This window comes from Podarcis tiliguerta (assembly GCF_965153285.1).
Source record: "Podarcis tiliguerta genome assembly, chromosome: 9".
Lineage (NCBI taxonomy): Eukaryota > Metazoa > Chordata > Lepidosauria > Squamata > Lacertidae > Podarcis > Podarcis tiliguerta.
The window spans coordinates 18064374-18208552 of NC_139542.1; the positions used below are offsets into that span (position 1 = coordinate 18064374).

Genomic DNA, 144179 nt, shown 5'->3' on the forward strand with positions numbered 1-144179 from the left:
AAAAACATTCTTCCATCCAATGATCTTGGGGTCGCCAGGAGCAGTATTCTTCAGCCACCAAATACCCAGGCAAACAACAACATTTTCAAATTCCTCATGCAGACTTAAAACCACATCTTCCAAAAAGCTTGGATGGATAACAAAAAAGTAAAATGAAACCATGTAAAACGCTAAACATAACACCATCTCATCAAAAAATTAACAAGTCTCCCATGTTTCCCAGTTTATGTCTAAGCCCATCCTGGCTCATTTTTCTAAAAGCTTCCTAAAGTTGCTGTCACTGGATCTATAGGTGGGGCATGTGGGATTCAACGTGCCTGTAGTTTTTATTGTCTTTGGAACTGACATTGGAATGAATAAAGAAGGTCCATGCATAATACACTATAGCTAAGACTGACCACAGTGAAATGTTCAGATGCTGAACTGTAGTTAATTGGAAATGGAAGCAAAGACTGCTGACCTCTTCACAGGTACACCTCAAGAGGGGAGAGAGGAACACATAAACCCAAGGCTCATGCATGCAACAGCAAGCCATCATGTCTGAACTGGACCAGTGAGATGCACAGCTTCTTTGCAAACATGGAATTGGGCTGCATGTCAGTTTAAATCCAAGAACTCTTACTGAAATTATTTGCTGAAATGTTTGTCCCCTTGGTTACACACTCTTCGGACACTTTTGGGAAGCACCTGTGGGCTTAAAGAAGGGAGAGGGTGGGGGCACACAAACAAGTCATGCCCCTAACATGCTCACATGTGCCAGCTCCACTTCAGACCTTCCTGGCCTGAAGAGAAAAGACCAGAAGTTTTGTTTTTAGTATGTTTGGGTGCATGCACATCCTAGCAGCTGGGAACTCTGTGAAGCCTGCTACCCATCATGGGACAGAGTCTCACTGTGTTAATGACAGTTCAGAATCTTCTGGTGCATGGGTAGGCAAACTAAGGCCTGGGGGCCGGATCTGGCCCAATTGCCTTCTAAATCTGGCCCGCAGATCATCCAGGATTCAGCATGTTTTACATGAGTAGAATGTTTGCTTTTATTTAAAATGCATCTATGGGTTATTTGTGGGGCATAGGAATTCTTCTTCTTCCTCCTCCTCTTCTTCAAAATATAGTCTGGCCCCCCACAAGGTCTGAGGGACAGTGGACCGGCCCCCTGCAGAAAAAGTTTGCTGACCCTGTTCTAGTGTGATCAGGTCTGAAGTGGAGCTGATGCGCTGGTGGAGACTGAAGGCAAGATTAGCACATGCTTCTCTTTCCCCCTTCCTCATTTTTAGCCCCTATGCAGATTCCAGCTTCTATTATTCATATATACATATACGTATACATATATATTTGGTGTAGCATTGGTTTTTCATCTAAAATTCATTAAGTTTTTATTTCACCAAATCCATTTTTGGGACCTTCACCAGGTTCACTTTCAAATTACAGTTGCAACTCTGGAAAATAATAAATGGGAAACACACGACAGGGCGTGTGCTTTTACTGCTTTAACATCATGCCTCGGTTCTTCACCATGAAGCCTAAAGCCAAGTCCTATTAAAGTGTTATAAAACACATCCTGTAGCAAGTCACTAGTACTATAAAACAACTTTTTATGGCTGTTGTAAAATGTGTACACCGTCCTTTGCAAGCTTGGTTTTAAAATGTCAGATAGTTTACTTGCTGTTAATCAAAGTTTGGCAAGTAATATGATTTCTTGCTCATATTAAGGTCTTGCTTCTTATAAGATTCTGACAATATAATACTAACAAAGTATCAAAGCTAAAATGACATGTCAATTTAACTGCAAATTATAATTTAAAATGCTTTTCAAGGAAGGCAACAGACACTTTATTGTCTGAATGCATGATTTAAATAGTACTTTTCAGATACAGAATGCATTACAGCCATACCTCAAATCCATTTCTTTTCTTTGCCTTCTTTGCTTTACTTTATGTCAGAGTGTCCCCTGGGTTGACCCCAGCCAACCAGCTGTTCCACCCTCTCTGAGCATCTAAAGATCAAAAGCCATCAAATGCACTTTTGCATTTTTTGCTGTGTACCATTTTATTGTGAGGATTGGCTTGTCAATGATCTATAAGGCTAAGGTACTTTTCACTTTTAGCTATATCTCTGCATACGCTTGGCATTTTACAAGTGGAGCAGGAGCTGCAGTTGCATTTATAAGTCACATAAAACTAGATGAACTTTAACAGCATGTCCTGTTGACTTTTCTAAAACATCAACAAAACCAATTGTGAGTGTTCTTGATGGTTTGCTTCATAAAATCATAATGCTGCAAACATGACTCGAGGTGTGCGAAATGTTCAAGATTCTCCAAGACCAGCTGGTCAGTTCTGGCCCTAAAACTTGCCAGCTATAGAGAATTAGGAATTGAGACATTGGCCTGCACTTGTGCTACTGATTCCTTCCAATTGTGTAAATGATACCAGGGCATGGATCAAATCCGCTGGAGTAGGTGGAGGGGGGGGGTGGATGAGGAGAGAAGCCTCTAAAATGGGATTGCAAGTGAGACAGGCAGGTGAAAGTGGGATGGGCAGAGCTACAACTGCAAGTTATCAGTCATCCATTATTCATTCTGTAAACAATGAAGGAGTGTGGAAGCAGCCAAACTTTCGTTAGGAAAGGATTAGGTTGTTGGATAAGAAAGACGTGGAAAATGAAATAAAACAAAATCGGACATTATTCCGACAGAGGCTCTGCTAAAATGAATAAAAAGGCAGTGAATTATTCATCACTTTCATTAAGTTAATTGGAGCACTGGGCTTGGGTAGACTTTCACATGGCTTGCATGGTGCAAGTTTTTCCTGAAATTGAAATACTTTATTGTCACTTGTACAACTTGTACACAGTGAGATTACACAAGCATCCCCCACTCAGCTCTCTTAGTCTTAATTCCCCTCGTTTACTGACGCACACCCACCAAACCCTGAAATGTTCTCCTTCCAAACCTGCACGCAGCAAATGAACTCATTTTTTGAAATAACCGCAAGCCCTGAACATCAGTTCTGCTGACCAGAAGTATGTCTAAGCATGTCCATCAGTGGAGGTGAGAGTGGGTTGAGTTTTCTTGTCCAAGTAAGATACATTTCAGAGCCACTTCCTGCTCACTAAGCCCTGTTGCTTCTTCAGCTTCCAACACCTTGTCTTCCCAACCTGCTCCTTCTTTTCTCTCTGACCACACAGTGTTGTCCCACCACCAATCCCCAGGCTCTGAGCTGTCTTCCCTTGGGGGTTCCCTTTGGTGTTCCCCAACTGGTGCCTCCCACCACTCTTCTGCATCCATCCAGACAATGACAGCTCCCTAGATCGCCTGAAACAATCCGTGTGATTCATTGTTATAATCAGTAAGTGGCAATGCTGGTTGCTTTTATCTCTGTGAGTTGTACTAGGTAAAGGTAAAGGGACCCCTGACCATTAGGTCTAGTCGTGGCCGACTCTGGGGTTGCGGCACTCATCTCGCTTTATTGGCCAAGGGAGCCGGCATACAGCTTCCGGGGCATGTGGCCAGCATGACTAAGCAGCTTCTGGCAAACCAGAGCAGCACACGGAAACCCCGTTTACCTTCCCACCGGAGCAGTACCTTTTGCATTTTGATGTGCTTTCGAACTGCTAGGTTGGTAGGAGGAGGGACCGAGCAACGGGAGCTCACCCCCTTGTGGGGATTCAAACTGCCAACCTTCTGATCGGCAAGTCCTAGGCTCTGTGGTTTAACCCACAGCGCCATAGTTGTACTAGACAGTGTCTATCACTCCGTAGCCTCCAGAAAACATGTGCTCCTTCCAAACACTGCGTAGCCTTCTTCCAAATACAGGGGGCAGAGCCATAGTTCAGTGGTAGAGAACATGCTTTGCATGCAGAAGGTCCCAGCTTCTCTAGGAGGCAGGGTTGAGAAAGACTCATGTTTGAAACCTAGGGGAATCTCTGCTCATGGGAATACACCAGGGTGCCCTTCAGATGTTGTGGACTACAATTTCCATCAGCCACGTGAGCATGGCCTTTGATCATGGATGATGGGAGTTATAGTCCATAACATTGGCCAACCCTGGTACAGATAATACTAAGCTGATGGGCTAATCACCTTATTCACTAAAAGGCAGTTTCTTAAGCTCGTGTTAGATCTTTCCTCTTATTTCAGCAGCAAAGTAATCAAATCAAGCTGATGTATATGTGACATACATACATATCCCTTCCAGTAAGAAGTTCAGTCATTTGACTGTTAAACCGGTAAAGGGTCCTAACTGAAATGGGGCAATCCAATTCATTTTCAATCATACCATGTAGTAGATACCATCTATCTAATAATGATCATCTACAGCTCTGCTTTCCAGTTGTGTAGGGAAATAAACTTGGTTAGCCTACCTCAATGTATTGTTTATAGCTATTTCCTGTTAACAAGTATTAATCATACTGTTTGTGATATTGCCATTATCAGTCTCATTTGCAGCTGGGCACCATTTCAAGAGCAATAAGCTCCATGTAGAAATGTCAGAAGTAGGTTAATTTTTTATGAGGCAAGAATGTTCTTCCATCAGAAGTTTCTTATCTGTGTTTCTTTTGCAAATAAGCCATTCCTATCTACAGCAGCTTCCAAAGCAGGTAGTCCCATGGAAAACAATCAGTCTACTCTGAAACACTTTGAGGACAGCAGGCACAAGCTAATAAGCCCTAATCTTGCCATTGTTTAACAAAGGCAGAGTTTTATGCGCCTGTAAAATAAAAAGTAATAAATGAAATGGGCAGCAATTTATGGTCAAGATAAGGTAGGGGAAAACACAAGATATTAGTTCCCGGATGGGTTGAAATAATGTTTGATTTCTGTACAACATCCAAAGGAAAAAATATTCTCCTTCTCACATGAAACAAGAATTTGGGGTCTTCCAATTAAGCCAACTGGTAACCAGATTCAGAACTAGCATAACTGCTCAACATGTAATGAGGAGACATCCATAGCTTGGTGGTTTTCATGCAACAGGTTCAGTCCTCAGTATCCCCAGGTGGGGCTGGGAAATACTTCTGCTTGGTAACCTGGAGAGCTTCTGCCAGTCAGTGTAGAACCAGCAGTGGGAAATGTGCGGCCCTCCAGATGTTGTTGGACTACAACTCCCATCATCCAATATGTTAGGTGGCTGAAGCATTGGCATGAGAGGAACAGGAATGCAATAGAGCAGTGGTTCACAATGAGCTATGCACTGCAGACTCCCTGGCCATGACCAACCTACTTTTGGAAAATTTGATATCTCTATGGTAGTTTTTGTTATGTGAATGGTGTCACCGACCCCCTGGGTGGGTTACGCAGACCCCCTGGTGTCTGCAGACCACCAGTTGGGAACTACTGAAATAGAGTGCCCTGTTTAAACTGAATTGGTGCAACACAAAGTGGCAACAACCTAATGTTGGTTCTCAATGGTCTGACTGTACCTGACAAATACCGAACCAGTTCCTCCTTCTGCTTTCAGAACTGCTGAGTACTGCAGCTAGACTTGGAATGTTTCCAAACCACCATGCTGCAGTGAGAGATGAATCCATAGACAACCCCCAGCTTGGTTCTGTCCTTTGCTTTCTAGTATACCCTTAAGATGATCTTTCCATTTGCTTACAAGGTGATGCACTGTAATATGCATTGTGGTGTGTAAAGTGTCTGACTCAGGCTATGGGCCTTATTTAGATTCCTGGCAGCAAGTCCATATCATACATTTAGAACAGAAGAAAAGCCCTGATGGACCAGGCTAGAGGCCCTTCTAGTCCAGCAACCTGTTTTCATAGTGGTCAGCCTATGGGAAGCACCCTAGCAGGACATGAGTGCAATACTTTTCTGTCCCCACTTGGCATTCAGAAGCAGGCTAACTCTGACAGTGGAAGTAGAACATAGCCATCATGGTTAGGAGCCACTGATAGTCTTAGCCTCCAAAAATGAGTCCAATCCTCATTTAATGCTATCCAAGTTGGTGGCCATTGTTACATTTTGTGAGAGTGAATTCCATAGTTCTAATGGTTGCAGAAGCCATGCTGGTTTTACTTCATCAAGTCTTGTTCTTATATATGCTTTGCAATTCTACATGCTTTGTAATTCTGTCTTTAATAATGCCATCCACATTTCCCCCCAGAACAGTTGTTAAGCTAACAGGATTGTAATTTCCCAGATCTATTCCACAGAAAATGCCAGAATCTACTTAGAGCAGTACAGTGGTACCTCAGGTTAAGAACTTAATCTGTTCCAGAGGTCTGTTCTTAACCTGAAACTATTCTTAACCTGAAGCACCACTTTAGCTAATGGGGCCTCCCGCTGCCGCTGCACCGCAGCTGCACGATTTCTGTTCTCATCCTGAAGCAAAGTTCTTAACCCGAGGTAATATTTCTGGGTTAGTGGAGTCTGTAACCTGAAGTGTATGTAACCCGAGGTACCACTGTACTAGCAACATGAAAGCATATACAGTGAGCTATAACATAGGGTAATTTGTAATATGATGTAGCATTTATTATTATTAACTATACAGTTCAAAATACTTCTCATAACATAATCTCAGTGTTCAGGACCAAAAGAAGATATCAGACTTCTTGTCCATCAAACCAAATATTATCTACTTGGCATGGCAGTAATTCTCAGAAGTTTCAAGCAGAAGTCTTTCCCATCACATACTCCCTGCCTAATCTTTTTAGTTGAAGCTGCCTGGGGTTAATCAGAGTTATGATCCCTGCCCAAGGGAAGGAATGTTGCAAGCATCTGTAAGTCCTACCATGTATAGTAAGCTAGTATTACTGCTATACTGCAGATTTGGGGGGGGGTGGGCACTCAGGTTTTGATTCAGAACCTTGATGGAAGGTCATTTTGTGCGCTTGTGGCAGATGCAAGTATTGAACTGGAGATTTCTGTGCTCACTGCTCAGCTAGGCTATGCTGCAAGGGCACTTGATGTGGTCACTTTCCTAAGCAGCTGTGGATCAGGTCAGTGCCTGGATGGGAGACCTTCAGGAAAGCCCGTTTATGCCACCTTGAGTTCCATCAAGGGAAGAAAGGTGGGCTATAAGAAATGTATCAAACAAATAAAATTAGCAATTGTGCTACAGTGAAGTAAATATGACTATTTGGAGTCTTGGTGCACCTTCATGTTCATGCGATGAAGAGTTGCAAAGCTTCTCTTTGAAACTTCAAGTGGCAATGGTTTTGTTTTCTAGAAGCAGTATGGATTCTGCTTGCAGATCTTTGACTCGCATTCTTCACTGCACCATTGAATAGAGCTTGTTCAAAGAAAAGTCTCTCCCTTTACAATGTGAGTCCACATGAATCCATTCTTTCTGTTTCCCTGCGTGTGTGTTGGGGGGTGGGGAGCGCTGCGTCCTCCTGTTATTATCACAAGCTAGCATCAATTTTGCCCCATGAATCGTCCTCCGTGTGGTGTTTGTATAAATGTTTTGCTGCGCGAGCTCTCTCAGTGCCCTCCGCTATCAGAAAGGTCGGCAGGATAATGTGACACGCATTTTACTTTCAGCAAGCTTGTTATAGCAGCTCTGAATTTTTCATGAGTGCTTCAGTAACCTGTAGCCGAAGCGCTGGGGGTTTCCACCACAAAGAGGTGGATCAGCTTAGCTCTCACTTCCCATCTGGCACTGGGTGACAGGGACAGTCAAGAGGCTGCAAGAAACCTGAAGAACAAGGGGGGGGAATTGATGTGGGGCATCCATTGTGATGCATGAAAAGCTAAACATGTGCTTCTTGTATGGGCATGGATTTTGAGACACTTGTTTATGGTTTTTACTCAATTCACTAGAGTCATCAGAACAGCTGTCTCTTCTGCAGATAATACAGCATATAGGCACAGACACCCTCTTTTGCCAAGCCTGAAGACTCAGGATTCTCTTTGAAGTTAGCACTTGAAATTCTTCACCCCTTTGCTGTTTCAAGCAACACTTATTCAGTTGCTTTTGCAACTGGCACCAGAGCATTGCATGCTCACAGTTGGATTGAGGGGGGAGAAGTAACAGAAAGGATCAAGATCTAACTACCATGATATTATGCAATGATGTTTAAATTTTAATCATTTGATATAAAACGCATATTAGTGTAACTTGCAACCAGTGAAAAATGATACCCTCTTGCCTGTGGGTTTCCTAGCCATGAAATGCTTATTTTATTAGCCAATCATAATGCTCTCTACAAAACAAATGCATTTCTAGTAGTTCATGCTCATAAGTGTTTTTCCAATAAACGATAAATCGAGAGCCAAACAAGGCTTGATGTTAAGCGGTGCCTTAACATTTAATTGCAGTTTTGAAAATACAAATAGCTGCTCAGGGAGGCTGGTACTTAGCATGATCTCAGCAGGCAGGGAGAGTCATTTAACCCTTTCATCCACTGCTAGCACTTGATTAAAACCTGTAGTTTAAAGCACCAGCGTGGAGCTTTCCTCACAATACAAATAGCAGCCAAACCAGTTGCACAGCCTCTGTGCACACCACTTTGAATCCACTGGATGAAAGATGGGACATTTGCTCAAATGCTGTTGCACAAAAGGCTCCTGGCTATTCATGTCCACTGTCACATGGCTGCTTCGAATGAATGCCTGGTTTCCCATGGACATCTGGATGGCCATAGTGAGAACAGATGCAGGACTACTAGATGGGCTAGTGGCCTGATACATAAGGCTATTCTTTCCTGGCTCCTCCACTGGCCATGTTCAGTGGCTGAAAGTACAGTACTGTACTAAGCTGCATGAAGATGCAAAGTTGTCAAGAAACTGCATTGTAACTGCATTGTACCTGTGTTTCCCCTCCAGTGCAGCTGATAGCAGTTTTCAGGAGGCAATTTTGATTTACTTATTAAAAATTATATGCTGCTTGGTTGGGTTTTGGTTTTTTTAAAATCTCAAAGTGGTTGATGGGTAAAAGGTGGAGGGGGAAAGGGTCAAAACCCTCTCCTTCCAATTCTGTGTCCCCAACTCCTGCTGCCACGGTGATTGCTTTTAAGAATGGGAAGGAGGTGATACCTGGAAATTCTATCATGGATCTCCAATGTCTTGTTCAGTTTAGTTGTAAGGCTATAATCCTATGCAGCCCAAAAGTAAGCCTAAATTGAAAATAGTGGAACAAAGAAAGAATGAAAAGCCTGCATAGAAGCAGGTTGCAATCTTGTTCTGTACATAGACCAAAGATGCTGATTCATTTTCTATCATTCTCATTAGGACTCAAAATAGCTTTTTCAAGAAGTAGATAAACCTGTATCCTAATAAGTACCTTCCCTTTAAGTAAACTATAGCATGGAACATAATTTCATTTAGAAAAGCCAATTAAATTTTTAAAAAAAGAGTACAAAGGTGAAATGTAAGACACCCACTCTATTACTTCCAGCCATTCACTCCTGTGACCCCATTGTGTCATTTCTTTGCAGTTAAGGTGCTAAGTTTAAACAATCAAGGCCAAGTTTGGGCTTTGTCTCCTAAGGTCAGCAGACACCAACTATGTGCCATAAATTCGGTTTTTATGGGGCAGCAGTTGATCTGCCTACAGACACACATGGGATAGCTGCTGTTGAACTTTGGCAACCTTAGATGGGAGGAACTGTTCACAGAGCAAGCTTTGGCCTGTGTCAAGGGGAGGCACAGTGCATAAAACAGTATGTGGCTCCTTTGCTTCCAGCAGGTGTGACTTGTTCGCATAAGTACACACTTTGGACTGTAAAGGAGTCACACTGACGGCTCATCCACACTTACCTTTTGCCCCATGCTTTCTAGATACAGGTCTATGCTTGCCTCCTCCATGTCTGAGCAATTTTATTTCTAGTGGAGTTTTTTGCCCTGCCACTTCCCCCAGGAAAACTCACTTTTTAATGCTGAATTGAAACAAACAGATTTTCAGATTCCTGTTTGCTCCAATTCAGCGGTCAAGAGTGGGTTTTTGCAGGGAATAGTGCCAGGTCAAAAAGAAAAGCTCTCAGACATGGACCTGGAAAACTCAGAGCAAAGTTAAGTGTGGATGAGCCGCTTAATGTGACTGGATCTGCTGACATTTCCCCCCTAGTTAAAAAGCAGCCATGGATTTGGGCGGTACAAAGCCATAGCTCTAAAGTCAGGAAGGTCACTCCTGCCCTTAATAATGTGTTGTTGTTGTTGTTTAGTCATTTAGCCATGTCTGACTCTTTGTGACCCCATGGACCAGAGCATGCCAGGCACTCCTGTCTTCCACTGCCTCCTGCAGTTTGGTCAAACTCATGCTGGTAGCTTCGAGAACACTATCCAACCATCTCATCCTCTGCCGTCCCCTTCTCCTTGTGCCCTCCATCTTTCCCAGCATCAGGGTCTTTTCCAGGGAATCTTCTCTTCTCATGAGGTGGCCAAAGTATTGGAGTCTCCGCTTCAGGATCTGTCCTTCCAGTGAGCACTCAGGGCTGATTTCCTTCAGAATGAATAGGTTTGATCTTCTTGCAGTCCATGGGACTCTCAAGAGTCTCCTCCAGCACCAGAATTCAAAAGCATCAATTCTTTGGCGATCAGCCTTCTTTATGGTCCAGCTCTCACTTCCATACATCACTACTGGGAAAACCATAGCTTTAACTATACAGACCTTTGTTGGCAAGGTGATGTCTCTGCTTTTTAAGATGCTGTCTAGGTTTGTCATTGCTTTTCTCCCAAGAAGCAGGCGTCTTAATAATACCACCTGTTAAAGAGGAAAGACTGGGATTTGATCTACGGAACCATATTCATTCCTAGTTCTGCACTTTTCTCAACTCGTGGGCTTATTGACCTCCTGGGCTGACTCCTGGATCACGCTCCAAAGAGCCCACTCTGACGCACACATCAATCTTGCAGGCTGATCTCTAGAACGCTGTTTTCAAGCTTTCTACTTTCAGAGAACCTTTTCCATACTGACTTAGAACTCTTGCACATGCCGTAGCATCCCTGCTCATTGGAGCACCCAGGAGCATATTCTGGGATGGATCATCAGTTCACACAGAGTGCAGAGTGTATTCAGCCTCTTGGTCAATCTAAGCCCAACACTACTTAACAGTCTCCTCTAAAGCAGAGGAAGGAAGACCTTCAGGCTTGTAGGATCTACTTTATTGTTTACCAGATCTCCATCCTACCCAATAAGATCCAGGTGCAAAATAGTAGCTGGAGGGACAAATATAGAATTCCTCTGAGAAAGGAGTTATGGGCTCCTTTTATGTACTAAGCTGGACCTGCAGCAAAATGTTGAGGTATATCCTCACCTCTTAATAATACTGTCCTTGTTCAAGGTCCCAGACAGCTGGCCATTCTACACACACAAACACACAGTTTCCTCTTTTTCTTTTCCAGCTCCATATTCCTTCCATGGCTACTGAATTTTTTCAGTCGGCATTTGACTTTTTGGAGAGTGGGCAACACCCTATACAGTTTTTCTTTTAAATAAATATTTGCATTTCTGAAAACTTTGGGGTTCCCATGAAATACTAATATCTCTTTTTTCTTTCTCAGTGGCCTTGTTTTGGATCCACTTTTGTTGGCTCTCACAACCTAAGTTTGCTATTAAACATTCTTAGAAATCATTGAAAATGCACACCTCATATAGGTATTTGTATTAAAATGATAGATTTAAAGAAACCAGTTGCTTCCCATCTGAACCTGCTAAGTTCAGGTTCCCAAACTCTTCTAAGTCTGATTTTATGTAACCACAGGCAGAGAACGGATGGATGTTTTCCTACGGAGCTGTTACTAGGTGCCAGATACATATTTAATGTGGTTTCATTATTTCCTATAAATGTTGGCATTAGAATCATCTCCCCAGGGTATTATGTGAATAAGAGGAGAAAATTATGAACAAACATAGCACACATCAACACAACTTCATGATAAAAGCCAGCATTTCTCCGTACAACACCTGTTGCTGGAGCCAGGTTAATTACTCTTCATTGTCATCAACTGCCTGAAATATTTATTGCCCTGCCCGTTTATTTCCCTGAAATCTGAAAAGCAACACCCACAAAAACAACAAACTCCTTTAGCTTCTGTTGGATGGTAGTTTTACCCCCCCCCCTCCAAATTTCTGTTCCTGCATCTACTTTTAAGATAAGCCTTTGGGGCATTTTCTTTCACAACAGAAATTCAGGTGGGTCAGTTTAAAAGCTCTGCTGGAAAACGACGGTCTTTACTGGAAAAAGAAATCAATAATTTATATAACTGTATACATTGCTATGCAAGGTCAGATGAAAAGATACTGGGTCTCGTTCTATATTCCTGGGCCCCATATGCGGCTGCCTGTCATATGGTATGGTTGGGATTTTTCCAAGTGCTGGGGTTGACCTTTGAAACCAACATGGGTTGGGTACGGCCAGGGGCCACTGCAGGGGTGGGGAACCTCAAGCCTAGAGGCCAAATGTGGCCAAGTGTGGTTTCTCTAGCTAGCCTATGGAACTCTCCCCAGGCCACACCCCTCTCCTTAAGCCACACCCCTCACTGACCTTGCTTTGCAGTCTTCTAAAGTGTTTTCGTTGGGCTGGAATGTATCCTTGAACTCTGATAATGCCTCTTGCTTGCCCAAATGCAGGATAGTTTAAGTGTGGAATTCGCTCCCATGAGAGGCAGTGGTGGTCAACAACGTTGATGGCTTTAAAAGAGGATTAGACAAATTCACAGAGAAGAGGGCTATTGATGGCTACCCTCCCTAGAAAAGACCCTGATGTTAGGAAAGATTGAGGGCACAAGGAGAAAGGGACGACAGAGGACGAGATGGTTGGACAGTGTTCTCGAAGCTATCAGCATGAGTTTGACCAAACTGCGGGATGCAGTGGAAGACAGGAGTGACTGGCATGCTCTGGTCCTTGGGGTCATGAAGAGTTGGACATGACTAAACGACTAAACAACAAACAAGCCATGATGGCTATGCTCTGCCTCCGTGATCAGAGGCACTATTGCTTCTGAATACCAGTTGCTGGAAACCACAGGAGGGAAAAGGACTCTTGTGCTTGGGTTCTGCTTGAGGGCTTCTGGGTGTCTATTGTGAAACCAGGATGCTGGACTAGATGGGACACTGGTCTGATCCAGCAGGCTCTTCTGGTGTTTTTAGGATAGAAAGTAGTGTGTGAGTGTTTGTGTGGAAACTAGCCTCCTTCATAAAAGGTTGCCCAGAAGGGAATGTGGTCTTTGGGCTGAAAAAGGTTAGATTCAGGAGTCATCATCCTCAGGCATCTGGCCAAGCCTGCACTTCAGATGGGGGCAGGAAGCCCACTGCCAATTCAAACCTCCCAAGGGTTGGTCCAAGGCATTTTGCTACCTGAGGCAAAGGACGAAGTTCCTCTCTTCCCCATTCCATGAATCCTACTTCATCACTGGTGACATAGCAGCATCCTTCTTTGCAGCATCCTTTGAGGACATCAAGATAGCTTAGGGGATGCAGGGCAGCCCACATGGAACACACACCTCCAACAGAGAACAATAGCCAGGTAGGCTCAGGAGGAACAGTTGGGTGCAATGGCCTCCGCAGTTTGGAGAATTATCTAAGTTTGCTCTATGGGAGGACTGGCCCTGGCAGCCTTCTCTGAGTACACAAGCAGTAACAAGAGGGATAGGTGGGACTACCTGCCTCCATTTGCCTTTGCCTATTCCTCAGACCCTTACACAGCCCACGTATCATCTGCTGGCTCTGATCATAGCATGCCAGGTACAAATGTGGCTTTGCTACTGAACTGGCAAATTCAGTATTGCTACTGAACTTTGGCAAATACCACAGACATCTGAGTTCTAGCAAATGCTGGTTGCTGAATATGGGTTTGAAGTATACAGATCAGCTTGTGTGGTAGCTGTTTTGACAAGAAGAAGCAGTGTGTGTTGGTGTGTGTAGAAGGGACCAAGAAGATCTCAGTCACACAATTAGTCTCATCTCTGGAACCTTAAGGGATGTTTAAAATAGGCAAGGAAGAATCTCAAAGGGAGAGAGAGAGGGTGGGTGAGACCCAATGAAACTCATAACCAACAGAGCACTTACTCGAATTTGGGCAAACTGGGAGCAGGACATTTTTGCCCAGAGGGAGTTCCTCAAGCCTAGCCCTTATATAGCCATGTGCAATTATAACCTTCAGAATCCATTTATCTATTCACTTGTCTAGCTCAGCCCATGTAAGAGCATCATGACCTCACATGCCCTCTCATGTCTCCCAATTCAGCAGAGCATTGCAATGGCCGAGGAACAGTGGAAGGATAAGAGTATGTTGGCTTTTGTTTGTTGCTTTCTATATTACATATTCCATTACCTCACAGAGCTGCTGATTAAAGCCAGCATACATTAGTTTATCAATCAAACTTTGATTTTATTGTGGTTGAAATCTTAAGCACACTTACTAGAAGGTTAGTCCCCAGTAACTTACTTCTGAGTAAAGATGCATAGGATTGAACTGTAACATTGTAGTCCATGTGTGTGCTTGCACACTTTTGTATATTTGAAGCATACCATGCATACATAGCAAAATCTAAAATTGTGCTGATCTTTATGTAGTTATTTGATGTAGCACTTAATGTTCCTCACATCATAGTGTATATATTCAATGAAAGGACAAACAAAGCTTGAGAGGGGTTTAGTTGCATGTTTTATGTAAACATGTCTCTTGACATGTTGGGCTGTGGCACCAAACATCAAAGTTGTCCATTTATATTGCTGCGTGTGTGCCTTAAAAAAAAAAAAAAAAGTTCCATTGTAAGCCTGCCAGTGAGCCTCTGACCTCTGTCCCCTCTGTCACAAACTCTACTGTCAATCAAATTCTCATTAGACATAGATATGACATAGTTCCATGAATAACTATCTAGCTGATTGACATCTCATCAACAATGATTTTTTTAAAAAATCATCTTGTTTTTAAAGACTAGAACAATAAAGCTACCCACGGTGCCCTTTGCAACTCATTCTACACAAACATTTAACCCACTCTTTCAATTATCTTTACCTGTCAACTTCTTTATCTCGGTGATCTCCAAATGCTTTTCAACCATGAGCTAGCATGATTTTGGCAGCAAAATAAGAGCTTAATAGTCCTTTTAAAATTTCAGGTTCACACCAGTTGTTCGAAAAATAAGTACTACAACGCATAACCAGTAACCTGGTTGTGAGGTTGGGAGGCTCCCACACCCTGAGATTTCAGGGTCAAAACCTGAGACTTAGAGGTGGCCCCCCAGTGATGTCACAGGGTGGGGCCCTGAAGATGGAGATTAATTGAGAGAGGGAAGAGGAGTAGGGTAGACCCCCTGGGGTGTTTATGATATACAGTGGTACTTCGGGTTAAGAACTTAATTCGTTCTGGAGGTCTGTTCTTAACCTGAAACTGTTCTTAACCTGAAGCACCACTTTAGCTAATGGGGCCTCCTACTGCTGCCATGCCGCCACCACGTGATTTCTGTTCTCATCCTGAAGCAAAGTTCTTAACCTGAGGTACCGCTTTAGCTAATGGGGCCTCCTGCTGCTGCCATGCTGCCGCCGCACTATTTCTGTTCTCATCCTGAAGCAAAGTTCTTAACCCGAGGTACTATTTCTGGGTCTGTAACCTGAAGTGTCTGTAACCCGAGGTGCCACTGTAATTGGCAGCAGCCTCCACCTCTTCTTCTTCTTCTTCTTCTTCTTCTTCCCACCAAATGGAGATTTAAGCCCTTCACCTGCCACTTGGAGGGCACCGGGCAAGCCTGGAGACTTCAGGTCAGACTTGAAGGTCTGGCAACCCTATTGCCGGTTGAGACAGTTGTAGCTGGATTTCCCTTCATCTTGGGCAGTATCAAGCCTCTCAGTTGCAGTGCCTGTACTTTTACATGAAAATAGCCTCACTTTCTTTCCCTCCCTTCCCCCTGTCCAGTCCACAAACCTCAGAAGAGACAAGAGTGGGAGAAGAGTCACAAAGCACTTCTTGTATTGAAGAGCCTTTGCTTGTCATTTGTGCATTGCACTTTGGTGTTCAGCGGTATTAGTTTCCTTGCCTTTTGTTTTTTCAAAGGGCTGCACTGTCAGCAAGTGTTACCCCCGTATACTGCACTAAGTTTTGCTATCTCTGACTAAGGATTTGTGCATTGGCCAAGCAGGGAGATAATATTAAACAGGGGGCCTTGGTGGCCGTGGGCCTTGTTCTTTTCAAAGAGGCTGGCTCCATGGCAACCGAAACCTATTAGGGAGCAGCAATCTTGTCACCACAACTTTAAGCCCTAATAATTCAACCCAAAAAGATAAAACGGAATGTGGCAACTTTATCTTGCTCAATCTTTTACATAAAGTAATTTCTCAGAAACATGATCAGCGTTAGAGACAACAAGCATTTAAAACGAGAGAAGCTTCGGGAGGGGGAAACCGTCCTATTCACCGTTGAGTTTTGAAAGATGAGTGAAAGATGGAAGAAAACATGATATTTCAGCAACCTTCTAAATTCCCCCCACCCCGGCATCACGAACAATCGAGCCAAAGATTAGAATTTTGAGATTTAGATTAGTAGCAGTGATTGGCGAACTGAAATATGTCCCTTATTTTTTGTTTGGAAAAAATGAGAGAGAATGCTGTTCAATGGCTGAGGCTAGAGTGGTCTGCCATCATGGCAGATAAAGCAAGACATTCTCTCACAGATGAAGTCATTTATGGGATGATTGGGCTGGAGGGGGGGGCAGGAGCGCTAAGGGTCAGAAGTAGGAAACCAGCATATATTGAGAAGTGCATGCAGGAGAGCATAAGGTGGGGGACTGGTTTGGCTCTCAATGCTCCTGCAAATAAAATTGAAGTCACGGAAGGACAAATCTAATGGGCTGCTTTCTGGCTTGCAGACCACTATGTTCAGTAGCGGCAGCATGTACTGTGGGGCTGTGTGTGGTGCTAAGGGTGCCATTTTGACTAGCGCAGGCCTGCTCAACATGCCTGACTACAGAGAAAGGAAAAGACAAAAGTAACGCACAGCCCTCAGTACTTGTGCCCATGTGAAAACAACACTTTGAACAGGGTCAATTCCTCTACCCCAGCCTTCCTGAACCTAGTGCCCTCTAGATCATGGGCAGACAAACTAAGGCCTGGGGCCGGATCCGGCCCAATCGACTTCTAAATCTGGCCTGCGGATGGTCTAGGAATTAGCATGTTTTTACATGAGTAGAATGTGTCCTTTTATTTAAAATGCATCTCTGGGTTATTTGTGGGGCCTGCCTGGTTTTTTTACATGAGTAGAATGTGTGCTTTTATTTAAAATGCATCTCTAGGTTATTTGTGGGGCATAGGAATTCGTTCATTCCCTCCCAAAAAATATAGTCTGGCCCCCACAAGGTCTGAGGGACAGTGGACCGCCCCCCTGCTGAAAAAGTTTGCTGACCCCTGCTCAAGATGTTTTGCTTTACAACTCCTACCAGACCCAGGTAGCATGGTTGAAGCTGATGGGATCTTTAATCCAAAACATCTCATGCCCTCCAACTTTCATCAGATGTATTTTCGTCAGGCATTTCTCACCCCCCCCCATGACCCTCCTCGAGCCCTCAATTTTTGTGCCGTTCCCCCGCACAGAGCAATTCCTATCAGAATAAGGGAGAGTTCCACCACCATTACACCGACAGCATACAGCACACACACCCTCCACCCTCCCAAGAAAACCCCTTGTTCCCCATTTTATTTTATTGTTTGGTAGATTTACTGTTATGTACTGAGTTGAATAGGATCCAAACTGCAGCAGTCTGATTGGTCCTAGAACAATAGGATCCAAATCGCAGCAGTCTGATTGGTCCTAGAACAATAGGATTCAGAATGCATCAGTCTGATTGGTCCTAGAACAATGCAGCAGTCTGATTGGTTGGCAGGAACCACCCAATCATGCTCCAGATATAAGTGAATCCACAACCTGATTGGCTTACAGTAGAATTCCAGAATTAGCCAATCATGTGCAGCCCATTGTGTAAATAATGTATATAAAACAGATACTTTGAGGGGACTTTCATTCATTCCTCCTCACCACTATGAGCTGAATAAAGAGCATGAAATCACCTTGCGACTCTGAGTATATTTCATTTACGAAAAGAAAATCACACAGACCAATAAATAAATTTTAGAGAGGGGCAAAATTAGACGTGGACCAAGTATTTTTTTAATATATAAAAAAGCAAGACTCCTTGTGCTCTGCTCCCCATTTCTTCCCATTCATGGCAGTTTCGGGACAATCCCCTTGATGGCGGAGTCCCGTATAAACATCAACACACATCTAGAAAGATATGTGTGTGCAGAATCAGCAGAGATCAGCAGAAGCAGAGTTGTGTTGGAACTGTAGCATCAAGCATTTTTATTTACAGCAAAGAAATAAACGCAACTGTTGTGTGAGCTGCTTCCTCACACATCCTCTCTGTTGGAGAGAAAGAACAAAGAGCGGAAGTTTCTCAGCCTGACTTCCGTTCACAGAGACATTCATAACAAATGAAATCATCCAGTCATGTGACCTCTGCGATAGTAGCAGTGAAAAATACTGACAGGCAGTCCTGACCTCAGCCCGCACCTCAGAGCCGGCGCATCGCATGAAGCTGGGCCTTGGTGGTGGCAGCCTCTTCTGCTCCTCACCCACTACAAGCTGCCCAAGGGAGGAGGCTGGAAGCGACAGCCATAGAGAGGCAACGGGATGCTCCCTTGCAGCCGTTGCAGCTGCCATTTGTCATAACAAGTGCTGGCTCATACTCCTCCCCGAGCTTAGCAGCAGCGGCTCTGGTGGGGGAAATAGGGACATTCCAGGGTCAAATAAGTGTTGGGATGCATCCAAGGAGACGGGGGCAATTTGCAAACCCCCAGCTGGCCCCAGCCCACTGGCTGGTAAGCCGGGTGATCTCCAGTCCTTGGAGCAGTGTCAGCGACCCCAGCTTCAGAAGCTGGAGCACGCTCTAATCAGCAGAGTAAACACTACGCAACAGAAGTGGCAGGAGAGGTTGTGTCAGCATATTTGTTGTTGTTGTTGTTTAGTCGTTTAGTCGTGTCCAACTCTTCGTGACCCCATGGACCAGAGCACGCCAGGCATATTTACAAGCAGTTTATTCAGCATACAACAGGACAAGAGGGAAAACATGTCTTCTCCCTTTCATGTCCAAGCAAGCAGCATAAGCAATAGCTATACACAAAACGGAAGTTCCCAGCAAGCTGTGCTGGAGTGTAAACAGACATGTGACATACAACAATTATGCCTGTTCCTCTTAAGGTGGAACGGAATATCCTAACAATAAGAAGCTGAGATGGCTTTCATACTTCCAGGTCCGTCCCCTGGAGAATCAGGAAACTTGGAGGGTATGGCATCTGGAGAGCGCCAGGTTAAGGAAGGCTGCTCTGCTCTCTTCAGCCTGTTGGGCAATTCCTACTGGTTACACCCAAATGGCTATGTTCAACTGGAGTGGTTCTCATCTTCCTGCGTGTGTATTATTTTAACAAATAAAATAAGTTTCATCCTATTAAATTGGTGTGTTCAGCACTCTCTGTCCACACAATGTCCCTGAAGTTACATTTTTCATAGCTATCAAAGAAAAGATGTGGAGAGCCACATTGCTGGCTTTTCTCTTCAGTGTTTTCTTGCTTGGTCATTAACATGCGGGGCAAGTTGGTCTGCCATAGGATCTTCTTTCAAAGATAAGCATGGAGCAATTTGTTTCCTTTCACTCGAATATCGGCAAAGACATTCTTTGCCACAATCAGATCCTACCGTCCTCTTTGTTGAGGGCATTAAACTAGAGACTGGCCATTTCTGTATTTTAAATGTATATTAACCATGAAAACAAAGAACATTTGATTGATTATGCATTATGAGCAACAGTGGTGGCCACCGATGGAATAAAAGAGCACCAAAAACAAACACAAGGGGACATCTAGATACTGTAAACCTTTTGTTCCTCTTGCTGTAGTGTAGAGGGAAATCTGCTTATGAAAGGGCCGTTTCAAGAAACAGGCAACATGAGGCAGAATGGTTTTGGAGCTGCTTTAACTGGCGGTGCTTCCAGTTGTGGGTATTTATGCTGTAAATGGGTCATTGAGATCTTGCAAATGGATTCCCCCCACCCACCCACCCAGTAAACATAAAATTGGATTAAATAGGGGGAAATATAGGCTGACATTGTGGGTTAGCCAGTTATGCACTGCCAGGTCAAAGAACACGCATCACCCATAAGACCATAAGAAGAGTTTGCTGGATTAGGCCAATGGTTCATCTCGTCCAGCATCCTGTGATCTCACAGTGGCCAGTCAAGATATCTGTGGGAGACCAGCAAGCAAAACTGAAAGCACAAGAGCACTTTCCCCTCCTGTGACTTCCAGCAACTGGACGGACACAGGACGTGGGTAGCGTTGTGGTCTAAACCACCGAGCCTCTTGAGCTTGCTGATTGTAAGGTTAGCAGTTTGAATCTGAGCAATGGGGTGAACTCCTGCCACTTTGTCCCAGCTCCTGCCAACCTAGCAGTTTGAAAGTATACCAGAGCAAGTAGATAAATAGGTACCGCTGTGGCAGGAATATAAAAAGCATTTCTGTGTGCTCTGGCTTCCATCACGGTGTCCGTTGTGCCAGAAGCAGTTCAGTCATGCTAGCCACATGACCCGGAAAGCTGTCTGCAGACAAATGCTGGCTCCCTCAGCCTGAAAGGGAGATGAGAGCCGCACGCCATAGTCGAATTCAACTGGACTTAACCGTCTTGGGGTCCTTTACCTTTTCCTTTCTTTTACCTTATTCAGAAGCTTGACTGCCTCCAACCATAAAGACACAAATTTTCAAATATTAGTTTATTTGCACAGGTGCAACTTTTGAAATAATTACATCCCGCCATAGGGAGCAAACAAGACTGTGCCCAGGTGAGCTGTGTGCCTCTTCCATCTGCTGCTCAGATGCTGCAACTTATAGGGTCTTCCTGTTCTCCATTGTAAGGATTCTTTGTCTTAAAACCACGCTTGGGCTAGGCAGCCCTTCAAATAAGAGACACTTTCAAATGAAGGGCTGCACGAAAGCCATGTGACCATGTTATAGCAATGACTCTAACTCCCATCAGCCCCAACCAACACGGCCAATGGACATGGGGCTGTAATGAAACAACATCTGGAAGATCACAAGTTCCCCATCCTTGCCATAAATAGACCTCATACATGGGGTCATTGTGGTGTGGTATTAGAGTGCTGGACTTTTGTTGTGGTTGTTGTTTAGTCGTTCAGTCGTGTCCGACTCTTCGTGACCCCATGGACCAGAGCATGCCAGGCACTTCTGTCTTCCACTGCCACCTGCAATTTGGTCAGATTCATGTTTGTAGCTTCGAGAACACTGTCTAACCATCTCGTCCTCTGTCGTCCTCTTCTCCTTGTGCCCTCCATCTTTCCCAACATCAGGGTCTTTTCCAGTGAGTCTTCTCTTCTCATGAGGTGAGAAACATTCTACCCATGCAAAAAAGGCCATACTGTATATAGTTAAAAGCCAAAGGCTTGGCTAAAAAAAGCATGCTTTTGCCTGGCACCTGAAGATTTGTAATGATGGTACCAGTTGGGTCTCCTCAGGGAGAGCATTCCACAAGTAGGGAGCTACCACTGAAAAGGCCCCGCTCTCATGTTGCCACCATCCAGACCTCCTGTGGAGGAGGCACAAGACAAAGGCCCTCATACATTAATATAATAACAACTAAACAAAGTCTAAAGGGGGGTAAGGAGAGTCTTACCAGCAGTAAATTCGGGACAATGCGTTAATCAGTCTCTTCACATTGTTATTGTGTAAACATGACCTAAGAGGCAATGGTACTACCTACCCCTGAGAATAACAGTTACCACTAACTGGTTTCACAAGTCTCCTGTGCATGTCAATTTTCACGTGATTCCTCTCAGCTGCGGCAAGCTAAGGAAAGGAACAATATCCCTCTATGCAAGGCAGATCCCGCCATTGTTCCATGCATAGCCTGCTGATGAACGTGAGATGGCAAAGTCATCTTCATTAGACGGAATTTAATAGTGAATCAAAGTTCTAGAGAGAATAGGCTGATCTAAACTTTAGCCTCCCTCGAGCCTTGCTGAAAGATTAGAGAGAAGGAGAAGGGCCCTGCTATGTTGAATGTATCAGATTGTTTTACACTAATAGTTACTTTTGTTATAAGCCCCTGAGTGCCACCCAGTTTTAACCCTTTGGGAGGGACAGGTTGAAGCTGAGAATAAAACATCACATCACCTGGGTTAGCAAGAGAGTTCTGACCAGTTTCTTAACTCGTAATAAGCTTTGACTGAGTTTGAGATGCTGAAATTCTCCTTGGAATTTTTCAGTTACAGGACAATTTGCAAGGGGTGGTATTCAAGTAGTGTGTTAAGTCTAGCAAAACAAGCAATTATCAATTTAAAAAGTAAACCTTCCAAAGGAATCAAACAAAAACAATCCAAAATATGGGTGATATCCAATGTTCATCATGCCCAGATTACACTTGCTGAAAGGAATAGACTCAAGAAACATACATTCATTAATTTCAGTGGGTCTACTTGAATATGACTTCATGAGATCTCACCCATAATCTCCAGGTCACAAATATGAAACCAGAGAAAAAACAAAGTTAGCAGTAACAGTCCCATGTAATTTATTTCTTTTCTGTATTTTCTAGGCACCCGGTTGCTGTCACTCTTTAGCAATTATACTAGCAAATAGAAAAACAAGATAACATCACAGCCTCAACCTGCAGCCCCAACTTACAATATAAAAGCAACATGAAACAATTATAAAAGCGGAGATACAGTAGCAGCCATAAAAAGCAGCCAAATACAATGTTCAAATTGTTCTTACAATGGGACTTACTTCTGAGTATAGTCTTGCACATAGGGTTGCTTACTTATTATATTTAAACAACTTCTATTATGCCCTTCAGAAAGACTTATCCAGGACAGTTTCTTTTACAACACATAGAAGCAAAACATAATCCATAAAATGCAATAATATCAAAATTATTAATATGCAGCATGCCATGATAAACAGTGTGGTAAACAACATACGAAAGCAACATAAAACCAAATTCATCAAGGATCTGAGGAAAATAAAATGGTATTTGCCTGCTGACAAAAAGGTAACAAAGTAGGCCCCAGGTAAATTTCTCTGGGGAGAGCATTTTGTAGCGGAGGTGCCACCACAGAGAAGCCCTCCCTCTCATATAAGCCATTCACCTCAAATGGGAGAGGCTCTCAGAGAAGGGCCCCTGGAGAAGATATTAAGACACATGTAGACAGGTAGTATTTCAGGTAGAGCAGTTTCAAGAAGCAGGTCAGGGATGGGGAACATGTTTTCTCCAAGTGTGGTTGGACTCCAACTCCCAACTGTCCCAGCTAACATGGCCAATGTTCAGGAATGATGGGAGAAGTAGTACAACGGCTTCTGGAGGCTTCCCACCCCAGCTCCAAGTTCTCCAGCTCCTCTTTTGATTGGGAAGCTCTTTTAAAAAACCATTGTTGGACTAATGCAGCCTTTTGTCTATAAATGCTTCATCTATTAAAACCAAATTGTGCTGTAAATAGACTTCCATCTTGAAATATGAGTGGAAAACAAGAGTAGAAAACTGCTCCTTGAGGTTTGCAGTAAGTCCTTAATCATTTTTTAATGTTCTTTATTTTACAGACCTTCAAAAGGGGGAAAGAGAGTCTTTTTTTGCTTTGAATGGTAAAATATACTGCAAAATAGGGGTGCCGTTGGAACATTTTCAAACCAGCACCTACACGGCAGCATCTGACACAGTTAGCATACACACAAAAAGGAAAGCAAAATGTGTTAGGTGATCTTTCTAATCAGATGCTGCCTCTGTACGGCTACCCACTATTTGCCTTTTATTCAGGCTTTCTTTGAATGAGTTCACCCATTGAAAGCAGCCGATGGGGGATCAGCATATCAAAGCTTCATTATCACTATCAGTTGGGTTGTGCGAGCATCTTTATTCTTTTGTTGATGCCTGAAAGTGTGTTATGCAGCAGTGATAAAATTGTGACAAAGAACCTTAAACATAAGCTGCATATGTCTCCTTTAGCGATGGGCGAGATCTCCCCATTCTCAATTTGTAATTTGGTCTTTCAAAGGTTTCTCAGATAATTTGGAGGGGGAAGGCCAATAGCTCGGTGGCAGAGTATCTGATTTGCATGCAGAAGGTCTCAGGTTCACTCCCTGGCATCTTCAGGTAAGGCTGGGAAAGGTGTCCTCTTTGAAACCCTGGAAAATCATGGACTATTCCAGGTTTCTTTAAATTGTGAAGGCAAAAATCACCTAGCACAACCACTCCTGGACCTATTTGCCTGAACTTTGTTAAGTTTCTTATACTTCCCTCATGCTCCAAGTTTTAAGACTGATTGTCCACGAAAGATTGGGGTGGCAGGATGATTTCTATTTTCCCACCCCAAAATGGTGAAGTCAGGCCTTGTAGAAGTGTCACACCCATCTTTCAAAATTTTGACTTAATAAACTCTAGAAGGGCCCCTTTGCCTGCAAATTTCATCCACTTATGTAAAGAAGAAGAAGAAAAAGTATAACCTTTATAGGCACTGGGAATGAAACAGAGCTTCAGACTTAACAGGTAGATTAGGACCAGAATAAAAAATTGAATCAGAAAGACACAGAGTGAATCCAAATCTAACCAGGTTGCTTCTAAACTCCATGGCTACAGATGCAAGGTGAATCTAGAATATGTGCACTGGATGCTTCTGCACATGTACATTGCCCCTTGAAAATTGTAGTGTGGTTTCTGGCTTCCTTTCTTTGGTTCAGACACAGTTTTCCACACAGGAGGGATGTAGGTGAGGTGAAAGGAGGAAGACAAGCAAGGGAAAGAGAGAGCAACTACAATTGTGTATATGTTCTTCCTTGGGTTCCTGAACCCAACACCAAAAATCAACAATGTTGTGGAAGTCTGTTTTAGCCTAGCCTGCAAATGAGCTTCTAGGATTCATAAAATGTAGCCTCCAAACTGTGGAGCCATCAGACAGGATTTCGGAGGAGAAGCCCAGAGCCCCTCTCAGCAGATTGAGCAGGAAGGTCCTCAAATGCAGCAGAGTTGGGTAACCTTCTGCCTGAGGATCACATTCCCTTCTGTGCAATCTTTCCAGGGGGAGCACATGCAGGTGGTCAGGGCCAGAAGCAAAAACATATTGGGGAAAGGAATGTAAATCTTGTATTTGTACAGCCAGCTAGTTTCTACAACACTCTCATGCACCCCTCTCTAGCCTGAGAAACAAGGGGCAGGGGCAGAGTTCAAGGATACATTCCACCCAGGCAAAAACACCCAAGGAGGGTGCAATGTAGGGTCAATGGCAGATGTGGCAGGTGAGGCAAAGTGGCCTGAGAGTCTTGAGGACCAAAAAGAGAGGCCTGGAGAACCACATGTGACCACTAGGCCTGAAGTTCCTCTCCACTGAGTGGAAGCACCTGCAGGACCATCAAGTCTAGATTCCAGAACCACCTAATTGCATCAAAGAGATGAGCCCAAGCCTACTTGGAAACAAATGTATAAGGGTTGCTCCCAAGGAGCGGCTTTGAAGGCTTCCTGTCCTCGGCCTGGAGAAGGGCTTCTAGCCTTTCTATCCCTCTTGTTCCTGTTGGAACTTATCACTGCAGAGCATGTCAGGAGTATAGTAGATGAGTAAGACAAAGGATACAACTTTCATCTTTCCAGTCTCATGGATGATGTTGCTTCTACCTTCCCTACCATCCCTTCAAAGGTAAAGGTAAAGGGACCCCTGGCCGTTAGGTCCAGTCATGGACGACTCTGGGGTTGCGACGCTCATCTTGCTTTACTGGCCGAGGGAGCCGGTGTACAGCTTCCAGGTAATGTGGCCAGCATGACTAAGCCGCTTCTGGCAAACCAGAGCAGCGCATGGAAACACTGTTTACCTTCCCACTGGAGCAGTACCTATTTATATACTTGCACTTTTGAACTGCTAGGTTGGCACGAGCTGGGACCAAGCTCACCCTGTCACAGGGATTCCAACTGCCGACCTTCTGATCGGCAAGCCCAAGAGGCTCAGTGGTTTAGACCACAGCGCCACCCGCATCCCTTTGAAGGAGTCCTAGTTGGGTTTAAAGATCAAAGGGCCATAAGAAGGGAGAGCAGGGAGGGGCCTTAAGCTGCCTATCAACATTTAGCAGGCTGTACAGACACAAAGGTCACCTCGACACAGTCTTCCCCACTATGATGAGATGTTTTATGTTTCAATTTCAATTAGAGGAGGCATTTCTAAAATTGCATTTATATATATCTTGTACCATATGCAGATTTTATGCAAATTGATGAACAGTAGCCATTTTGGACACTGTGCTCTCGCACACTTTCGTGCCATGATCCCCCTCAAAAAAGGTTTTTTTCAGAGGCACACTCTCACATGGCATCCCAAGATGCATGTTTATTAATTATGCACAGAAGATGTGTTAACATGACCTGAGAAATGTTTTCGGGTTAATGCAACAGGTGGAAAGAATATACCAACTATCCTCATTATGAATTATGCACACTTAAAGACAGTTTACCAGGTCCCTAGTAATGTTTTCCATTTAATGGAACAGGAGGAAAGCACAAACTGCATTAATCTTGAGAATTTACAAGCTGGGGGTCTTATTTGAATTTGCTTCTCATGAACGCATACTTTATTCCAGGTTAGAATTTCAGCCAAACTGCTCAAGGAAACCAATACTAATTAGCCTGAAACACATTAGTAAACACAGGTTTTCTGGCCTAGAGTCATGTAGTGTGAGAAGCCAATGGACTCAGAAAGTCATTGTAAAGCCAGGCTTTAGTCAAGTCCCCTGGGTCTACCTTTCAAAAGTATAAGAAGTCAGCAAGACAGAGTGGTCTTGATCAGAACTCAAAGTCGTTCCACTTCTGGATAGGATGGCTGATTTGCAAGCTTTCTGCCTGCTACTGTCCCAATTGTTCCAGGTACACTCTGCATGCTGGTGCTCTCATTCCAATTGTTCCCAGCCTGCGCTCTTATTCCAAAAGGTTTGGCTCAATCTCCCCCACTCCCCGGTGAGTGTGCATTTTGACTCTGTGTAAGTTAAAGGTCTTTTTGTGAGATGTAACTTTGTCTACGAGAACATGATCCCCTTTCCATCCCTTGACCTTTTAACAAGGCACTTTGGCTAAATTCATCCTTGAACTTGGCACAATGAGTCAAAAGGAGGTGAAGGGGAGGGACATGGCTAGTGGCCAGCTTTACCTCTCTCTTACTCTGGGGCCACTTGAAACCTCAAGAAAATAATAGCGGCGGCCTTGGGAATCATCCCTTTTCGTATGGATCCAATTTTATATGCCAACGTGTGTGAGTCCTGTCAATTGCCAGGCATCACTTTAAAAAAGAAGATGATGAACCTATTGATAGCAAAGGTGTGAAAGGAGCAGAAAAATATCTAGAAATGGGTGGGTGTCTGCAGCGTGGATGGGGGAATACTCCAAAGCTGTCCTGGATTTTGTTGAGTCCCTCCTCCCAAATGGGAAAAATCCAGAAAATGTCAAGAGCCGTTATGAGCAGATCAAATAGTCACCCACATCCCCTGCCCATCTGTGCAACCTGTTGCCTCCCTCAACCATGACTGCAAGGAGGAGAGTACCGTATTTTTCGCTCTATAAGACGCACCAGACCACAAGACGCACCTAGTTTTTGGAGGAGGAAAACAATAAAAAAAAAATTCTGAATCTCAGAAGCCAGAACAGCAAGAGGGATCACTGCGCAGTGAAAGCAGCAATTCCTCTTGCTGTTCTGGCTTCTGGGATAGCTGCGCAGCCTGCATTCGCTCCATAAGACGCACACACATTTCCCTTTACTTTTTATGAGGGAAAAAGTGAGTTATAGAGCAAAAAATACGGTAATTTGGTTTGCATTTAAGGGCGAACCTAATTAAACATAGCCTTCAAAACTTGCAATTCTCCAGAATGCCATTCTCCAGCTGAGTGACGTGTACAAAAATGCAAGTGCTAGCGTAAAGTTTGCGTAAAGATGCATCTCTTGGTGAAAATATCAGACAAAGATGCATTATTTTAGAGGAAACTGCTTTGTAACATTGCAAAATTCACACAAAGATGCCAATGAATTTTTGTGATTGGTATTTGATTTTTTAAAAAAGAAAGCCACAACCTAGAGAATTTAACTGTGAGAAAGCAAAATTGACAGATTAGCACATCCCTATGTGGCTGGTGCTGTGGTCTAAACTACAGAGCCTAGGGCTTGCCGATCAGAAGGTCGGTGGTTCAAATCCTCATGAAGGGGTGAGCTCCCGTTGATCAGTCCCTGCTCCTGCCAACCTAGCAGTTTGAAAGCATGTCAAAGTGCAAGTAGATAAATAGGTACCGCTCCAGCGGGAAGGTAAACGGCCAGTGTGGTGTGGTGATTAAGAGAGATAGACTCGTAATCTGGGGAACCGGGTTCACATCTCCGCTCCTCCACATGTAGCTGCTGGGTGACCTTCGGCCAGTCACACTTCTTTGAAGTCTCTCAGCCCCACTCACCTCACAGAGTGTTTGTTGTGGGGGAGGAAGGAAAAGGAGAATGTTAGCCGCTTTGAGACTCCTTCGGGTAGTGATAAAGCAGGATATTAAATCCAAACTCTTCTTCCGTGCACTGTTCTGGTTTCGCCAGAAGTGGCTTAGCCATGCTCGCCACATGACCTGGAAAAACTGTCTGCGGACAAACGTCAGCTCCCTTGGCCAGTAAAGCGAGGTGAGTGCTGCAACCCCAGAGTTGTTCACGACTGGACTTAACTGTCAGGGGTCCTTTACCTTTACCTTTTAGGACTCCTTCAAAAGTAGCACGCTGTAAAGTAGGACACATGACCACCCTTCTGGAGATTTGAACCTGGCTTTGTTACATTGAAGTCTAACACTCAAGACTTCTATGACTTTTTCACCCAGTGATTGCTCAACCGTGCTTGACCTGAATGAGTTTGCTCTCTTTCCAGAGCCCAATGTGAGTAATAATATTGTTCAGTGCCTTCTGGAATGTAATAAACCTCATGCGATATTAATTTATAAAACGCCAACAGTGTTCAGAGGATGATTTCCAAAGCCTCTACCTAAGCCACAAGAGCTCTGAGCTCATGGAATGTGCATGCAAACACCCTCCGTCTCAGTTTCAGAACAAGGAATGAAAAAAATAAAAAGAAATAAAAGGGTAAAAATGAAAATTTGTCCTGTTTGCTGCAGCGAAACCAGAGAGTTATAAAGGACCCCTGAACAATATTGAGTTTAGGGCAGCACAATCACATCACAAAAGATTTACCTTCACTCTGCAAATTCAATCTTGGGCAATAACAGCCTATTACAAGTGGAGCAATACAACGTCAAAGGAATATTTAAAAGAATGAGACAGAACCTTTACATCAAAGCAATTGAGTTAGCCTCCCCCAAAGAAAGCACTCATGGGACAACTCTTGGTTTCTTTTTCCCAGAGTGACACTAACCTCACGAAAAGTTATATTTAAAATGTGCTTTCATGTATACCCCGACAGCCCTACTGAAATAAATGGGGACAACAGAGGTTTACACAGGATAACTCCATGGGCTGCATCCAAACTAAGTCTGTCCAACTTAGGCTACATTGCGAAAAATGGGACAGGTTAGGTTAGAAGACATTTCTATTACTCCACAGATTTCAATGGAGTGAAATTCTAGGATAGCCCTTGAATGGCTGTAATATAATGCTATGAGTTTGTGGGGTGCAAGACACTCTAAATTCCTGGGTCCAATCAAAGCTAGAATTAATCAAAGTTTGGGGAGTTAAACTGTGCCAAATATTGAATCCGTGGATTCAGCTTGTGTTAAAAATACAAACCAGGCCTGCCTGGTGACAGCAGACTAGAGATAGGAGAACAGGGTAATGACCTGGGAGGTGAGCCATTAAACCAGAACATTAACAGGCAAAGACTATACCAGCCACCAAATGGTTAGAGCCCCACCCTGAGCTGAGAGATAGTTAGCAGAGACAAAAACACAGTTTCATTGCAGTTGGCGATGAGGCAAACTGAAGAAAAAATAGTTGTGTTTTGCAAACAGTTTGCAAGCTGGAAGAAAGCAGGGGGTCACAGCATGATGTGGACTGACAGTTTGAATCCAACGTGGCAGCCATGGGAGAAGCGGGACCCACTTGGAGTATAATCCTGGGAGCCCCTCCATCATAGGTTGAGGTTGTATATATGTGTAAATTGTGGGAATGTTAAGGACAGTAGGAGAGGATATATTGATAATATTATCCTTCCTTCACTCACGTTAGTGAGTCATGTAGCAGAGAAGATTCCCCTCAATACAGCAGGAAGCTAGTCTGCAGACTCATTTGAATCTCTTTAGTTAAGCAATCCAGTCTGGCTTGCCCAGACTGGATTATTCCTGGTGTCCCCAGGATAAATAATAAAGACACAAAAGTCTTTCCTTAAAAGTAACAAGAAGTTTACTCACATTCAGTTCACAGTATGATCCCTGAAGGCAGGCTTTAGCTAGTAGTTACAGAACAAAGCATGAGTCCATCCCATATGGGAATTGAGTCCATGTGCTGCTGGCTGAGAGCAAAATACATTAAGAGAATAGCATCAAGAGAAGAAAATGGCACCAAGATGGCTGTGTGACTCGGCTATTTTATGGAGTCAGCCAGCGTCGAGCCCATCTGCCTGGTCACATATAAGGGGAGGACGCTCCAGACCACTGGAACAGGAAGTTATACTGGTTAGAGTAACATCCTCCTGCCTGTGTCCACTCTAGGAAAACAAGGAATGTTGTATTTGACTGCTCCAATGGATTACATCCCACATAAATAAACTGTATATCATAAAGACACCACAATCTCCCTTGTGCCTCATTTCCAAAGAAATCTTGCACAGCTTCAGACATAACAAAGGAGGAATTGCAGCAGAACGTGGGTAAAATGCTGTGTTCTCTCAGTAAATCGAAGCATTTCTGCAACGGGTATGCAACAGTATGCTTGCAGCAATGCCAATAGAATAAAAATACTCAGTCCAGCAAATGATATTTAGGAAGAAAAACCCCCAAAGGAAATTAAAAATAAAAATCCAAGACCTTTTTTACCTACTGCTCACAGGCACCATTGTAGGAGGGTATAACAGAGTATGTCTTAAGCCATTATGAGGCAAAATGGGAATTATTGTATAGCCACATTTCAGGTGAATTTGATGCCAATTAATGGCATAGGCTGCCTTTGGTTGTTAACTGTCTTAAAATCAAAGGCAATGCAGTGCAGGCCATGGGATTGGGTTAACTACAAAATGGCTCTTGCTTAAATCCCTGGGTGATACCTGACACATCCAAGCACTAACTTTGCTGACTTAATACAGCAGATAAGCAAAGATTTGTACAGTGGTCCCTTTGCATTTGGCCAGAGCAGTAAGTTTAAAAGCACAAGCAGGCTGTCCTGCGCGGCAGGTGAAATGCTTAAATGTCAGATCCGTATTGTTAAGACTCTATCTGTATGCATAGCAACTATCATGTGTACAGCCAAGAATAGGCTTCGTGAAGAGAAACCAGGAATAATAGACAGGATACTGTTTTACCCATTCCCAGCTGACTTTGTAAAAAAAACCAAAAACCCTTTAGCAATTAAAATGTTATTGACATTTGCTGACCTGCGTGTCGGGTCTCAAGATCAAGCATAAATATACAAAATGTTTGGGGGAAATATCTACATTTTTGGTGCAAGTGTCCAGTAGCTGAAACCGCCTCCTTTTCCAGATTTGATCCCAAACTTTCACTTGTATTTGAAAGCATCATTGAGGGAGGTACATATATTTCAATTTTCCACTTATTTTGCAATGGCATTTTCTTATAAGACTATGGAACTCTCTCTGCCTCACAGCATTTCTGTAGGAGCCCTGGAAGGGGTTGATCTGAACACATGTGCACACATCTGCTTTTCTAATAAAATGCCCCAAAAAGCTTATAGAGAATTCAAAACAATAAGATCACAGCAACAGTCTCACAAGGGATGGACAAGACAGGAAAGAGCACTGAAAAGAGTAATGTAGAACTTGTGGCTCTCTAAATCCCATCAGCCTCAGTGAATGATCAGGGATGGTTGGAGGTGTGGTCCAGCATTATCTGGAGGACTACAGATTACCTATCCCAGGGGACACATATATTGTATATTGTTGGCATCTGTCTGTCTTGAGAGACAATGGAGTGTGCCTCCGGGGTGAAGCCAAACCACTGTGTTGGCAGCACCAAAGTTACCTCATCGGGATTCAAGCCTAGGCTTTGTGTATGGAGGTTCTGGGCTGCCCAGATGGCAAAATGCCCCTCTCAGCCTTGCTGATGTGATCCAAAGGAATACAGAGCAAGACGTTGGGTGTCAGCTTGACTGCAGGAGTTGCTGGAAGGAGGTGTACAAGGTGCTATCCAACCGTCTTAGTAGCACCACCCTGGATTTGTGCAGGCTAGCTCCTTAACCTCTTCTTCTCCTGAACATATCCCACAAGGCAGTGGAGGTTTAGGATCACAGTTTTCCTTCTCCTAGATAGGCTATCTTCTCAGGTTCACAAGTCCCATCTGCCCCTCATGTCCCTCTATAGCACAAGCAGAAACTGCCTTCTTGACCATTGGACCCACTATTGGTCTTGCCGCTCAGTCTGACAGGGCCTGTCTTTGTATGCAAGGGAAGTCCCTAACTTACCAAGACTTTGAGACCCATTGGTTACCCTCACCTGGTTTAGCCTCCCCAGTTGAAGTCATTCCTGGGGTGTGGCCGCTGTTGCATGCTGACAGCTTCTAGAAGCCACAGTTGAGAGCTGAGTGCAGGGCGGGGATCTGATCCCCACCAGAGGTACTACCCCTTCCCTAACTCCCCAAACAACCTACAGGTACATATAACATTTTTTTAAAAAAAAATCAGTGACAAATTTGAACATTTCAGGCAGAGCAGCTTCACACATAAACACACAATGCCTGGGAGGATTAGACAGAATCAAAATTAAAACAACTCCTGTCCACTGGAAAAGAAAGGGTCCTGGGCCCCTTTCACAGATTACTCAGAAGTAAATTCTACTTAGTTCAAAGAGAGGTATAGTAAGTGTGCACAACATTGCATCAAGTTTTGTAGAGGGCTTTCATATTCCTTTCATAGAAAAAAAGCCCTTGACTACCAATCAAGGACTACTAGTCATGATGGCTTTCTATTATCTCCAATCTCAAAGGCACCAACTTGATGCTACCATAGTAGTACTGTAGTGATGGCCACCAACTTGGATAGCTTTAAAAGAGGATTAGATAAATTCATGGAGAATAATGGTAAAGCATGAGTCCAATAGACCTTGCATGCTCACATTCCCCAGCTATGCCCCCAGCTATGCTTAAAAACATAAAGAGAGCCTGTTGAATTAGGCCAAGGGATCATCTAGCCCAGAACTCTCTTCTCACAGTGGCCAGTCAGATGCCCCCAGGAAGTGCACAAGCACTTGACCTACGCACAGCAGAATCCTCCCCACTCTGGGCACCGACAATGCAGATTTCATCTGAGGGAGTGTTCATCCTTGTTCCATTTTTGGAAGCAGGGAAAGGCATTGTTTGCCTACCAGTTTTTCTGCCTTTTAAATGATGTAGGTTTATCACTGCTCATTATTATAGCATTATGCTTCTGTTTTATTGTTCTTATAAACATTAGATTTACTTCTTTACTGTTTTGATAGTTTTCATGTTGTAAACTGCCTTGGCTACAAATTAGAAAGGTAGGTATGAACTCTGTGCGTTGCATATTAGAAGGTAGATGCTCAATTACTCTTAAAGGCTTAAATCTGATATAGTAGATTCACTTCCTAAGTTGATTTATTGCTACCTTGATGGGGGTGGAGGGGATGAGCAAAGATATAGCCACTACCTTACCAATGGTCTCTAATAAGCAGGTAGTCATCTTGAGACTGGGGCTGATAAGGGGCTACTTAGAATCTTAGAAGCTACTGGGGGGGAAACCCTAACAGGCCCCATTAGATTTTCTGTCATGCATATGATGAGAAAAACACACCAGCAGAAAATCCACTTGATTGTCTTACTGTGAAAGCAGCAGCTATTGTGCCATGCAGCTTTTTGGACAGTAGTTCCACCTTGGTGTTTATGCTCTGCTGGCCAGTAGAAGTTTCAGGGACAAGTTCCAGACAGAAAGGGCTTTGTGATAGGCTGTTGCAGTACAATATGCGCCTCAGTGGTTTGACAAGACAGGGGGGAAGTTTCAATAAAAGGAGTCTGACCTGGCCCAGTTTCACATTTCAGCTTTAAGCATTCACGGCCCCCACACCAAGAGCAGTCCAAAGGGCTGGTGCAGAAATTATATTTTTAGCCTGTTTGCAGTAGCACTGGAACCAGCTTCCAAGGAAGTGTAGAATTGCTGGTAGATTTGCTTGTTTTCAGCTGCACCTTAAACCACCAGCTTCTCCTTTAGGGACAGGGAAACTGGTGATGCTGTGGATGGTACTGGTAATGACTAAAATAGGTCACCACAATATGTGATGGCCACCAGCTTAGAAAGGAAAAATGATAGCTACTACTCATGTTGGCTAGCTGCAATCTCCAGGTTCAGGAGGCCATACAGCACTGAATCCCACTGGTTCAGTTGTGAAAGTTCAATTTGTGAGGTTACAGGTCCTGGGCCCCTTTCACAGACTACTCAGAAGTAAATTCTACTTAGTTCAAAGAGAGGTGTAGTAAGTGTGCACAGCATTGCATGAAGTTTTGTAGAGGGCTTTCATCTTCCTTTCACAGAAAAAAAGCAGAGTGTTAGGTAGAAGACCCCAATGAAACTCAGTGACAAAATCATTAGTAGACTTGGATAGTGATTGGGTTTTATCATTTTATCATTGGGTTTGATAGTGATTGGGTTTTATCATGTTATTATGTTTTTCCCCCTCTGATTGTTTTATTGTCTTGTATTATTATTCTATGCAAATTATGTTTTTAATGTTGTACGCCGCCCTGGGATCTTTGGATAACGGGTAGTATATAAATTAAATAATGATGATAATAAGAATATATTTGATTATTCGGTTGTCTTATAAAATGGAATGATCCTACCAACACAGCTTTTGTAGTTTATTTGTTTATGTGGGTGTTGTGTATGGGTAGAGAGATATAGCTACATACCCATACACTTAAAGAAACCTAACAGTATTTATAAAAATAACTTTTAAACCTAGAACTAAATAAAAATGCTGTGCAGGCTGTGTGTGTCTTCATATACTACTGCAGTAAGTAGATCTCGTAAAATCGTTACGTTTTATGGCAGACAACATGCCAAATGCAGTTTACATTTCTCAGCCAGTAATTATATTTTTGTGCAAGTGGCTTTGAAGAGACAGACACAACAAATAATAACTGGCTTTATCTGAAAAGGAAAAAACAAGCATTTTTATCAAGATGAAAGGGGTGCAATGACTTTAGGAGACCTCACATACAGCTGTAATACAATAAATTAGGAGGATTAATGGAATTGCGGGCTACAGTGGTAACATGCACGGGTAGAGAGCCTGTTTTAGGGAAGATGATAATACAGTTTATCATGGACTCCATGGGAATTCCCACAATATATTAGTTGTGGTGCAACAATAAACGGCACACAGTGAGGGGTATGTCTCTTTTGACACACATTCTCTTCCCACACTTATTTTACCAGGGAAACAACTCTGGTGCAGTTTAATTAAACTCTACTGCAATGAATTAGTCCAGGTCCTAGCCCCGTGACAGCTAGGAGCTTGGCAATACCGCAGGGGGCTGTCCTTCTGTGACACCACAGACTGCAGAAGACTTGGGGTTGGGAACGAAAGGTCTCTCAGATGACATTGTCACCAGGGAAGTCTAGAGCTGTCAATCACAAAGCTGAAGAACACTTCCAACCTGGTTTCCAGTAGACTTCTTCAAGCTGCATTTATACACGTGAATGCTTTAGGGTGAGAAAAGGTGAGGTGGTTTTTTTGTTTTTAATGACCTGCCAATGAAGACTATAAAACCTCTCAATGTGTTCATGTTTCCAACTGCCTGGTTTAGTACAAGGAAATTGGTTTGAACATAACTGGTACAAAACCGGAATGCTTGGGAGTTTGACCAGTTTAGTCCTACAAGACTTTGACCCCCTCACCCAGTAATCATGTGGTTTGTCTGTAGACGCCATCAGCTGAATCCATAAACAGATCCCTACTGCATGCAATGGCATTTGCTATCTTGCAAGCATTTTGGAATGGCAGCTTATCTAATTATGCCAGACTTCCCCAACCTGGTGCCCTTTAAGATGGTTGTTGGATTACAGCTCCCACCATACCTGACAACTGCTCATGCTACCTAGGGCTGATCAGAGCTGTGGTAAAAAAAAATCTGGAACTTCAAAATGAAACTTAAACATAAATATAAAAACAGAATAAAAACAGGCAAAATACAAAATACACCAAAGACATAAAACTGTCTACAGTCATTTCCTCTTCATAAACCCTGGGAACTGAAGAGGAGTGACTATTATCTGCAAGTAAGTCCCATTGAACTTTGTGAGACTTATTTCGGAGCAAACCATCATAGCATCCCTCTGCAACTTGCACAGATTGCAACAGGGACTTACTTTACTTCTGAATAAACTTAAAGTGTCCTCAGCTGTGTTTGCTCCAAAGTCCTAATGAGTCCCACAGGCCCTTATTTATTTACACAAATCATTTACAATGGGGTGTACAAGATTGTGGCCTTAGTCTCAGGAGTCTGTGGAGCAGACGTACAGAGGGAGATAAACCTATATTCTTCGGTAATTTCATATGCAGTGGTACCTCGGGTTACATACGCTTCAGGTTACATACGCTTCAGGTTACAGACTCTGCTAACCCAGAAACAGTAACTCGGGTTAAGAACTTTGCTTCAGGATGAGAACAGAAATCGTGCTCCGGTAGCGCGGCAGCAGCAGGAGGCCCCATTAGCTAAAGTGGTGCTTCAGGTTAAGAACAGTTTCAGGTTAAGAACGGACCGAACGAATTAAGTACTTAATCTGAGGTACCACTGTATGAGAATGTAAGAGGAGCCCTGCTTGATCAGGATCTCATCCAGCATCTTGTTCTCACAATGCTCAACTAGATGCCCATGAGAAGCCCCAAAGCATGACTTGAGTGGAATAACATTCTACCCATTTGTGATTCCCAGCAATTCTGCCTCTGTCAGTGGAGGCAGAACATAGCCATTGTGGCTAGTAGGAACTGATAGACTTATCTTCCATGAATTTGACTAATTCTCTTTAAAAAGCCATCCGAGCTAATGGCCATCACTTCCTCCTAGGAAAGTGAATTCCATTGTTTAACTATGCACTGTGTGAAAAAGTATTCCTTTTGCCTGACCTGAATCTCCCAGCATTCTGCTTCACTGAATGCCCCAGAGTTCTAGTGCTATGAGAGAGGGAGAAAATCTTTCCTCCATGTCCCTTCCCTAAACAGGAGCTCAGTTTAAGAACCATTTTTTTCGTAACTGAAATCACCTCAAGGCTTCATTTTTTTTTACAGCAACATCATTTGACCAAAGCGCAAACTTGTACCCTCACATGCAGTTTTGAAATTTTCCTTAAGCAAAGCAGGGCACAGGATGACTGACAGATGCTTTAAGAAATGTTTGTATGAGCTATATGTATGAGGACAGATTTTTAAACAGTCAATGCACTTACTGTTCCCTGGAGAAGGCCTTAGCATTCTACCCTTACCAAATATTCTCCAATAAAAGAATATTGTGCCTTCCATTATTCATAAATATATCTATCAGATGCCTTTGATTAATACATGAGAATTTGCAGCATTATCAAATGAAGCTATTGGGAAGCAATTGCACTGCAGTCAACTAGCTGGTGCCCGACAGTATTCTTACTGTTTGAACATGACTCTCTCTCTCTCTCTCTCTCTCTCTCTCTCTCTCCCTCTCTCTCTCTCTCTCTCTCACACACACACACACACACACACAGAGAGAGAGAGAGAGAGAGAGAGAGAGACAGTAACATAAAAGAATTAATGAGACAATGGCAATTAGATGTGAACTCATTTGGCCCTGCTGGATTTAACCCACTCAATTGAGATGCCAGACATGATACCTTAGTGACTGGAAGGTCCTGTCGCCACCTCCCCATTGGCCAACGAGCCTGAGAAATGACAGTCCCATTAGGTGTCGTGTAAAGCATGTGACCTTGCTCTCCTAGCACTTGATCTTTGCACTTCAGCTGACCATTTGTCACTATCCTATGGAGACAGTACTCAGGTGGCTTAGTGTGAGACCCTGCTGTCCCCCCTCCCTGTGCCCCAGACTAAGCAAAGAGCATTGTCAACAAGCAACCAAGCAAACCCCTTTCCCCCTTCTCTCAAAGGAGAGAAGATGCGATGGATTTGCCAGTCAGTGGGCAGGTTAATGTAGTCGGTGACTCCTGCAGCTCAAGATAGAGTGGGGATGGAGAGAGAGAGCAATTGCCTTTGAAATCAGAAGACTAAAAGGACCTGTAGTTGGATCCCAAAGGGCCCACTCACCTATTCTAATTCTAATTCCCCATGTCTATAGCTGTCTTGCAAGTAAAGGGAGAATCTTGTGTCAATGTATTTCCACTGCTCTATTCTTCTGCTTACACAGGTAATGCAGAGGTCAGACATTTTCAGGTGGAATAAACAGATCAAGTATCAGCAACCATAGCTACTGATCACAGGTACAATGGTTCTCTCAACTTCAGAAGGAGGGGGGAAAGGGAAGGAAAGGAAAAACTGCTTGAATCGGGCAACATATGTGAGGAAGAATGACTATTTGTGGAGCAACGAAAAATGTCCATAGCAACATATTTATGTTTAGAATTAGACCCACTGTGATGCCAGTGACATAAACCGATACAATCAAAAGCACTATATTAGGTAGCAACCTGTCCTGTATAATACAGGATTGTACCGTAGTTCAATGTAAAATTTGAAAGGGTGTGTAAAAGGCCATGTATTTAAGCTCTGGGTAGCCAAGCACAGACAGATTTACAAATTCGTGTGTGTGTGTGTGTGTGTGTGTGAGAGAGAGAGAGAGAGAGAGAGAGAAATTTCAGAGGAGCCATCCTGTTAGGATGTAATGGATTGCTTTGAAGTCATTTCAGCACTAGATGAAGAAAAAAAGAATCACTCCCCCAACTGCCCTGCCCCGACCTGTCCTGTATTTGGCCAGAACAAAGGTGGCAAGCCTACAATCCCTCCCCCCCCCCAGTTATTCATAGGGAAGCCCATGGATTCACTGGGGCCTACCATGCATAATTGCATGCTAGATTTGCATCCTTGAGTTTTAGGTTGGTCCATGGTCACAAGGTCCAGGCTGCTGCCAATGATGATTGTATGTGTGTGTGCATGCACGTGCGCTAGCTATATTAGCTGAAGCCCCAGTCTACTGCACTACAAGTGCAATATACATTTTTCACAAACTGGATAGGCCACATTATGGAGATGGTGTAAGTGGCAAGTGATGGTACATGAGTTCTGATGTGCATGAATGCTGTAGACCCACACTAGGTGAGCTTCACTGGTAAAGAAGTTCACTGAACTGCAATTCCTACACACAATTGGGATCTTTGCCCAAGTAGCAGGATTGACTCCATAAAAAACCTAGTTTGGGACAACTAGTAGTGGTACCTATCCTGCGCATACCCTCCAGGTGTCCTGATTTTCCAGGGACAGTCCCAGAATCACAAAAGCCACCCCAGCTTCTGATTTGATCCCAGAAAGTCCCTATTTCCTCCATCAATGCTGTCACTGCTGAACTCGGGGAAGAGGATGAGCTGGCGCTTGTCCTAAGCTGTTGCCTCTCCATGGTGTCTCTAAGGCCACTGCTGATGGCCTCTTCCTTTGGACTATTCGTAGTGGCTGCTGGAGAGCAGGGAAGGAGGAGGGAAGGCAGCCGCCACCAAGGCCTAGCTCTGTGTGACGCACTGGTTCTGTGGGGCAGGCAGAGGGCAGGGCCACCCCAGGCAAGATGAAAGGGGGAGCAGGGGGGAGCGCAAGGAGTCTTGATTAAAAAAAAAAAAGCTTTGTGCATCCACATCTAATCTTGCCCCTTTCTAAAAAAAAAATGTTTTATTGGCGTGTGTTTTTCATTTGTAAATCTACTGTTATAGAATAAAATAAAACTGGAATCAAGGGGTTTTCTCAGGATGGTGCCAGGCATATGTGCTGTGTCCCATTAGTGTAGAGGTGGGGGCACTTGCCCTTTATCTGATAGGAAATGTTCTGTGGGAGGGTGGGGGACCAAAATGGGAAGTCAAGGAGGGTCAGTTGGGAGGGGAGTAAGAAATGTCCCTACAGTCAAACCTTGGTTTCCAAATGGTTTCGTTGCCGAACAAATAGGCTCCCGAACGCCACAAACCCGGAAGTGTTCCAGTTTGTGAACGTTTTTCGGAAGCCGAATGTCTGACGCAGCTTCCGCTTGAGTGCAGGAAGCTCCTGCAGCCAATCGGAAGCCACGCCTTGGCTTTTGAATGGTTTCGGGAGTCGAACGGACTCTCGGAAGGGATTAAGTTTGAGAACCAAGGGACCACTGTATTTTCATCTGGGAAATGCTCTGAGGAAGGTCAGATGGGCACCAGTCTTGAACAGGTTCCACCAGGTGTGTGGGTGTGTTTATGTGTTTACACAAGCATGTTCTTGAATATTTATCTGGTTTCTGGGGTTGATCCTATGATTTTTTTTCCCCTGGTTTTGATTTGAATTGATTAATTAATTGGATTTTACTGTAAGGGGCATTGCTTGGTTTTATTTTGTGAACGACTCTGATAGTTCTTAAGAGAAGTGAAAAGTGATATATAAGTTTTATAATAAATAAACAAACACTAGCCTTCTCAAAGAAAGTGCATACTGGTTTGCAAGCAAGCAGGCATGGACTTCTATGTTCTATTTGTTTTTAAGCTGGTAGATGAAGGGAACCCCTGCTGCTACTCTTTTTTATCGTCAATTTTCTGGTGGCAAGAGTACTTTCACTTTCAATAACCCAGTTATTGCCATTGTGAACCTGACTGTGGGATAATTGGTTGTATTGTGAGATATGTTCCCTGAGCCAAAGGTGAGAGTCAAGGTCTCTCTCAGCTGCGACCACAACAAAGAGGGCTATTGTGGTTAGTCAAACCCTACTACAAAGGCCCAAGTACCTTAGCTTTGAGTGGAAAGCCTGCTTTATTATTTGATTTATAACTCTCTCCTCTTTCCTATCTAGCCTTCATCACTCTTCTTATTAATAAAGTTGGTATCCTTTGCATGGACACACTGGGCGGGAAATGGACAGCCACTAGCAACTTACAGGCAGGAATCTTACCTGGAACTGCTGATAACAGAACCAAGGGACTTTTCCTTGCAAGACATTATGTACTTTACCACTGAGCTGCAGTCCTTCATGCTGTCTTTCTTTCTGAGATATAAAAGTGGCATGAAGCACCCCTAAAAATACACAAAAAAACAGCCTCACAGAATAAGGAAAGGTATTACACTCTCTCTCAAGCCAACCCCTGGAGCTGACTGTACGTGCTCAGAAGGTCAGCAGTTTGAATCCCTGTGGCGGGGTGAGCTCCTGTTGCTCTTTCCCAGCTCCTGCCAACTTAGCAGTTCAAAAGCATGCCAGTGCAAGTAGATAAATAGGTACTGCTGTGGTAAACTGCATTTCCACATGTCAATTTCTAGTAATACCTGCAGCATGTAAGAAACAAAATGGTTTTAATTGATGCTGGTTTTATAGTTTGTATTTTACTAATGGTTTAACTATTACTGATTTTTTTCTTTTTATCTGAAATGCTTTATAATGTTGCTTTTGTCAATTGTGATAGATAGATAGATGATAGATAGATATATAGATAGATAGACAGATAGATATAGACAGATCTATCAGTGATAGATAATTATTTCTATCTATACCAGCTTCCTTTCCAATTCATGAGCAACATCATAGGAGGGTTGTTTCTAGGACTAAGGTGAAACTGTGAAGCTTCCTTGTTATTTTTTTTATTGGATGCTGCATGTTGTTTAAGTAATCTTGTTATATTTATAGTTTTGAAATGTGGTTTTTTTGGTATGTTATTATATTCGTTATATAGTTTTTCTATGTTATTATGAAATTGTTCTTGTAGTGTTTGTTTGAAACGTATCCCTGTTTTTCTTGTTGTAAGTCACTTTGAGTATGATTTTTGTGTGTGGAAAACTGACATACAAATAAAATGAATGAATGGATGGATGAGTTCTCAGGATGGTGTTCAGTATCGTTAAAATACAGTCCACTCACAAAATGTTACGCAACTGGAGATACCAATAGGAAACTCCCTACCGCCACCACACCCTAACTTAATTCATCCCGAGGTGCCACCACCAAGAAGGATATGACTCGTGTAATCTTCCCATGAACCACAGCTATTGGTGGGACCACAAGCAACAGCTGGATGCTCACAGGTCCACCATCCCTGATGTAACCTAATTCACAAATCTCAGTTGCAACTGGAAAAAGAGAATCTTGAATCGTGATCATATCACACATTACATTTCTTACATGAATAAATGAGCAGCAAACACAAGTCCAAGGTAACATGTGAGGTAGTGTCATAAAGTATAACCAAAATCCAAACATTTGAACCCTGAACTGCAAAAGGCAGCTTGCCAATGTCTTCAAAAGAAAGAAATCTGCTGCCTCTGTTAAACAGACACACACACACATACTCACACAGCAGAATAGATTGCATTTATCAGCACAGCATAGGAGGTGCTTTCAGTGCAACCTTGCTGAAAGGGATGGAGAAAAGGTTTAAGAAAATCAAATGCATTAGGTTACCATTACCATGACAAAGTACCCAGAGATCTAAGGTGCATTTAGACTGGACATTTTTGTGATGAGACAATAAAGAAGTATACAGTTTCTAACTTCACTTTGCAAAATTATCTTTGGTCTTGCTTGTCTAACCAGAAGCTAGCTATGAACATATATGCACCTCTCTCCCCCTCGCTGTTCTACGGCAGTGATGGTAGTGGGGAAATTATATAGAAACCAGAAGTGGAATGCTATGGAGCGAGTCCCATTAAATTCAACAAGACTTGCTACCTCGTAAGTGTCTAACAATGCAGCCTGCATCAAACTCTTCTTTAAATGCTTGAACTCTTTGGATATCAGCATTTATAATCTGCATTCACACCAACAACTTTGCTGTCTTTATTTTCATCTGGTTCGACACATGAATCGTACACCTCTCTCTCTCTCTCTCTCTCTCTCTCTCTCTCTCTCTCTGCATTTCACACTGAAATAACTATCTGTACATTGTGTGCATTGCGCAGTTTCTCACCTGTGTCAATAACATACACACCTGCATGCAAATGCAGATGAGAGCCATAAATGTGTTTTTATTGTCATGAGCAGTAAGGACCATCCTGTGAGTTAAGTTTCCGTATGAGAGGAAGGAACGAAGAGTCTCAGCTGCCTGCCTGCAACAAGATGGTGGCGCCGATGTTACTTGCTAATATGAATCTTTAAAAACTTTAAAAATCCAGGTCCCTGATCCATCAGCTTCCGTGTACAGCCAATGGTTCCAATGTGGATCTGCAAAACACTGTAGCTCTCTCTCACTGAAGTGACAGGGAAAGCTCCCTTATGTGGCTCATTTCAGTTGTTCAGTGTGCGCCACCGCATTTGAACTCAGTAAACCTTACACAAGTGTTGTAAGGTGGGCCAGTGTCCAAAATAAGCTATTACATTTCAGAAGTGGTTTGGGGATGAAAGAATGCTAGGTTAGCCCTAGGCCAGGGATGAAGAAGCTGTGGCCCTCCGGATGTTGCTGGACTTCATCTCCCAGAATCCCATTGTCTGTTCCAGCTGGGTCTGATGGGAGTTGTGGTGGAACCACCTCTTTGACGGTCAAAGCTTCCCCATCCCTGCCCTTAGGGTGCCTGGTTAGTTTGTGGTCAAAGTAAGATCCTCCAGATCACGCACTTCATCACAAAGTCAACAGTCACAATGTGGCACTTAGAGGCACACATGCACCTGCCGAGGTCTTTGCAAAGGAAGGCAAACTATACCTGCTGAAAGTCCTTCTCCTTTTAATGGTGCTGAAGTCCTGCCCTCTCTTTCACCCAGCCACCCGGGTGTGGGCATTATGACTGCAGCCTTGATGTTAGAGAATCTCATCTTGGTCCCTCAACCCACTTCAAATCCTATGCATGGCTTAAGGATTGCAATCCATGACTCTCTTTACTTATTTCATAACCTTGTTGTATTGTTACGTGGGGGTTCTTTTCTGTTGCCTGTATTTTTTTAAAGAAAACTTTATTAAGGAGTAAAATGGAGCTAAAAACATAAGAATGTAAAATGAGCCTGCTGGATTAGGCCAACAGCCCATCTAGTCCAGCATCCCATTCTCACAGTGGCCAACCAGATGCCTGTGAGAAGCCTTAAAGGGACCCCTGACCATTTGGTCCAGTCGTGGCCGACCCTGGGGTTGCGGCACTCATCTTGCTTTACTGGCCGAGGGAGCCAGCGTACAGCTTCCGGGTCATGTGGCCAGCATGACTAAGCCGCTTCTGGCGAACCAGAGCAGCACACAGAAATGCCGTTTACCTTCCCGCCAGAGTGGTACCTATTTATCTACTTGCACTTGACATGCTTTCAAACTGCTAGGTTGGCAGGAGCAGGGACCAAGCAATGGGAACTCACACCGTCACGGGGATTCAAACTGCCGACCTTCTGATTGGCAAGTCATAGGCTCTGTGTTTTAACCCACAGCGCCACCCGTGTCCCTATTCTCAGAGTAGACCCACTGAAATCAGTGGGGCTTAAAGTTTGTCATGAATAACTAGGGACAGGGAAGATACTTGATTCAGTTCACATTTAAAGGCAAACCTTCTTAAGTCACACTTTCCAGAATGCAGGCATCCTTTCAAATTTTCCCTTCTCTGAAATTTGCAGTGCAGTTCTCCAGCCAAGCAAGGTGTACAAAAATGCACAGAACAGGGTAAAGTGTGTGTGCAGATGCATGTTTTAGTGGAACTAACAAAGAAAAAATATGCATTATATCAGGTGAAATTGCTTTGCAAAAAATGTATTGGGCAAAAGTACCCCCCAAAAAGTATCAAAAGAGAAATTCATATTGAAATGCGGTTGAATTCTCAAGATGACTTTTTTTTTAAAATCACAAAACTGATGAGGAAATGTGGAGAACTGAACTTAAGAATGGAAAAATGAGAAGCAGAGAGAAGCTGAAATTGACAGATTCACCCATCCCTATGAGTAACACATGTCTCATTCATTTCAGTGGCTCCATTCAAAGCAGGACCAAGTCTGGCTCCAACTCCTGTGAGCCACCTTGCTGCTTCCCTTGTGGGCTAGAGGCATCTCTAGCACAACTGTGAATGCAGCTGTTGTCACTTAAGCTGCAAGCACAAATGCCTCCATTTCCCCAGAGATCAATTTGAAACATGCATCTAAGCACGTATAATCTAATCGCATCAAGAACAGGTGGGTGGCTGCTGCGTCCAATACGCTGTCTGAGGTACAGGATGGAGGTGTCTTGTGGCCCAGATCTTAGTGCTCCTTTCCCCTCCTCTCTGCTTGTTCTCCTCTGACCACCACCCCGCCCAGCCCTCTCGTTTTCTGCTTATTTCTGATTAAAACAAAGGCATGAATGCCAAGGCCAGTGTTTCCCAGTTCACATTTCACTCTGCTAACATTCTGCAAGGGCTGTGCTTTGGGCTGAAATCACATGATCCTTCCTGCAGCCAGCTAGGAAATCCTACGCTCAAGTAAAACAAACAGAACAGAGCAAACCCTGGGGGCATTTGGACTGAGCCCTTGGTGACTAATAAAAAGAACAGCAAAGAATCTTGTGGCACCTTAAAGACTTTATTATGGCAGATGCCTGAAGTGTTATCTTCAGTTGGCAGCTAAAGCAAGTGGGTGTAGAGAGACAAGCTTGTAGGCAGTGGGGTCAAGTGGTAATGAAATGCAGAAAGTACCGCCTACATGGCGACAAGTCATTCAAGCGGCCTTTCACAGCAGCAGCAATAAAACAAAATGAGTTTTTGTCTGGTTTGTAGAATTAAATAGAGATACTGGCGTAAAGAACAGGACTGCTTGCTCGTTTGTAGCTTCAGCCATTTCCCTCTCGCCTGCTTCTGTCTTCATGATGGAAGGAAGGAAAAATTAAATCTGAATTAGCTCTCAAGGTAACAAGGCATTTCGGACTGTTAGAAGGCATAGTAAAAAGCAAACGCACCAACCGAGTGAAGTCTCCTAAATAAAATTACATGACTATGGGACACATAAAACTGCCTTATAGCAGGCCAGGTGATTGGTCCATCTACCTCTGCACTTAATTGACAAGAGTTTTCCAGACCAGGAACAGGTCACCGGGGGAGGCAAGGGCATTAGCAATAGCCTCCCAGCAGCAAAGTCTCTGCCACTTACCAGGAGGGGGAGGGACAAGACCGCAGGGTGGGTGGGGCTGTGCAGGTGCATTCCTGGGAGCTCTGGGTTGGCTCTGCCAGGATGTCTGCAAAAGCTCAACCTCTCCCACTCCCAGTAAGCAGCCAAAGTTTCGCTGCTGGGAGGCAGTTGCTGCAGCAATCCCACCCATGGAAATGATCACGAACCCCACTGGTTGATCCCCTCTTTATCCAAGACATAAGAAAACCAGCTTTCCTGACCCTACCTGGAAATTCAGTTGACTTTGTACCTGCAGCATAGGTGCTCTATCACTCAGTTGTGGCTCTTCTCAACTGCCTAATCTAACGCTTCATGTGATAAGTGATCAGGTGGAGGGAGAACTAATAGAATCCGCAGTGCTTGCAATCAGCATTGTATCACAAACCTTCAGCCGCTGAGATAAGAGACACAGGATTGGCTGTTGTCAGCAAGCACAGCTGTGCTTTCCCATGTATTTCACTTGGAGGCCATCCACATGTTCAGAAGAGGAATGTGGTGAAGTTACTGTTTGGAATGCAGAGGGGCTATTCACCCCCCCCATGGGCAAAACTACTCCTCTCCCTCTCTCTCCTGCAACACATTGCAAATTAAAGAAGATCTAGTTCAAAATTTTGCACTGAGAAACTTGGGTGAATTGGCCATAATATGGGAAATGCATTTCAGTGTAAGTGTAAAGTGGTCCACACAGCTTTACTCAGAGTACACCCACTGCAGTGAATGAACATGACCAAGTTAAGTCCATTAACTTCTGCCCAGGACATCCATACGCACTGCCCGGGCTTGTGCCCCAGGGAGGTCACTTCAGGGATGCTAACACAGCAATTTGGCTTCACCCTGGAGGTGCACTCCATTGTCTTTCAAGACAGATTGATGCCAACAACAACAAACTCTGAGTAAAGCTTAACTAAAAACCCATGGATTTTTAGTCATAAGTGGATTTAAAAAAAAAAAAATGTACATAGAAATTAGATCAAAAATGTTCATCAAAATACTTTTAATTGATTATTCTATCTGATTAGTCAACCAGAACTCCAACCCTGTCTGAAAAATGATCTAAACCGATCTTACAATGCTTTCACAACAGCGTCTTTGAACTCATTCTGTATTTTACTCCTTATAAACTCTTAAGATGCAACCACACGCCTATTTGCACAGACATAATCACTGTGTTTAAGGGGGCTTACTTCCAGGAAAACTGTGCTTAGGATTTCAGACTTAATTAGGAATTCTAGACTTAGGAGGCCAATTTTCTTGTACCTTTATGATTAACACAGCTTCCCTTTACTAGAGTAGTAAATGTCACACCACATTCTCATAAAACTAAGCAGGTCAAAATGCATAGCGTGACTAGTAAACACACACTCTTTGTGTTTAATCGTGAGGTGGATTCAGCTTGAGAACGCATGAAGTTAAAATTAATACTACAAACAACTCTTTAAACATCTTCTTGGTAGTTCCACTTCACAAATCTTATGGTAGATTTGAAGGATGAGGTGCTTTTCATTTGTAGAGTCAGGCTTTCCAGTCTCCTTTTCCTTAATGTATGTTGGGTTGTGTTTCCAAATGCATTCAGCCATGTGATCTTCAATGCTGGTTCATTTATATCAGATGAAGTGTGACTGGAAATAAAGCTCTGTCTTCTTCTTTTTTTAAAAAAAAGGACAGTCGTCTCTGATCTATATTCCAAAAGGAAAATAGACAGGCGCATTATATTTTAGTCCCTACATTTCATCACGGCCCTTCTTTCTTCTTCTTCTTCCTAAGTGAAGGCTAACATAAGGACAATTGCTAAAGAAGCAATCATAATATCCCTATACTAGTGAAATCCAGACTTACGGCTACTCAGGGCAGATATACATGACAGTTCCATTGTTCTCTATTAGCAGGATATTGTCCTAGCATAAAAACGCATGCAAACTTTGAAAGCTCTGAATATTTAAGGCAGGACACTAGTGGCTCATCCCAGTGGGAACTACCGAAAAGGGGAACCTGATTAAATTTAATGTCATTGTCACTTTTTTTCCATTGCTAAGAATTATATACGTAGCCATAGCTACCGCACTGTTCAGACACCATGACCACAATATTCTCCCTCAGAGGTTGGCGTCAAGGGCCGAATTGTTCAGTCAAAGAATGTAAATTCACTATGGGATGTGATTCTTATCAATTAAAAAGATTTGTCAGTATCTGATATATGTTTATTTTGGGTGTGCATGTGTGTGCGTGCAGAAATCACTGTGCTTAAACCAGGAAAGCAATTTGTTTTCTTTAGCAGAGCAGCTCATTGGAAGTGCCTTTTGCAAAATGTCCAAGTTGCTCTGTGTAATTAGAAATAATAATAAATCCTTCAAGTCATGCACTTCAACACAACCACCTCAAGTGAAGTTTGCTCTTATTTTGGCTGCTAGTCCTGCTTGCTGTGAAGCAACACACAATTTAAAAAAAAAAAAATACAGCTCTACAACAACTTTTATAAAAGACTGAACTAAAACGAAAGTAATAGATGAGGAGAAAACAACACATAAAATATGGAGCAGTAAATAACTTCTCCGTTCCTCCAGTACATGAAAATGTACATAAGCCTATCCTAAACAGAAAAGCAAATGTCCATTCTAAAACATTACTTGGCAAGGAAACACCTACAAAAGAAATTCAATTTCACGTATTAAAAATCTTACAAACAGGATATATTGTTGACAAGTTGCTTTACTCCATGAACAGAGGGATGTCCTGGTCCTGCGAAGTACACAACAATGGCCATAAAATATCAGCTACATCAGACTTGCTCTGTACTGGAATAGAACAACTATTCTTTAGCTGCATGGATTAATTAGACTAATTTCCATCCGAAACAAGTTGAGCAAGCATGCCTCATTTACCACTCACTGAGATGCATGAATAAAGAAATGTCTCTATCTTCCGAAGATGGCACCATTGTAAAAAAGAAAACAAATAACCGGGCTGAGAATAAAACATCTTTGCTTTTGTCTCCAATAGTTATGATGGGTAACGTTTAACGCTGATTCACACTTTCCATGGCAAGTAAATTCCATTGCAGCAACTCTAGGTTTGTTTACATATACAGAAGTACAGGGAGTCCCTACATATGTACAATTGTTTGTGTGAAAGAGTGTACAGGGTGTTGATTTCTACAGCTCAGCTATTATGCACACAGACTGTACACTCATCGAATGATACATGTGAATAACTATATGAGTGAACAGCTCAACTGTTTGCATACACAGGGACACAGATTGTACACTTGTTGAATATAATGTGTGAACACTCCTCATGTTGTCACCTATTATATATCCCCCAGCAAAACCCCTTACAATCAAAAGAGAGACTCTGTGTTTGCAAACACGGAGTGGACAAGTTTCAAGGACATGAAGCCAATTTCAGTCGTACCTTGGTTCTCAAACACCTTGGTACATGTACATTTTGGCTGCCAAATGCCGAAAACCCGGAAATAAGTGTTCCGGTTTTCGAACATTCTTTGGAAGCTGAACGTCCGACACAGCTTCTGTGGCTTCCGATTGAGTGCAGGAAGCTCTTGCAGCCAATCGGAAGCTGCGTCTTGGTTTTTGAATGGTTCCAGGAGTCAAACGAACTCCCGGAACGGATTAAGTTTGACAACCAAGGTACGACTGTATAGTTCCTCAACAATGCCCATCTGCAGCCTATTCCAGACAGGTACAATTCCAAGAGTGGTATAACAATCAATCCCTCTTCCTAGGCAAGACTTTACTATTTTGGGTAACATTCCTTTCCCTTACTTGCTATGGACAACAGTTTGAAAGTGGGGAACATGGGGGAGGAGTCCCTGGGTAAGAAATCTACCAAATCTCAGAAAAACATGTCCAGGGAGTATCATGCTAGGTAATTTTATCTTTGCTATAAATAAACTGAAGAAATCAAAGTTTTTTCTCTCCCACCACCCTTCCTTCCTGGCAATACCCCCCCCCCTTGAAGAAAAGAGAGAGAGGGCTTTTTATTGTTTGTTAGTCAAAATAACAGTTGGAAATGGAGCAGGCCCCCCTAATACAGTACCTCTAGTTATGAATTTAATTTGTTCTGGAGGTCCGTTCTTAACCTGAAACTGTTCTTAACTAGAGGCGTGCTTTCGCTAATGGGGCCTCTTGCTGATGCTGCGCCGCCGGCACACAATTTCCACTCCCATCCTGGGGCAAAGTTCTCAACTTGAGGTAACTCTTCCAGGTTAGCGGAGTTTGTAACCTGAAGCATTTGTAACCTGAGGCGTTTGTAACTCGAGGTACCACTGTAGTCTAACTCTACCCTCTTAAACCATGCTTTCATAGCCAAGACATGGAGACTAATGACCTGCATGAAGAACAACTCATGCTTGAATTAAATAATTCAAAATCCCCCTCGCTCCAAATCACCATGATTGGAGTGGACTCAGAAAATAATTAAAAGCTAGGCCTGTCTGTCCAAAGGAAAGATCCCTCTCCCTCTCAAGGTCAGAGTGTTTCCCAACTCAGCATGCTTTCACTTCTAAGAAAATAAAAGGGGGGCTGGGAGAGAATAAAGCCATCCCTGCCCCACTTCGAGGTGCCTTGTTAATGGTGCGATCTGACTCAGGAAAGTGAGCTCATGTCCCAAATCACCTCAGGTTGAAGGGTAGGTAATAGATAAACAAACAAAATTTCCCTAATTATATGGAGTACGCATAAAAGCTATCCACCCTCTTAGTTGTTTCTTTTTCGCCTAGCATTTAGGTCTTATTTGAATTTCATTTTTGTATTCTTCATATGAATTGACACTGATTTCTAATCTCTGCCCTGTGATTATACCACTTAGGGGTTTCTTTTTATATATTAAGCAGTAAATGAATACGTTCTATTAAAAAAAAAAGAATATTTGTTGCCAATGCTGCTGCCAACCTCATTCCCACTTGATGAGTGTGGTGGCACTCTATAATCAGAGGTTGCCATGCCCAGGGAGATCTTTGAACAGTGAGTTGGCAAGCGTTTCAAGGAAGGGGTTAAGAAGCACCCAGCATGGGCTTTTTCAAGAACAAATCATGCCAAACCAAAAGATGATGGAACAGGTGCTAAGCAGAGAGAGAGAGAGAGATGTGCCAGGGCTTATACTTGCCTAGAAGCCAAATCTACTGACAGAAAAACCTTCCCCTTGAATTCTAGGCTTGTAAAGACTGCTTCTGGTTCCTCAGCCTGGAGGAAAAGACAATCAGAATGGTGTTTTGTATTGTTTTGTTTTAATTTTTTCTGTTATTACTTCATATCTTCCAAAGCTACACGGTGGCATTCAAAGCAGATCGAGGTCTTAAGTCCTGGCTCAAAGCAAGCTTTAGGAAGGATGGGGCTATAGCTGTCTTCTGGCATTCACTGGCAGACCTGTGGCAGGGTCTTGTGGGAATGCACAAGGCTAGCTTTGTCCCCTTGAGGATGCAGGGCACACTAGCAACCTCCCAAGATCAGCAAGAAGTCAGCCAGTCTGTGTTTAATGAGGATTTAATTTCAGGTAAATCTATGTGCATAGATACTGCCTGAGGTAAATATAGGGTCCTACACTTGGGGGAGGCTATGCTCTTCTTTCGTGGTCTGAGGCAGTATGTTGGAAACCACAGGGGGGAAAGGGCTCTTGTGCTCAGGTCCTGCTTGTGGGTTTCCCACAGGCCTCTAGTTGGCCACTGGACGAGATGGGCTATTGGCCAGATCCAGAAGGCTCTTCTTATATCTTTATGGGGTTCCTAATCTGGCATTAGGTTGGTCCCTGCTCCTGCCAACCTAGCAGTTTGAAAGCACGTCAAAGTGCAAGTAGATAAATAGGTACCGCTCCAGCGGGAAGGTAAACGGCGTTTCCGTGCACTGTTCTGGTTCGCCAGAAGCGGCTTAGTCATGCTCGCCACATGACCTGGGAAAACTGTCTGCAGACAAACGTCGGCTCCTTGGCCAGTAAAGCGAGATGAGCACCGCAACCCCAGAGTCGTTCGCAACTGGACTTAACTGTCAGGGGTCCTTTACCTTTACCTTTTAGGACTCCTTCAAAAGTAGCACGCTGTAAAGTAGGACACATGACCACCCTTCTGGAGATTTGAACCTGGCTTTGTTACATTGAAGTCTAACACTCAAGACTTCTATGACTTTTTCACCCAGTGATTGCTCAACCGTGCTTGACCTGAATGAGTTTGCTCTCTTTCCATAGCCCAATGTGAGTAATAATATTGTTCAGGGAAGCTAAATGGCGTTTCCGTGTGCTGCTCTGGTTCGCCAGAAGCGGCTTAGTCATGCTGGCCACATGACCCAGAAGCTGTATGCCGGCTCCCTCGGCCAATAAAGCGAGATGAGCGCCGCAACCCCAGAGTCGGTCACGACTGGACCTAATGGCCAGGGGTCCCTTTACCTTTTCTAATCTGGCATTTGTGACCGATATGGCACCCTTGTTGCCAGCCAAGGCCATGCGACCCTCCTATTTATTTTCTTTTTTAAAAAAACAACCAAGGATTTTGTTGGATTCCTTTTTTGGGGGGTGGGGAGGAGTAGCCTGGTTTTATCTGGGTGGCGGGGTTGTAGGTATTTTCTAGGTGTTGGAGGAGGGGAGGTTCTGGGCGTTGCAAGTTTTTCTCCTGTGAAACAGGTATTTCGTGCTGCTCACAATAGTTCTGGCTCATGGGGATCGGTGAATCCTACCCTGCAGACACACACACACACACGACAGAAGGCAAGGAGGAAAGAACAGTTTGAAAGCTGGTAGCTACAGAATAGCCCCTTTTAAACAGCGTTTTTATTGTTTTTAATCTTATAAACTGTCTTTGCTTTATTATCAATGCCAAAAGTGGCACACAACAGTTTAAAAACCAAAATGACCTAATTCTAAACAAAATAGTCAGACAGTAAATGTGCAATCGAAACAAAACCTCCAATGACTAAACCTGTGAATTCCTCTGCTTCTCTTAAATGGGCACTTTTGAGTCTACTAGGTATTCAAATACGCCATTAAGCTGATTACCCACCCTTTTAAATTGTCCCTCTCTCTGCCCCTGTCTATCAGTGCAATCCTATACATATCTACTCAGAGGTCAGTCCCATAGAGTTGGATGGTGCTTACTCTTGGGTAAGGGAGTATAGGATTGTAGTATCTCTTCCCTTGTCTCAGCTTACATCCTTCTCGCTCACTCCATTTGGCACAAGCTCATCTATAGTTACTTTCCTGAATTTCCTTCTCCCACTCATGCCTCTGCACCTTCTTTTCAGTATGCAGCACCTCACTTTACCCATCCCTCTGCTGCCACAGGAACATGGAAAAGTGCCTTGTACAAAGTCAAGTCATTGGTCCACTTAGCTGGGCGTTGTCCACACTGACAGGCAGAGATTCAGACCCAGGACATTCCAGAGATGGAGCCTGGCTACAGCCCTGATACTGAGCTATAGTCTTATCACCTGAATATCCCTTGCTGCTTCCCTATCACATCCCTTATTTATCTATCCAAACACAGAATATTCATCCTCTAGTAGCAAGCTGTTTTGTTAAAACCAGCTGTGAGTAGAAGACAAAGTATTGTCCACATGTTGACCACTGCTGAGGCATTGCTTTTCCATCACCAGCGATCCAGTTAAGAATATTTGATTCTGGGTTTAATGGACTTGTGAGAGGGTGACTTTAGAGTCTAGGCAGTCTTACTTGAGTGTAAGTCCTATTTAACCAAGTGGGTCTTGCAGAACCCATAATATCAGGCTGTAAAAATGGCTCAAGTTTTAGTGATTTATGAATTTGGACTCAATCCTATGCACCACAGAGATGGGGAGTTTGTGTGTGTGCATTTATTTAATCCCACATATGTACTGTGGGACTGTGTGCTGTATGTGTATCTGTTGGGCTTTGGGCAGGATTCCAGCATTGCAGGAAGATGGACCTTGGGGTCCCTTCCAATGCTACAATTCTATGATTCTGTGACGCATGTATGTGTGTTGTGCATGTCTGCACACAAGAGTGTGGTAGGCATGCTCACTTTAGCCACACCCACTTTTGCATGGGGCCCCTGGAGGGTTGGCCAAGAGGCAATGTGGCCCTTGACCCCAATCCAGCAGCTGTTACTGATGAAAGAAAACTAAGATTAGGACAGAAAATGTACTGTCTATTCTCAGTCTGAAATTCTTGCGGCTTCGTTTAGAGGGAAACAGCAATCCTTTGCATATTCACCAATGTTAAACAAGTGCAAGTCAAAGCCCTTACTGACCTTCTCCGAACCTAGTGATCAATCAGAAAAGCCTTCTTTTTCACATCGTATGTGTAATATGGATTTTCTGAAGTTATCTGTGCCTGCCTAATTCATAAAAATTAATTCCTTTCCCCCATTATGGTGGCAGAATGCAAGTATAAACAAGGCTGTGAACATGCCTTGATTCTGCAAGAAAAGCACAGAATAGGAAAGTGGATACAGAATCTCTGTCTCCTGGGCATGTCTGCTTTCTTTTCTTTCTCTCTTTTCCTTCCTTTCCATGGGACCTGTGACAAAATGTTGCAATACGCAGTGCGCCTGCTCAGTGTTCCAGCCAGCCAGCCATGCTCCCATTGGCATGCTCCATTCCATCTCTCCCCATCAACAGATAGTCAGCATTCCATAGTCATCTTTAGGGTATTTTTCCTTATGATTTTTCTTTTGGCCTTTTGCAAAACTTGGGGTTCCCCTAAGCATGCAGATACCTCTCTCTTTGGCACTCATGACCTGAATTCACCACTGGAAGGGATAATGCCTGAAAGTGTGAACAACGCCACTAAAATACTAGCAGTCAGTATAGATGATACTGAGTAATACTTTCAGTGGTTGTGGACAGGGCTTCAGAGTCCTTGCTGCTCCTGTGTCTTAGCAGTTTCAAAATATTTAATATTTTTACACATCTCCTCAATTTGCATAAACTTAGAAACTATCCAATTTCACAGAAACAGGATTCTTGGGAGCAGAATATTAAAAAAAAATGGGGGGGATGCATGCAAGTATTACATCTGAGATGCTCAACAGAAGCAAAACACAATAACTCAGTTTCTTTTCATATTTGCAAAACTTGAAACAATGTGAGAGAAATTGATTGGTTTGACTTACATGTGGCAGAAGCAGTGTATCTTGCAACCAATGATCAAACCATCTTCTCAATCAACCATCCAATAAATATACAAAACATCCAAATTAAGTCCTAAAATCCCTGTGCTTAAAAGAAAAAACCCTAAGTATCAATCCATAAATTAAGAATCTAATATAGTCAAATGTATATTTTTAATTGCAACACATATTCTGTTTTGTTTTGTTTTTAATAAAAATCAAAGGTTTATCATATTTATAAGTGCTTCATTTCCAGGGTGTAGAATTCTACCAGGTTAAAAGAAATGGAGTATGGACACAACTCTGTCTACAAAGGCCAGCTCCAAAACCCTAGTAACCTCAGTGCAAAAGGTTGGTTTCTTTCTGCCAAATAGCTGTGTGATGTTCCCTGAAGCCCATAGCACTGCTGTTCTGTGCAAAGGAAGCCTGGCATCTAGTGGACATTTAGCTGCTGTGTCACAAACCCGGCACACTTGAACAAGGTACTTAGAAAGTTGCCTGGAACAAAAGGAGACCTGTGGCCAGGCTAGTGTTGTTGTTTTTTTTGGGGGGGGGGGAATCACTGCAGAAGAAGCACAACATAAAGACTAATAGCCTATTTGATTTAACTATATTTCTTCCTAGAGAGCAACTGTTAGAATACAACATGTCGTAAGCACTTTTCAAAAAATTCTTTCTTTCTTTCTTTCTTTCTTTCTTTCTTTCTTTCATAAAATTTATACACAACTTGATTGTAACCCCCCAAAAAAAACCTCAAAGTGGTTTACAAAATGAGTATAACAATGAAACTATCAGTAAACAGTTAAAAACAACTATTTAAAACATGCCCAATTAATTTTAGCGATAAACCAAAACAACACTAAAACACACATCAACATTCTATACAGGGTATAGCCACAAGTGAAAGGTTTAAGTTGCATTTCCATACACACTTTCCAGGAATAAAGTCCCACTGAAACTCAGTATAGGAGTTGTGCTGTTAGGGCTCGCTCTCACTTCCACATGCCTAGAAAGCATGGGTATGAGTGGTTTTCCTTTTGCCCCTTTCCTCTTCCAGGAAAAACCCGCTCTCAAACAGCAATCTGCAGAAAACCCCAATTGCTGTTTGCTCTGATTGAGCGCTACAGAGCAATTTCCCCCTGTGGAAAAATCAGCAGGAGAAGAAGTAGTGTGGATAAGCTTTGCAAGACTTAAAATACTTTTTTTTGAAAAATCAAAGCTGAAAATTCAAGGAGAGGGTCTAGTACATAGGTGGGGAGTTGGGGGCCTTTCAGATTTCATCTGTCTCCACCTCCCAACAGCAAGACCAATGACATAGGAGTTGTAGTCGAAAAACATTGGGAAGGCCACAAGTTCCTGGCTTAAAAGGAACCCTGCTGCAATATTATTAACCTTCAGGATGAATTTAGAAAATCTCCCTTTACCCTGGCATTTGTTGGCTGAAAAATACTCTTCCTAGCAACCCCAAGATCATTGGACGGAAGAAGTTTGTAACTGTAACCACTTTTCAAATGTTTTTAATTGTAATTATTTTTAGGGCGTTTTAACTGTTCTGGAAAAAAAATTTGCTTTGCTTTTAAATTGCAAATTTCTTTGCCATCCTGGGCTCCTTCAAAGGAAGAGCAGGATGTAAATTCAAACAGACAAGGAAACGACATAACACTGTTAATAAACTTGTTCCAAAAACCTGCATTAAGGCTGAATTAGTAGCCAAGGTTCAATAGAAAACACTCAGTTGTCCATTTTTATGCTTGTGGTTTAAAGTGCTTCACCTCAGTGATACATATGATGGGGCCACGGGCGAGACTTTTCTTCCATGGTTATCCTCCTGTTCATTTCTTCATACGTTTCATTTCCAGCACATCACATCCACCGGCATGACCAAACAATAGGTGTTAAAGGATTGCGCACCTCTCACTAACTCTTTCTTTTTTTGTCCTATCGCTAATATGTGTCCAACCAAACGTTCTGCACTTATCCAAGTGATTACAAGACCACACATGGAATAAGATATTTCTGTTGTGGTCATATATGTGCACTCTGAGAATTAAGATACATGATCGGCATGGTCACATGATGCACCTGCTCCTAATGGATACCACTTCAAAGTGCAGGTGTGAAGGCTTCTACACATGGGTGGGTGGGTGGGTGGGTGGGTGGGTGGGTAGACAGCCCTGCAAATGCAAAGCTAGAATGTGAAGTTAGGATATCTATCTGCCATTTTGAAATATTTCATAAAGCAGTCACATAAAATACCAGTGGGGTACAGAAAACAAAAAAATAAGTATAAAACACACTCCAGAATTAACTGTTAAAATAACATCATAGCACCAGAAGGGGATCAAAGGAGAAAATTTAAATATTTCAGTTAGAAAAGGGTTAGGTATTTTTTTTAAAGAGTTAAGCTTACATCTGAACAATTCGACTGGTTTGTGTGTACACACAGACACACACAGAGATGGGTTTTTTTGTTGTTGTTTTTTTGCAAATTAAAGGTGACATTGCTAAATGGGAATAATAATGTATAATTCTAGGATATGAATTTTAATCACAAACCTTTCTCCCCCTAGTGGACATTAAAGAGTACGTTTTTTAAAAATGTGGCTTTTCCTAAACATACACTACAGATGTGCATTTTGTAACTAAACACACACAGACATGCCGACCCTGTAAATCAAAGGTGGAGAACCTATAGCCCTCCAGATATTGTTGGTCCCCAACCTCTAACTGGCCCAACCAGCATTGCCAATGGTTGGGGATGATGGGAACTGTAGCCAGGGCATGCCCAGAAACTTGCTGCCTGGAGCAAAGTACAAGATGTTTCCCTCCCCACATTCCACATACAGAAACAGACTGGACTGAAAACTAAAACTTACAACACCAATAAAATGATGGTCTCCTCCACTGCACCCAAACCAGCAGGCTAATTTAGAGTGGGCATGTAATGGAGCGTGCAGAGCTCTGTTCTCCAACAGATGGGATGGTAAGGGGGTTTAGGAGGAACATCCAAGGTGCTGCTGCTACCCCCTTCCCCCCAAAAGAAATCTGGTGCCTTAGGCAGTTGCCTCATATTACCTCATGGTAGGGCTGGCCCTGGCTGCAGAAGGTTCCCCCATGCCTTGTTTTCAAAATCCAAGTTGAGGTGATACGGATTAAAAAGAAGGGCTATGCAAATAAGGGGCAGGCTTTAGTCTCAATGAATGAAGTCAATGAAATTAATAATCTCTCCTCGACAGTTTTAACTGCACCACTCTCTCCCACCACCATTCCTGCAATAGAAGTGAACAGCTGTCAGCTACTCTAAGTGAGGGAAGTAAATAGTTGTACTTCGGGATCCTGTTACAGTGATGCAAAGCATGGGGACAGAAGGCACCATATTCCAGAAAGTCTCTGCAATAAAAAAGCCGTCAATCAATACACATATTGATGGGCACCTTCCATACTACCTGTTGACTAAGCATTCATCTGGATTTTTGCAGGGATACTAGACAATGTTGGCTCCGAATAATGGTGCCTTAGTCAGAGCAAACCCATTGAAATTAATGTACCTGTTAGTTGTGACTTATTAATGCCAATGGGTTTGCTGCAAATGTGACTAATGTTAGGTACAGCTTATTCTGATTTGTTTGTGGGGTGGATAGATGAAGTTACATCAGAGCAACTGTCACCAGCACTTTCCAGTGCATTTCCCTGCCACATTCTTTACTCCCTCCCCTCCCAAAACCCAATGTTTCTGGGAAAATGAATTTGTTCCCAAGACCTCCCAGTCAATTGTAAATGTAGAACCTGAATTTGCAAGTGCGTGATTGAATCCCCACCTGAAATTAGTGACAGCCTAGAAGTGCCCCTATTTAGCAATACTAGTGATAATATGCACCCTCTGGACTGATGTGAATTGTAGATGATCACAGCATTTATTGCATTTATATCCCACCTTTTGTAACATCACAGAACTCAAGGAAACATGCATAGAGCTCCAAGGTGGTCTTCCCTCTAGACACTGACCAGATCAAGATGTGCTCGATTGCAGCAAGCATGTTGCACCATGTACCTACCCGAGTATCTTTGCATAGCTGCTTTTTCGAACCTTAAGCAGGAGAAGATCCTAGTGGATCATGAACATAAGAAGAGCCTGCTGGATCAGACCAATGGCCCATCTAGTCCAGGATCTTGTTCTCACAGTAGCCAACCAGATGCCTATGGGACACCCACAAGCAGGATTCGAGCGTAAGAGCACTCTCAGCTACTGTGGTTTTCAGCAACTGATGCTCAGATACATTACTTGCTCCAACTGTAGAGGCAGAGCATAGCCATCCTGTCTAATAGCCATTGATAGCCTTCTGCTGCGTGAATTTGTCTAACTCACATGGCCCATGCTTCTCAGTATAATTAGCTGATTAGTTGAAACTCCAGCAGATGTTTTGCCTACGAAAAGTGTGCTGTTGAGGAAGAGACCTGGAGATATTATTGTAAGTATTATTATAAGTCCTCTGGCACTTACCTCCCTGACTTAAGGTGCATTATAAGAAGATAAGCATTTCATCAATCACTTTGGACTAGTTCGGGCTAGTAAACATTCACTTAATAGAACATTAAGAAATAAAAGGGATGTTATTACCACTAGGTGTGGTTCTCTGGGTGGATGAAAAGAGTGTGGCACTGATCTTTGTTGGTAATGCAAACCATGAATGCAACTACTCTGACATTATGGGGAAACAGCAAACTCTTGCTAATTTTACTGGACTGAGTCCAATATTTAAATATTTATTATTTTTGCTAGAAATCAGTTCAATGCAGTTTCCTTATGTCAATTTCCTGTTCTTGGAAGGTTGAGCATGATAATGCCTAAACTTGTATCAGAGAACTGATCCTGGCAAGGGCCGGTACATTTCTGTCCGCACAGAACAGTGTCCCTGGGGAGACTATGAAGAGGACTGCACAGTTGGCTTGGATCTTCACATGGCCATTTGAAACCCACAGATTTCAGAAGCACCCTGCAGAGATCAGATATGACAGCCTTCGCCAACCTAGTCCTCTCCAGATGTTTTGGGCTACAACTCCTATCAGCTCCAGCCATCATGCAGGACACCAAGTTGGTAAAAAAAATAAATCAACGGAAAGTTTTTGCAGTTATGAAAGGAAATTAAATATGTTGGCTGATGTTTCCAGCAATTTTCAGAGGATAAAAACATAAAAGGAGCCCCACTGGCTTAGACCAAAGGTCTGCCTAGTCCAGCTGTGGCAAGGAATTGCTAATAAAACTGCGATTATACAAATCTATGGTGCGACTGCATTTGGAGTACTGTGTACAGTTCTCCAGTCGCCTCACCTCAATTCCCCTATGAGGGAAGGTTACAAAATTTGGGGCTTTTTTTAGTTTAGAGAAAAGGTAAGAAGTGACATGACAGAGGTTTGTAAAATTATGCTTCGCATGGAGCAAATAGATGGAGAAATATTTTTTCTCCCCCTCTTTTAACAATAAAACTTGTGGACCTCAATGAAGCTGAATGTTGGATCCTTCGGGACGGATAAAAGAAAGTACTGTATTTTTCGCTCCATAAGACGCACCAGACCACAAGACGCACCTAGTTTTGGGAGGAGGAAAACAAGAAAAAAAATATTCTGAATTTCAGAAGCCAGAGCAGCAAGAGGGATGGCTACGCAGTGAAAGCAGCAATCCCTCTTGCTGTCCTGGCTTCTGTGATAGCTGCGCAGCCTGCATTCGCTCCATAAGACGCACACACATTTCCCCTTACTTTTTAGGAGGGAAAAAGTGAGCCTTATAGAGCAACAAATACGGTACTTCTTCATGCAGTGCATAGTAAAACTATGGAATCTGCTTCCCCGAAAAATAGTGACAGCCACTGACTTGAATGGCTTTAAAAGATCAGGCAAATTCAGTGGCTATGTTCTACCTCCACTGTCAGCGGTGGTATGCGTCTGAATACCAGTTGTTGGGAATCACAGGTGGGCAGAGTGCTGTTGTGCTCATGTCCTGTTTGCAGGCTTCCCACAGGCTTCTTCTGGTTGGTCACTTTGAGAATAGGATGCTGGACTATATAGACCAGGGCAGTCCAACTTTTCATACCAAGTAAGCCACAAGAGTACTTTGAGACAGAACCCATAGCCCGCACACTGCCTTGTTGTGGAGGCGGCAGGGGACAAGGCCTAAATTTGACACCTGTCCAGCCAAAGCTGAGGCACTGGGCAGAAGGAGTACCAACTAGGTTTTGGGAAGACAGAAGGAGGGCTCAAGGACCCTGGCAGAGCTCTCACACCTCTTTTCCAAAGCCTAGCACCACACTTACCTGATTTTGGGAAGGCAGCATGACGGCTGAAGGGGGGGCATCACATTTCACCAAATGGCACCAACAAAGGCCTCAAGGGCCATGTGCAGTCCTCAGGCCACATACTGGACCACCCTGACATAGGCCACTGGCCTGATTCAGCAGGCTCTCCTTATGAGCACTGGGAAGTGTGGCATAATATTTGATGCACTGCTGCATAACCTCCTTGCATAGAAAACCAGGATGAATGCTCAATAAGCAGGCAATCTGGAAGCGACCACAATCTCTCTCTCTCTCTCTCTCTCTCTCTCTCTCTCTCTCTCTCACACACACACACACACACACACACACACACAGTGCTGGGGGGGGGCTCTTCAAAGAGTGCTTTACAAGAATGGTTTATCAGCAAGCTATACTGGCATTTGTTGGGAAAGGCTGGTGGTGGAATTAAATGGTTTCCCATTCCCCACAGAAGACTGTAGGGAAGGCCCAATTATCATTTGTATGGCCTGTCTGCTGATTTTAATCCTAGAAGCATGAAGAGAGTTAGTTGTCAGCTTGGAAATTTTCAAGAGGAAAGTAAAAAGAGCACTCCTGAAACAAAAGAGAGGAGACAGTATGGGACAGTTTCAACCTGAGGCCCTCTTCTGTCTGTACTCACCAATCGCTCACTTCAAAACACTTATGATTAAGGTATGGTGTGGTTGCCACAGCAACCTCATGTACGACACATGGAGTTGCTCACCACTTTGCCAACTACAGACGTGTGAGCTAGTTTAAACATCTTTGTGTGTGTGTTTTAATTGGCAATCAAGTACAAGCCCATCTGCCGTTGACAGCCTGTCTTGTTGCTCACAATTTATAACACTAGATGTACCTCCCACCAATTCTATACAAGATTTGGACGCAGGCCCTGACACGTACCTTTCAGATTCCACAGAAGACCCTGTGTTGCAGTTCAGTCTCCTGCAATAACTGGATTCAGAGCAATTTTTAAAAATTCAAGCAAAGAAGTTACTTTTTTTTACAGTGCCAACTGGCTATTTGCAGAGAGGAGAACGAGTAACTAAACCATAATTGAAAGAGTATAATCCCTGCCATCATCCGAGATTATTTTTCCCTCTATATCAGGGATTCTTAATCTGTGATCCATGGACCTCTAGGGGCTCCATGGAGGGGTTTTGTGAACGTGTGGAAAAAAAGAAAACATTTTTTCCAGCTCAATAAAATAAATTGTATCCAACAACAACAAAAAAGTGTGTATGTGCTTACATGAGGAGCACTGTCACACCAAATTATGGTACATATTGTTGCACACCACCCTAATCTTTGAGTGCAAGATTCCAAGGGCTTGTTTCCCTTCGGACAATGAGACACAGCAGAGACTGTGGTGTCTTTATGGTATATGATTTATTTACACACATATACAACCTGAGTCTAGGTGGAGAGAGTTTAGAGCATTCACATTCCAATAAGGTTTCTTGCTTCTCCCATAGTGGCAATAGGCTTGGATCTCAGGACAGAGAAATCAGCCATTCTGTCTCTTTGTTACAGCCTGTCACAGCTAGTTCACATGATGCTCTTTCTTCCTTGTCACCACTAACTGACTGAAAAAGTATTTCTCCCCAGCCTACATCACCCCAAAAACCTAAAATCCTAAACCCTATTTGTCTCTGCCCATTAACACACAGTTGGAGGAGAGGCTCCACCCCACTTGCTGTCTGGCTCTGAATGTCCTGATGGCTCATTTTGATTACTTTTCTGTGGTGGCTGGCACTATCGTTACTAGATTTTTGATGCCAGACCAAGTCCTTCTGGCTTGGATTTACAATAGTATTTAAAATTTCTGCTGTAAATGCTTTTATTTTATTTTAAATCTGTCTTATGTTCTTCTTAACTGAAGTAGTTTGCATGAGTTTGTAAACTGTAAGCCACCCTGAGAGCATTTTTTAAAGCATAAAGTTATTGGCCATTGGAATCATTAACCAGAAACTAAGAGCAGCACTTGAATCTGGAACAGGTGGATACACTTCCTACCCCTGCCAGAGACTTATCTGGATAGTTGTTACTACTTTACCTAAGACCCTTGTATGAAAAACAGGAGTAATGGTGAGTTGCTGTTGTTAGGGATGATCTGATAAAGATTTACATATTAAAAAACCATGGCTGCAGTTGTGCACAATTCAGCATTTAACTCCCGTTAATTTCAACAATGCTCATTTTATATAAGATGAGTTCATTTGCACCCTAAAGAAGTGAAAAGTAAGTTACTTCACTCGTTTGGGTGATTTGTTAATGGGACTGAAAAATCTATTTCCAAGATAAAATTTCCAAATAGTTCTGCTGATCCCCCATGCATTTTCTCCTCAGTTTGTTACAATGTCCCTTCTTTATATTTTTAGGACATCTTCTCCAAAAGACAAGTCTTCAGTTCTAACCTGTTGTATTTCAATTTTATACTAGCACCAACAAAAAAATCCAGAAATCGTTGGTTTCCCACAAAAAAAAACCTTTGACTGGTGCACCTGATCCTTCAGTTGGTCCTCTGTTCACTTTCTTTGCCAGGAAGTCATCTCAGATATTTATAATCATAATAACAGTGAGCAATTACAACAGTATAAAAGAATTAATCTCTCTAGCGCTGGGTTTTTCAAACTTCCACTAAGTGTTGTTTTATTATCTAACAAGTTTTGCCTTGTTCACATTCTATTTATATGTTTTCTTAATATTTAATCTGCACTTTCATTGTGCCTTTACCCTTCTCCACACCAACGCTCATCCCAGCATCCTGCCATCCTTCATTGGAGGCTTTTAAGCAGAGGTTGGATGGCCATCTGTCATGGATGCTTTAGCTGAGATTCCTGCATTGCAGGGGGTTGGACTAGATGACCCTGGGGTCCCTTCCAACTCTAAGGTTCTATTATTCTATGGTCATACTTCAGAGTTTCCTGCTATACTGGGCAAGACAAAAGGTATCTACATGAAGCTGCTAGGCCTAATACATTTCGGCAACTGAGGCTAACCACAAAATGGTATCCCCTCCCACACCAGGGAAAAGGGGATGACTGAAAATCTACATCAGGAACAAGTGGGGAATAAGGATTTACATTGGGAATGAGTGGGGAATAAATATCAACAGCAGGGAGTACATTCCTTGGAGGCTAGTTCTATGGATCCTGCCACCTGAGGCAGTTGACTCACCTTACCTCATGGGTGGGCTGGTCCTGCTGTTGGAAGTAGGGTGTGATTACTATTCTTATAGGAATTCTAAGGTCCTATGTATATATATAAAATAAATGTTCATAAACGTACAACGCAAACACATACGTAAGTATATAAACCATGTGTCTGAAATAGTACAGGAGAACAATCCTGAAGCCATTTTGACTCTCCCAAATTGACCTCAAATATTTCTCTGCAAGGAGGAAGAAATTGCGAAACGTTTTCCAATTGTCTTTGGACAGTAGGGGCTTACACCTCCCTGTAAATACAGTCTGGCAAGTATCTGTTAAACTGAACACACTATCAATATGCGTAAGAGATTCAGGAACTAAGTATTTACCATCTCAAAGGAATGGGCAGGCTACCCAGAAAAGGCAATCAGATAAGGTAATTTCAGATATCTTGGCAGACAGGAGAGAAGCAACATACTCAAATTTCTGCTGGGGACCACCTCTTTCTGTGATGTATGTATGATGTTTTGGGGGATGGTCTTGAGCTACAGGGAAGGCAATTTCAAATGTCTATATAAGAGCTTGGACACCATTGTTCTGGGTTCCTCTCCTCCCCTCCTGCATGGGGTGAGCAGGGGACCCTGTTGCAACAGTTTAATAAAGATCATGCTTACTAGCTGCTTTGCTTCTCAATATTCTCTTTTTGGTCTCTGTTATTTTCTCCTACCAATAGAAAACCTACATAAGGACTCTATACGGGCTCTTGGATACCATAACGGATAAAGGAGCAGTTTTTTCTTATAACACTATGCTGATGACACTGGATTCTGTTTCTCCATAACATCTGACTCCGGAAAGGCTATACAGGCCTTTGACAGGTGCCTGGATGAGGTGGTGGGATGGATGAGGGAAAATAAATTGATCTTGGAGCCTGGCAAAATAGAGATACTATGGTTTAGTTGTTCCAATGTCTGATAAATTGGCCAATTTATTGCCCTTGGTGGGGTTGTACTCCCGCTTAACGGTCAGGTACACAGTTTTGAGGATGGTTCTGGATCTTGCTCTGCTACTGAAGGCCCAAGTAGCCTCAGAGGCTAGAAATGCCTTTTACCTGCTGCAGCTGGTGCAACCAACTACAGCTGGAGAGCTTGACCACAGTAAATCAGTCACTAGTGACTTCAAGGTTGGATTACTGCAGTGCACTCTATGTGGAGCCTCCCTTGCACTTCATCTGGAAGCTGCAATTAATGCAGAATGCTGGCACAATTGTTGACAGGAGTAAGACCCTGTCAGCATATAACACCTCTGCTCACAGATCTGCACTGGTTGCCTATTTGCTACCAGGCAATGTTTAATGTGTTACAATTAGTATATTAAACCCTTAACAGCTGGGATCAGTTTACTTGCGGGATTGCCTATGCCCACTTCTACCTGTGGAATTGGCTGTGTTACAGCTGCCATATAATACACAATCTGCAAATGTATTTTAGCATGGCAGCACCTACACTTCTGAACTCCCTGCCTATAAGCATCAGGCAGGCACCTTCACTATATTTATTCATTGCATTTATATACTGCCTTTTTCTCCAAAGAGTTAAAGCAATATATATGGTCGTCGTCCCCCCCTTCATTTAATCCCACAACAGCACTATGAGTTAGGTTTGGATGAGAGGCAGTGACTGGCCCATTGAGCTTCATGGCAGAGTGGAGATTTGAACCCTCGTCTCCCACATCCTAGTCCAGCACTAACCACTACGCAGTACTAGCTCTGTTTTCAGCACCTGCGTAAAACATTTTTTAGGCAAGCCTACCCAGACATGTAGGGACGCGGGTGGCGCTGTGGGTAAAACCTCAGTGCCTAGGACTTGCCGATCGCATGGTCGGCGGTTCGAATCCCTGCGGCGGGGTGCGCTCCTGTCGTTCGGTCCCAGCGCCTGCCAACCTAGCAGTTCGAAAGCACCCCCGGGTGCAAGTAGATAAATAGGGACCGCTTACCAGCGGGAAGGTAAACGGCGTTCCGTGTGCTGCGCTGGCTCGCCAGATGCAGCTTGTCACGCTGGCCACGTGACCCGGAAGTGTCTGCGGACAGCGCTGGCTCCCGGCCTATAGAGTGAGATGAGCACACAACCCTAGAGTCTGTCAAGACTGGCCCGCACGGGCAGGGGTACCTTTACCTTTACCTTTTACCCAGACATGTAGAAGTTGAAGGTGTTTTGTTTCTTTTTTAGCTAGTGTTGATTTTGATAATCCCTTTGATGTTTTTAATACTTGCTTTAAATTATTTTTATCAGGAATTTTAATGTTTTATATGGCAAACTGTTCATTTTTTATAACTCGATTCATTTTTGTTAAATAATTACACACACATACATATGCACACTATATACATATTACATACATACATAATCTTCTCTCTCAAGAAAGCACCCACAATCTCACATCTCCATGCCATCACATCTATCTATATATAAATAATCAAGCTCACTTTCCCTTCATTTCCGCTGTCTCCATCTTGAAGATTTAAAAGGCAGATTTATGTGGATTTAAGGGCTCCTTTAAACTCTTGCCTAGGACTTGGCAACCCAGAAGAAACCTTCAAGTCGAGGATCTCGGGCAGCCAACTGCCGTCACGCGGCTGCACCGTGAGGGGCTGCGGAGGCCTCTGAGCGGGCGGAATTCGCCAGCTGAATTTATCGAGTGCTCTTGGGGCAAGCCGCGAGCACATGCAAGTGTGTGCGCGTGCGTGCGTGTACATATATGTGCACGCGCGTCTGAGTGCGCATATATATATGCGTGTATGTATTTTGTGTGTGTGTGTATTTGTATCTCTCTCTGTATAATGCATATATCCCGTCACATGTAGGACACGAAGAGCCATGGTGGATAAATATCTAAATAAATAAACAAACAACAAAAAGCCGGATAGAGAGAAAGAGAGGAATGCTGGGAAAAACGAAGGAAACTCAGTGAGGTCATCACAAGGCGCCGCTTTGGGGTACAATCCTCCCTTTCTTTCTCTCTTTCCTCAACGCCCCCTCCCCCCCCCCCGCTCCATCCTCCCGGCTCGCCTCTCTCTCTCTCGCCTTTCTCTCCCCTCCGTCTCTATCGTTCGCCTTGCCGAGCTCGCTGGCTGAGGCCGGCCTTCGCCGTCATTGTCGCCGCCGCTGCCGCCGCCGTCATCTACAGCCCGCTCTTTCCCCCCCCCTCCTTCCCCTCCCTTTTTGCCGTCGCCGCTGGCCGGTGTCGGCGCTCTGGAAAGGCTCGCGCGCCTCCTCGGAGCGGGGGCGGGGTAAGGAAGAAACACCCGGTGTTGTTGTGAGGGGGGAGGGAGGGAGAAAGAGGGTGGGGGGGCGGTGGCGCCGGTCCCCTTTCCCTCCCCCTCCCCCTTTCCCATCTTTTGTTTGCCTCGCAAGCTATTTGCTCCACGGGGGGAGGGAGAGAGCGAGGTGGTTTGTGTATTAATCTGGGGCGGAATGTCTTCCTCATCCTTCCCAGGCGACAAAAGTGGCGTTTCTCCCCCCCCCCCCCTTCTCGCGAGGGAAGATGGTGGAAGGCAGGACGACTATTGTGTGGGGAGGAGATGGGGGGGGGAGAAGGAGAGGCCGGGATTTGGAGGGCCGAGCGATAGGGGGGCGTTGGGATGTGTGTGTGTGCCGACTCTCGGAGCCTAAACCCCCTAGGCATTGGGGGGCCCGGGGTGTGTGTGTGGAGGGATTGAGGCTGGCCGGATTATGGAGGCAGAAGGAAGCGCTGCCGATCGAGTGTTTATTTAGAATGGAGGTTGTACCTCTCTTTTGTAAGCTCTACCTCTCTTTCAAATCGGAACCAGTGAAGGCGGTGAAGATCCTGTGTGAGTGTCTGGAGGCGGTTGGAGGATGGATGGCGGCTAACAGGTTGAGGTAGAATCCTGACAAGACAGAAGTACTGTTTTGGGGGACAGGGGGCGAGCAGGTGTGGAGGACTCCCTGGTCCTGAATGGGGTAACTGTGCCCCTGAAGGTGCGCAGCCTGGGAGTCAGTTTGGACTCACAGCTGTCCATGGAGGCGCAGGTCAATTCTGTATCCAGGGCAGCTGTTTACCAGCTCCATCTGGTACACAGGCTGAGACCCTACCTGCCTGTGGACTGTCTCACCAGAGTGGTGCATCTCCCACTTGGACTACTGCAATGCGCTCTACGTGGGGCTACCCTTGAAGGTGACCCAGAAACTGCAACTAATGCAGAATGTGGCAGCTAGACTGGTGTCTGGGAGCGGCCACTGTGACAACATAACACCGGTCCTGAAAGACCTGCATTGGCTCCCAGTACATTTCTGGGCACAATTCAGTGTTGGTGCTGACCTTTAAAGCCCTAAACGGCCTCGGTCCAGTATACCCGAAGGAGCTTCTTCACCCCCATCATTCAGCCTGAACACTGAGGTCCAGCTCCAAGGACCTTCTGGCGATTCCCTCACTGCGAGAAGCAAAGTTTCAGGGAACCAGGCAGAGGGCCTTCTCGGTAGTGGCGCCTGCCCTGTGGAACACTCTCCCATCAGATGTCAAAGAAATAAACAACCTTCAGACTTTTAGAAGACATCTGAAGGCAGCCCTGTTTAGGGAAGCTTTTAATATTTGATGAATCATTGTATTTTAATATTCTGCTGGAATCCACCCAGAGTGGCTGGGGAAACCCAGACAGATGGGTGGGGTATAAATAATAAAAAATTATTATTATTATATAAAATATTCCCTGTTCCACCCACTCCTCCCCATGCTCACTCTTTCTGTTGCTCTGATGTTGCCGTGTGAGCAGGTTGCTAAAATAAATATCAAGGTGTGTGGAAGCTTGAAGAGATCTTGCCTGACTTTGCATTTGCTTCTATCACTAGTGAGCAGCTCTCGGGGGGGGGGGGTTGGACTGGATGACCTTTGGGGGTCCCTTTCAGGCAGATTGAAACCTCAGCCTGATAAAACATGAGGAAATCACAATTTAAAAGTGCCCTGAGATCTACGGGTGTAGGGCAGTATACAAATATAATACATTTAACAAATAATAAATTTAATAAATAATAATTTTTTTAAAAATGCCGTATTTTTCGCCCTATAGGACGCACCGGCCCATAGGATGCACCTAGATTTTTTTGGGGGGGGGGAAATAAAGGGGGGGAATTGGCATCGCTCTGGGAGCTTGCGGGGCTGGGGGAGGGGGAAGCCCTCCGCCAGCCTCCAAACCAGGTCAGGAGACAGCGGGATGGTGCGCTGCACCTTCCCGCTATCCCCCGAGTTTGCGGGGCTGGCGACGGGGAGGAGCAGGCTTCTCCCCCCCGCCAGCCTTCTAACCAAGTCGGGGGACAGCGGGAAAGGAGCGTTCCGTCTCCCCGCTGTCCCCCGAGCTTGTGGGGCTGACGGTGGGGCTCTCCTGAAGCCTGGAGAGCGAGAGGGGTCGGTGCGCACCGACCCCTCTCGCTCTCCAGGCTTCAGCGAAAGCCTGCATTCGCCCCATAGGACGCATACACATTTCCCCTTCATTTTTGGAGAGGAAGAAGTGCATCCTATAGGGCGAAAAATATGGTAAGTGCCCTAAAACTGCCTCATAGCTGGAATCCAGCATTTTAAAGTCAGTACAGAATAGGACGTTGTTTTGTTTGAATGCTCTATGTGTTAGGGAGGATGCTGCCAATCTGTTTAGAAGCAGTTTAATATTGGTTTAGGACCCTAACTCTTTTCAGTAGGCACCCCTAGCTGTGTCCTGTAGCTTTGGTGCTTTCACGAAAAATAACTTTATGCTAATTCTGTGATACCACGCAATACTTTGGTCTCTGCTTGGAATGTGTGGATAACAAGCTATTGACTCAATCCAGTTGTAGAGTAAAGCCAGTTTATTGGTATTCCAAGAAGCTGAGGATGATGAGACAGCAGGGCTGATGATTAGAATGAATGGTGGAAGATTCATAAATAATATGACTGAACACAAGTAAGAGTTCATTTTCAGTCATTCTTCATTGTGATGATGAAAGTGAAAAATACTGACTTTTCCATCACCATTGTGTTTTCTCAATGCCATCCAGTAGTGATTTTTTTTTGGGGGGGGGTGTAGACACTGGGTTGCAAAAACTGGAACCCTTGAAGGCCCACTGTGATCAGTTTGCTTGCACATTTCAGTTATAAAGTTGCTTGCATATGTGCTGGCTTGAATACCATAGATTTGACATAGTTTGAAATAGATGGGACTAGAACAACTTGAAGACAGTACCACTCTTTGCAGGATTGAGGCCTATCACATGTTCTAGTGATCATTGCCCTTCCTAGTTACTAAAATTTGTTTGGGCTGGGCTGGAACTATGGATCTCAGATGTGGTCACCTTTAGAAACCAAATTTAGACCTAAATGTGGGATAGTTACTGTCCAGTTACCTGCCATTAATGAACAAGATGCTGGAGTGTGTGATGGTTTTTCAACTCCAGGTAATATAAGATGATGCTGATTGTCTGTTTCAGGCTGATTTGGAAAAAGCCTTGATTGACCTGGTGGATTACTTGCATTGGAGAATGGATTGAAGTGGTGGAGAGTCCAGTCCTATGTGTTATTGACCTCTCAGTGTCTTTCAGTGCTATTGGCCTTGGTATTTTCTGAACTGTCAGTATGGGTTGGGCTGAGGAGGTGCTGTGTTACTGTCGCTTCAGTCCTTTTTGGAGGATAAGTCTCAGAAATCGATGCTAGGGAGCTACCACTCTGCTTTATACAATGGTACCTTGGTTTAAGAACAGCTTAGTTTATGAACAACTTGGATTAAGAACGCAGCAAACCCGGACGTACAGTGGTACATCAGGTTAAGAACTTAATTTGTTCTGGAGGTCCGTTTTTAACCTGAAGCACCACTTTAGCTAATGGGGCCTCCCACTGCCTCCATGCCGCATCTGCACAATTTCTGTTCTCATCTTGAAGCAAAGTTCTTAACCCAAGGTACTATTTCTGGGTTAGCCGAGTCTGTAACCTGAAGCATCTTTAACCTGAAGCGTCTGAATAAGAACATGTTTCGCTGCTTGTTGAGTGTGTTCCATTTGTAAATTGAGTCCCCCGCTGCTATGGGAAAGCACGCCTTGGTTTAAGAATGCTTTGGTTTAAGAATGGACTTTCAGAATGGATTAAGTTAGTAAACCAAGGTACCACTGTATCTGTTAACATATGTGGCGCCTTATAATGAATATGTCTAGTGGAACATCTTGACTCTCACACATTTAACATCTGCATGAAACCACTGGGGGAAGTTTCCTGGAGGTTTGGGCTAAAGTGTCATCACTATGCAGTAGACACTACCTCCATATCATTTCCATCTATTCATTCCATGGAGGTTATGGAACTCTTGCCTCACTGTCTGGAAGTGGTTTAGAGCTGGATAAGAGTGAACAGGCTGGGACTTAATGCAGACAAGGAAATACTGTGGGGTGGTAAACAGAGTTCTCTGGATGGAAGTTTGCGGTTGTTAGATAGGCTTGCACTCCCCTGAATGACAAAGTACGGAGTTGGGGAGTTTTGGACTCAGCACTAAATGGGAAAGTTCAGGTGACAGGAGTGGCCAACTGCTTTTTACCAAGTTAGGCTGGTGTGCCAACTTCGACCCTATTTAGAGAGAAGAGACCTTGTCTTAGTGAACCGTTCACAAGTGATAACCAAGCTGGACTACTGTAAAGCATTCTATGTGGGCCTGCCTTTAAAGATGGTTCAGAAATGTCAGTCGGCACAAAATGCAACATACTGGGTATTGGTGAGGGCTGGTTGGTCAGAATGTGGTAGACTTATGATCCAGTTCAAAGTGCTAGCATTTAATTTATGCATTTATATCCCATCTTTTTCTCCAATGAGCTCAAGGTGGTATGCATGGTTCTCTCCCTTGTCAATTAATCCCCACAACAACCCTGTGAGGTCAGTGTCTGGCCCAAGATCACCCAGTGAACTTCATGCCCAAGTGGGAATCTGAACTGTAGTCTCCTGGGTCCTAATCCGAGACTCAAAGCACTGCACACCACCCTGGCTCTCCTAAGGCCTTAAATGGTTTGTGGTCAGGTTACCCGAAATAATCCTTCAGTATTGGGCCGCTTGTATCAGGGTCTCTACTTGTGTGCCCATTTGTGAAAGCAAATAAGCAGGTGGGCACAAGGGATAGGGACTTTACGACAGTGGCCAAACACCTGTGGAACCCTGCTTCCATGGAAATACATAAACCACTTTCACTTTTTGCAGACCTTTAAGCAGGCCCTACATTTGCCATTTCATAAAGAAATGTTTTTTTGGGTTGCTGTATATCATCATCATTTTATTTGTATGCCATCTTTCCATAGTTAAAACCATGCTCAAGGTGGCTTACAACATTAAAGGATTTACATAATTACAAACCTAACAAAAGTAGTAATAAACAATAAATAAAACACATCAAATATAGACAGCCAAACTGAACAATTGCCACATAAATCATGAATGACAATAAGATCTAAAAATAAGGATACAAAAATAATAATAATCAGTAGCAGCAACAGAATCCCCCAGCAAAACCCATAAACAATATCCCAACTGCATTAGTTTTAGTTATCTGATTTCATTCATACTGGGGCGAATGTTGTTCACAGTTAGTGATAATGCTAGTTCTCTTTGTTTAGTAAAGTTATTTTTACTGTGTGTTATGGTGGGGTTTTTTAAGTATCTATTTTTATTGATACTTATCCAAAGATATATGAAAGTTCATACCCAATACAAAGTATCTTTTTATAATACACCAGAATAAAAGAAATACTTTAAAAATCTAATCTAAAAGGAAACAGAATCAAAAAGGAGAAGAAAGTAGGGGGAAAGGAGAGAGTGGGGTGTGTGTGTGAAGAAAAGATTAAAAGACTTCCAGTGCTCTGTCCTTCATCTAAATATAGTATTCATTCATTAACATCCAACTATGCTATTTTCTGTAAGCCAATATTTTGTCAATCTTCAAATCCAGATATTACAAGTTCATTTTCTCATTCATGCAAAATGGCCATAAGAAATTTCCAATCCTTAATAAATGTCAATAATGATTTTTCTCCAATTAAACACGCTAACTTTGCTATCTCAGCTATGTCCAATAATTTTACCAACCATTTCTCTATAATAGGTAGGGCTGTATCTTTCTGTCTTTGTGCATATAACAATCTTACTTCTGTAATTATCCATAGTCCTTTTTCAGTTGTACATCCTGTTAATTAACCCTAAAAGAAAAAGTTGTTGCTTCAATTGAATATTAACCTTTAAAATCTGCTGTATACAGCAGGTGTTTTATGGTTTTAAAGTTACTACTGATTATATCTTGTGAATCTACATGTTGGAAATAATCTTGAGGGGGGGTTGACCTTAAAAGGTAGCCTACAAATATTTTAGAAAGGTAAGTAATAATGGTATCCTGTATTTCCATGCTTGTCATAGAATAGGGAAATCGTCTTCTGCAGCCAGCATGGAAATGCAGGGTATTAATTGCTTAACAGGTGTGGATTGCCTTCTGCCAAACAGGCTGGTGGAGAAAGCGAAATCCATCCATTCTCTGCCAACCCACTCACATACCTTGGTCACAGCTGACCAGGGTGGTGACTGAAGCATATGTGGCACACATTGTATAGTAAAAAGGCACAGGTGAGAGCACATAAAAATGCTGCCATATGGCAGCAATTGTGACAAATAAAATATATATTCCCTCTTCCATTGCATCATCAAGTAACCACCCTGCAGAGCTTTTCCAATGTGAAAATATCAAAAACAATCGGAGGCTTGTGATAAATTTGTAAGGCACTTTAAGGGAAACATTGCCAATTAATATACCTCTGGGGGAGGTTCCAGATCGCCAGCTAATCAAGTTCTATGGGATCCTTTCAAGTTCTTGTGGACAAGGCACTTGAAGGTGTTTGGCCAGCTTCGTGTGCTCTAGATCCTTGCCCATTAAGACTTATGAAAGCTTAACGGAGAGATTGACGTGGGGTGGGGGATGTCGAAGAAGATGTTGAATCTTTCTTTCTGAAGGTGTGTGAGAGATCCACCAAGGTGCATGAGAGATCATTGGCAAGGTACTGGAGATAGTGTTCAAAATTAGCCATGTACCAGGTCTGTTTTGTGACCGGGAATTGTCTGTGAGCAATTTGAGAAGTCTTGTGGCCATGTATGCGACTGAGATTCAAGGTTAAAACTGCAGGTGCTGAGGGCGTGGGAGAAGAAGTGCCTCCCTGCCCAACTCCAAAGTAAATCTCTGGCCGTTGCCTTCCAACTTCAAGTGCATTTTGCCTTGCTTCCCCTGCCCACCCCAAAATGAGATTGCTGCTGCAAAATTAAAGCGCTGTAGATCACTGGTGGATCTTCAGGCATGCTTGGAGTATCCTGATCACCTGAACCCATTTGAATCTGGTTTCAGTCCCAGTATTACCGTAGATTCTGGCGTATTAGGGTGCCAATTTGGGGTTTCGTTTTATAAGCCCAGTCCTATACGCTGGGCGACAGGAAGCCGCCCACTGCGGAGCTCACTGCGGCGATGGCAGCAGCTTCGGCAGCCTCCAAAGCAGCAGCAGGTGGCAGTCTCTGCGCCGAGAGGAAGCCGCACGGCGCGGAGCCCACCACCTGCTGCTGCGTCGTCGGCAGCTTCAGCAGCTTCCGAAGCAGCAAGCTGGCGGCGGTTTCCGCACCAGGAGGAAGCCGCGCGGCGCCCACTGCTGCCTCGGAGGTAGTACCCAGCGTATAAGACGACCCCCAACTTTTTAACCTCTTTTCTGGGGTTAAAAAGTCATCTTATATGCCAGATCAATGACACAGCCAGGAGAAGTGTGAACTTGCTGATTCTTCTTTAGTTCTTGACAGCTTTCAGTATCATTGACTGTGGTATCCTCCTGGTGTGGCTCTGTGAGTTGGAACTTAGAGGTATGGTGTTATTATGGTTCCCCTCCTACCTGCAGGACTGTTTCTAGAAAGTGACATTGGGTGACTACTGCCTGACTACCTGGCACCTGCACCATGGTGTATTGCAAGGTTCCATCTTGTCCTCGGGCTTGTTAACATCTATATCGGCAATGGGAAACCTTTTGGACAGGGTGCCTGTCTGCCAAAATCCCTTTCCCCCCCAATTTCAGCTGGATCTCCCTCCCATTTTCTTTTATGCCCAATCTTTCTTTGATCTTTAAAGAGAGAGGGGGAGACCCCCCAAAGGCTTTTGAGAGTTTTGCAGAAGGCTTTGGGAGTCTCCCACTGCTTTTTACGATCACAGCAAGGCCCCCTTAAGATTATAATGTCAGCCTTACTACAATGAACTCCTCACTTAGGTTCCTTCACCTCTGTTTGGAGTCTCCAGACCACAACGACTGCCACCTTTATTCCCTCAGGAGTTCTAATTCCGATAATTTTCTGCACAAGGCAGCAGTCACCACAGCTAAAGTGAAGCACCTTTAACCCATCCTTTCTGCTGCTGGGGAAGGGGGCAGAGATTTAAGGATGGAATTTACCTTGATTGGATCATTTCCCCCTGTATAGGAGTGGGATGGGATGTGGTGAGGAAGATCCAGCCTATTCAGACTTCCTCCCGAGCTCCCTTTAAAGAAGTAGGGAGGCACTGAAACAGCACTTTGAAGATAAGCATTTTAATATAATAGCCATGCCTCCAGTGGCAAAGTGCCATTTGAATCAAACTTCCTTTTCCTTGAAGGATGGAGGAGGCCAGTTCAAACAGTGCTCTGCTTCTCCTTTAAGCAGGTGTAGAATGAGGGGGAAAGTAATGAGTGGAGATTTATTCCTGCCACCTAGACTGCTCAGCCGTTGCAGCCTATGTCACTAGCAGATGCGTGGATAGGCATGGTTTGGGAAAAATAGCCTAGTGAGCCTAGTTGACCCACAAACTGAAGATTTCCCACTGTGATCTATATGAATCATCTGAGTGAGGTCATCCAGGGATCTGGGGCACAGCATTATCAATATGTGGATAAATCCCAGCTCTAGTTCTTCTTTTTCATCAGAATTGTTGGAGACTGTACAGGTTAACTTGGAGGCACTAGTGAGTTGCTTAAGAGCCTTCATGTGTCTTGGATGTAAGTAGATGACCTGTTCTAGACAGGATTGCACTTTCCTTGAAGTAGCAGGTTTGAAGTCTGGGGATACTCTTAGATCCAGCAGCATCACTTGATGCTGAGATGGTATCAGTGGAATAGCACTTCTTTTTCCAACTGTGGAAACCTGCCGAAGCCCAGAGTAGAGATAACTGTGATTGTTCCTTTTCTGTGCTGGCACTCTGGTTATGGAACTCCCCCAGGTCAGAAATGTGGTTGATGTCTACATTGGCAATAGCTGGAGATACATTTGTTCACTAAGGCATTTGGGAGTAGTTAATCAGTGTTGCTCATTTAAAATTGGAGACTGCTTTCTCCTCTTTTGTACATGGCCTAACTTTTTACTGTGTGTTTTATAGTTTCAATAAATCTTAAGTTTTATAGGTGTAAACTACCCTGAGGTTATTCATGACCCAAGACAGTATAGAAATTTATTGAATGAATGAATGCCTACAAATAAGGATCTTCCATTGTATTTTCTTGCTCTATCATGTATCTCCCACCTCACCCTTTGGGTTTTGTTTTCTTTTTATATCTCTAGCTACTCTTGATTTATATGGTGCTATCGTAAGCCCAAGGGATTTTAAATTGAACTCCATAATCTGTGACAGAAGTGGAAGGCCAATCATGAGTCTGCTTAACCTGGACCGCTTTCGCTTTGAAAGGAAGTCATGTGTGGAGGAAGAGAGTGCCCCTTCCCCTGGCCTTTCTGCAGATCAGGAGGAGGCTTCTTCTACTTCTTTGGATGCAGTAGATAAGGATACCACATGTTCTCCTCCTTCAAAAGATGGTGCTGCATCTGTTGGTGAAGAAAATGACAATGTTCCTGATCACATTAGTAAACCAGCCACCCCAGCATCTGATGTGTCTGAGAAAACTGGTGAGTTCTCATATATGTGATTTATAAATGAAGGGAAAGTCTATATACAACCATATTTGATTTAGTCTACAGTACCCGTGCTGATAGCTTAGTGTTTGATCTTCACTCATACAGCTGAATGAAGTTTTGATGGCAATGTGGCGGCTGTATCTTGTTATATCTTTTACAACTCTAATTTCTAGAGCATTCTTTGAATTCCTCTGGTTATGTGCAGAGTATTCCTGTGGTTGACTAGACGTTCAATTTCTCTGGTATCAAATATCATGCTCTCAAAAGCATTTAGGAAATCTGGGTTAATTAAGAACTTGCAAGAAAATCCCATAGGGCTTGACCCTCATAACTTAACATTCAAACTGCTCTGCCAACATCCTGATCCATTGAAGTTGTTTTGGTAGGAAAACAAAGCAGACAGTCCTTTGATATTTTCTACATGCGAACATAAGCATTCACTGTTGCTATTAGTACTGTAAAATGGCTTTTGAAAGCCATTTTTATTGGTCAGTGATAATGTCGTCTCTCCCATCTCCCATTCCCTGAGCAGAGGGTACCACATTAAGAGCAATGTATGGTTGTATAGATACTTGCTTAGTCCTGTGCTAAGGAAAGAAATCTAATCAAGATGAAAAGCTTTTCTACCCCTCCCCAAAATATGAGAGAAAACTTTAGCTAGAGGTTAATATTAACATGGGATAATAAGCTGTTGCATATAACAGACAATTTTCACGTTTATAGGTAAAGTATGCACTTAAGGTGCTTTTTTTAATGCAGTAGTTCTTTTTGAAAAAGGAAACTTAGAAATGGATTTAAATCTGTCTCCATAGAAACTGCACAAATAGGGATGGTGTGGCCCAGTGCCTAATCTCTCTTAGCAGAAACTGGTCTGCTAATATACGGTAAAAAAATTCGAGGAGAGCAACAAACACAATGGGGGAAGAGAATAAAAGCCAATGAGGAGCAATATATTAAATGGTTTTATTAACTGAATTAGTTCACCACATCTATCCCTTGTAACCCTTAGCTATTATCTCTCTCCCCCCCCCCCCCATTGCAAAAATCTAGCTTGTAAACTCTTTTGGGGAGGGAGTGCTTTATTTATAAAGAAATAAAATTATTATTTTTTATGGATGAGTGGGAACATTTCCCCACCAAATGTAGAATGAGTTTGTTATGCGAATTACTTCAAGTGTCCATAGGTAATAATTGCATAGTCATATACATTTCATTGCTTATGCTGAGTCAGGGTGGGATTTTTTTTTGTTCAATGGAAACAACTGTGTCTGCTCCTCATTTGTTAGTGATGTATCATCCAGCTTATTCCTTGGAATGAGCTGTTGTAGTAATAAGGCTTCAGATGCATCTGAGAGCTATGACACACATTATGCAGTGACAAACCAAAGCTTTCCAGTGACTTTGTGTGGGTGATTCTGTCTCTGCTTAATAGTCTCTGCTTAATAACAAGCATTTTGCCCATGAACACATCCCCTTCTCTCGTGGCATTCATTAATGAAATGTGGAATCTTGTAACTAACTATAATTTATTGGTTTTGTTTGAACCAGGAAATTATGGTTGCTAACTTCAGGAAAAAAGCCAGAAACTTAAACTAACTTGAAGATTTTAATTTTTATTCACACATTCATATCCCACTTCTTAAAAATAATTTGTTATGGACAGCACAGGTAACGACCGATTCATGCGTGTCTGAATAAAATGCAACTGAACCTGGAAGTGACTAAAAAATGTCACTAAACACATTGCTAAAAGGGTGTGGCATGGCATAACGGGGCAGGGCGCTCTTATGCGTGCTCCGCTGACAAACGTGCGGGCTGGAAATGGAACCTCAGTGCAAAATGACCATTGACTGTGTCTAACAGGGCAGCTTAATTTGGAATGTTCACACTAAATTTAGTCTGTGGACTGTTTCTCAATGATACAGCAGTATAGCTCAGTGACAAAGCAAACTCTTCTGAATGTAGAAGGTCTTGAGCTCCAGTTGCCACAACTTCACCTCAGATTGTGGGTCTTGGGGCTGGAAATACTTCTGTCTCAGTCCTTGGAAAGCTGCTGCCAGACAGAGTACGCAGTACTCTCAACCAATTATTTTAAAGCAAACAAGCTAAGTAGAAATCAGAATGTCAGTTGTGCTATGGTGATAAGAGCAATGGAAAGTTTGTCTCTGTACTGTGGACAGATGAAGCAAATAACAATGTATGGACATGCAAAAATAGCTATGGCTTTGGGATTAAGAGCAAGCTGCAAGAATGTTTGCTTCACCCCTTGTGCTGTCTATTCCCTATTCTCTATCCTGGATCAGTACGATATCTGACTGTTGCTTGACCCTGATGAGTTTAATATGTCTCTAATTAGGCTTGGTGATGGTCATATGAAGCATTAAATATTGGTGTGGGGGGAGCATGTCGTGGTGTCGTCTGATTACTGTAGTATCCTGGTTTTACTTTTAAACAGAGCAGGTGTGTGAGCTGCATTTTTCTAATTCAAAATCTACTGCTAAGTTGCAAGTTATTTCTTGATATTTTTTCGGGGGGGGGGTCATCCCCCTACTCCAATAAATATATCTAGTTCTAAGATCCTGTTACCATATGGCATTTTACTACAGCGGTGGGGGGCATGCCACAGCACCCAGTTTCAAAGTTTACTTTTCCAGTGTCAGTCACTTGCTCGGGGTTATAAAAGCTCAAGATTTATTGAAGTTTCCATCAAACACCTCTCAAGCACTTTCAGATTATTTAAAATTTATTTCCAGTAAACTTCTGTCAGGCAGCAATCCTATTTTGCAGCTGCTGTTCTCCTGTGTGTGCTGCTGTCTTTCTCATTTTGCCTTCATGCCTCCAGGGTCAGAATGCTTTAGCCCTGAAATGGAGCCATGGATGGAACCATAATCTTTTCGCTTTTGCCCCTACCTGCTTTTAGGGCTGTTAGCTGTTTCAAGCAAGAGCATAGCAGAACACAGAAGCCCCTTCTTTCCATTTGATGCCAGAAGACCTGTGCAGGCCACACTGTAGTTCTGAGCCTACATAAGGCTGTGATTTTAGCCCATGTGTGTTCACACTTTTCTCAGCAGCCATTGAGTTTGGAGACATGCTGAGTTTTAAGGATGCCACAACTTGAAACAGATCTTCAATTAACCACCCAACTATACCACCTTTAACACACACGTTTTCAAGGCAGTAGAAAAACTCATTAACTTAAATTACATAATTCTTAGACTAAACGTGCCCCCAAAGCACATTTCTGATTAATTTGGTGTAATCAGCGTGGCCACTTCTGATGATACCTCGGTCATAGTAAGACTTGTACTCTTGTTTTTCTGTAACATGTGTCTTTTTTATCCTTTAAAATGCTTTGACAGATGATTCCAGTGTTCCAGAAACTCCTGAAGCAAAAAGGACAACACAATCATCTTTTTTTAAGTGTCAGAAAGATGTTATTGAATTGTCATCAGAAAGTGAAGAAGAAGTGGCACCAAAATACTCCCGTATAAAGCAATTTGCTGCTCCCAGGAAGGATGTGATTATTATGTAAGTCTTAGTAATGCCTGTTTATTTATACGTATAAATTCCCTTATTGATACTCATAAATTGATATTAAGTCCATATTTCTGATTACTACTTTCTTACAAGCAAATATTTGCGGGGGGGGGGGCGGTTCGGTATAAAAAACAATAAAGCTTGTTATCATTAACTCCATGAGAGCTCCTAAATAGGTTTCATTTCATTGCATGTTTAATTTGTATACCGCCTTTCTATATTGCTATACACAAGGCAGTTTACAAGCCAAAGAAGCAACAAAATATACAAAATCTATTTTACGACTGTCTGATCCAACGCATATGTCATAATAAGAAATATGGCTTAAAATAAACAGCTTTATCAAACAGCATGAAACTATTAATCCCATGGTCATGGGTTTGAGCCCCACATTGGGCCAAAGAGTCCTGGGTCGCACAGGGTTGTACTAGATGATCCTTGAGAGCCAGATGACACTGGAGAGCCAGTGTGGTGTAGTGGTTAAGAGCAGTGGACTCGTAATCTGGTGAACCGAGTTCGCGTCCCCACTCCTCCACATGCAGCTGCTGGGTAACCTTGGGCCAGTCACACTTCTTTGAAGTCTCTCAGCCTCACTCACCTCACAGAGTGTTTGTTGTGGGGGAGGAAGGGAAAGGAGATTGTTAGCCTCTTTGAGACTCCTTAGGAAAGCGGGATATCAAATCCAAACTCTTCTTCTTGTGGTCCCTTCCGACTCTGTGATTCTATTCTATTCTATTCTATTCTATTCTATTCTATAATAAAGCAATATTCAGAATTCCATTAGAATCTAATAGTGCACAATAAAATTGACTCTCAAAATACCAGCAAATAATTAAACAGAAATTCACTCTCAACAATAACAATAAATCCTTACTAAATTATGATCAATAAAAATTACAGTACTTAAAAATACCACAATACAGTTTAAAAGAATTAAGTAACAAGGTTACATAACTTGTAAAATGATTAATCCCTCCCCACCCCACCAGCTCCTCTCTTTCTAATTGCTTTGCTGATCTTCAAGCCATGACCTGGGAGCAAGGAAGCTGTTGGACAGATGAACCTGATTGAGGATGGAGGAGGAGGGTCTTTTGCCCTTCTTCACACTTCTAGCCAGAGGAGCTGGCAGGGCACTGAGGTAGCTGTTTAAACTTGATGGAGTAGCAGGTGTTATGACTACTCACATCTCCATGCCTCTCTTGGGAGCAACCACGTATAAGGTGGCCTTACAAGTTACTATGACATTGAGAATTCTGGTGCCTTGGAACTGAAGGCCTCAGGGAAGGCAGTAGTGGGCAGGATGGACTGATAAGTAAATCAATCAGTCCATCAAGGTTTTTGCCCTGTAACTCACTCCTAGGTTAGAACTATCCACTGAAGAAAATGAATGTTCATAGTAAGTCCAAAATTCATTCCATTTTCACCAGGTTTACCATTTCGTTAGCCAAAGACTGTAGGCCCAAGAACATATATTATTTACTTATTAAATTGGTATGCCAGCATTGATCTCAGGGCAGTTCACAGCATAAAAATACAAGAAAACAAAACACATAATAAAAACATAAATAAAACAATCACCCCCTCGCACACCAGCATAATGACAAACTTCCCACTCAAAAGGGTTGGTTGGATTGTAATATAATGATCTTAGGTACTGCAACATTACTATTTAACATATACAGTGGTACCTCGGGTTACATACGCTTCAGGTTGCATATGCTTCAGGTTACAGACTCTGCTAACCCAGAAATATTACCTCGGGTTAAGAACTTTGCTTCAGGATGAGAACAGAAATCGTGCTCCGGCGGCGAAACGGCAGCAGCAGGAGGCCCCATTAGCTAAAGTGGTGCTTCAGGTTAAGAACAGTTTCAGGTTAAGAACGGACTTCTGGAACAAATTAAGTTCTTAACCCGAGGTATCACTGTATTCAATAAAGTCCATAGAATTAAAAAGAAGTTAAAAAGAAGTTATTGAAACAAGCATTATTTATTTTAAAATCTCTCCTGATTATAGATGCATTCCTCCTTCAATCTGAATTTTAAATGCATCCGTTGTTTTTAACTATGAAAAATAATTCTTGGTATCATTAAGTAAATTCTAAAAAAATACTTTTTTATATGATACATGGAGCATTTTTTATTGTTTCTATAGAGCTTTGTTTAATTATGTACTTACTTTTTATGATCTTTAATTACACAGCATCTTCAAGAAAAAGATATTATAAATGACAACAACTTGATAATTAGATGAGCATTTTAACATGCCCTCAGGCATTCGGTTTTATAAAAAGATTTGGAAGATAATGTATTATGAGTTAAGTTTTCAAATAAATGAATGGAGTTTTGAAACTACTTTTTATCTCTTGTAATTAATGCATTTAATTCCTTTTCCCAAGGCAACGCTAAGGCAAATTAACAAGTGTTTAACACCTCTTGAAAAGGGCTGCTTCATTTCACTGTGGTCAGGTGTTGCGGTTCAGAATCAACTTCCTAGCTGAGTGTGTAAACTAGATGGTATTCGATAAGGCCTTATTTCTCTTTGTTAATAATTCTGTTATTGCTCAAGTGTACTTGAGTGACTCCTGTAAAGTATTTGCTGTGCTTATGAGATAGAGAAAACGAACTTCTCAGTCAATAACTAGGCCTTCCTAGCATGTTCAGAACCTTTTTTTGTTGAACAAAGGAACTAACCTAATCTTTGTAAATAGCCAGTCACTTATGGCCATTAAGTGGAGCCACTTACGGAAGCATTAGGTGCTTCCAGTCCACATAATTATTGTCAGCCCACAGAAGCATCTCTTTTGTTGATCAGAGTCTGCTCAGTCTATGCAGGGTAGCCAGTGTGATGCTGTTGATCTCCCAGTTTCCATTAGCCCTGGCCAAACTTGGTCAAGGATGATGAGAATTATAGTCTGTAACAACATCTGGTCAATACCACATTGGATATTCCTGTACAACCACTTTTGTGTGTGTGACAGATGCATATACATATTGTCTAGGAATTCTTGTATCAACTGTGCTGTACAACTTATGTGATTTTTAAGAGCTTCGCTGTGTACCTATGAAATCTTATAAGCTATCCACACACTCTCTTGAGTAGATGTAACCTTAAAAGCCAGTAGGGTTGGAATACAGAAACATTGGCCCAGAACAATGTAGAATATAGGTAAATTAGTTTTGACAATATTTTTGAGATTTCTTAGATGCAACTCAGAATGTTCAGGGAAATGGGTAATGTTTCATGGGGTAACTGGCAATTTTCTTGAAAGCTACTTTGACATCAGAAAGGCATAATCTTAGAAAATTAGGTTTCACCTTCTTACAGAGAAAATGTTGCATCTGCTGCAGCAGAATACTCCAGAGAGGAATGCAGATAAATTCCCTAGACAGAAACGTAGCCTATAAAGAGCTCCTGTGTTGGGTAAGTTTTTATGATAAGGCTAGAGCTAATTGCTTGCTTTCCCAAGGCTCTTGACAGGGCAGCTGGTTTTAAAAGTTAGATTCCAAAGGAGTAGCCCTATCAGTCTTTTTGCAGTAAAAAACAATGAAGAGTGTTGTGCACCTTAAAGACCAGTTTTAAGTTGGTATACCCATTCAGACATTACAGTTCACTCAATCAGATGTGTCCATGAAATCCTATGACATAATAAATTTGCTGTTATTCCTACCAGTGCTACTGTGTTTATATATTTATAGAAAATGCAATACTACGGTGCTTGACTAAAATGGTGTAAATATTTTTACCATGCACGACAGCTCAGAGCCTTCAGATAGTGAAGAGGATGAAGGCAAGCCATCAAAATCTGTTAAGGAAAATGAAGAAGAGGAGGAAGAAGAGGAGGATCTGAACTATTGCAAACTCCAAACACTAAAGGAACTCTTTCCACAAAAAAGTGACCAAGAGTTATTACAAGTACAGTAATATACTTTTGAATTGTTAGCTAATTTGAAAGGAGCACCAGTTATAAAATATTGTGAAGAATGAATTACAATATTTAGTCTTAAAGCAGTGTTAGTGTACACTTGGAAGTGAGCTACTTACTCTCACCTTCTCGCTCATTCTCTCACACACTGTGACTCAGGGAGTTCTGTTTTCAAATCTTGCATTTTCTGTGAACAGAGTAGGTGATCTTGGATAGGCAACTCTTCTATATATAGTAGCCTGAGAACTTAGTCTCTTATACTATCTACCTTTCATGAGTTCATTTGTATTAGTATGTATACTCTTGCCATTTTGTCCTATAAAGTGTGATTCCCCCCCCCAAGGGCACATAAAAACGATTAGAAATGCAATCCATAAAATAATAGCTTAAGTAAATATTATTTACGTAGAAGCTTAAAGGCTTGCTGAGGTGGTCCATGGAAAGCTCTTTGAAACTCATAGCAGCATATAATCATTAAATAGTGCCAGTGAAAGAATTGTAGAGTGGGCATGCAGAATGTAGCAGCTTCCTGAGAATCTCTGCTTTCCCTCTTAAACAAGTTTTTGACCCATTGTGACTGTCATGATGCAGTTGAAATAATGTGGGCAATGTCTCCTAACAGCTCAGAAGGCAAATGAATTTCCAGTGGACTACAGTGTATTGCATAACTCCCTCCCTTTATCAGTAGCAAGTTTTCCCAATTTGCATAAATTGTATGGATTGCAGAATTCATATTTTTTGGGGTGGACAATTTGAATACAGAAGAACTTTCAAAAACCATGCATAGGATTTCACTGTAATTTCTTCAGAATATAATTGAAATTCCTCTAATTTTAATAAAGAAATGTTTGTTGACTTTTTTGTCCTTTCTCTCTCTCTCTCTTTCTCTCTCTCTAGCTGATATCATCAACTGCTACAATGGATGAAGCTATAGCTGAAGGCTTGAAGTTGAATGAGGAAGGTAAGAAGTACTGGTACTTTCTGTTAATAGTTTCCAAGCAGTTTTTTATACCTAGCACTTTAGCATTGGCTGGCACAGAAAATGCTGTGCAATTCCTTTTTGTTTTAACCACTCTAAATAATTTGATGTCATCTGCAAATACGGACGCCCAACTAGTTACCCTTAACCCTAGATTATTTATGATCAAGTTGCAAAGCACTGGTGCCCATACCATCTTTGCCATTACCCATCTAACTGTCTAAGGCCCTTCATTGCTGATTCATAAATTCAGATATAATTCCATCTACACAGCATTTCTATGCCTAATTTTGCATATGTTCACATGAATATTGGTTAAGTTCCATTTTGTGTACTCCATTTGCTTCATATTGTCATGATCAGTTTGAAGGCTAGGTATTGGCAAATGCAGTGGTGATCTCACTTGTGATAGCATACAGATAAGTTGGTATCATCTGTGGAAGTCAGTTCTACTGAAGTTAAGGGGGCTTGCAACACACTCTTGCACATATTAACTCAGAAGTAAGAATTAACTACATAGTATGGTCTTGGATTTTGGCTACCAGTTATTTCAACTGTACATCTCTTGCATGTCTCAAAATGGCATTTCTTTCCTTGTTTGTTTTTGCTCCTTGGCTTCCCCTTCCATCCAATTTTCATTTTTTTAAAAACTGAAATTTTACACCTTTTTATAGCCTCTCAAATGTATATCTTTTTTAACAGCAAACTTTTGTGAAAAGCATTTCGGCTAGTCGTCCTGTGTATAAAATAATAGACATGAAGAAACATGCCTGAATATAAGGGCATGGTTCCTTTGATTCTGAGCAAGTTTTAAAAGAAGGAGGAATTTCTGAACATCTGCTATTTTTTTTGTCTCAGTGGGTTTGTGTGTTTGGTGGATGGGTGGGAGAGAAAAAACTGGCAAAATTTTATTTATTTTATTTCTTATAAACTGCCAACTCATAACAAAAATGTTAGTATACAATAAAATTTCTACATTTTTTACTGTTTGGTTAATTTGAAGTAAAAAACAGTTTTTGGTTTTGATTAAAGGGCATTTAGATTAATTGCTAAGCAACAAAGTGCTTTGATACTGGACTGCAAGAAGTTGCCAATTTTTTAAAAATCCCCTTTTTAATTTCAAAAGGCAGCTCTCGCAAAAGGAAACTTGAGGAAAGTGCCAATGATGGTACTGAAGATGAGGATGACCAAAATACGAAAAAGAAAAAGCTTGATCCTGTAAGTAGCTGGTTGCAACTTCCTTTACATACAGAACCCCAAATTAGCACTCGTTGAGTAAACACCTTGTCAAGATTTTCCATGTGTGCTCAGTTCCTGAGCTAATTATTTATGAGATGAGTGCTAGAGCATTGAAAATTAAACGTTCTCCTAATCATATCTCTTTCATACACTGAATTTTCTGTATTTAATGCATGACTTGGTAGCCACATGTCCGAGTTGGTCCACAGGGGGGAAATCACAGATGTTTGGGCAGCTCCAATTCCTCTAAGCCATTTTGTGTGGCCTCTGACTGCTTTCTTTCTAAATGCACAGATGAAGTTTTCAAACCTTAAGTGTGCTGAAAATAATCTTGGTGAAGACATTAATCCATATCTGGCTACAATAAGTGCCGCTGATGAATCTGGAGGTTTAGCTGTATCTGCTACACCAGGGATAGGGAACCTTTTTTCAGTCTGAGGACCATGTTACTTTATGGGCAGCCTGCCAGGGGCCACATTCTGGTAAATGAGGAAAAGTGAGCAGTGCAGCAAGTGTAAATTTTTAACATTTGTATAGTAGGCAATGTCTGAGAAACACTCACACACTCTTCTCTATTCGCTACCCAGGCAAGTAAAAGGCATTATCAGATTTGAAGGACATTTCCAACCACACAAACACTTGAAGGAAGGTGTGAAGCAGGACTAGTCGGCGGGGAGGGGGGGGGAGGTTGGGGCAGAGTTGTGAAGGACAGTTAGGAAGGCTTGCAGGGGGCTGCCTTTGGCCCCCAGGCCTGAGGTTTCTCACCCATGGACCACACACAGTTGTGGTTCCTTCAAGTTACCTTTTTCATTCAGTGGGCAAGTGTGTTGTCTAGTTAGTAGTGTAGGATAAGTCTAAAATAAATGAATCTTTTCTGAACTGTAGTTGCAGAGTCCTGAGAATCAATGGGAAAAGCGTGAAAATCTAGTAAGCAAACTGCACAAAGAATTTCCCAGCTTGGATAAAGAGGTATGTTACATTCAGCCAAAAATGTGTTGTATATAACCCACATTCTAGTTACTGTTAGTCCACATTCTAGTTACTGTTATTAGCTCTCTTCCCTTTGCATAGGAATTTGGAATTGTGTAAAAGAGATGAAGTGACTTGATCACGAGTACCTTTTTTTAGGATACTCCATTCCATTTTCCCCCATCCCCAGTTTTCCATTATCCTCCCTCCCTTCAGATACTCAGTGCTCATCAACCCTCCCTTTAAGCCAGTGATGGCCAAACTTGGCCCTCCAGCTGTTTTGGGACTACAATTCCCATCATCCCTGACCACTGGTCCTGTTAGCTAGGGATGATGGGAGTTGTAGTCCCAAAACAGCTGGAGGGCCAAGTTTGGCCATCACTGCTTTAAGCTTTTCTAAAGTCTTTCGTACCTCTGCCAACATTGGGATTATCCCAAGCCTGCTGAAACTTTCTTCTTCTACATGAATAGTGTCATCTTTGCTACATAAGGGTAGACACTTGGAGAATGGATTTATTGTTAGTGTATATAATATATATAATAGTATGTGTCATAATTGAGCAATCTAGGAATAGATTCAGCAGTCAGTCCACATTATGAATAGACAGTTAATATTACAATAGAAGATAGTGTTGTAAAGAAATAATGTGAGACATTCTTGAATTTGGAGCTAGTGATCTGGAATACTTCCAGCTTTAATTGTTGGATAAAATGTAAAGGTAAAGAGCAATTTTGTACTGGGCCACAATGTATATTGTATGTTCTCATAGTTGCTGTAAATGAGAAGGTTCCTTGATTGTCTTCTTTGTTTTTATCTGCATAGATGTTTATCTAGTTGTGATAATACATTGATATTCATATGCTGTTAATTCTGTGACTATATAGGATTTCTGCTTACTGTTTCTTAAATAGGAGCTGAGAGATGTACTTCGGGAACACAACTGGATATTTCAGGAAGCTTTTGAATCTTTAAAAGTATTCATGGAAGACCATGAGGGTAAAGAGTATTTCATTTTCACACACACACACACACACACACACACACATATATACATACACCCATATAGGCATACATACACTCCCAAGGAGTTACATGTCCTGTTGTAAGTAATATGTGAAATATTTTTAAATGGAAAAAATGACCAAGTCAGATGCTGATATAGGAATATATCTTTTATTATCAATGATTCTGTGATGGAGTAAAAGTTGAGGAATTCTAAGTGATGTAAGGCTTGAGTGACAATTGTGGGCAGAACTATTGCAATGTATTTTCAATCCTGCAATCTCTTACCATTTGGTGAGAGCCTAGTGGATGTATGCCTAAGGTCTTCCTAGACCAGGCATCCCCACACTCGGCCCGCCAGGTGTTTTGGGACTACAATTCCCATCATCCCTGACCACTGGTCCTGTTAGCTAGGGATGATGGGAGTTGTAGTCCCAAAACAGCTGGAGGGCCGAGTTTGGGGATGCCTGTTCTAGACAGACTTCAGAAATTGCTGTTCCTGCTTGCAGTCTCTCACTCATGTCAAGCAACACTCTGAAATGTTCTCTGACTTCCCACAAATGACTTCAGGAGAGGCTTTAGTGATGGAGGTTCTGCTATGCAACGAAGAGCCCAAAATGATATGAGCAGAAGCAACTTAGCAGCATTGCTCTCTTCCCTGCCATTCTTTCTGTTTCTTTCCTTTTCTTCATGTTTTCCTCCCCAACTAGGGATCTAAGATTGGGAAGGGTCACAGCTCAATGGCAGCACACATGCTTTTCATATAGAAAGTCCCAGGTTCAATTCCTGGCATCTTCAGGTAGGGAATAAAACAGATTCCTGTCTGGAACTCTGGAGGGTTGCTGCCAGCCAGTGTAGACTGCACTGAGCTAGATGGACTTAATGTCAGGCAGCAACCTTTGTCCCTAAGAGTGGAGCTGCAGTGTAAGCATTCTGCATATTTCAACTAGCCACCTTCATCCTGCATTAATGTCATTGTACTGCTGTTATTACAATTAAAATATTTTAGATTGTAAACTGATGGAAGGAACCTGTCTAATTCTTTGTAGAATACTTAATAGAGACTGCCATACCACACTGCCAAGAAGGATGCAACATTTTTCACACCCTCCCTTTCTTGATTGTTACTAAGCACTACTTCTGACATTCAAATGTACTGTTTCCTGAGCTTTCAAGTCAGTCTTGTTGGTGATCGCTGATGCCATTTAAGTAGACTTTCATATCCCTGCTAGAGAGCTGCCATATACTGCTGCTGCCACCAGCTTCTTCCCAGCCTTTTGGTTCTACCAACATATTCTCTGCTTGATTTTTTTAAAAAAACAACACCATCAGCAGATCAAATTGCTAGAAAAGCAACAACAATAAAATGACTGCAATTTGTTGTTTGTTCTAGAATATACTTTGCAGTTACCAGTTGAATGAGAGCTTTTTTTGTTGTCTGATTTTGTGTTCAAAGCTGATTATTTTAGTTTTGGAGGCATCTTCAAAAATAGTATAGTGATTTCATAATGACCTCTGCTTATTGACTTCTGTTCCATTTACACAATGAGGTTTTCCTTCCCTCGCCTTCAGACTCCTGTAGTAATAATAATAATAATTGATTTATACCCTGCCCATCTGGTTGGCTTTCCCCAGCCACTCTGGGCGACTTCCAACAAAATATTTAAAATAGAATAGAACACCAAACATTAAAAACTTCCCTAAACAGGACTGCCTTCAGGTGTCTTCAAGTCAGATAGTTGTTTATTTCCTTGACATCTGATGGGAGGGCATTCCACAGGACAGGTGCCACTATTGAGAAGGCCTGGTTCCCTGTAACATCACTTCTCGCTGTGAGGAAACAGCCAGAAGGCCCTTGGAGCTGGACCTCAGTGTCCGGGCTGAACGATGGGGGTGGAGACACTCCTTCAGGTATACTGGGCTGAGGCCGTTTAGGGCATTTAAGGTCAGCGCCAACACTTTGAATTGTGCTCAGAAACATACTGGGAGCCAATGTAGGTCTTTCAGGACAGGTGTTATGTGTTTTTGGCATGGGAAGCTGTGCAGGAAGGCTTGTGTGGGCAAGGGTACCTTCTGCTTGAGCTAGAGGTCCTTGGGATCCAAGCCCAAGTGATGCTTCCAAATAAATGTGTTTGCATTCCAAGCCTAGGCCAATATCCAGAAGGACCTTATATACATGTGCAAGTGCTTTCATGCGTGTCTCTCCTCCCTGCTCTGTGTTAGAGGTAGTTCCCGAAGTTCCCCTAGGACAGTTTTGGGAACCACAGTGATTTTCTCATGGCTCAGCACCTTTGTAAATCGGATCACGTTTTATATAAATCAAATGTTTTGGTTTATAGTAATGCGCTTAAAATAGTAAATTTATGTACCGAGAAAGTGTTTGGGAAAGAGACTAGGCTTGAGCATCTTGATTATAAGTGTCTGGAAGATAATTGCAAATAACAAGAGAGATACTGGAACAAATTCGTTTATTTTAAAATATTTCCTGCCTTTCTGCTTGTCACTGGCTGGTTGAACTATGTAAAATGTCAGTATCCTGGACCCTAATTGTTACCGCAGCTGCTGTGGCTGCTTCAGCTGCTGCATTTCTGCAGTAGCCATGGGAAGTGTTCTATAACAACCAGAAATGGGTAGTACCAGATATTTTTTTGTACTATGGGCGTGGGGCATCTCTTCTCCTAAGCACTTGAACAATTTGAAACTGCTGGCTTATTCCAGCATCAGGGGACTTAGGAATGTCCTGCGATGAACAGTGATGTACAATGCCCCCTCAAGTTCTCACATGTTACTGCTGGCGTTCTGCTTGCTTCTCTTTTTAAAAATTGCATTACTAACACTTCATTAAATAGAGGCATAATATTTTAGGTACCTTATAAAATGATGAGCACATTTAAAAGCTGAGGCCAGGATCCAAATACTTGCTTGTGTGAACACAGGAACTTGTAGCAGCCTAGTAGAATTTTTCATTTCAGCAGCATACTTACACACCATCATCCCCACAAACACACAATGTCACAAAGTCCTGTCATTTTTAAAAGCAGTTTGCCATATGTGTGAGGAGCTGCTCTTTGAGAAGTACAAGTCGAAAAGCTTCTTATAGCTCACCGTTTTTGTCCTGACCTTGCTACATTAGAACGCACTACATTATCTATTCTGGCATCTGCAAAAAGACTCCTTTAACTTTTATTTTAAGTTTTGTGTGAACTGAATTAATTGCTGTGACTCCATAGTGGGTGTTCCACAAATACACATTACCAACTTTTATTTAGGAATATATGTGCTTGTTATATTTGTAAGCCATCCATATAACATAGTTCCCTAGGGTGGTTTATAGACCTATTAGAAATAAAAAAGCAGCCCACAGTTTAAACAGTAAAAACAATTATAATTAATACAAATTAGAGCAGGGAAACCTAGAGAACCAGCTTAGACATAGCAGCTAAAACTATTTAAAACTGTCAAAAAGATAATTTGGTTCAAGAGTCTAAAAGAACCAGATAAAAGTAGCCTTTGTAATTAAAAAGTCTAGAAGAACAAAAAGATAAGCCTCTCTAGGGACAGCGTAAGAGGAGGTGAGCTGTCTGAAAAATACCCTTTTCAACTTCTGTTGTTAAATATAACAATGTACTGCTACTTGCATTCCATTTACTTCTAATAAAAGTCTTTAATGTACACTTATACTGTAATAATAGGTAAAATAGCTAAGCTGACTTTCCTAACAAGGCTAAAATACAAATCCCTTTTATTATGGAACTATTTACTGTTTTACAGTGAATTCTTCTAATATAATTGAATTATTTAACTCTCCTTTAAGCAATATTTCTTACAACTATGAAATATTAGAAAGTAGCAAGATATTTAGTTACATGACAGCTCAAACTATGTCTTCTCAGAAGTAAGTCCTATTTACTTCAGTGGGGCTAGGATTTCAGCCTAAGTTACCTTATTTCCAAAAGAACTGAATTTGAGATACTGAAAATGTTTCATGACTAAGATGTCTTTAAAAGTACAGAATTGCAAAAAGTGTTTTAATTAAGCAATACAGGCATGTGTTACTGTTGCTGAATGTGTCGTCATTACATTAAAACAGATTTGGGTACAAAATAACACTTCTTGCTTAAAACTATTAACAGGTGTCCTGTTCTGCAAGACATTAGTGAAAAGCAATGGCTGTTTAATGTCCTGATTTAACCAGTTAATATTTATTTAGAGCTTGAGAAGAAAATGTCTGTTACTCCACCTGTATGTGATACTAACAATAATATTTAAGCTTTTAAATAGGATTGTGCAATGTTCTGTTATGATTGTCAGATATCAGAGCAGCACAATGCATTCATGGGAATAGTGCCAAATATTGGATAAAATGTTTTTGAGTAAGGAAATGGAAGCTTATTCCATAAAGTAGGCACTGGTTCTGTGCAGCTCTCCCCCACCCCCCCATCATTACTGTCTTCTTGTAAGTTCTCTCTGTGTTTTGTTTTTTTTAATGCATATACAGATACCCAATACCCCTCCAAAAGTGAAGTTTCAAATGGAAAGGGGGTCTCCGTTAATAACAGCCATTATCGCCAGAATGACACTAATGTGAAGCTCAAAGAGAAATCCTCCACACGAACTGAGAACGGCTTCAGAAAGAAAGATAAAAAGAAAAAAATCTGGAGTACTAAAAGGGACTCTCAAGATTTGGAGTACGAGTCTGCTTCGGAAGCTGGCAGCTCCCTTGATGAGGACTACGGTGGTAGTGATGATGTGATGGAGGATGGTTACAAAACTAAAATCCTTAGTTTCCTGCAAGATGCTTCCCTGGGTGAACTCACTTTGATCCCCCAGTGCTCTCAGAAAAAGGCTCAGAAGATAGTAGAGCTCCGTCCCTTTAATAGTTGGGAAGCTCTGGTAAGTCTGCATTCATTCTTTAAAATATATATATATATATATATATATATATACAGCAGGTAATATAGTCAAGGATGCCTTAAATCCAAAAAGACATAGATGGGTGGCCTTTTCCTGATTAGGCTAAAACACTATGCTCATTCTAAGCCAATAGCATTTCAAATAGTGTCAGATGACCTAATTTTGAATGAATTAAGGGGTGATTTTCCTGAAAAACCCAAGCTGATTGGCTGGCAACACTGTCACTCACTCTTGAGCACCGAAACTTGGTTCATTTCACTGTAGAAGAAGAATTTAGAGCTTTCATTTGGGAAGCTGTTGTTTGCTAGCCTGTTCTGATCTGCTGCAGCCGAGAAACCATGCAGAAGGCAAGAATGTGGCAGTATTTCTGCTGCAACTACTTCAGAGAATCAGCAACCGACTTCCAGGGTTGCTCCATGATTGAAGATGCCAGCATGGATATTTTAAGCTTCACTGACAAAACGGTTCCTTTGATGATTTTTCTGGTGGTTGTTCCTCCTTTTAAATCTTTATGCTCTGTCTTTTTAACACTGGTTTTATTAGCTGAGCAATGTGGCCATTTTATGGAGTGCTATAGCTTACAGTTTTCAAAAGCAATGTCAGACATAGGAAAGGAAAGAATAAAACCTAGCTAATGGTGAGTACTTGGTACGGTTTCCCAGTCATTGGACTATTTATTTTTCAAATGTTTGCTATAATTGTGTGCTTCAAGCTATGTATGTTCCAGGAAAGTGAATAGCCTCTAGCCAGAGCAGTCTGATTTTGTGTTTGAAAATGCTAATAATTCAGAAGAAAAGTTGTGGAATTACAGTATTTTTAACTTTGTGATTTCTGTTTGATATGGTTTTAGAGAAATAGTAGTAAATGGGCCCTTTTGACAGTTAGGTGTTGTACCGACTGTATTTTTTAAAGTAGTATTCTCAGGTGTGTGTGGGGGGGTGTTGATGGGAATTGCATTTTTATGTATATGTTCAGTTTTGTTTTGATTTGATTTTAAAAGACCCCTATTATATATGCTGCGTGCTAGTGCTATATATGCTAGTGGTCTTTTAAAATAATGGTGCATTTCATCATTAGTTCCTAGGATGACTTGGTCAAGTTTTCAAACTTTTATATTTTAAAGAGTGTACGCAAATTCCCAGAAGTGCAGCTTTACTGAAATGCTGCTCCGGAGACAGTTTTGCCTGAAGCCTTTGACTTTGAACAGAACATCTGTCTGTTCTGAAACATGTCGAGCTTCGCCGAGACAGATTCTTTGCGAAAGTAATTGCTAAAGGGCTGCCATCCTCTGAAATAGTTCCATACAATTAAGCTGTGTGGGCCTGTTTGTATTAAACAATCCCTTTCATAAGAGCTCTTTGTCAGCACCCGGAGAGCTGCATAGTTGCTGTAACTACATGCCCACAGTTTTAATAAAATGCAGCAAATTGGAGATCTTGAAAGTTTGAAGGAGTAGCTTTTAAATGTGCTTAAGGCGGACTCTGCAGAGCAGGCCAAACGTTTTTGCTACTAAGTAGTAATGCTATCTTGAAACATGTTTAATTCTAGCTTTATTTTGCTGAATGCAAAAGGTAACCAAACAGTTTTAGTCTACATCCAAAAGGCACATGTTAGAAGTATTTAATTTTATTTTAGTGTTTCCATATTTAGTCCATGTTTTTAAAATTTGCATGCTTCCTTCATAGTCTGAAATACCTTAATTCATGGAAACTGTAAATTTAGATTAGGCTTCTTTAATCTGTGTGTAAAATCATGAATTTAATTAGTGGGAAATGTGCCTAATTAGTGGCAAAGTCATTATTTACTGTATTTTTCCGCGTATAAGACTAGGGTTTTTTTTACCAAAAAATTAGGTTTAAAATTGGGGCTCATCTTATCCACGGATAGTGCTGAGGGGTATTTTCCTAATTTAGAGTCCCCAAAAATAGGGAGTGTCTTATACATGGGGGTGTTTTATACATGGAAAAATATGCTAAATATGCTAAATATGTTGGGTTATATCCAAATTTCCTTTCCTCCAACAGAAGTTGTTCTGTCCTGAGGAAGAACACCTTTGTGTGCAGGTCATTTTGCCTGCTTATACTCTTATATAAAGAAGACGTGTCTAAAATTTGTGAAAGGGTATTAGTGCTTATTACAGAGTAGTGGGGACCTCATCTGAACTATTTATAATTATGTGTAGCTCTTCCGGGGGAGGGGGGGAGAAAGCATGAAGTCTGTGAAACTAGTGTGTATATTGTTACTCTCCCCCCCAAAAGAACACCTAATGGAAAATGTGAAACTTTTTCTGTTAGACAATATGCATGCAAGATCCAGTTCATCGTAACAGTCCGGCAATCACAGGTTAAAATGAAATGTGTATACAGAGACCTTAGTTCTGCAGATCTCATTGGAAAGAATAGAACTTGGCTAAATTGAGGGCTTGATTCAAAGACTTCAGAGACATACACAAGCTTTGGGAAGTATTGAGCTCAAGCTACCTATAGGTTGGGGTGCTGCAGCTTGGCAGTAGATGCATTGCATGCAGGTCCCCAAGCTGAATTATCTTACATCTTCAGTTGAATAATAATAATAAGAGAGAAACCTTGGAAGAACCAGTGGCATTCAGAAAGGGCAACAGATCTGTGCAGGGGGTAGGTGGGTGGAGGCAGTCAGGTACATTTGCCCCAGAACTCAGAGGGCTAAGCTGGCAAGGGGACCCGCCAGGGACTGGCTGCCTTTTTTGTTTTGTTTATAACATTACTCTAATTAAGACTGCTGCCCTGGGCCTCCGACAACCTCTGCGCTTAACTATAGACATATGAAACTGACCTAAACCAAGTCGGATCATCTTGTCCAGTCCTGCCCCAGAGGCCCCTGCTGAGGTTTTGTAGGTCTTTTAGTAGTGGGATTTAAAATGCTGAATTGTATCCAGATTGCAGTTGTACTTATCAAATGGACAAACCTGAGCAGCTTTTGCATAAACTGCTTATCATATTGTTCATGAGGCTCAAGTTGGAAAACAGCTGAAGGTTCTTCTTGTTGTAACTTGGAAACAGATGTTAACAATCTGACATGAAACAAAATGGGTGGTTTTTATAGCAGATGGTTTCACTTGAGGTGCATTATTTAAAGATTATAAGTTTTATCTTTATGCCAACCTGAGCTTTAGGCATCTAGAATAATTAATAGAATTTTTAATCTCCTGTTTAAAATAACTTTGTGGGGTTTTTTTAAACAAACAAACAAACACGCTTTTCTACTTCTGGTGGTTCAGTGTTCTGTTGATGTTTAAACTTACTTTCAAAAAGACTTCACCACAACAGCCAAATCAAGCTACCGTGAATGTACAGAAATGCACTTTTCAAACGAGGTGTTCCTTTCTAATGGAAATTAGTGGCAAATAGATTAGTCAGAAATTTAAGACTTCTGCACTGTTTGCTTGCTTGCTTGCTTGCTGGGAGTTCTTGATAGGTATCACTCTTTTAATATTCTTCTCCTATCTGGCTCAATCTATCTCATTTTATTTATTTTTATAAGAAAACTTTTAGCCACCATCATGCATGCTAGGGTGGGTTACAGTACAGCAAAACAACTGTACAAGTAAAGCAAATTCAACACAGCTTCCAAAGACACCAAAATACTGGGTTTTATATAATAAAGCCATCCTCCTAGTACAGGGGTTTCTCCCCACATGTCCCCATACCTCCCTTTGCAAATCTACTTGTGGTGGTTGAAGAAAACCACAGAACAAATGTGAGGGGGAGTGAGGGAGAGAGAAGAAGTACAAATGAGGCAACTTCTTTGGATACAACCCAACGAATCACAATTTCGATGCCTTACTTGCAGCTGTAACACCCCCCCCCCCAAAAAAAAGCACCTAGGCAAACCAATGTGCCAAAAGAACAGAAGTGTCAGTGCCATTATGCATCTGCAGGAGGATATTCCACTGTCAGGGTGCCAACATAGAAAATGTATTTGTCCTAATGGTGGAGCAATGAGAAGGGCCTCTCATGAAATGATACGATACGATACGATACGATACGATACGATACGATAATCTTTATTGTCATTGTCCCATACAGAACAACGAAATTGAAAAAATCTACTTCAGACATTCAAAAACCAACAAGCCTGCTATCCCAGCCTGGTTAACCCCCTAGAATCTCTGATACCCCATAATTAAATACAGCATTTTGTGTCGGCTATAAATAATTCGTCCTAACAAACCCTGACTCCTCTCCATGGAGCACTCAGTCACAGTGTCTGCGTGTGCCACCATCTTGCATACTTCTTGCATCTTGCATGAAGAGTACCTGTAGGCCAGGCTTCCTCAGACTTGGCCCTCCAGATGTTTTTGAGACTACAGTTCCCATCATCCCTTGCCACTGGTCCTTCTAGCTGGGGGTGATGGGAGTTGTAGGCCAAAACATCTGGAAGGCCGAGTTTGAGGAAGCCTGCTGTAGGCTAATGCAGAGAGAGTTGGTCATTCAAGGATTTGGGTGTTCTACCACCTCATTCTGCCACAAGTGTAGACTATGCCATGCTTTTTTAGTACAAAGGAAACAGAGGAGTTCCTTTTTAGCGCATGTTGATTTTTCAGAATGCTTTGAATGGGCTTTATAAGCAAGCCATGGTTGTGAAGCAATCCTCGCAAAGCAAAATAAAACAAAAATACCTTTTCATTTTACACATTATGCATGAGATTAAGATGCTGTATTGTACTCATTTGCAATAGTGAGCCCGACAAAAGGCTATTATAGCTTTGGGATTAGGAAAATATTAGCTTGTTTTTCATTCTGTTCCTCATATCCTTAAATTACTTCCCTGTTTAAACAAGTATGGAGGGTGGTTCTCTGCTGCTAGAGGCAGTCTTAGAACTGTAGCCAGATCTGTGACAAGTATTGTCCATGTTGATTATCTTGACACTGAAAGGGCCTCCCTCATGCAAGGGAGATGCAGGAACATGAAGGCCATAACGACTCATGTCTGTCTTATGCCACAACAACCCACATTGCAAACTGGTGGCACAGCCTTCAGCAGATCAGAGAGGCCATCTACAAATACTTGGAAGGCTTGAGTCAAAGACTAAACTTCTTGGATGCAGCATTCAATAGCGTTAACTTTTTGTTGCTTCTGCATCACACTGTTGACTCATATCAAGTTTGTGGTCTACTAAGACCTTTCGTTCCTTTTCACATGTTGTTGTTGTTTAGTCGTTTAGTCATGTCCGACTCTTCGTGACCCCATGGACCAGAGCACGCCAGGCACTCCTGTCTTCCACTGCATCCCGCAGTTTGCTCAGACATGTGTTTTCACATGTACTACTGGCAAACCCAGTTCCCCATATTTTATTTGTTCAGCTGGTTCTTCCTGCCTAAGTGTAGAACCATACATTTTTCCCTATTGAAATTCATTCTGATAATTTGGGCCCAGTCCTCCAATCTGTTAAAGTAATCTTGAATCCTTATTCTGTCTTCTGTGGCTTTAGCTACCCCTCCCAGATTGGTATCGGCTACAAATTAAATGAGCATCCCCTCAGTTCCTGCAGCCAAATCATTTATATGGACGTTGAAGAACAACAGAACCCTGCAGTACTCCACTTGTCACTTTTTTCCAGGATCATGAGGAACCATAAGTGAACTCTTTGGGTTTAGTCAGTCAACTAGCTACAAATCCACCTAACAGTTACCTCACCCAGCCCACATTTTACCAGCTTCTCCACAAAAGCAGGATTTTGTCAAAAGCCTCACTGAAATCAAGATACACTAGAAAGAACAGAAGCTGATTTGTTTAAAGTATCTAATGCTATATTTCAAAAATATATGAGTAGGTGCAAAAATTATACCCCGTTATACTTTCAGTAGCACATTAATTCTGTTTCTTGTAATTGAGAGAGATTGTTTTGAAGGTTTTTTTGTGTGGATAAAGATCCTTCATCTCTCATTTGGAGTTCAGCCAGGCACAATAAATAAAAGCATACACACTTTTTTTAAAAGTATAGTACAGCAATTTCAATGTAGTCCAGCTTATCTTTAGCTCTGTGTTGCCCTCTGCTGTTGAAACATGGATTTTCAGTTTTCTTACAATGTTCTAAACGTGATCACTAAAAATGATATTGGTGTTGAAAAATTGAGTGGGTTGGAGCCTTTCCATGAACAGAAGATAACTCTGAAACAATGGATGCACCTGCAAGAGAAAGAGGGGGAGGAGGCATCTTTTTCCTCTTGCAGCCCCTCAATAGCTACACTGTCCTGGAACAGCTTTTTAAGGAGCTGCAGAAATAGAGAAAGAGAAGGACTCCTAGTCCTTCCTCTGACAGAAGTGGCCTGTGTGTGGAACTGGATCGATGCAACCCCATATTTTTGTGCTTCTTGATGTGAGATCACCCTAAAAATGCATGAAGAAATTTCTGATTATATACACAATGAATGGGATTCAACTAAGTTTTACTTGGATTGTACCCATTGAAATTAAGTTACGAGGTCCCCTAATTTAAGTGGTTCTACTCTGAGTAAAACTTAGTTGAATACCACCCATTCATATTTTGTGTGGGCAAGAAAATGGAGATAACATGCTATTCCAGTTTTGGTTTTTTAATGAAGGCAAAGGCGATCTGACAATCACCCAAACACCACCCTTCTAACCTCAACGTTGCCTGTTTTTCCTTCGTCTCAATCTCAAGCATTTTTATTTTTTTTTTTTAATATATATTTATTGAAGTTTTCAAATAAAGCATATATTAGATAAGCACAACTTATCATTGTCCATTTAACATCTCTCAATTATTACATGGGACTCCCCCACACCTCCCGCATACACTTACATCATTATTAAATTTATTTCAAACAAATTATCATTTAACTCATCTTAATTAATAATCTTAATTTGGTTTGACATATAATTCAGCCTTAAATCTAATTTAATGGTAGACAATTATCTGCACTGGCATCCAATTCAACACTCAGCCAAATTACAATATTTTTGTAAATAAATCTTAAATTCCCTCCAGTCTTCTTCCATCCTTTCTTCTCCCTGGTCTCGAATTCTGCCGGTCATCTCGGCTAATTGCATATAGTCCATCAGTTGCATCTGCCATTCTTCCACAGTGGGTAGCTCCTGAGTTTTCCAATTCTTGGCAATTAATATTCTTGCTGCTGTTGTTGCGTACATAAAGAATGTTCTGTCCTTTTTTAACACACTCTGGCCTACAATACCCAGGAGAAAGGCCTCTGGTTTCTTAGTAAAGGTGTATTTAAACACCTTTTTTAATTCATTATATATCTTCTCCCAAAAGGCCTTCACTCTAGGGCAGGTCCACCAGAGGTGAAAAAATGTTCCTTCATTTTCCTTACATTTCCAACATTTGCTATCAGACGAATGGTATATTTTAGCCAGTTTAACAGGGGTCATGTACCATCTATACATCATTTTCATCACATTTTCCTTCAACGCATTACATGCAGTGAAGTTCAGCCCAGAGGTCCACAACCTTTCCCAATCTTCAAACATAATATTATACCCAATGTCCTGCGCCCATTTTATCATTGTTGATTTTACCATTTCGTCATGTGTGTTCCATTTCAGCAGCAAGTTATACATTCTTGAAAGTACCTTAGTCTTAGGTTCTAACAGTTCAGTTTCTAACTTTGACTTTTCCACTTGGAATCCTAGCTTTTTGTCATTTTTAAACACTTCTTTAATCTGAGCATATTGTAACCAGTCTCGCACTTTGTCTCTCATCTTTTCTAAACTCTGCAATTTCCAGTTGTCACCATCCTTTTCTATTATCTCCCAATATTTTGGCCAGTTGGCCTCCATATTGGCTCTTTTCCGAGCCTTAGCCTCCAGGGGTGACAGCCACCTCGGAGTTTTATTCTCCAGTAAGTCTTTATATTTTGTCCAGACATTAAAAACTGATTTTCTGACAATATGGTTCTTGAAGGCCTTATTTATCTTAGCTTTATCATACCATAAATATGCATGCCATCCAAACGCGTTATTAAAACCTTCCAAATCCAAGACATCCGTATCTTCAAGAAGTAACCAATCTTTTAACCAGCAGAAAGCTGCAGCTTCATAATACAACTTTAAATCTGGCAGGGCAAAGCCCCCTCTTTCTTTCGCATCTGTTAATATTTTAAATTTGATTCTGGGCTTTTTGCCCTGCCAGACAAATTTAGAAATATCTTTCTGCCACTTCCGGAAGCACTCTGTCTTGTCTACAATCTGCAGTGTCTGAAACAAAAATAACATTTTTGGCAATACATTCATCTTGATGGCAGCTATTCGGCCCAACAAAGAAAGTTTTAGTCTTGACCAACTATCCAAGTCTCTCTTAATCTCTGACCAACATTTTTCATAATTATCTTTAAATAAACTCAGATTTTTTGCTGTTATGTTTACCCCTAGGTATTTAACTTTTTTAACCACATTTAGTTCTGTCTCTTTCTGAAGCTGTTCCAACTCAGTATCTGTCAAGTTTTTCCCCAAAACTTTAGTTTTTTGCTTGTTTAACTTAAATCCTGCCACTCGACCAAAGTTTTGAATCAGTTGTAGTACTCTTTTCAAACTAGACTCCGGCTCCTGTAATGTCAGAACTAGGTCATCTGCAAAAGCTTTAAGTTTATATTGTTTCGCTCCGACCTGAATCCCTTCCACCAACCTGTCCCCCCTAATCATATTCAGGAGCACTTCCAGAACCGAAATAAACAGTAATGGGGAAATCGGGCAGCCTTGTCGTGTACCTTTTTCAATTTTAAACTCTTCTGTAACCACATTGTTAACTATCAGTTTAGCCTTTTGTTCTGAATATATTGCCTCAATCCCGTTCTCAAACCCCCGTCCCACTCCCATTTCTTTTAAATTCCCCTTCATAAATTTCCAAGATATGTTGTCGAAGGCTTTCTCCGCGTCTATAAAAATTAAAACTGCTTTAGTGTTTATGTTTGTTTGTAAAAGTTCCAATATGTCTATGATGTTCCTTGTGTTAGTAAACATATGTCTGCCCGGGAGAAAGCCTGCCTGGTCTTTATGGATTATCTCACTTAAAACTTTCTTAAATCTTCGTGCCAAAACATCTGCAAATATTTTGTAATCCACATTTAAAAGGGAGATGGGACGGTAGTTCTTGAGTTGTGTCTTTTCAGTTTCTGACTTTGGAATCAATGTGATAAATGCTTCTTTCCACGATTCAGGCGCCTTCTTCCCCTCCATTATTTCATTACTGACCTCCAACAAAGGTTGTATCAAATAATCCTTCAATGTCTTATAGTAGTTAGAGGTCAGTCCGTCTGGCCCTGGTGATTTGCCCTGTTTCAGACTCTGGATGGCCTGTTCAATCTCTTGTCGTGTTATTTTGCCATTCAAAATTGTTCTATTTTCTTCTGACAGCTTTGCTAATCCATTTCTCTCCAAAAATTGTGTAATCTCTATTTCATCTTGTGGCCCTTGAGTGTATAGCTTTTTAAAATACCTCTGGAAGCACTTTCTAATCTCTCCCGGGTTCTGAATGTTCCTTCCTTCAACCTCTAAGTTTGTTACTGTATTTAATCTTTGTCTCCTTTTCAGCTGCCAGGCTAGCAGTTTCCCACATTTATTTGCCGATTCAAAAGTTTTTTGTTTCATTGTTTTAATCTTCCATTCTATTTCCTGATTTATCAGTTTGGAATATTGTGCCTGATAAAGTTTAATTTCTCTCAGAATCGGTTGGGACTTCGGGTTAGATCTTAACTTCTTCTCCAACTCTTTGATACTTTCCAGAATTTTATCTTTCTTTTCATTTTGCAGTCTTTTCTTTAAGGAATTCTGTTGAATCAAGAACCCTCTCATCACAGCTTTACTTGCATCCCAGATAGTTCTTTTTTCCACCGTAGTGTTCAAGTTAATCTCAAAATAGTCCTTTAAAGTTTTTTGGGCCTTCTTTACAATTCTTTGGTCTCTAAACAGGCCATCATTCATCTTCCATCTAAAGGAGCCGGTTGGGATCAATGTCATATCCATTCTCAAGGCGTTATGGTCGGAGCATGTTTTAGGGCAGATTTTCACCTTCCTCACCTTAGGTGCCAGACTTCTAGTTATCCATATTTGGTCGATTCGTGTCCAAGTCAGTTGAGCTTCAGAAAAGAATGTTCCTTCTCTTCCCAAGGGGTTTCTAACTCTCCAGATGTCAACCCAGTCCATATTGTCAGTCATTTCAAAAAAGGTCTTAGGTAGTCTTCCCTCTTTAGTAATGTTCTGGTTCTGTGACTTATCCATATTTGTTGATACTACCCCGTTCATGTCCCCCATCATGATGACGTTGTTGTAATCCAGATAATCCAGCATGGTCTCGTGCAACTTCTTATAAAAATCCGATTTTCCTTCATTTGGAGCATAAATTCCTAATATCAAAATTTTTTCTCCTTGATACTGTACTTCTATTGCGAGGATTCTTCCACTTTCATCTTTAAAGAGAAATTTTGGTGAAAGGCTCTCTTTTGCATAGATCACCACACCTCTCTTTTTAACTGTATCCGATGATATAAATTCTTGACCAAGCCTTTTATTTATTAACACCTTTCTATGGAGCCTAATCACATGTGTTTCTTGTAAGCATATAATGTCCAATTGTTCCTTTTTTAAAATATGAAAAATTTTAGACCTTTTTTCGGGACTGTTACAGCCATTTATGTTCCAGCTCAAAAGCTGCAGAGACATCCTGGATAGGTCTGGTTATTCTTTCTGGGGTGGTACCTTGTTCTCCGGTCCTTGAGGATCCGAGGGGGCGGGCTCCCCTGGAAGTTCTGGCGCTGGCAATCCAAGTCCTTTGTGGAGGTCTTCTCCGTGTGCTCCCAAAAACTTGTCTCTATCTTCCACTGTTTTGATTTTGATCTTTCTCCCTCTGTAGGTAAAGGATAATCCTTGTGGGAACTCCCACCTGAAGATAATTGCGTTGCTTCTCAACAGTCTTGCCAATTCCGTGTAGTTAGATCTAAGGTCCAGCAACTGCTTAGGAATGTCCTTGTAGATTTCAATTCTCTTGCCCAAAATGTCTAGTGACTTTTCGTAGTGCAGGCCCAAAATCTTGTCCCTTTCCTCCTTTGATCTCAGTGTTATCAAACAATCTCTGGGCTTCTCTGTCCTTCTGACTCTGCCAAGCCTGAAAGCAGATACGATTTTGAAGTCTTTTTCCTCTAGCTTCCAAAACTTGGCAAATTCCTTAGTTAGAAATTCAATAAAATTATCTTCTTCCACCTCTGGTATTGACCGTATCCTCAAGTTGGTCTCCCTGTTTCGCAGTTCTGTCATCGAAAAGTAAATCTGATGTTCTCCAACTTGTTTGCTGAGTGGTCTTACTTCTTTCTCAAGTTCTTCCAGTCTTTGACTAGTATCTTCAGCCAGTTTACGATTTTCACCTACAGCCTCCTTTAATTCTCCAATAGACTGGGCATTCCGTGCAACTTGTCCAGTCAGCTTATTCAAGCTTTCTGTGTTCTGTTCAATTTTAGCTGTATGCAAATCAGCCTTCTTGTCCAGAGCCTCCAGTTTCTCCAAAATTTTCTCCAAGACAGAGCTACTTGTCCCTGAAGCCATATCTCCCAGGTGCAGCTCCTCTGTCTCTCCCTCCCCTGCCTGTATTAGGGAGGCCGCCTCTATGTCTGGAGGCAAAGTGGAAGGCAAGGCCGGCACAGAAGATCTGCGCTGTGAGGCTGCAGATAAAGTTAGAGTTGTTTGTTTAGTCCTTCCTCTTCTCCTTGCGCCACTCATTCCAAAGTTATCTGTAATCCAAGGTCAATCCAAGTTGTTCCCATGAGAAAGCAGAGTCCCAGATACAATAGTCAAACAGAGGCCGGGAAAGGGAAAGTAGGACAAAGTCACTGCTGTAAATCCAAAATCCTCTAGAGGGAGCTTAGTACGTCTTCAGGGAAAAGATCAAATCCAAGTTAAACTTGTAAATTTAAATCCATGTCCATCGCCTCCACAATGTATTATTTTTAGCAGAGTAAAACTTAAAGCAAAACAGTGTTTCTTACAGTGCCTTGACTGCAACAGTTTCAAAGTATCCAGTTCCAACTCAGAATGTTTCAAAACCTGAATTCAGTGTATCCAAAGTTGCAAACTGGTGCTCTTCCAGGCAGCTCCAGCACCAGAGATTCTTATTTATTTTGTAATCCACTGGTTCCACAGAAGAAGAGTATCAATGCACTCCCAATATGACCATCAAAAGTCAATAGCTCAAAGTCTTTCACTCAGAAAACTGCTTTAACAGGGTGCCAGCATTTAGTTAACGCATAACTTTTTGTCTCCACTCCTCCTGCTCTTTGCTTAAAGTTCAGTATAGCGGGAGATGGGCTTCCTGCTTATCCTCACTCCGTTTTCAGCCAAATTTCAACTTTTTTTAAAAAAGTTTTAAAAGTTTCAGAAAGTTCTCAAAAAGTTTCAGAAAGTTGACAAAAGTTTCAGAGAGTTTTCAATGTCCAAATTTACTCACGGGTTGTAGTTTCCAAAATTCAGAAAAGTTGCAGGAAGAAAGGACAGCGCTGACCGGCAACAGCAACGCGGCTTCACTTCGCTGTTTGCGCAACGACCCACAGCGCCGCTACCCCCTCCGCGATCCGGAGCCCCTTACGGGGTCCCTTCAACGTTTTGGGGGCTGCTTCTGGCGCCCGCCGGGTCCCGAGACCACAGGCTTCTGCCACCTGTGGTTTTCCTGAATGGGTCTCCGCTTCGCCGTAGCGGACGACCCGTTTACAGCGGAGCTCCCTTCTCCTTACTCGGAGAAGGCAGCCATTACCGGTCGCGCCGCCTCCGGAAGTCCCCAATCTCAAGCATTTTTAAGCTGGCAGCTGAGTTTTCTATCTTCACATTGCCTTTTCCTACTGAGAAGGAACTCTTTCAATGTAGGAGGGTTGCTGGGGCAAAATATCAAAGTAATAAAAATGTGTTCACTGATAAGTAAATCTTCATAAGCTTTAGATGTATGCCTACCATTGCAATTTTAATTAATGAATATCATTGTATTTTGGAAGAATAATTGAGTAATTTGGGGCACCAAACTACATTTGAGTTTCTTCAGGCTCAGTTTGATTTTGCTGTCTTTATGTTGAAGTAATGCCTTGCTCTCTGCACCACCCCCCCAATGATCTCTCATAGTTCACAAAAATGTGCAAGACCAATGGGTTGTCAGAAGATATTATATGGAACTGCAAAATATTACTGAGAGAGAGAGCCGTCGTGTTACAGCTAATGAACAAATGTGAAGAGATCTCAAATAAACTGACCAAACAAGTGACGAGGATCACTGGAGATAGTGGAAGCGGATGGAACATTGATCAGCCTTCCATTCTGAATTCAAGGTTGGTAGGATTGCTCTCAAGTGAATGTTACATAAGTACCATAAAAGAAAGGTGTAAGTAATAGTTGCTAGAAGTTTGGTTTCCAAATCCTCGAAGTCTAGATGAGGAGACTGGTTTTGAAAAATGGCCAGCACCCATGGTGCCCTAGCCATATGAAGCAAAATCACTACTCTCATTCTCTCTCCTTGTGAAAATTGCATGTTTTGGAATAGCTAGTCCAGAGGTCCCCAACCTTTTGGCAAAAATCAAAACTGTCATGAGCACCACTAAATAGCTATTTCACAGAAGAAGAAAACTAGTGATGCTTAGAACCCCCTCCCTAATGGGCAGAACACACATTCACATCCCAAATGAAAGACAGACAAAAAAAAAAAAAAAAAAAGGCAAGCCACCCAAATAACATAAAAGCTCCAAATACCTTATTTTAAAAAGTACTGTACTACATTTCTGGTAAACATCAGGTCATTAGATTTGAGTTTCCATGAGTGTTAATGGTGCATTTTCTTCTTTATTATCAGCATGGAGCTTAAGCCTTATCAGAAGATTGGTTTAAATTGGCTAGCACTTTTGCACAAGCATTCGCTAAATGGCATATTAGCTGACGAAATGGTAAGTTGACATTATTATCACTTCAACTAGTCATTACATTTATAACTGCATGGCCAGTGTTAGCAAATTATCTGAGGCTGGCCTTAGCTAACTAGGAAGACTGTGATCTAATAGAATAGGAATTGGTAAGGTTTGCTTCTGCTACTCAGTAGCGAAGTGTTTAGTAGGAGAAACTAGCTTGTGGCCTGTTACACAGTTTTCCAATAGTTTTAATAGCTGAGCCGTTACAAATGAATCAGGATGTGTTGACAGTAGCAATCATACATGCACATGGTTGGACATCGGAGAGAGAGATCCTCGTGCTGTTCTAGAAGGAAAGTGAGGAAAGAAATTCTGTGCTGCCCCAAAATGATTTTTAAGTTTTCATTGTCTCTTGGGCAGGGGGATGTTCAGTGGGTGGTAATACTGTTATGTGCTACTAGCAAGAAGGGAGTGAGTGATTTTAACGTTTCTGAGACTTGCCAGGGGTTACAGATTATGTCCATTCCCCTCCCTCCTTGAGTCCTTGTGACAAGTGGAGCCTTCCTCCAATGATCAACTACTTCCCTTGAGCTTGAAGTCATGGGTGCTTTAGCTGAGATTCCTGCATTGCAGGAGGTTGGACTAGATGACCCTTGGGGTCCCTTGCAACTCTACAGTTCTGTGATTCTATGAAGTATAGTCCCAGGTCTGAGCCAGGGAACTTTGAGTGGCAGAGATAGACATTGGGGGAGCGGCTCAAATGGTACCTTGTGCTTCACCAGGAGGAACAGGGGTCTCCATAGGACTCCTCAAGTTAGATCCCAGGAGAATACTGGGCAACCGTTGCCTCACTGGCTAGTGATATTCCATTCCTAAGAGAAAGGCCTGTGAAGGGACAAGGTTGGTTGCTTGGGGTTGGACTAGATGACCCTCGTGGGCTTCCAGCTCTACAGTTCTATTATTCTAAGGTCAAGGACTGTATGCTAATTGTACCTGCTTATGTACTCAAATCACTTAACTTTTAACTTTACTTGCTGGCTCCTATGTGATGGATAATGTGGAGACCAGAGGTTTAGACCTGCCTCTGTCAGCCAAACCTGGTTACGCGGTTCTTAAAGAGTAGGGTTTAACAAAATAATATTTTTGACTACAAACCTCCATTTTCCAGTTTTAAAACCCAAAACTAGCTTGAGAAGTATTATGGGCTAACATTTCATTGTTTAACTTTATCAGTACTGCAAAGGCAATAGTATTTTATTTTAAATTATCTCAACTTTTACACAGGGTTTAGGAAAAACCATTCAAGCAATTGCATTTCTGGCATATCTTTATGAAGTGGGTGATGTAGGTCCACATTTGATTGTAGTGCCTGCATCAACAATAGGTAAGCAAGGAATTTATTTTCTTGTTTTTAAGGCTCCAATTATAAACAGGCTTTGTGGGATTAAAAATCAATAGCAGCTTACTTCAAGTAAAAATGTATACTACATAATGCATTACTATATCTATGTGCATATCCTACTTTTTCTTCAAGGAAGCTCAGGGCAGCACACAATAGTGCTTCCCCCACTAAACTCTCAATTAGATACGTTGGGATGAGAGATAACGACACTGGATGAGTTTCAGAGCTTAGTGGGGTTTTGAACTGAGGTGTTCTTCAATGAAGTCCACTCTTTTGGCTGTACAACAGCGATTGTAATCCACGCAGTATTCTCGACTTGTAGTTTAGTAAAAACAAAACTGGGACTGACATTAATCTGTATGTACACATAGCATACTTCTGTAATTATTTAATTCATTTTTTTAAAAAACAGATAACTGGATAAGAGAAGTGAACCTGTGGTGTCCTGAACTCCAAGTTTTATTTTATTACGGTAAGAAATTATATTGTTTTAGAATAAAACATTTGTTGATAAAATGCAGACAGTACGACTTTTTACATGCGGGTATCAAAACTCCCTAAACAACATTGCGAATTGCAGAGAAGTTTGAGGCTTTATAAAGCCATTCTCTAGAACTGGGGGAAAATGAAGTCTTATTTCTGTCTAGGCTCGCAAGAAGACAGGAGGCATCTCAGAATGGATATCCATAATAAAGTTGCAGATTTCAATGTCATTGTGACAACGTAAGTACAAGGAAATTTAGCCACTTGCTGTTTCCTAACCATGCACTTCTTTCAAACTATCCCACATGCTGTTCAATTTAAATCTGCTAAGTCAGTCCCAAACATACCTATGCAGAAACCAGGCTGGGGCTATACAGATGGGAGTAAGCTTGATTCTCATTGCCTAGGATCACATAGAAAATGTTTTTTTACTCCAGTGGTATCCCCACAGGCACCCCTTCCCCTTCTTCTGTACAGGCAGCTTTCCACTTGCACAGGGGTTGTGCTCCTGGCTGCCACACACATCAGCGGGACACATGTAAGTCCACCCTGTTCCGCCCCTTTGCAGCACCGAAAACGGGGTGGGTGCTGATTGTGTGCAAGTGGGTTGGTGCCTGTATAACAAAATGTTTATTGTTCGCTCCTTTGGGGAAAAGGAAAAGAAAAAGAAACATTACATTGGGGGAAATCATTACAGCGAAAAGACCTCTGTTCTCATGGCACTCTGTGCTCCAACCCCTCCCCACTCACAGGGGTCCCAGAAGGGCTTACATTGTGAGTTACTTGGCTATGTACAGAGCATGCAGAGATCATATTTCCCTCCAGGAATATGTGCTATATAAAATATATTTGTTCATACACAATAAGTCGTTGCTCATAATGTTGGGTATTTTCTAGGACTGAGTAAAAAGTCATTATAGGATTTGGCATTGGGGGAAATCAGACGGTATTTTGGCAACATCAGTCTTTTTAAGCACATTGTACAGTGGTACCCCACAATACGAATGCCTCGCAAGACGGAAAACCCGCTAGACGAAAGGGTTTTCCGTTTTTCGATGTGCTTTGCAGGACGAATTTCCCTATGGGCTTGCTTCGCAAGATGAAAATGTCTTGCAAGTCTTGAGATTTTTTTTCGCTCCCCACCCCCTTTTTCTAAGCCGCTAAACCGCTAATAGCCTTTTAGCAGCTAATCCGCTAATCCCTTAAGCCTTTAATAGCCGCTAATAGCGCTAATCCGCTAAGCCACTAATAGGGTTGCTTCGCAAGACGAAAAAACCGCTAGATGAAGAGACTCGCGGAACGAATTAATTTCGTCTTGCGAGGCACCACTGTATATAGTAAGTGCATGCAGAGGTGTTGTCTGTAATAGTTGAAAATTCATATAAAACAATTAATTGCTGGGTTTTGACTTCCCTCATTTGATCCTAATTTTAGAGTTGTGTGTTGACTATTGAGTGTTACTATAAAACAGTCCTGGCACTCAATACACAATTTACCACTCCTATGTGTAGGAAATGAGCTCTGTTCATGTCATGGAAATACAGTTCAATGTTTTGTGCTACAACATTGCATGAGAAATGAAACAAAAACCGAGGATATTCTTGAAAGCACAAGAAGTGCTGCAGCACTGTGCAAACTCACTTGCCCAAATGTTTGCTGAATAGTACCAGCGGTTACTTTCCTTCTGCTCACGTTTCCTTGGATCTAACACAGGGTTAAGTTACTGTTGCCTCTAGATTCGGTGGAGGGCGTTACGGTGAAAAAACGCAACCCTATGTTATCACAGCAGTGTCTCCTGGCCTTTCTGAATGTCAGAATATACTGTATTTGTAGTTCAATTTTTCCCTTCTGTGTTAAAACGACTTGCATTGGGGAAGGGATGAGAACAATCATGCTAACTCTGTTACCATCCACCCTCCATGAGTTGGAAGAATAATTTCTGAAGCAAGGCTCCTGCACTACTAATGAAGGCTTCTTCCATGATTGAGAAGCCTACCGTATTGTGGGACACATACAAAAGTAGGAAAGGTCCCCTGCTGAAGAAGTCCCCCCCCCCCCAATTCATGGAGGGCAGTGGGGGCAGATTTAACACACTAGTCTTGCTTCCCCTCTGCTCACGTGTTGGTTTTACATGAGATACATGTGTGAGAGGGAGAGAGAGGAAAAAATATATATATAGGGATATATGCTCATAGTTCATTCTCTTGATAGGTATAACTGTGCAATTAGCAGTCCAGAAGACCGCAGCCTGTTTCGTCGGATGAAAATTAATTATGCAATCTTTGATGAAGGTCACATGTTAAAAAACATGGGTTCTGTTCGCTATCAACACCTGATGACAATTAATGTAAGATTTTTATGCCCTTTACTACTCTTGGTACTTTCTTGTAAATGTTGCCTTAAGTTTTCAAGTATTGTCTCAGTAAAATTGTGTTAAAATGCATCCTGATTTTTGCTTTACAAAATTAAGCTGTAACTCTAGGCACACCTATCCTGGGTTTATAAGGGTAATGATAAACTGCAGTTAGTTTGAGACTATTTGATTGCTCAACAGTAAAATCATTCTCCTGTTGAAATGTCATTTTGAATAGATGATCTCATTTTATAACTGCTAATGGCTTTCATTTTTTTAATGAAAATAGGCAAAAAACCGTTTGCTGTTAACAGGGACGCCAGTGCAAAACAACCTTTTAGAACTTATGTCGCTCTTGAATTTTGTCATGCCACGGATGTTCAGTAGTAGCACTAGTGAAATTCGGAGGATGTTCTCTTCTAAAGCAGTAAGTAAACTTGAAAAACATTTTTATGACTCGGAATCTTCTACATTTTTCATAATGAGCACTGTGCAGACTACCTAAAAAGTCATTATGTAGTCTTCATGCATACCACCACATAATACCCCTGTTTTGGGCTAGCGGAGCTATAGTAAATGCTTTAGAAATCACAACCATTCACTACAAAACATTCACATTCAGAACATTCCTTTTTATTAAATGGTAAAACTCTTTCTCAGCAAACTTGATTGCATCCACTGTATGCAATTCAGCATATGTTCTTCCTCTCTAGAAAGCAACTGAGGAACACAGTATATATGAAAAAGAGAGAATTGCACATGCCAAGCAGATAATAAAACCATTCATCCTGAGAAGAGTAAAAGATGAGGTATGTTTGGTGATTTGTTTTTGTTATTTTTAGCCTATGCTGGTTGCTTTAGACTAACTTAAATCACCTGAACACAGGTTTCTTTGAACAGGAACAGCCTCCAGCTCAGTACGTGCTGGTTCTAAGTCTTAAGTTCAAATGCTTGGTAGCCAAATAATTCAAAATGTTGTTTTCTCCCACCAGGTCCTCAAACAGCTGCCTCCCAAAAAAGATATTGTTGAACAGTGTGAAATGTCTGAGAAGCAGGAAAAGCTATACCAAGATCTGTTCAGCTGCTTAAAGAAATCAATTGACAGTCATGGTGCGTTGGTGTTTACATCTTCCTCTGTTCCTTTTATCATATGTGGAGCAGAAATACTGAGCTATTCTATTGTAGTGGGTATATTGATAGAAAATATCCACTGGATATATACATATATATCATTTGTTTTCTAACCCTAGAAAAGAATTCAGAAATGGGCAATGTCATGATGCAGCTAAGAAAAATGGCCAATCATCCTCTTCTTCACCGTCAGTATTATACAGCAGAGAAGCTTAAAGTGATGTCAACACTTATGCTCAAGGTAAGGTGCTGGATTTGAATAATCCAGTAGGCTCTTGGTGCATTTTACTTTGGTTATTAACAAATAGTTATTGTTCAACTATGTGTCCTGCATTTAGAAAATTCTATCATTTAATGTCTCAAACTGTCAATAGAGAATAGAGAAAGCTTCCTTAGGAAAACATTGCTGGAATTCTAAGTGTGTCACAGATTGAGGTATGAAACAAGACAAAGGGTCCAGTTTTCTGTGATCTGATCACACTAGAGGAAACAGATGGGAAACTTTAAAAATAATTTATCTCTGTAAATGAAACTGAATATGTACCAAAAACATGAAAAGTGCAAGGATGTCATTCAGCAAAATGCAACCAAATAAAAACCAGTAAGGCCAACCCTTTCTCTTCCCCTCCCCCAAGTAACAAGACTAAATAATTTTGTAGCACCTTAAAAACTGACAAATTTATTGAGCATAAAATTTGATGGACAATAGCCTCCTTCCCCAGATACAAGAAGTTCTAAACTGTGTATGTTTGTAATTAAGGAAGTAAGTATAACATTAAACAGTCCAAAGAACAGTAACACTTTGTGTTCGTTTTCTCTCCCTTTCTCTTCCCACTCACACCCCAGCAAATATCTCACAAGGACCATTCTTCACTTGAGCAGGTGGATAAGGGAGGAGTGAGGCAGTGCACCAGCCCCCCCTTTTTCTCCTGTGCCACCACTTCATCGTAGAATACAGTTGTTTCTGACCTTTGTTGTAAACTTACATCCTGCTGTTTGGATTATGATTGCTCTTGGGAAGCATGGTTTTCAAGGCATGTGTGGTATACATAGCTAACCGGGCAGGATTTGGCCTTGCCATTTCTTGGTTGCATCACATTTGTACAGAAGTTGACATTCCATTCCAATCCCTAATCTGCCAGGTCTGAGAAATAATTCTTCAACAGCTAATTGTACTCATATGAACCACACTGTAGGTAGTTTTATAACTCTGTGTATACAAATGTCACAATATTTTCTCCAGCTCTAGGATTAGTCCCGATTTTCTACTGAAAAGACAATCATAAACATTTTTACCTTCTGTATAGGCACGGCACACATGTCCCCCCCCCAAAAAAAAACCCCTATATTATCTGAGAGATGAGTGGGACAGGGAGGTGATTATTGCCTATTGTCAGGCTTATTCTTTTTGTTCTAACATGTTATGACTATTGAATGTATCTAAAATTTTCTAACAGCACTTACATTCAAAAATCCATTAGTAAACTTAGAAAAGAAAGCCTGAAGAAATATTGGTAGTTCCTAAATAGCTTGCTTCATTTTGATTTATGATTATTTGTTTTAGGAGCCTACACACTGTGAAGCAAACCCTGACCTTATATTTGAAGATATGTCTGTGATGACAGATTATGAATTGCATTTGCTTTGTAAACAGTATGCAAATATTAATGACTTCAAGCTTGAAATGGATCTAATTTTGGATTCGGGAAAATTTAGAACACTAGAGCGCATTTTGTCTGAATTCAAAGAAAAGGTTTGTTCTAAAAGTATATTTTGGACATCCTAGAATATACACACATCTTACACATAAATGTGCTAATATCAGTTGTGCTGTGTTTTAATGTCACTAAATCTTGTAGAAAGCCGTTTGAGTGTTAGGCTTGGATGTCAGAAGACTTACCTCAAATTCCCAGCAATATGAGGATGGATGTGAGCCAGAAATAACCCTAGTCAGAGTTCAGAAGTCAACAGATTCCTTCCCCTCCACCTCCCCACCAACACCTTGGCTTGTAACTAACCCTGGTTAAAGTTCCTGCCTGCTCCCCAAATTACCCCTTGCTAGTATCTGCATAGGGACGCGGGTGGCGCTGTGGGTTAAAGCCTCAGCGCCTAGGACTTGCTGATCGCATGGTCGGCGGTTCGAATCCCCGCGGCGGGGTGCGCTCCCGTCGTTCGGTCCCAGCGCCTGCCAACCTAGCAGTTCGAAAGCACCTCCAGGTGCAAGTAGATAAATAGGGACCGCTTACTAGCGGGAAGGTAAACGGCGTTTCCGTGTGCGGCTCTGGCTCGCCAGATGCAGCTTGTCATGCTGGCCACGTGACCCGGAAGTGTCTGCGAACAGCGCTGGCTCCCGGCCTATAGAGTGAGATGAGTGCACAACCCTAGAGTCTGTCAAGACTGGCCTGTACGGGCAGGGGTACCTTTACCTTTAGTATCTGCATAGGGTGGCCTTCTCCAACCTGGTGCCAACTAAATGTCATGGGACTTTTAACTCCCATCCTTCCTGATGATTGGCCATGCTGACTGGAGCTGTTGGGGGTTGTAGGCCAAAAAATCTGGAGGACCCCAGGTGGGGGAAGCCAGCAGGGACTCAAGTTTTCATTCTTCACCCTAAATTGGCACTCCATTATCCTTGAAGAGTAGGAAGCATACCTATGTAACAAAAATGGACTCAGATATTGTTCAAATATTTGTTGAATTCGTTGGCTGTTGAGTACTCAGTCAAACAAGAAACATAAAGGCTTGTTTTTAAAACACCTGAACTTTCCCATCTTGAGATCTAAAATACACATTGAACTGCTGAAACTTGGTACTTCAGATCACAACATATTGTTGTGCTATGTAAGCCAGGGTAAAGTAATTGAATCCTGGGGCATTTTCTCTCTATTCCTGTGTTTCATTGTGAATATACTGGTTGCTCCAAGTATAGTCTTGCCTATGGCTTCAAATCATTACTCAGCACTTGTAAGTTTGCAACCCGTAAAAAGGCTAGCATTCTGTTTATCTCCCGATTGTTCCGTAGTGTTGAAGAGAATTTGAATCTTACACAAGGTGGCTTTTTGTTCAAGTGCCTGAATTCTGCAGATATGTATAAAACAAACTTTCAGGTGCATGCGTGGGTTTTCTCTTAAATACTGCTCTTCCTTCCTTTAGGGTGACAGAGTTGTCCTGTTCAGCCAATTTACTATGATGCTAGACATCCTAGAGGTTCTTCTGAAACATAAGCAGCACCGATACCTGAGGCTGGATGGAAAGACACAAATTTCAGACAGGTAGGTGAAACTTCCACAAGAACACAAGGGAGCATTATCGGGTCCAACTAATAGTCATTTCTGCCTCTATTCGAGCTTGACTCTGGAAAGTACTGGGGATTAGAGGAGATCTATAAAACACCTCAAGTTAATGAAAAACTCTTGAAGCAAGATGGTTAAAATTTCTTCCCTTCGTATGAAAGGAACTGGAAATAATTGCTATAAAGCCTAAAACAAAGATAATAATTACACAGTGCACAGTTGATTGAGCTAACTGTAGACATGCTGTCTGGAAATCATAATATAAATGACTAATGAGCGCCGAAGCATGGAGCCTATACATGAATTCTCTGTACCCTGACTAGCAATTGACAGAGCAGTGTTTATTCAGAATGAAGTCCCACTGTGTTCCAGCAGAGTTCACACTCGGGTTCGTGTACATGGAATTGCAGTCTGAATGTCTGAACTGACTCCATTGAAACATATTGTATGAAAGGAATATCCGTAGGGTATGATCTAAAATGGTTTGCTTGTGAGCATGCTTGACTTGAGCATACCTGTGTGTGTCAGCTCAAATAGACGAAGGCAAAACAACAATAGGCTTGTATGCTGATGACTGCTTTGCTTTCTCTCTTTTTGGTAGGATACATCTGATAGATGAGTTCAATTCAGATATGGGTATATTTATCTTTTTGCTCTCCACAAAAGCCGGTGGTCTAGGGATTAATCTGACCTCAGCCAATGTGGTCATCCTCCATGACATTGACTGTAATCCTTACAATGACAAGCAGGCAGAAGACCGATGCCATAGAGTTGGACAAACTAGGTAAGTTTTAGTTTATGAGGAGAAACTTTAGTTGCAAGCAAAATAAATTATCCACGATACACTGCATCAAGTATTCTAAATCTTTAGAAGAGATTTTTTTTGTGTAGAGGTGTAAGCAAGCTGGTATAACTGGCATAGTGTTGGATAAAACTTGAATTCATTTCCTATTAATTTTATATTGGAATATTATTTTTTCACAGAGGTGTATGTGATGAGACACTTACAGTCTTCATTAAAAATAATTAATGTGCAAGCACTGTTGTTTTCTGTAGAACTGCTGGAAATTTAAATGGAAATAAAACACTCATGACAAAATCGGGATTTACAGAATTGTATGAACAAACATGTTCTTTTTATTTTATTTTAAGAGAAGTGAAAGTGATACGGCTCATAAGTAAAGGGACTATAGAGGAATCCATGCTGAAAATTAGTCAGCAGAAATTAAAACTAGAACAAGACATGACAGCAGCAGATGCAGGTAAGCTCTTACAGCACCGTTTTGAATATGCTAAGTAGAAGCAGCTCTGGGTCTCAAACTGTGAGAGAGTTCAAAGAAATACAATATTTAGGTTCATTGTGCCAGGAGACCAATGGGGAACAGAAATGAACAATTTATGGGCAGTTGAAGATGTGAATTTTTGGGTTAAGATGTTAAAAAGTAATGCAAGAAAGCAGAATGTGCAGTTAAAGCAATATTTAATTTCACGAATTTGTCAACACATTGCAGCTCTAACAGCTGGTGCAATGGCAGATTCATCACAGTACTTTAAATGTAATGGGTTTTGGAAAAGATCTCTTATATTTCTGCTGTTCAGACATACTTCTAAAACATTGTTTTGGAATAAGAATTGTCCTTTAGGACAAGAATAGTGGGGAAGGAATTTAATGGGAAAACAAGTAGTGTATTGCTGTTTGGACAAACTTGCAAATTCAGTTCCAACGCAACACATTCCTTGCACCTTATTTCCAGAGTAGAAATCTTGTGTTGATTAATGGATATCTGAAGCTTTTGCAAAGGCAGGAGCCTTGGTAGTGTGCTCAGTGTAGCATTTTGAATACTAGCCCACTGCTTTGATGGCTTTCTTAAGCATTATACCACATTTTCACATCTAGCTGGATGCTAGTTGCTTGCAAGCCAGATATTTTACTGTGCCACTTACCATACTTAGATCACAGCTTATGCAAGCATAGTATCAGGCTCAGCACAACAGTACAAAACCTAGAGATTTGCATGGTTTGTGTCCCTGGTTTTGCAAGTACATATCCAAGCTACTCTTTACATCATTAGTCCTTAGCCATAATGTAACACCCAAATTGGTTTGAGGTCACTTGGACCCCCCACCTTAAGAAGTCAGCAAGGTTATTATTGGTTGCAGGTTTTTTAGCTGTGTAAAACTCTGATTATTTGGTTGCATGAAATGCTTCTTCACAAATACACCTCTGATGCATTCTTTTTATTCTGCAGGAGAAGAAGGGGCCATTCCAGCAGATATAGCAACGCTATTAAAAGCATCATTAGGTCTCTAATAATAATATAAAGAAAAGTGTTGTAGATATCTTTTTAATTTGAGGGGGGGAAATTAAAATGTGGTGCTTCAAGAATTTCTTGTTATTAAAAACATTTGTATGGACATTTATAACTTTTTGTAATTTCCTTGTATTACTCATGGTATAGTTTCTTTTCCTCCCCACTCTGCTACTCCGAAGCAAAAAGTAGAGTTGCCACAAAAATGTAGTGCATAAAATGCCACATAAGCTATCTTACCAAGGCAATTTTAAAATGGGATCCTAGTTTGAACTGAACTGCTAATGCTTAAAATTGTTCCATATTTTTGTAATTATTTCTACCTCCAAATATATATATAGAACCTGTCTATTTCACTGGATGTGTGGGGTTTTTTTTACATGTGCCTTATTTGAAATGCCCATATTGTTTGTCTCTCTGCTTGTTTTTATTTGAAGTACTGTAATGTTTTGTATCAAATTGTTCACAAAATAAAAATTGAACCTTGGCTGATGGTGTTTTGGTAAACGGTTTTTTGAAACCCAGAAGGAGTTTCATTTCAGCTGGGAACATAATGTCATCATAAGTTTAAGTTCTTCAAATATACTTTTTATTAACCATGGGAGAGTTGTGCTGAGGTTTTCTGGGCAAGGAATTGGACAAAGAATTCCAATTGCAGTAGGTTTTAGAAAGTAGTGGACAACAGATCTGTTCTCCAGAAACTTTGAAACTAGTGAATCACATTTTGTTTTGATAACTTGTACAGATTAGTTTGTCTATAGATTATATAATAACATTTACTGACTTTCTTAAAGATTTTATTGTTTATACATAGTTATATTGTGGATAAAAACTTCCTTGGATTTTGTTGGGAATAAACAAGATTATAATTGTGAAGTGCTTAAAATGTTAGGTTGCTTTACAAAATACATAAAAAGGGCAGGTTATACCCAGTGGGTTTGCAAGCTAATCTAAATATATGTTGTTACCAGGCTCCTATCTTTTCATTGCATGGATATGTCTCTTCCTCCTTCCACAGCCCCAATATCTCGGTTACTATTTATTTTCTTTATTTATGATATGTATTATTGCACCTTCAGAACCATATGAGACCTGCATAAGTCCACAAGGCAGCTTACACATAAAACAGCGTCAGGAATATGAACAATAACTAACTGAACTCCCCATGACACATACGCATCAACAGGAGAAAAATAAGTTGCACAATCAACTCACAAAACATGTCAGCATGTCAAAATTTGGATAGCAAATATGCTGCCCTTCGGATGTTATTGGACTGTGGCTCCAGCCAACATGGGCAGTGATCAGAAATTATGGGAGTTGTAGTATGATAAGGCAATAAGTTTTCTGCCCTTGTTGTAATCCAACAACATATTGGAGGAGTGCAGGGATGCAAATTCTGTATAGGAAAGCCTTTTAAATTTTGTTATGTTTTTATATATGTTGGAGGCTGCCCAGAATGGCTGGGGCAACCGAGTCAGATGGGCTGGAGTACAAATAATGAAATTATTATTATCCCCCAAACTCTTTAAAACAAAATTGTGTCTTCCAACCTTTGGGCTGATGTTTGAAAAGGCCCTGATCAATTTCACCAGCCACAATGGGCAGGGTTCAAGAGGGCACAACTCCACAAGCCCCTTGTCCACAGCATTGGGCCTCATAAACTAAAATTGATCCCACAGAGTTAAGGAAGACATAGCAATGGACACCTCTGCTTGAATTGGAACCATATTGGTAGCACATAAATTGCTCTGAAGTCAAGCAACTCCATCCTGAAAATGATGAAGCAAATAATTTCAGCAGGCTTCTGTTGGCTCCAGAGGCACATCTCCACCAACAGGTGAGACCAGATTCCAGTTGACCCGCAAAAGCGTTGCTGGACTATTACTTGAGGACCCATTAGAGGCCATGAAAAAAGAATTATTCACTGCCCTTATTGATGCTGTAAACTCTGCTTGTTTGGCCTTGGAAGTAAGTTCTACCCCACCAGTGCTCTAGCTGTCATCCATCTTGTTTCATCACACAGAATTCACTAGAATATCAGAGGGCATTGCGGACTCCACAGCACTGGAGAAGGTTGCTCAGGAGCGATCGTGTCAATAGTCTTTCAGAACTCACCATTCCACAGTGAGATGAGAGCCTCAACTGGATCACCTCTTTCTACTGGAAAGTCTCCTAGAGCATTCAGTGATCCATCGTCTTCTGTAAGTCTCTGAGTGCAGGCCATCTTAATTGGTCCCCCACTCTTGCAGAAGGAACAGTTTATGAGGAGGGAACCATCTGCAAAAGGCATCCACATGAAGTTCCCCAGGATGCTTATGGCTGTGTGCAAAACAAACCTTGTTTCTCTCACTGGTTCCACCATAACTCCTAATGTCATGGTGGAATGCATGCAGAAGGCTCCAGGTTCAATTCCCAGTGTCTCCACTTAGGAAGCCGGTGTTGAGAGAGACCCTGGAGAGCCACTGCTAGAGTGTACATAACACTGGTTGAAATGAACATATAATATGACCTCTTGTAAGGCAGTTTTTTAAATGTCCAAAACACAATATATAGATGAATGTCTGAGCTCTTCAATTACAGTGGTACCTCGGGTTAAGTACTTAAATCATTCCGGAGGTCCGTTCTTAACCTGAAACTGTTCTTAACCTGAAGCACCACTTTAGCTAATGGAGCCTCCTGCTGCCGCCGCACCACCGGAGCACGATTTCTGTTCTCATCCTGAAACAAAGTTCTTAACCCGAGGTAATATTTCTGGGTTAGCGGAGTCTGTAACCTGAAGCGTATGTAACCTGAGGTACCACTGTATTGTCTTTCAGGTCACAAACTGAGCCCATATAATTTTTCTTTTTTCTTCCTGGAATTTGCTTGTATATGGCTGACCAATGCTGGTCTCATTGAATGAGAGGAACCAGGCTCTAGATTAGGAAAGAAGATCCTCCTTAATTCTTCAGTGCAGTGTAACCCTTGCCCTTGATCCACATGGCCATACATGCACAGGAATATCTCCACATATTCCCCTGCCAAACAAATGGTTGGTAAAATGACCCTGGGGCAGTGGGGGAGAGGTCTGACTTCAAAAATTCTACAAGATGTTCGTTGCAAATGCTACAAAATGCAGCCGGCTTCATTTCTCCCAGAAGGTGGCAGCATTGGAAGTAAAGTGACGGAGGTCAATGGGAAGAAAGTGGAATTAATTTGCAAAAAGAGAGGGCGATGGTCAAGGGTGGTGAGAGGTGTAATCAAAAACATCTAGGAGGTACCAGTGTATGGACCGTCATCATAGGAAGATGACTGAGGGCAGCCACCACTTACACCGATCTTCACCAGCCTGGTGCCTTCCAGATATTTGGGGCTCTGACTACCATGGCCATGCTGGCTGGTGCTGATTGATGCTGTAGTAGTCCAAACCATCTGGAAGACACCAGCTTGGCAATGCTGCAATTCAGTATTTATTTATTGCTTGTAACGTATGAGCTCTTGCGCTTCCTTTAGTCTCCTGACTTTGATCCTTGGGGGTATCAAAACCTGCAAGTTTTGCCTTTGCACATTAGGCTAGTCTTACACACACTTCTCTTTTCTCCATCCAGGCAAGCAAGAGGGATGGCTAGAGCTCAACGAAACATCAGTTAGGCAAAACGCTCCAGGTGGGTGCAAAGCAGACCTGCTGAGAGGTGAGGCCTGGGGAAGGGGTGTGTGGCTGAAGAAGTGTAGCCTGGAGTCTCAGGGGTCAGACAGAGAAGACTGTAGGGCCACATTTGCCACCGCCCCAGCAGAGGTAGAGTCCAGAACTACTATATGCCTTACATACTATTTTGTCTCTGATCACCTCTCACTGTGAATGCTTCTTCCAGCCTGACCTATATTAGAACTCAATTACTAGCATATCCTCCCCCCACCCCAGTCTTTACCTTCCCGCCTCCTTTTTCCCTCTTTCACATTCCTTTAGCACCGCTGCGATCTTTCCCCTTCGGTGTCCCACTTTCCCGGCTTTCCCCTCCCTTTCAGCACGCTCATCGTTCTGATCCTCCTGACGTGAGTTGCTGTGCCCCCCACTCCCCTTTTGTCTGCATTAAAGCCGTTTTAATAAGGTGGGCAGAGGTTAAGCCAGCAGAGGTCATGTCCATGTTAAAGCACTCACGTGGGCCCCAAAGCCTCATTCACTAATGGTGCAATCCCAGCAGAGTAGAAAATAGGGGGGGGGGCGACTGTTAAGTGTGTGTTTTCCACCTCCCTAGTGTGCAGAAATAATGCTTCATTGCCCTCCTCTTTACCTTCCCCTGCTTGCAAAGACAGGCTCCGGCAGATTGAACGGGCGAGACCAAAAGTGGGTCCAACTGTCAAGAAGGCGGTTTCTGCATCTGCTGCAGAGAGAAGTGAGGGGCAGACGGGGCTTGTCGGCCTGGGAAGGTAGCCCATCTAGGGGATGGAAAACTTATCCTAACTCTCCACTGCCTTGCAGGACCGCTTCAGGAGAAGAAAAGGCAAAGGACTAAACACTACACAAATCCAGAATGGAGCCCCTAAGATGGTTCGATGGTGCCTTGTATGCTTCCTTCCGGCAACTCCTGCAGCCAAGCTGGTGCCAACCATATTGCTCTGCTTTCCTTTAGACCACCTTGGTGAGGTTGAGAGGGGGAGTTTTGTCGTCTGGGCAGCCTAGGCCCTCCACATACACAGCCCATGCTTGCCCCAGGGCGGTCTCTTCACTGCTTCTAACACAGCTGTTTGTGTTGAATCTCCAACCCCATCTCCCTTATGAACCACCCCAGATCCTGTGATCATCATCTGTGGCCCTTCTTCATGTGCCTCCTCCATGGGAAGTCCCAGGGGAGGGGGAAACAACACCATAACAGGCCTTTTCTGTGGTGACTCCCTGTTTGTGGAATGCTCTCCCTACAGAGGCTCACCTGGTGCCTTTATTACATACCGTATTTTTTGCTCTATAGGATGCACCCGACCATAGGCACACCTAGTTTTTAGAGGAGGAAAACAAGGAAAAAATATTCTGAATCAAATGTTGTATAAACTACTGTATATACTGTATATAAACAACCGGTATATCAGAAGCATATTACAGCCATGTAAAGTGAACAGCAGTCAACAATGGCATTAAGAACCATCATCACTGTCATTAACAAATGAAGAGAGACTTTAAGGTTTGAGTACTCTTCTAGTCTTCTGTGAACCCCAAGAACTCATCACTGCTAGAGTCAGAATTTATGAAGTTCAGTTGCTCACAATCACTGACATCACTTTCTTTGCTATCTTCATGTAAAATACCATCTTCGTTTCCATCCAAAGCATTGCTAATGCCACATTTTTTCCTCTCAGTCCTCTTCCTCCCCTCTCTCAGCCTGCTGCTCGCAAACCTTCCCTTTACTTGAATTACAGTCAAGAAACAGCTGAGCAGAGCCTCTCAGCTGCGGGCTTGGGAGGCTTTCCTTTTCCCCACTTTTTTCTCCCCCTCCCCAAGCAGCACAGTTCCCTTTCCAGCCTCCTCCTCTCCATCCCTTTCACCCAAACTCCTCAGGTGATGTCTGCAATTTCTCCCCTTCACTGCTCCCTCTCCTTTGCCCTCTACCATGACTCTCCACTCACACCTCTCCCTTCACCCAGCTTCTTGGTCCCCCTCCTCTCCATCCTCTTCCTCCCCTCTCTCAGCGAACAGCCTGCCCACTGCTCCAAACCTTGAGGGGAAGGGCAGGCTGCTGGCAGAGCAGCACCCCCCACCCTCATTAAGCAGCCCAGGAACGTGGGGCAGGCTGCCTGTTGCTCCAAACCTTAAGGGAAAAGGGCAGGCTCCTGGCAGAGAGCACCCCCACCCCCATGCAGCAGCACAGGAGCGTGGGGCATGGGCGCACAGCCTGCCCACTGCTCCAAACCTTGAGGGGAAGGGCAGGCTGCTGGCAGAGCAGCACCCCCCACCCCCATTCAGCAGCCCAGGAGTGCGGGGGATGGGCGCACAGCCCTCCGTTGCTCCAAAGCTTCCCGGGGCTGCAGGGGGAAGCCGAGGCTGCCAGCAGAGGAGCGCGGCTCCACCACCACCACCAAAGAGCAGTCCAAGAGCGTGCCGCACTCCAGCAATTTGGCTCCAGGGACCACACATTCCCTCCATAGGACGCACAGACATTTCCCCTTACTTTTTAAGAGTAAAAAAGTGTGTTCTATGGTGCGAAAAATACGGTAACTTTAGACACCAGGCCTTTGACTGATTCAACAATCTATGGCCTTTGAAACTGTTGGGAGGTGGTATTATTTTTGTTTGCAACTAGATTATGTATAGGGACGCAGGAGGCGTGGTGGGTTAAACCACAGAGCCTAGGGCTTGCCGATCAGAAGGTTGGCAGTTCGAATCCCCACGATAGGGTGAGCTCTCATTGCTCATTCCCTGCTCCTGCCAACCTAGCAGTTCAAAAGCACGAAGTGCAAGTAGATAAATAGGTACTGCTTCAGCGGAAAGGTAAATGACGTTTCAGTGCGCTGCTCTGGTTCGCCAGAAGCGGCTTAGTCATGCTGGCCACATGACCCGGAAGCTGTGCGCCGGCTCCCTCGGCCAATAAAGCAAGATGAGCGCCGCAACCCCAGAGTCAGTCACGACTGGACCTAATGGTCAGGGGTCCTTTTACCTTTTTAGGTTATGTATATTTGTGCCTTTCTATTGCAAACAGCTCTGTGATCCTTGGATGAAGGGCAGTATAGAGATTTAATAAATAGCAATAACCTATGTCTCCCGAACCTACTGTTGGGGCACTGACAGGGTCTCCTGTTCCAGGTTGGGGCCTTGAAATCTGAGGGTCTGGGATGCTCCTGACCTGGCAACCCTAAACTCACATGTGGTATTAATTCTTACTCGGAAGCAATGGCTGGGATAGCCATTCAGGTAAGTAGGGCACTTGTGGTGTCAAGAACATTTCACCCCACCCTCAGCACCGCATCATTGTTCATTGGTTGGTCATGGCCGTCTGCCATGAGCAGCTGTTCACATTCAGAGGCTCTGTGACCAGGACGGTGTGGCCTCAGGCTTTTAAAGTGAGTTTATTTGTTGTAGGTTTTTTAAAGTAAAACTAGTGCTTTAGCCTTCTCTGTTTTATAGTATCTTCTGAAGGCAAAGCAGATGCTCTGCCACTGAACTTCAGCCTTTCCCAAAGCATTGGAAGGCACCAGGTGGGAGGAGGCTGCATCATAATCTGGACCCATCAATGCAACAGCACTCCTGGTACATGTTTTCTTCACCACTAACTCATAAATGCTTATTTCAAGGCAAAATGGAGCCAGCAGAAGCGCTGTAGAGGTGGCAGGCTGTTGTGAGGAAAGGGCAGGGAGGGTTGCAAGGAAAACAGTTAGTTAGCTATTTACCTGGGCGTCATATGCTGAGTCTCTTAAGATTTGCCTGCTTCTCACTATGGCAGAATGAATTATCATCACGCAGAAATTGCCACTCTGTGCAACTTTGCCTTTGGGCATATCAAACACACTTGGCAGCCCTTCTGTATCTCCTAAGAAAGACTGTTAAGTGGTGGCTTTTTTTAGGATCCCACAATAGCAAGGGAGAAGATATGCAGCCCCCCGGCTCCTTTTTGTAAAATGGGAGTTATTGGGAGTCAAGTGTCATGGACCAGGAGTCGGCTTCACCTGCTGAGCACCAGCCTGAAGGAGCAGAAGGCAGAGTGCCTCTACCTGCTGCTGATCAGCCTTCTTGCTCCTGATGTGAACCAGCTGGCTCCAGCTTTCTTAAGGAAGCTTTCCAGCCTCAGTCAGTTGCTGGAAACGACATTCGTTGTTCCTGGCCAGACTTTGCTGCTTCTTGCTTCTCGTGACCTTGGACCCTCGGCTTTCTTGACCCCTGGATCGTCTGACTACGTGAACTGAGATACACCTGACCTTAGGACTGGGCTAAAGCTTGCATGCGGACTCTGCCTCCAGGCAAGTACCCCCTGAGACTCGGCTGGTTGGCTGGCCGCAGAGGACTGTGACATAAAGTCTATGAGGAACTCATTTCCCATTCTCTTCTATAGTTTTTTAAGCTACATACAAGCTGAGAGCTATGAATAGAAAACACTTGAGAGAGTACAGCTCTCTCCCAGCTCCTTGGATGGGGCCCACGTTGCTTCTTCCAAGGAAGATGTTCCAAGCATTTTCATTTCTCTTTTTGCTTGCCTGCCCAAAGGCATGTCCTTTATATCATTCTGCGTCTGGTTCTCTCTTGTTGAATCCCACTGGGTTTCGAAGGGACATTTCCCATGTTCCCTTCCTTTCATTTTCAGGTTGTTCTCAGGTACAGAGTGGGCCTTTGGGATGGCACCATTTTAAGAGCTGCAATGTGTGAATACTAAACATTATCACCAAAGGCCACTTGATTGCAAAGGCAAATTCCAGTTGGAAACTTGAAAGAAGTTTCTCAGCTGTCATAAATCTGTAGAATGGGATGGAGAACATTTGCAGAATGAGGGCCACAGTCTCTTCTGGGGGCTGCATTGCCAATGAAAATGGTGGAGTCAGAAAAAATGTGAGTGGAGCAATGGATGCAGCTCTTATCTTTGTATAATCCAGCCATGCAAATCATACCCTCCAACATTTCTCTGATGAAAATATGAACGTCCTAAGGAAAAGTGCAATGTTTCAGGATCAAATCAGAAACTCAGACTGCTTCTGTAAGTCTGGGACTGTCCCTGGAAAGTAGGGACATTTCGAGGGTCTGTGCAAATGTCAGAGGTTTTTACACACACACACACACACACACACACACACACACCTCCCTCCATTCAGGCAAACAAAAGACATTATCACAGTTCCTTCAAAAATTTCAGCTTTTGCAGTGAGGGTTGTGGACTGGTGAACATGGCCAGGGTCTTCTAAATCTAACCAGACAAGCATCAAGGAACACCAGAAAAATTCTTCAGGGCATTGAACTAGACACCAAAATGGAAGGGTGAGTAATTTAAAGCAATTTAAAGAACAACAAAAGAACCTGCTCCCCAAAACATCACTTTAATGAGATTCTTATTAACAACAGGGGGTTCAAAAAAGATGCAAGATGACAGCCAGCCTCTTCCTTAGGCTGTGGAGAAAAGCTGGACAGGGCTGATTCAGCCAATTCTCCTTCTTTCTCCACAGCCAAGGGTAGGCCTTTTGGTGGAAATGTCACCTTTAATTGCATTTTCCGCTCTTGCAAATTAGTTTCTACAAACCATGTTTGTTTATGCTGCAGCCATCATTAGGAACAAACAACCCCTAATTGTCAGAGTACCCAAAGGGCTGCTTTTTCACAAAATTTCAGGCAATTAAAAGGTCATCCATATTTGGAAAGGAGAAAAGAAAAAAACTAGTTTATTAGGGTTGCCATATTTCAAACAGTTGTTGAGCTTTTTTTGGCAAAATTGCCAAAAAGAAGCTGGTTTTGAGATATTTTTATGGGAAAAGACACTGCTGATGACATGAGGTGCCAAACGTCTGGATTATCCTGAACATTTTGCTGATTCCTGTCTGGACACTGCTGCCAAATGCAGTATTCTGGATGTGTCAGGGAAATTCCAGACGTATGGCAACCCTAAGTTTATTTTTATGTAGCACATATATTTAAAGGTATTTTAAAAAGGTCTTGCTCCCACTCATTTGGAGGACAGAACTCCATGGTTACCTCTTTGACTGCATTCACACTCAATTACTCTGCATCCAGTGCCCTTCCAATGTTTATTTAGAAGGGGGTGTACTCACAACATTAACCACAATCCACATCTATCCTACTTTTAACTACTATGATTTGATGATCTTTTCATCAAACCAGCTTTGATCTGAATTTAGAAAAGGTAAACCTAGCTGTGTCTTAAGCTGCTTTGATTCTAAGCACAATTTTGTTTTAACATGTAATCAGCTGGGGTGTTAGAATATTAAGATTGCCGGAAGAAATATCAACAACCTCAAATATGCAGATGACACAACCTTGATGACAGAAAGTAAGGAGGAATTAAAGAACCTTTTAATGAGGGTGAAAGAGGAGAGCGCAAAATATGGTCTGAAGCTCAACAAAAAAACAAAGATGATGGCCACTGGGCCCATCACCTCCTGGCAAATAGAAGGGGAAGAAATAGAGGCAGTGAGAGATTTTACTTTCCTGGGCTCCATGATGCAGATGGTGACAGCCGTCACAAAATTAAAAGACGCCTGCTTCTTGAGAGAAAAGCAATGATAAACCTAGACAGCATCTTAAAAAGCAGAGACATCACCTTGCCGACAAAGGTCCGTATAGTTGGTGATGTATGTAAGTGAGAGCTGGACCATAAAGAAGGCTGATCGCCAAAGAATTGATGCTTTTGAATTCTGGTGCTGGAAGAAACTCTTGAGAGTCCCATGGACTGCAAGAAGATCAAACCTATCTATTCTTAGGGAAATCAGCCCTGAGTGCTCATTGGAAGGACTGATCCTGAAGCTGAGGCTCCAATACTTTGGCCACCTCATGAGAAGAGAAGACTCCCTGGAAAAGACCCTGATGTTGGGAAAGATTGAGGGCACAAGGAGAAGGGGAGGCCAGAGGACGAAATGGCTGGACAGTGTTCTCGAAGCTACCAGCATGAGTTTGACCAAACTACGGGAGACAGTGGAAGACAGGAGTGCCTGGCATGCTCTGGTCCAGGGGGTCACAAAGAGTCGGACAAGACTAAACAACTAAACAACAACAACAAAAGTACCTCTGATGTTCCTTCTAGGGTAATTTGTCAATCTTGGGTCCCCACCCTGCACTCAGCTCTCACCTGTGGCTCCTAGAAGCTGTCAGTATGCAGCAGCAGCCACACCTTGGGAGCAGCTTTGACTGGCCTGCTAAAGCAGGTAAGGGTGGCTGATGGGTCTCAAACCCTACATGAGTTAGGGACTTCCCTGCATGCAAAGACAGGCTCTGGTGAATTGAGTGGAGGAGACCAATAGTGGGTCCAATTGTCAAGAAGGCAGTTTATGCACATGCTACAGAAGGAAGTGGGGCTCATCAACCTGGCAAGGTAGTCCATCTAGGAGAAGGAAAACTCTGATCCTAAACCTTCAGTGCCTTGCGGGATATCTCTGGGAGAAGAAAAGGCTAAGGCTACACAAATTCAAAGTGGAGTCACTAAGACAGTTGGCTGGTGCCTCATAGCCCTCCTCAGTAATGCAGCGGCTTGACTTCACCCCCATAGGCACACTCCATTGTCTGTCTTAGCAGATGGATGCCAACATGTAATTAGCTATCCTTGTAGGGTAACCACTTGCACATCACCCAAAAAGGGGACAACAGGAGACGTGGATTTGCATAAAATGGGGACTTGCCAATTAATGTCCTTTGATGCACATTCAGAAATAGTTACTCTAAATAGAAATGCAATGCATGTGACTATAGTGGGGAAAACTGGCCAGATGATCTGTGTGCCTTCTCAATCTGCTATGCAGGTGCTGTTGATGGGCAACCTCAAAGCTTCTGTTTTCTATACCCCTTCATATTTCTAAATCGGGCCTGGATCACACCAGTGATCTATAAGGGTGAATGGCGCACTGCCCAACTCACTCTGCTGACAGCCTCAATCTGTTTTCCTTCCACCATAGAAGCAGCCTACAGGATGGTGTTGTCTGTCAGCTTCCTCCTCCTGTTTTAGTGCTGCCCTCATAGATCTTATCAGGCAGGAGTATGGGGACAAAATAAGAATAAGTTGATTCTGTCATTCATTAGCTCTGGCTGCGCCTATTGTTGGTCCCAGTTGGCACTGGCCATCACTGGCTTGAACAGTCTTTCAAATAGAGGACTGTCTTCTGTAAAGCAAGGCACTTGTTCACTCAATACCATATTTATCTGTTCACTGCTAAAGCTCAGATGGTTTCATATGCTAGTATTAACATGCAGAAATGCATGTTAGTGATGTTGCTAAGCTTGTAATCGCTTGATTTGACATGTGACCTGTCAGCTTGTAATGCCGTGCTATATTGCTGCTGGGGTTCAGCGAGGTCAAAAACAAGTAATATAATCAACAGTGGGCTGGTGTTCAGGTTCCAGAGTAGATAGATAGACAAGGATTCAAAAAGCCAGAGGTCAGCTTCCATAGCAGCAGATATTAACCCATGGACAAGTTGCCCACACTCAGGAATAAAGTCAGGAGCAGCAGTTATATAAAGCCAGGCTGGTTGCTATTAGTTCCTCAGGATACCTGACCAGGCAGGGCAAATATGCTTTAGTAAACGCCCATTACGTAGGCGTTGTGCAACAAATAGCAGACAAACAACTTACTCAGTCTTAAAGAGACTCTGGTTGTGCGGGGAGTAAGATACCTAAGCTTTTTGGGGAAGAGCTGTGACTCAGTGGTAGAGCATCTGCTCTGTATGCAGAAAGTCCCCAAATCACCCCGCCTCCCAAAAAAATCTCCAGGTATGGCTGAGAATATTCCCTTTCTGAAACCTTGGGAAGACATTGGCAGGCAGTGAAGATAGACAGTACTGAGCTCAACTGGTCTGACAGTGTCCTATGTTATTATTCCCCATTTTGATTCTCCTGGTGCCTTATTGTTACAAAATGGACTATCATTTCTCCTAGAAGTAGAATTAAGTGGCAGAGATGCCCAAACCTGGCAGCTTTCTAAATAAATGTGCAGGCCTTATTTTTTTATTGTTGAACAAATGCTTTGACAAAACGCTCAGTCACCACGAAACTAGAAACCAGTTGCTCTGTAGATCATATAGAAAAAAATATTTAATGTAACCTCACCCAAACTCTTGTTTGGAATCAGACCACCCAATGAAGCAACCTTTTCTTTGGTGAATGTCTTTTCTATTTAGGTCAGTTCCCTTGACTATTTCTTGAAAATACTCTGTATTGTCCCCAACTGAGGGCAAGAGCCCTCTTATTCCCAAGAAAAACAGCCTAAAAATACTGAAAATAGAAAGTGGTCTCTCTGGTTCACCCCAAATGTCTGGAAGAATAAGAATGTGGATGGGGGAAAATTATCCTTTCCTCATAACAATAGAACTTACGAACATCCAATGAATGTTGGAAGATTCGGGACAGATAAAGGAAAGTACTTCTTGCAGTGCGGGCGGGTATGGGGGACTCCATGGTCCTGAATGGGGTAACTGTTCCCCTGAAGGACCAGGTGCGCAGCCTGGGTGTCATTTTGGACTCAGAGCTGTCCATGGAGGTGCAGGTTAATTCTGTTTCCAGGGCAGCTGTCTACCAGCTCCACCTGGTACGCAGGCTGAGACCCTACCTGTTTACGGACTGTCTCGCCAGAGTGGTGCATGCTCTAGTTATTTCCACTTGGACTACTGCAATGCGCTCTACGTGGTGCTACCTTTGAAGGTGACCTGGAAACTGCAATTAATCCAGAATGCGGCAGCTAGACTGGTGACTGGGACTGGCCGCCGGGACCACATAACACCGGTCCTGAGACATCTGCATTGGCTCCCAGTACATTTCCGAGCACAATTCAAAGTCTTGGTGCTGACCTTTAAAGCCCTAAACGGCCTTGGTCCAGTATACCTGAAGGAGCATCTCCACCCCCATTGTTCAGCCCGGACACTGAGATCCAGCACCAAGGGCCTTCTGGTGGTTCCCTCACTGTGAGAAGTGAGGCTACAGGGAACCAGACAGAGGGCCTTTTTGGTAGTGGCACACGCCCTGTGGAATGCCCTCCCTTCAGATGTGAAGGAAATATGCAGCTATCTTGTCTTTAAAAGACATCTGAAGGCAGCCCTGTTTAGGGAAGTTTTTAATATTTAATGCTGTATTGTTTTAACACTTGATTGGGAGCCGCCCAGAGTGGCTGGGGAAACTCATAATATAAATAATAAATAATAAATTATTATTACTATTACTATTACTATGGAACTCATTCCCACAGGAGGCTCTGATGACCACCAACTTGGATAACCTTTAAAGGAGATTACACCAATTCATGGAAGATAAGACTATCTGTAGTTACTAGCCATAACAACTATGTTCTACCAGCATTGTTGGAGGCGAAGAGGCTCTGAATGCCCGTTGTTGAGAATCACACATGGGGAAGAGCACTGTTTCACTCAGGTCCTGCTTTCAGGCTTCCTACAGGTACCTGGTTTGCCACTGTGAGAACAGGATGCTGTGCTAAATGGGCCTTTGGCCTGATCCATCACGATTCTGCTTATGTTCCCTGTAATTAGGTAAGCTAAATCAATGGAACCTGCTTCCAAATAAGTGTACTTAGTCTGGCTGACTTTCCATCTAACTAGTGTCACCATGCCTAGAAAGACCTGAATTCCAGCAAGTACCAGCTAGATTTCCTTTGGTGGCAAAATTAAGCCCCCACACCCATATGTCTGATGTCGAAGGCTGAAGCAAAATAAAAAAACCAGCCCACTCATGAAATTCCTGACCATTTTCTTTACTCAGGTAACTGCTGTGTTCAATTTCTTTAAATTCCTGCTTTTTCCAGACACATTTATTGGCCTTTCTTCAGACAACAGCTTTCTATTTCGATGAGTAATTCCAATTTCATAACTATATATGTTTTTTTTTCTTATGAACCTCTTCGGGTACCTGAAATAGCACACTACTGGGAGTCACAAATCGTAGCTGCACATTTGCCAAAGAGACAGGACCTGGAAAAATGTGGGGTGGGCTTTGTCGTTTTTGCTATAATGGGCACAAAGCCAATTTCTGCCATTACATAAATGAAGTGCTGCTGTGTTCCTTAATGGGTTTGTAGTTCAGAATATGCATTGAAAATGATTTCAAAATCACTATTGAAAAGATCTTAACAAGGCTGCTCGCTTCTTTGACTGTATGTAGGAATGCAGAAAGTTGCCTTATACCAATTCAGATCCCTGAATCGTTATCCAGGGTTTCAAGTGGGGATACATTTCCAGCCCTACCAGGAGATGCCAGGAATCTGTTGCATAGAAAATAGATGATCCATCACTAAGCCACAGTCCTTATCCAAAGGAGTGTTTGACCTGACAGTCTAAACTCTAAAGAAATGGCCAAAATGTGATAAAAATGTTTTTTACTTAAAAATTTCCACTTAGGTTGAAATTTGAAATGTGTGTGTGTGGGGGGGGGTGTTTCCAAGGATGGAGGCACTGAGCACCCTGCCAGACTTGTGTTAGCACAGGAGAACTGAGGGCCAATAGGCATTCTTGCATTCCTCTTTCCTTTTTCGGTGGTTTCCTTGTTTTTCCTTGTACAGTTTCCCTCCCATTGGTATCCATCATTTGGGAAAAACAATTATGGCAGCTCCAGGGATGGTGTCATCTGTTCCTTGTTCCAGGGGAAATGGGAAGGCTGTGGATTCCACAGGCTGGCACCACCACTAAAAAGGCCCTCTCTCCATCTAGCCACCAGTAATGGATCACTTCTTGTATAGCAAAAATAAAAATAAATCCCCAAAGCACTTGCATGATAGAAAATACTCAGAATAACAGGATGAATGAATTTCCTGCAGATCTACACAGTCAAACTCCAGGAGCTTCAATATGGTGTGTTCTCCTTACTACAAAAAATGCTAAGCTAGTCAATAAAAATTTGTCAGTCATTCAAATTTATTTTCTATAAACCACCAGTCATCACAAAAGCTAAGCAACCAACAAAACAAATTTGGGTCAGAGTGATGCACATCGATTTATTTCCTTCCTGACTTTAGCAGAACTGAAATGAACAGTTGCAAAATTATGGAACACTATATATTTTCAGTAGTTGATGTCAATACTTGTCTTCCAGCTTCAATACATTGAATTTGGAATTGAAATACAGGCTGTGGGAATCATGTCAAAGCTCAACAGACCAGTTTTATCAACCTCTCTGCTCAGAAGTAAAAAGCAAAAAGAATCTTGTGACACAATGAAGATTAACAAATTTATGATGGCATAAGCTTCATGGACTAGAGTTTGTTGGATGCATAAACCTTAGAGCCTATCAGCAGTGCAACTCACATTCAAAAATGGCCAAAATTAGAGTGAGTGAGAGAGAGAATTTCTCAGTCAACATGAAGTGCAATGCATAAAAAATCTCTCCTGAATGTAGGTGTCAAAGCACTTGCTCAGTCAAGTACATCTAAATGCTTGTTTACTTCCCTTTTAGTGTTTTTTAAAAAACTTTTTCCAGTGGGGAATCTGCAGAGACGCTGTTCATATCCTTTTCCCCCAAATGTACTTCCCATGCATTTCAAAGATTTCCTAAACAGTAATTTTGTAGTTATACTGACTGCAGAGAGAGATCTGCTTTTTGAAGGATTCACATAAAAATGACCATAATTCATATTACTGGGATGTCAAATTTGGGGAAATTGCCAGCAGATGCTTGGGTCACATTTGAACCCTGCTTATTTTCTAAGGGAAAATATACAGGAATACAGTGTTCTTCAGCACTGGGTCCTCAGATGATGTTGGACTACAATTCCCATAATTCCTGACCTGTGGCCGCATGAGCACAGCAAAAACTGCCAATCAGGGCTTACCCAAGACTGAGGTGAAGGAGAAGATGGTGTCTCCACACATAGAAACACACACTTCCATATACAGTACCAGGCTTTGGAAATAGGGCAGTTGGGATCCATTTATGTCTGCTAAGTTATGTACGTAAGACATTCAGAACATTTCAAAGAGGTTTCCAGGAAAGGATCAGGCTACTTGCTTACTGATCCCTTTGAAGGATATGCAATCATTCTCCCCTAGTCTAAGTGGCATTTGCTTAATTTATTTGAAGATAACTAGGTTAATATCCTAAATTCCTAAAACTGGAAATGATTTGTATTGTGACGTTTGAGACCAATGCACTTAGTAATGAAATAAATGATTTCTTACAGCTTAAGCACCGGGTTAATGTGATCCCCCACTGCCCGCTATTTCATTCTGCAGCAGATGGTTATCGAGAATGAAAAGGAGAATCCTATAATGTCTCATTCTATATGGCAAAGCAGGCCGAGTGTGCTTCTGAAATGCTGCCGAAATCCTTAAAGCCATTTCTAACATTTGTACGGTGCCCTTAGCATTTTGTTTTATCTCCACAACAGTATGCTTAAAAAGGAGGTTCCACTGAGACAGTGATTTGCCCATGGCCACCCAGTAAGCTCTATAGCTAAAGGCTGCCTCACACTTCACTGGTATTGTAAATAGGTTTCTCCTGACTTTTGCTTCAAGGCAGGCTCCCAATTCTATGCCTTCCCATGGAAGCTGACACCAGAGGAAGTAAAGATTGGTTCTGAATCTTAATGGGAACTGATGCTGAAATCCAGAGTTCTAACTACACAGATGAAATGCTCCTACTCAGAAGCTGCTGCACAAAACAAACAAAAACCCAGTCTACAAATTTATTTTCCTCCTCCAGCTGCTTTCAGTACAATGGAACCTTGGTTGTTGAACGTAATCCATTCCGGAAGACCGTTCAACTTCCGAAACATTCGACAACCGAGGTGCAAAGAGCTGTTGGCAATTTCAATGGTGAAAATTGAGAAACACGCCTCGGAAGCCATTCAACTTCTGAGGCACGTTCAAAAACGGAAGGTTTTCAGTGTTCGGGTTCCGAAACATTCGGCTTCTGAGACACTCAAAAACCAAGGCTCCAGTGTAGTTGAATACACCATGCTGTGGTAGGGTGCAGTCACAGATTGTAAGTGTTTGCCCAGTCTTTTTGTTTGCCCAGGCTTCAAGGCAAAACGGAGACACTGGTGTCTTTATGATATATGTTTTATTTACATATATATATATATACACAACCTGAGCCTAATGTGGAGAGATTCAGAACACTGACTCCCCAAAAGGTCTTGCTTCTCTCATAGGCACAGTCCTGGATTCAAATAGGAATCAACCATGCTCTGTCTCCTTTCTGCATCATAAAAACAACCCATTTGGTAGTGAAATTTTTCCCATTTTGTTTTTGTAGAGGCAAGTGGTTACTCACGTCCTCCCCATTTTAAATTACATCTCCTTATGCCATTAAGATGCAATGTGATGTCTGTGTGTCCTTTTTGTCAAGACAGAAGAATGAATCAGCTTTATCCTGACCATACTATCATGGATGTGTCAGTAAATGTTATGGTTAGTGAGCCACTGGTGTGTGCTAATGATTCTCCACGGCCTTTGCTGTTCCCAATCTCTTTGAATGTGGACAGGAGGGGAACATTAAAGAAGATGAGAACATTAATTAAATGGCATACTTTCTTGATGAATTCTGAGGCTCTCTTTATTTGAAAGCACCGACTAAATCCAGAGGAAGTCAGATGGATTAAAATTAAATCCCAAGATTTAGTTGGGCAGATGTTCGTTTTGGAAGGTTTGCAGGCTATTATTGGATCAGCAAATCGTGGTACAGTTCTGTACATGCTCCTTTCTCAATAGGCCTACAAATATTGTCGAATCACTACCCTGACCCCACCTCACCTCATCTCCACTTCCCCCTCCCCTTCAATATCAGTGGTTAACGGACAAGCCATATTATTCTTAATGCTCATTCCAGTGCAATGCTTCTGAAACAAGGCTGAAGACAGTTCATTCATCTGCAAGAGGTTTAACATAAAGCCTGCATTAAATCACAGCATTTGCATGGAAGGGAGGGAAGAGAACTTGGAAAGTGTTTCTGTTCTGGTAGCTGAATTTTAGCAATAATTTCTCCTTTGAGATATCAATGTCAATGTGGGGTTCATCTCAAGGGAAGGCACCACAAAGGATCTTCCCTTTGGTGTTTCCCATTCTGTTGGAAAAACGCCCTGGGTGGTCCTGAAGCCCCCTCTGTCTGAGTGTCCTCCGGTATGTGCAGCTCTGGAAAAGGCATTTCCCTTCTTCTCCAGTGCGTTCAGTGACATATACCAGATGGTAAAGGTAAAGGGACCCCTGACCATTAGGTCCAGTCATGACCGACTCTGGGGTTGTGGCGCTCATCTTGCTTTATTGGCCAAGGGAGCCGGCATACAGCTTCTGGGTCATGTGACCAGCATGACTAAGCCGCTTCTGGCAAACCAGAGCAGCACACGGAAACACCGTTTACCTTTCCGCCAGAGCGGTACCTATTTATCTACTTGCACTTTGACGTGCTTTCGAACTGCTAGGTGGGCAGGAGCAGGGACCGAGCAACGGGAGCTCACCCCGTTGTGGGGATTCAAACCGCTGACCTTCTGATTGGCAAGTCCTAGGTTCTGTGGTTTAACCCACAGCGCCACCCACGTCCATATACCAGGTGGTATATGCAGCAAGAAACATGAGACATCGTAGAGCTAATCTATGTATTTATTTACATGCTATGTACAGACAAAGAATTATGGCGTCCTCTCTCATCAGCTCCGAGAGAGAACAGGCACAAGTAAAAGTGAAAGTACATTACAAAGTACATACAGCGGAAGAGATAAGACTGTCTTCTGTTTCCCAAACTCTTCTCATACAGGCATGTGATTTACACCAATCACAAATGCAGCATCGGAGGAGCGAAATTGCTAACAGATATCACCCCAATGGAAGTGGCAAATAGATCCAGGAAGGACCCCAAGAGGCAGGGAAGTGGGGATCACCCAACATGAAAGACTGGAAGAGGAAAGGAACACTTCCAAGTCAGAGCTGGGATAGTCCGTCATTTTCTGTGGGGGCAGAGGGGATTAACAGCTACTTTTGTATAGAGGAAAAAATTGTTGTAGTTCCTTAGGTACGCTGATTATGATTTCCCCTCCCTGATTTTTAGGTTGTTGGTGTTAAATATGGATTATGTTTTATACCTCTACTTGAGATTAATAGGTAATAATTTACATTACAAAACTCTGCATTTTGCTGTGTATTTCTTCTTATAAAATCTCTCTAATTGTTTTAGTTTTTTGTACTGTATAGATATAATGTTATGTATGGACATGCAGCATGGGATTCAAGTAATCTGGGTCCTCCCCTGTACCCCCAAATCTGCTCTGGGTTTAGGGGGATGCATAACAGGTTTGGAGGCATGCAGGAGGCATTCTGTGAGTGTACTTGATTCCCTATGTTCAGAACCCACTTAGTGCTATGTTGAACACCACCCATGTTGTTTATTATGGTCTGTGTTGTAAACCAAGCTGTGGCCTTCTGGTGAAGGACGTCATACAAGTTTAACAACTAAATAAATACCATATTAGAGAAAGTCCAAGCATCCCCTGAGTCCAGTATTCTGTTTCCCACAGTGGCCAACTAGATATCTCTAGTTAGCTCACTGTTATTGTTGTTATCTGTCTGTCTCGAGAGGCAATGGAGTGCAACTATGGAGGTGCAGTGAAACCACTTGGGAATCACAGTGCCTGCTGTGGCTGCAGAAACCAGTAACTTGAAACTGCTGCCTCCCACGTTGTTTTTGCTGTGTTAGTAGCACTGAAGTGACCTCTGTGATGGAAAAGTTTGTTTTGCTGGGCAGGTTGGGTCAACAAGTGTTTTTCTTTTTCTTTTTCCCTGCCAGCAAATGGTTAACAAATGGCAGCTTATGATTGGCTGGGGTTCCAAGAGAGGGGGTTGAAAAGGAGAGGATTTGGAGAGACGGTTTTTAGGTTGGGATAGAGGTTGGGAGAATAAGTTGGGAGATAGGAAGTGAGAGGAGAGAGAGAGTTGGTTCTGGATAGAAACATCCACTCTGAGAAATATATCACAAGCTAAAGAAAGGAGACTCTGAGTTTAGTGTGAAGGACAGTGTGTGGTGTCCTGTAAGAGTATTTAGGCCAGGAATTAACTGGGAGGATGAGGCTGAGCCAGGAGAAGTAGAAGCTGTGAGAATACAGTCTACTTAGGACTCATTCCAGTCAGGAGGGGAGAGATTCTTCTAGGAAGAGAAGACTCCCAAACCAGTTAAGAGGTGTGTAGTGATCCCTTGGGTCTGTTACTTGGAGTACCTCAGGAGTAGGGTTGTCAAAGGGGTGTGTAACTGACAGGAAGTACCACCTTGTTTAAGAACCAAAGTATTAAGTGGCAACAACTGTGCAACAACCGAGAAAGAACTGAAGTGAAATAACATTATAATCTGAAGTATCCTATGTTTTACCCACTTTGTGACATAAATTTCCTTTGTTTAATAAAATATTTCTTGTTTATTTGATCAAATCCTGCCTGAGACTCCAAATTATTAAGTTTTCCCTCACACAAGTCCCCTCACACAATATAATCTGGGGTAGTTTGTAGGAATTCGTGGAATTGGTGTTCTGTGAGGTAGGTGCACTAATATTTAAGTGAGGGCAGGGTTAAGGTTAGGGTAACAGTGCCAGGGGTAAAAATGCTGTTGCATCATCACAACCTCTCTGGGGCTGAAGCCTGGGCAGTGTGTATGGAGGTCCTGGGCTGTGCAAATGCCAAGACATCCCCACCCCTGGCCTTGTGGTCCAAAGGGAAGCAGAGCAATATGTTTGGCGTTAGCTTGACTGCAGCTTGCTTTCTTAATGGCCCGTCACCTTTCCTTTGTTTTATTAATGGTTGACTACATCATCAGGAAGCTAGCCTGGCTTATATTTTAACACTTGCTCTGTCCATGAGTTAGAAAGGTCTGGCACCCACAAACCCCTAATGCTATGTTTTCCGTTTTGTTTGTCCAAAATCGTCTGCTAATCAGTTTCATTGGAAACTCTCTGGAATTATTTAGAAAGAGAGAAAAATCTATGTTTGTCCATTTTAGTTGTCTTATATCTAAAATGAAAATTGCAAACTTTTGAATATGTGAGCCAGGCCTGAACAGAGGTAAAGGAAGAAAAGGCGGGTGATAAAGTATACCTGTAGCCTACGGACTGGTGGGGTGGGAAGAGTGGAATACAAAAGGAGATTGTCAAGGACTTAAGGTCAAAAGGCTCCCTGGTTGCTGTCTGTCTGCTGGTCTCTTCTTTAATTTTCTTAACAAACTCTAAATTCCCTCGTTGCTCTCTAATGGATGCCTTTTATGTTATGTTATGAATTGACACTGAGTTTCCCCCTGGCACATGGCCCTTAAAAATGCATTGTCTCGATATGGTTTCTCACTTTAAAAATTAATAGCAGAATTATCTGACCTCTGGAAATGTCAAGAAGAGAGTGACATATAATTTTGCAGGAAAAGAACATGCAACAATAAATAATCTCTGCAATGCATAAAGCCCAACATACTTTGATTAATCCCTGTTTCCATGAACCATCCGATGTCAAAGGCTTGCCTGGATTTCAAACCAAGGAAGCACTCGTTTTCTTAAAGAGACAAATGTGTCAATTCCCTCATGCATTCTGCAAAGTTTTGTGATTTCACACATCCTCTTTTTTAGCTGCAGTGTTCTTAATTTTTCACCCTCCATTTAAAAGCAAGTAGGATATAATGGAAGGACACGGGTGGCGCTGTGGGTTAAACCACAGAGCCTAGGACTTGCTGATCAGAAGGTCGGCAGTTTGAATCGCTGCGATGGGGTGAGCTCCCATTGCTCGGTCCCTGCTCCTGCCAACCTTTTTAGGATATAATGGAAGTGCAGCATCTCATTTGTCCATATGGACTAGTCTCCAATAAATCAATCAACAAGTTGGAAGGGAAGTTGGAGGTGATCCAGTCTAACTCCTTGCTCAGTACAAGATCTGTGATGCAGCAGGACACAACCACAGCATCCCTGACAAAAGGCTGTATAGTATTTGCCCTACATTGCATCAGAACGCAGCAATCTCCAGAGTCCAGAAGCACTTACTGCAATGATATCTCTCCTAGTGTTCAGCTGAAATAGACTTCCCAGCAATGTCCTCCCTTGGGTTCTGTGTTCTGGAGCAGTAGAGAAGTCTTTAAGAAGGTACAGGCAGGACTGGGTATTGTGGCTATGTGTGACTCCTGAGACAAAGATGTACAACTGGGGAGTTCATGGTAAATTCAAGAGTTTCAACCTCATTTTTCTTCCTTGTTGTTATCCCTAACTTTCATGGCTGCAAAGATATGGGGGAAATCAGGAGTTAAGCAATCAATCAAGCAGTAAACTATGGAGCTTTATTATTATTTTAAACTTTATCATTATTTTTAAGGCACATGGTATAAACTGCGTGATGTTTTAAGTTGCAATTCTTCTCCCCCACTTTTTTGAAATAATGTCAAAATAAGGATATGGGGGGGAGACTTGGGGTGCTTTCAGGATGCAATTTTTTTGGGGGGGGGGATTAAATCACATGCTGGCAAATTCAGGTTGATTTATTAGAATTGATAGGAAGGTCTTGTGCAACAACCCACCCACCCCCAAGTTTGGACTTTCAATGGGAAGTGTGAGAAAATGCTTCTTTTGATGCATCATCAAACCATACCACGCAGATAAGAACGAATGCTTGTTAATAGCTAACATTGACTAATCACAACCAGGCTGAATGCTGAATAAACAGGAATTCTGAGAGCATCATTGAACATGTCCTCTAACTGGCAGCTGACAAGGAGTAACATTATGAGGAAGCCAGAACGGGGGAGTCCCAGTCCCCACTTTGCTCCTCCTGTATTTCAGATTACATGTAATTTCATTTTTATTTCACGTCCCACTTAGCCACAAAAGAATTGGACCCAAATCATCTCATTGTACATAAGCATTTCATAGCATAACAGTAAAAACTCTGTCAGTGCTATCCATATCTACTCATTGAGCTCAGTAGGACACGATCCCAGGAAAGTAGCCATAGGATTGCAGCTGTAGTGACATGTGGTTAACATTTCACCGAAGAACATAAGAAGAGCCCGGCTGGATCAGTACCAACCAGATGCATGTGGGAAGCCCACAAGCTTTAAATAAACATAGTAACAATACATCCATATGCAAATTCAATAAGCAACTAAGCATTATATTACCATCTCACTGTAAATGAAATATATCACCATTTCAGTAATATTCGATCTGATCAGCTCTGCAACAGCAGCGGTGGGCGGGGGGGATGCATAGACGAAAGACAGAAGTACAAGAAGCAAAATCATTTTCAGTGAAGTAAATTGCATATGAAAATCAATCAGCAGTGGCAAAGCTATCATATAACACTCATGGAAAAGTAATTGGCATATTTTTTTCATAAGCAAAAGTGGCGTGTGGAAAGCAGCTTTGCTTCATATGCAATTAATCCTCATGAGTATGGATACCGTGACAGTGAATCAAATTATTCAGACATGCTGGGTGAAACAGAAACATTTTCAGGTGACACGGTATCACAATTGTAGGTGCCGATATGATTTCAATAGGAACAGAGTTCCAGGGTATTTGTGCCATTATGCTAAAAGCAGGTATATATAGGAATCTGATTAAATGCTTTGAAAATGACCCCTGCCACCGCACAGATTTCTATAGTAGTTTTATCCCCCCTAAGTTAGACCAGAATGGTATAATGACTTAGATATAAACATGGGTTTCTCCTTGACCCGCTGCATAAGAAAGAACTGAAGAGGAAAAGGTCAGTTCAGCACCACCTTATATGTATGGAGAAGTAGAAAGAAAATCTGAACAGGAATTTAAAGTCCAGTTTGTCAAGGATATTTGCTGCCTGCTGGAGAAGGGTTTCCAGATGGGCATTTGGGTCTTTTTTTGTCTCTGTCTGTCTGGTGCTGTTGCCATGCAGTGAGGCAAATGTGTGAAGTAGTACATCACATCTTCCCCCTGCAATATTCACCTTCCGCATATCACCAGGGACAAAGTGGTGGTGTGTTTTTTTTTGGCTGCCCTTGCTGGATTCAATCTATCCTTCTCCTGCTTCCTCATCTATCTTATATCATTTGTTTACCCAGGAAATGGTTGTCTTATTTTCATTTCAAATGTGCCTGTCTTTCTTTCTTGACTGTGCTTTAAGCTTTACAGCCTATTTCCCAGATGGCTGGAGGAGATCAATTGAACCTCTTTCACATCTTCCTCCACACTGTGTATAATGGGGCCCTGCTTCCTGGCCCCACCATTCCCATCCCACTTCCAGTGTTTATGAGGTCTGCTGTGAGATGCCTTCTCAAAGGTTCTCCATGCAGTTGAGAGCACTCCGTGATTCAGGATCCTGGTCTCAT

The 144179-nt window shown here is 42.4% G+C and overlaps 1 protein-coding gene and 1 long non-coding RNA gene across 8 annotated transcripts; one reads left to right on the forward strand and one right to left on the reverse strand.

Moving 5' to 3' along the window:
* Positions 1-47281: 47281 nt before the first annotated feature.
* On the reverse strand, positions 47282-67578 carry LOC310657762. 2 transcript variants are annotated; one of them, XR_014501907.1, is made up of 6 exons: positions 67272-67578; positions 62629-62667; positions 57190-58807; positions 55421-55520; positions 51454-51530; positions 47282-48011 (listed from the first exon to the last, which is right to left on the reverse strand). It is a non-coding gene; the product is annotated as an uncharacterized lncRNA (long non-coding RNA). The 2 variants fall into 2 exon arrangements; XR_014501908.1 differs by having other exon boundaries at positions 55421-55525.
* An 85-nt stretch (positions 67579-67663) lies between these two features.
* SMARCAD1 (SNF2 related chromatin remodeling ATPase with DExD box 1) lies at positions 67664-119744 on the forward strand. Of its 6 annotated transcripts, XM_083398259.1 has the most exons (25): positions 76372-76396; positions 76859-76930; positions 77490-77828; positions 81197-81365; positions 85130-85286; positions 86194-86257; positions 87402-87493; positions 88400-88483; positions 89396-89480; positions 93985-94379; positions 107514-107716; positions 108235-108325; positions 109571-109670; positions 110101-110160; positions 110336-110411; positions 112383-112518; positions 112814-112951; positions 113238-113333; positions 113517-113634; positions 113775-113896; positions 115220-115408; positions 116809-116927; positions 117550-117732; positions 118101-118210; positions 119198-119744. In XM_083398259.1, the coding sequence occupies exons 1-25, from the start codon at positions 76387-76389 to the stop codon at positions 119257-119259; spliced, it is 3270 nt and encodes a 1089-aa protein (XP_083254385.1). In that variant the 5' UTR covers positions 76372-76386; the 3' UTR covers positions 119260-119744. The 6 variants fall into 6 exon arrangements, with proteins under 6 accessions (XP_083254389.1, XP_083254388.1, XP_083254386.1 ...); XM_083398263.1 differs by lacking the exons at positions 76372-76396; positions 76859-76930 and adding an exon at positions 67664-67872; XM_083398262.1 differs by lacking the exons at positions 76372-76396; positions 76859-76930 and adding an exon at positions 67848-68166.
* Positions 119745-144179: the final 24435 nt, after the last annotated feature.

Coding starts and splice junctions, on each gene's coding strand:
- SMARCAD1 (XM_083398259.1), top strand. Junction 109,671..110,100: donor AGTGCCTGCATCAACAATAG/GTAAGCAAGGAA, acceptor TTTAAAAAACAG/ATAACTGGATAAGAGAAGTG. Junction 115,409..116,808: donor TGTCTGAATTCAAAGAAAAG/GTTTGTTCTAAA, acceptor TCCTTCCTTTAG/GGTGACAGAGTTGTCCTGTT.